This window comes from Myodes glareolus, chromosome 25 (assembly GCF_982192425.1).
Source record: "Myodes glareolus chromosome 25, mMyoGla1.1, whole genome shotgun sequence".
In the NCBI taxonomy this organism is placed as follows: domain Eukaryota; kingdom Metazoa; phylum Chordata; class Mammalia; order Rodentia; family Cricetidae; genus Myodes; species Myodes glareolus.
The window spans coordinates 28069635-28213813 of NC_142050.1; the positions used below are offsets into that span (position 1 = coordinate 28069635).

Consider the following 144179-nt stretch of genomic DNA (forward strand, 5'->3'; position numbering starts at 1 on the left):
GTAAGATGGAGTCTCAGGGTTGTTTTGGTTTGCATTTCTCTGATGACTAAGGATGTTGAACATTTCCTTAAGTGTCTTTCAGTCATTTTAGATTCCTCTGTTGAGAGTTCTCTATTTAGGTCTGTACTCCATTTTTTTTTCTTATTGGATTATGTGATCTTTTGGTGTCCAATTTCTTGAGTTCTTTGTATATTTTGGAGATCAGCCCTCTGTCTGATGTGGGGTTAGTGAAGATCTTTTCCCATTCTGTAGGCTGTCGTTTTGTCTTGTTGACCGTGTCCTTTGCTTTACAGAAGCTTTTCAGTTTCAGGAGGTCCCATTTATTAATTGTTTCTCTCAGTGTCTGTGCTGCTGGGGTTCTATTTAGGAAGTGGTTCCCTGTGCCAATGCATTCAAATGTACTTTCTTTCCAATTTCTCTTCTATAAGGTTCAGTGTGGCTGGCTTTATGTTGAGGTCTTTGATCCATTTGGACTTGAGTTTTGTGCATGGTGATAGATATGGGTCTATTTTCATTCTTTTACATGTTGATATCCAGTTATGCCAGCACCACATGTTAAATATTCTTTCTTTTTTCCATTTGATATTTTTTGCTTCTTTATCAAAGATCAGGTGTTGGAAGATGTGTGGATCGATATCCAGGTCTTCTATTCTGTTCCATTGGTCCTCCTGTCTGTTCTTATGCCAATATCAGGCTGTTTTCAGTACTGTAGTTCTGTAGTAGAGTTTGAAGTCAGGGATTGTGATGCCTCTAGAAGAAGTTCTTTTATTGCCCAGGATTGTTTTGGCTATTCTGAGTTTTTTTTGCTTTTCCAAATGAAGTTGAGTACCATTCTTTGGAGGTCTTTGAAGAATTTTGCTGGGATTTTGATGGGCATGTTCTTTTCTTTCTTTCTTTCTTTCTTTCTTTCTTTCTTTCTTCTTTCCTTCCTTTCTTCCTTTCTTTCTTCCTTCCTTCCTTTCTCTCTCCCTTCCTTCCTTTATTTTCTTCTTTATTTTTTTGAGACAGGGTTTCTCTGTAGCTTTGGAACCTTCCTGGAACTCTCTCTGTCGACCAGGCTGGTCTCAAACTCACGGAGATCCACCTGACTCTATCTCCCAAGTGCTGGGATTAAAGGCGTGCACCACCACCACCACCACCACCACCACCACCCAGTCAATCTTTTGTTCTATAGTCACCTTGTTGGGGATTCTTTGTCTTTTTTTGGTTTTCTGTGTAACCCCAACTATCCTGGAACTCTGTCTGTACAGTAGGCTAGCCTTGAACTCAGAGATATGCCTGCTTCTGCCTCCTGAGTGATGGGACTAAAGGCGTGCTCCATGATGCCCGGCTTATCTTTTATTTTAGAAATATTTATTATTTAGCCAGGCAGTGGTTGTGCACGCCTTTAATTCAAGCATTTGGGAGGCAGAGGCAGGTGGATCTCTGAGTATGAGGCCAACCTGGTCTACAAAGCTAGTTCCAGGACAGCCAGGGCTACACAGAGGAACCATGTCTTGAAAAACAAAATTATTTATTCAACTTTATTATTCATGGTTGGTGCACACAGATGTGACCCGGCACTCTTGAGGAGGGCAGAGGACCATTTGCAGGAGACAGTTCTCCCCTTCCACCTCATCGGCTTGGCGTAGGATCGAACTCAGGTTCTCAGTCTTGGTCACAAGCACAAGCTCTGCTGATCCCTAGACGGCTCTCTTTGAGACTGGGTGGGGGGAGGGGGAGCGGCGGCTCACTCTATCCTGGACTGGCTGGCCTTGAACTCCGGATCCCTCTACTGCCCCCTCCCGAGTGCTGGGGTTATAGGTGTGTCTCACCAGGCCCTGCTTGAGAGTTTACCATGCAGTTTGGTTGGCAGCAGGCCTGGATGTGGAGAAAGCTGACTGGTGACCGAAGGCAGAAGACAGACTGGAGTAGAGAGAGCCATACAGAAGGGCAGGGGGCTGGGAACCCCGGAATCAATAGCACAGCCCCTGAGGATGGCGGCTGCGGGCTCAGAGAGGGACGTACAGACGTCCTGGGAGGCAGGCTTCCAGAACGGACTCTAAAGCCGGTTGTGGGATTGGGGCTAAGTGGTGTTGGAAATCTTCTGCTGTCTGAGGAGAGGCAGCACATGGCTACTGTGAGGAGGGCAAAGGGACACTGTCCATTCCCTGACTCCTGACCTCACGACAAATAATCCATTTTTTGACCAACCAGTGGGTGCTATCAATAGCTTCAGGACTGAGAACACAGCTCTGTGTTAGAGGGCCTTACCCGGCTTGCCTCAGGCCCCGGCTTCAGTTCCCAGCCCCAGAGAGGAAAGAAAGGGAGAGAGGGAGCAAGTACCCACCTCCAAGGGTCCATGAAAGGAGCCAACGAGGCAGTGGGTAGCGAGTGGCTCCATCTCTAGGGGTGTAGCCATCCAGCCCAGGTAAATGAAGACAGAACGCCTGTCTTACAGGGCTGCTGACGGAAGAGGAAGTGAGGCCGTGTGTGTAGTGTTAAGGACATTTGCGGTCAGTGTGTGAGAACCCTGGAGACTGGCAATCTTACTGCTGCTGGCAGTCAGTGGGATCTTACTCTGGGGTGTTGTGGGGCACCCCATCTGGGCCTCTGCCAGGATAGGGTCCTTCCTCCTGATAGGGATGGGTGAAGTTTGGTGGGAGGGGCAGCCTCTCGAGCATGGACCCCAGCTGCCCAGTCAGCTCAGAGAGCCGCCTTCAGTCCTCAGTCCTCAAGAAGCAAATGCAATGGTATGGAGGTTGGGGAGCTAGCCAGGCCTGGAGGTCCCAGGAGGCACAAGATAATCACAACAATTGCAGTATACAGGACTTCCTGCGGCAGGGCAAAGAAGAGGGATCCACACTGAGTCTGCGCAGGGGAGCAGGGGAGCCAGGCAGCTCTTGGGATCTATCAGGGGTGTGGAACCCCCTGAGCTAGGGAAGAGCTCCAGGTCTCTCCCACAGAGAAGCCTTCCTCTGTGGAGAGGGAGGGGGTATGGGTGTGGGGCAGCAGGGGCCGCCAGGAACCGACTGCCCGTGTGCCCAGGTTATCTTTGTTTACCAAGGAGAGAAGACGACGGTAGGCACAGGCATTAACTGTGCCCACCTGCTCCCAACGTTAATTTACTCATCCACTGTTGCAGCCAAAGGCGCCAACAATAAAGAAAATTGCTTTTGAAGTTGACAGAGTCTGGGAACGGAGCTCCAAGACAGGCTTGTCTCCTCCAGGTGCGGCTGGGTCCCTCCCTATCCACCTGTCCCCCAAAGCAGAGGGCGTGTAGTTGTCATCAAGGGCGTGTAGATGTCATTCCTCATCAGGAGCTGGGAAGGGGCCCCCGACCCTCATGTTCGCTCTTTGCCCGTGCCCCTCAGCCCAACACAGGCCCATGTGCCGTGGCCGCCGTGGCTGTCGCATCAGGACGGCAGGAGAGACCACGCAGGACTCCTTGGTGCCGGGCTATGTAACGCTAGGCAGGGGGTGGTTCTTACACCCCAGCACTTGGGGGGCACTGTCGGGTGCTTACACTGGGGACCACAGGCTTCTCCACCTCAGCGCAGTGCGCTGTTCCCACCTCTTATGCAGGAATCGAGTCTCAGAGACCGACTGAAAGGAAGTGTGTGTGTGTGTGTGTGTGTGTGTGTGTGTGTGTGTCCCGCTCTGGCCAGGTCTTGGGGCTGACTGGCCCCACCTCCTACTCCTCAGTCAGGGTCACCTTCCCCTGCCCTTGCTGAGCACTGAGGGATGAAGATGTTGACGCAGGGTGCTGCCTGCAGCTTTCAGTGGGCTTGCAGTCTGGAGGAGCTGCCCCCACCCCCACCCCGAGAGCAATGGGGTGACAGAATTTATATATCCATCCTCCCCACATCTGGCCCTGCCTCTCCTTTGCCTTCAATTGTTCTGCAATGGAGCCACTGACTTCCAGAGGCTGCCTAAGTGATCCAGAAGGGTGTGTGTTTGACCCCACACCCTGCTTTAGAAAGCAGAGACTAAACACTATTAAAGCGCATGGGAAGCTTGTGGACCAGGCTTGAAGGCCTTCCTTCCGGCACGCGGAACAGGTAGCAATGCTGAAAGGATTGTTCCTGGAGAAGACATGGAATCTCCAATCTTCTCTTCCCTGGTACCCGCCCTGAGCATCTCTCTCTCTGGACAGTAAACCAGCCATGAATCCAGGGTTCACTGGGTTCTGGGAGCCACTCTAGCAAATGATCAAATCCTTGGGGCTGGTATGGGAGCCTTAACTTAGGTGATTGGTCAGAAGTGCAGGCAGCACCATGGGACTTGTGATTCATGTCCAAAATACAGGCGGTCTGGTGGGGACTGAAGCCTTAGCCTGTGGGTCTGTCACCGTGTCCAGGCAGACGGTGCCAACATTGAATCAAATTATATTTACTGTGTGTGCGAGAGAAAGCACATCAGGAGGGCAGCGTGAGGGTGTAGCCAAGTGTGCACGCCAGCAGATGTTTCCGTGACCGCAGTGGGTTACCCTTCTCTGGGCCCAGTCCAGGTGACCTGGCTGAAGTTCCTCCCTGCTCTAATCTTGCTCATCTTCGGGGACAGGGCACCCCGAAAGCCTGAGATACCTCCAGGGGGCCTGGCTGAAATTCCCTGGATCAACCTTTAGCCTTGTTGTTACCCCACCACCGTGTCACAAGAAGCAGTTTCCCCAACACTGCCAAATGACAACCACAGAGACGTAAAGACCCGAAAGAGCCATAAAGGGAGAGTGAGCAGTGGCTTCGAAACTTCCAGAAAATCTCCATTACCAGAAAGTGAGTGAACATTGTTGCACGAGGAGGGTGGCCCTTTGTTTGTCCTGGACGCCCGGCTAGCTCACACCCGAAATAACCACACAGACACTGTATTCATTAAAACACTGCTTGGCCCGTTAGCTCTAGTTTCTTATTGGCTAATTCTTACATCTTGATTAACCCATTTCTATTAATCTGTGTATCGCCATGTGACTGTGGCTTACTGGCAAGATTCTAACAGGTGTCTGTCTCAGGCAGAAGATTCATGCCGTCCTGACTCTGCCCTTCTTCCCAGAATTCAGTTCTGTCTTCTCCTCCTACCTAAGTTCTGCCCTATCAGGCCCAAAGCAGTTTCTTTATTCATTAACCAATGAAAGCAACACATGAACAGAAGGACCTCCTACACCAGAACATTCTGCCTTCCATTAGCCTATCCTCATTTTTCTTTTGAAACGGTCTGATGTAGCACAGGTTAGCCTCAAACTCACTGTGTAGTGAAAGATGATTTATACTCCTGGTTCTCCTGCCTCTGCTTCCCTAGCGCCGGGAATACAGGAATGAGCCACCATCCCCAGTCTTCCATGGTCCTCAGGCCAAGCCCAGGGCCTCATACATGCCAGGCAAGCTCTCGCCTGAGTTATCCCTTCTGGTCCTTTCCTACTCTATAATTTCCTGGTTCCATGCAGGTCAAGACATTGCTTTGTGTCTCCTATATCACACCTCAGCCCAGAATAAAAATCTCTACTCTCACTCTGTGCTCATTTTGTTATTGGCCCCACACAACTGAGGTCAAACATTGGTACTAGTCCTAGAGAACCTCAAAGCTACTCATGAGAAGACCGCAACCCTGCTTCTCAAACTGGTGTAGGGACGCACATCTTTAATCCTAGCGCTTGGGAGGCAGAGGCAGGTGGATCTCTGCAAGTTTGAGGCCAGCTTGGTCTACAGAGTGAGTTACAGGACAGCCAGGGCTATATAGAGGGATCCTTTCTAAAAACAAACAACAACAAAAAAAACCCAAAATAAATAAACAAAACAAAATCAGGCAGTGGTGGTGCATGCCTTTAATCTGGCACTCGGGAAGCAGAAGCAGGCAGATCTCTGTGAGTTTGAGGCCAGCCTGGTCTACAAAAAAAGTTTAAGGACAGCCAGGGTCACACAGAGAAGCCCTGTCCCTAAAACAAAGCCAAAAAAAGGAAATATAGATAGAAAGGAAGGAAGGGAGGGAGGAAGGAAGGAAGGAAGGAAGGAAGGAAGGAAGGAAGGAAGGGAAGGAAAAGAACCAAAAGCCAAAAACCTGCTACTCCATCCACAGATCTTTATGGTGGCACAGTTCACAGTAATCTCTTGCCCCATAGCTGGGTCACCTGAACACTCCTCCACTTTCCTATTTCCTTGTATCCCCAGAACTGCACTCTTGTATGGTGACCTGTGAGCTTGGCTCTGTCCTCTTTGGGCAGAGTAACGGCATAACTGGTCTTTCCTTTATACTCCAATTTCAGGCCTGCAAGATGGAGGGTTGGGAAAAGCAAACACGCACACACTTCTCATACAAGTTGCTGCTTCTATATTCAGCAAAGACCTCTACTCACGGAGGGTGTCTGGCAGCAAGCTGCAGCTCCTCGCTGGATTCCTCTTTGGGAGACTGGTTTAACCTATTTTGTGCTACTATAACCAAATATTTGAGCTGGGGTAGTTAATTTTTTTTAAAATAGTTTTTTTTAATTTTTTTATGATTTATTTATCTTTATTTTTAGTGCATTGGTGTGAAGGTGTCAGATCCCCTGGGACTGGATCTTCAGACAGTTGTGAGCTGCCATGTGGGTGCTCGGAATTGAACCCAGGTCCTCTGGAAGAGCAGTCAGTGCTCTTAACCACTGAGCCATCTCTCCAGTCTCCAAGACTGGGTAATTTGTAAACTACAGGCTTACTACTTACAGTTCTAGAGGCTGCAAATCCAAGGTTGAGGGGATCTGCATCTGGAAGAGCGTTCCAGCTGGGTCACCCCATGGTGGAAGGCAGAATAGGTGTACACACAGGACATGTGACTTGAAACCCTTTCGTCTTTGACATTTGTTGTGCATGGGATAATCCACCACTCGGTGGTCCCACCTTTTAGCACCAGCGACTGGGGATGAAGTGCCCAGCACAGGCTTTTTGGATGACACATTAAACCCTCAAGTTCCATTTGGTGCAAGAGTGACCAGCCTGTTCCAACTGAGGGGAAAACACATGTAACATGCATGGCATGTGTGTAGAGGGCAGAGGACAGTCTGCAGGAGTCAGATCTCCCCTTCTATTAAGCGGGTCTCGGGGATTGAACTCAGGTCCTTGGGTTTCTCAACAAACACCTTTCCCTCTGAGCCATCTCGCCGGCCCCAACCTCGCTGATCTGAAACTTACAGGCTTGTTATGTACAGGTCAGCCCTGGGTTTGGGTTTGTCTGACATCTCTTGTTCTTTATTAGATTCCTCAGACCGGCATCTTCCATGTAACTGCTACCAAAATCTGCTGGGTTTTCACGTCATGCTATCAGGACATATGCAGTTTCACTTGCCACGCGATGAAGGTCAGTCACGTTGATCTGCTGGGCTTCTTGAGGGTGAATCTTGTCCCCTTTGATAATGATACATATTTTGGAGATTATGGAAATAATCCTGTTTTTCATGGAACCTTCAGTTTGTTTGGGCTTTCGGTCCTTTTTGCAGTGCCTGTGGCCTCAGGCAAGCTAAGCAAGGGCTCTGTCACCCAGTGACACTCCCAGCCCTAATTTGTTTATTTACAGCAGTGTAGACTCCTGGACTGGAATTACTCAATGGTCTCTCATACCTTCATTTGCTGATTTCCTTATCTGTTCAGAGGCTACCCCCTCTTTGGCAGGGCTCCCTCAGCTGTGTCCTTATTATTCCAAGGGTTGTCCCGTCCTGATTTGCACATTCTGGCCCTGGGTCTGGGATCAACCGTTGCTAAACAAAGAGTATTTAGAAACCAGCTTGGGAGGCTGGAGACACTTCAGCAGCTGTTCTTCCAGAGCACCAGGGTTCAATTCCCAGCACACACGTCAGCTCACAACCATGGATGTAACACCCTCTTCTGGCCTCTGTGGACAGTGTGTGCATACGGTGTACTTACATACATGTGGGCAAAATACCCGTATACATAAAATAAAACCTCAAAAATATTTGCAAAGAGTAGGAAAAAAAAACCCCAAACAAGGGTACAGAGGAGGTCATAGCTTCCTCAGCTATTTCCCTGGGGGATTGTCAGACCTCTTTCTGAAGGTGTGTGTGTATATGCGTGCCCACACACGCGTGAGCATGTTGGGGGATTGAATCCAAGACCATGCTGGGTTTTATGGTTTTTTAAAAAATGCTGCAAGATCCCCGGTGGCAGTAGGCAGCAGAAATGCTGTAGGTCCCAAATGGTGGTAGCGGGCCATGTGGCAGCAGACAGCGGGCCCTGAGAGCAGCCCAGTCCCAGGCAGAGACGGCTGCCAGTCCCTGAGCAATGGCTGGTCCCAGGCAGGGAGACACATGGCAGGCGGGCAGGAGACAGAGACAAGGATAGACATGACATGCAGAGTGAGGTTGAATATTTATTCAGGGGTTATGGAGGGGGAAGGGAGAAGGGGAGGCAGAGAGAGAGAGAGAGAGAGAGAAGAGGAAAAAGAGACAGAGAAGGGGGGAAGTGGAGAAGTGGGGAGAGAGGCAGAAGCAAAGCTGCCTCTCTGAGAGGAAGACGGAAAAGAAGAGTGAGCTCAGGCCGGAAGCTGAAGATCAGCCTGCCTCAGCGGATGGGGGAGGGAATGGGCGTGGCTTGTCTCTTAAAGAGACAGAACAACCATTACACTGGGTAAGCATTCTTACCACTGGGCTACAGCCCCAGGTTCTCATTCTAAAGACAAGAGAAAGCAGCAGTTAAACCGGGCATGGTGGCACACACCTTTCATCCCAGCACTCGGGAGACAGAGACAGACGGATCTCTGTGAGTTCAGTGCCAGCCTGGTCTGGAGAGCCAGTTCCAGAATAGCCAGGGCTACATAGAGAAACCCTCTCTTGACACCAACTCTCTCGCTGCGCCACCAAAGAAGAAGAAGGAGGAGGAGAAGGAGGAGGAGGAGGAGGAGGAGGAGGAGGAGGAAGAAAGCAAGCAGCAACTCAAGTGTTTTAGATGATTTGTGCCCATGGCCCTATTCTGCAAGTACTTCATGGTGTTTCAGACCATGCCCCAGACGTAACACACACACACACACACACACATACACCCACGTACACACATACACACATACAAGCCTGCTTTGAGCAACTGCACCAAGAATGAAGGCCGGGAGCTAACAGTCACAGACTGGATCTCAAGGAGGCCAGTTGCCTTGGAGGAGCCTTGGAGCCAAACTGTCTGCCTCGCGGTGTCTACACTGGAAGGTAACCAAGGACCTAACCAGAGCCCCTGTCCTAGGATGCGAGAATTCCTTCGGGACGTTAGAGGGGGTTCTGTACACCCTGCCCTGGCTGTTTCTGCAGTGGCCTGGGCTCTGTCCTGGAAGAAGAGTCTTAGCCCAGCGTGGTGCTGTATATGCCTGTCTCCTAGTACTCCGAAGGTGTACAAGATGGTATAGCCTGGGCTACCTAACAAATCAATCACTATCTCAAAAAAGGAAAAGACTCTCAGGAGAGAGAGCAAGGGTTAGGCGAGGAGACAACTTCCTGTTCTTAGGTATCATTTAATTTTTTTAAAAAAATATTTATTTATTTATTATGTATACAATATTCTTTCTGTGTGTATGTCTGCAGGCCAGAAGAGGGCACCAGACCTCATTACAGAGGGTTGTGAGTCACCATGTGGTTGCTGGGAATTGAACTCAGGACCCTTGGAAGAGCAGGCAATGCTCTTAACCTCTGAGCCATCTCTCCAGCCCAGGTATCATTTAATTTTTAAAAAATTACATTTATTTATGTGCGGCAGTGGGGGAGTGACCAGGCAGGTGCCACAGCGCTCTCGCGGAGGTCAGAGGACAACTTGCGAGTCAGTGCTCTCCTTCCAACTTGTGGGTCTCAAGGATAGCACCCAGGCAGTCAGGTTTGGTAGCAAGTGCTACCAAATAAGCCATCCTACCAGCCCCCAAATTATTTTATCGTATGTGCCTTGCAGTGTGTGTGTTTGTGTCTGTCTGTCTGTCTGTCTGTCTGTCCATGCACGCTCCTCATGTTTGTATTTGGGTCAGACCCGAATGAAAGAATGGGGCTATAATCACAACGACACAGGCATCCTGCAGGGCAGAGACCTGAGGAACAGGCCTCTTGTCTGACTGTGCCCCTTTCAGCAGTGGAAGCCACCGGCAAAGCATTTTCAACCTGTATGCCCCAGCTTGCAGGAATGTGGGCCACAGCAGTCAGAAGTCAGCAGAGAGTCGGAGCTGAAGTTCCAGAAAGCGGAGAAGAGAGACGTAGTGGATGACTGCCCTGCCAACTGGTCACAAATTATTCATGGGGCAGCACATGAGACTGGTGGAAAGAACCGGGCCTGTGACCTTGGGAGAGTTCTGTGTGGCCTGGCTTCTCTCCGGGAGCACAGGTGAGAGGCAGGTGTCGCAGGGCAGGTGTCGCAGGGCAGTGGGAGCCATAGGGCCCGCAATGCCTTCTGGGTCACTGTGTCTGAATTTAGTCCTGTTGGCAGCAAAGCTGGGTATAGGCAGACAGACCAACAAACTCAAAGGTACCAGCGAGCTCTGTGGGTAAACCGAGGCCCAGCCCAGGAAAGGCCTGTACTAAAAAAACGGAACCTCCACTGCACCTTGAGGGAGAATAGAGGGGGCGGACACTATGGGATGAGTGGGAACACAGTCCAGGATGGAGGCATGGGCCGGAACCCTGGTCATTTCCCTTGCAAAAGTGAAATTCAAATGTGAGGTACTATCAGAGCCCAGGGAGGCATCTGGGCACCGATGTGCCCTGGGAGGCCCTGGGGACAGGGTTCACAGCTCAGGAAAGCTCTGGGCGGAGATTCTTTCTAGCTCCGCCTCTTTCCTGATCTGTGCTTCCAATCCCTGCGTCGGTTGTATCCCAGGCTGTTGCTGTGGCCAGAGGTGGCTGTTGGCTTTGAGCCAACTCCAGGCTCCTCAAGTCTCCAGGAACTTCTTGGGGGCCCAGTGGGGAGGCCAAGATGGTCACTTGGCTACCGTGGGCACATTAATTAGTAATGGCCACCGATCCTACTGGCCCTGTGCCGGGTTTCCTTAGTGGGGTGGTAATCTAAACCCAGATACTCATGCCTCAGACTCCACTCTACATTGGTGGGGGCACTGAATACTTTCCCTCACCCTCAAAGAACAGAAATGCAAATGGGGGCTTCATCCGACTCTTGAGTAGTGACTGGTCACATGGTCCCCTATTACAGAGGTTTCTGGACCAGAAACGTGAGGAGATGAACCAGGAGGTCTCTCGAGACACCTTCACTGACCTGAAAGGTCCTTCTGGGCTGAGCCTGGGAGAGATCAGGTCCATTGCAAAACCTCTGAAGTGAGGCTCTCAGGGTATACTAACCAAGCACCCTTGGAAGAAGAGAGGATTCTGGGAAAGATGGTAGGGGCTTCACTCCAGTACCTGAGATTAGCATCCGGCCTGGGACTGCAGGCAGCTCCCCTCCCTCTTTCTGGGTAGGGGTTGGGCCGATCTCTCTCCCAGGACACGCCTCCCATTCTTGCGGGCGGTTTGGCTGTTTTCGGACGTCCCTGGTCCCCTGGAGCTCCAGGCTGTCTCTGCGCTTGTAGCCTGTCTCCTGCAGCCTCCCTTAGGTACCAAAACATGTTTTTCCTAGGAGCTCTGTAATTCTTTTCAGGCAGATAAGGCATCCTTACATGACCACGTAGCACACTGGAGAAAAAAGCCCTCAGGAATTAGGCCGTGGGTGAGGGAATCCAGAGGCCTGGGAGGAAGGGAAGTTCTAGGGTGGGGGTGGGGCATCTCCTACGTGGCAAGTGAGATCTGGGGGCCCGATTGAAACACTGACAAAGTGGGATACAAAAGAGGCAGCAGGGATGCTATCAGCTCCTCAGAGGTCACGGAGCTGGTGGCCTCAGAAATGCAGTAATAGTTTATTTGTATTTTAATAAATCAAGCTTGCCTGATGGTCAGATGCAAAACTAAGCCACTAGAGGCCTGGGAGTGGTGGCACACACACCTTTAATCCCAGGACTCAGGAGACAAAGGCAGATGTACCTTCTGTGAGTTCAAGGCCAGCGTGGTCTACACAAAATCAATCCAGAAACAGATCCAGGTGGTGGTGGCTCACACTTTTAATCCCAATGTTTGGGAGTCACACACCTTTAATCTCAGCACTAAGGAGGTGGAGTCAGGAGTGATATGGCTGGGTAGAGAGAGGCTAGGAAGAGACAGGAACTCAGTGGAGTGTGGAGTCTAAGGATTCATGGAGACAGGATCTCGCCTTTTGGTCTGAAGATTTGGTAGAGGTAAAAGGTCTCTCTAGTGGCTGACTGCTTTGCTTTTCTGATCTTCAGCTTGAACCCCAATATCCATTTCTGGGCTTTTATTATTTGTGCTACACGGAAAGACCGTGATTCTCAGGTAGGAACGTGGCTCCTCTTTGCCTACCTGAGGTCTTGAGGCAGCCCCAGGTTTGCTCGGCACACAGTCACCATCCGGTATTGCAGCAGCGGTGGTCTGTTATGTTTGGAGTGTAGCTTATTGCTCGGAGTTGCACACCAGAACTATTCTTGTGGTAGGAACAAACTCAAGACCTCATGCACCATCCACGGTAAGCAAGCACTCCACCACTGGGCTGCACCCCCCCCCCACACACACACAGAATGATTGCCCCCCTGTGAGGGGGAGGTAGCATCGAAGGGGAGTGCTTTCAAAGGCAATTGGGTTACTAAGAGGGATTAGTTATCTTCAGGCCTGGTAAATAGGTTGTTGTGAAGTGAGGCCCGGCCTGCTTGGCTCCTCCACACCGCTGCTGTCCCTTGGCGTTTCTGTTAGGCTATGACTTCACACGAAGCCTTCATCAGATTCAGCTGCCAGAGCTTGGACTTCAGGCCTCCAGAACTATATGATTCAGGACACCTCTAGGGCTGGCCAGATGCCTCAGTGGGAAAAGGGGCTGTGGCCTGATGACCTGAGTTCAATCCCTGGGACCCACATGGCGGAAGGAGAGAACTAACTTCTATAGGTTGCGCGCATGCGCGCGCGCACGCACGCACGCACGCACGCACACACACACACACAATTTATAAATACACCTCTATTATTTATAATAGTTATCCAGGTTCAGGTATTCTGTTATATCGACAAAAAGAAGACTATGTGGGGGTTTCAGGGACAGGATGAGCAGGGAGCTCCTCTCTGGCTGAGGTTTACATGAGGGCCTAGAATGTCAGCCTCCTGCCTGTCACTGCGTGCCCAGGAGTGAGGGCAGACCCTGCTGCAGCTGACTGACCCTGCTCCACCTTGCTGCCTCCTCCTTGGGGCTGTCCAGCAGCACCAGCCGGAGAGGGGGCCTCTGACAGCAGCGTGTGTCGGAGTTGCAAGCAGATGGAGGATGGGAGCTGATGGGGCTCTGAACCCAGGTGGAAACGAAATCTGCCAGAAAGCTCCCTCCTCAGTAACCCAGCCAGGGAGCTAAGCCTGGCCAAACCAGGTCTCTGATAATCAAGCCTGAAGGAAGGAGCTGAGAGAGATGCTTCATTCAGTCCAGTCCAGAGGCTCTGTGGCCAGTGAAGGGTGGTGCTCTGTGAAGGGCCAGCACCCCCCTTGTTTGTTGATAACCAGGAAGAACAACCCCTGTTTCTAACACCTACCCTACTCCCACAGCCAAGGCTGCTGCCAGCTGATTCACTCAACAGAGGGGAGCTTTTGGCTCCTGAGAGTGACCAGCTGACCACCTGGGCTGCTAATTAGACCCCCTGAGGCATCTTCACGGCAGAGTGTTTTCCAGGCCCCTCCTGTCCCCAGGCTGGACCTGCCTTGACCTATGCACTCCGGGACACGGAGTCACCTTTCCCTGTTCCGGGTCACCCAGCTCCTCCAGTTGGCAACACCTTTGACTCCTCTGCAAACCCTTTCTTCCTGGTCTTTGCCTGGTCCAAGCCAAGGTCATCTTCTCCTGCACCTCATGGTAGCCCCACAGTCTGATCACTTGCCCTGCACCAGATGGCTCGGGGACCCAGCCTTGGGTCGTCTCTGTCCTCGCTTTGGGCCCATTCATGTTTCAGATCTTGGGGTCAAGTACTCATGTCCTACCCTGGCCCTGAAGCTAAAGGTGTTCACTGCCATGCCCACATACCTTCTATACGTTTCTTTCTCTTTTTTTCTCTTTTCTCTCCAGCCCCAAGACTGTAAGTACATATAATATAACATTGGTCATTTTATCTTTTTTTTCTTTTCTTTTCTTCTTTTAGGCACGTCAAATTCTGAATGTCCCTACGTAACCAATCCAGGCTAGCTTTGAACTTGGAATTCTTCTGCCTCAGCCTTCTGAGGACTCAGATGGTGACAACACGTCAGGATTAACCGTCTGTAAGCGTGCAAGTCAATAGCGCTCAGAATACACAGAGTGCTACATGGGTGTCCCCGCTGTCATTTCCAGAACCAAATCATCTCAAACCCAGTGCATGCCTCTCCCCATCCCGGAAAACCCGCACCTGGGAGCAGCCATTCCGTCATTCACTGTCTCAGTAATTGCCTCTTCTAAGGACTCGGTGACAACGAGCAGTATTTGTGCTCTGGTGCCTGTGTGTCTTCTTCCTCTGATATGCACTCAGTATTCGAGCACACTGCAGCATGGAGCAGGATTGCATTCTCCTGTAAGGTGGAGTCATTGTGCGCGCATACATACACACATAGAACACTGTAGATGGCATCTTCTCTGTCTATTCCTCTGTTGGCCCGCGCCCAAACTGTACCCACCGTGGTGATTATGAACAAGGCTGCTGTGAACACCATTGTATAGGTATCCATGTGAACTCCTGTTTGCGGTCTGCTTAAAAGCGGAACTACTATGGAGTCGGGTGGCTGGGGTGCCTGCCTTTAATCCCAGTACTTGGGAGGCTGAGACAGGCAGATCTCTGTGAGTTCGAGGCCAGCCTGGTCTACAGAGCTAAGTGCCAGGATAGTAAAGGTTACCAAGAAAAACCCTGTCTCAAAAAACAAAACCAAAAAGTGGTACCATGTTACCTTTTTTTCACTCTCTTGTAAAACTTTTTAAAATTTAACATTCATTTGCTTATTTAGCTAGCTATTTGTGTTTGTGTGTACGGTGTGTGGGCACATGTGTACCTACCACTGTATATGGAGGTCAGAGGGCACCTTGCCATGGTCAGTTCACTCCTTCTACCATATGGGTCCCAGGGATCCATACTTGATGGCAAAGTTCCCCTGCTGAGCCACCTCACCGGTCTTTTATTATTATATTTGAGACAGGGCCTCCCCATGTAGCCCAGGATAGTCTCAAACTTGAGGTCCTCCTGCCTCAGCCCCCTGAGTGCTGAAACTATAGGCATGCACTACCACACCCAGAAAATTGAATAACTGTTGGTTAAAATTACTCCGTAGAGACAGGTGAATTTCTCTGAGGTCAAGCACACCTGGGTTTGCACCGTGGGTTTCCAGACCAGTCAGAGCTATACAATGAGCACCTGCTTCAAACAAAACAACAACAGCAAAACAAACAAGCAAAACCCACCTTTGATTGCCAAAATTTTGTTTGACCACTTACCCAGGAGACGCTTTACTTTTGTAAGCTCTGTACTTTTCCCTAGTACATTCTCATTTGGACATCCTATCTCGTGATTATAGAGGCCAGAAGTCAATGTTGGGTGTGGGGGTCGTGGTTGAATGAGAGTGCCCACCCCCAACATAGGCTCGTGTATTTGAATATTTGATACCCAGCTGGTGGAACTGTTTGGGAAGGATCAGGAGGCGTGCCCCCCCCCCAGGTATGCCATTGGGGGTGAGCTTGGAAGTTCCAGAAGCCTCACAGCTGGGCACGGTGGTGTGTGCCTCTAGTCCCAGCATGGTGGAACTGTTTGGGAAGGATCAGGAGGCGTGTCCCCCCCCCAGGTATGCCATTGGGGGTGAGCTTTGAAGTTCCAGAAGCCTCACAGCTGGGCACGGTGGTGTGTGCCTCTAGTCCCAGCACTCAGGAAGCAGAGGCAAGTGGATCTCTGAAATCAAGGCCAGTCAGGCTCCAGAACAGCCAGGACTACACGGAGAAACCCTGTCTCTAAACAAATGAATAGCTCACACCACTCACTCCCACTGTTCCCATTCCTTTTCTCTCCCCCTCATGGTGGTAGATTGAGATGTAAACTCCCAGCGGTTCTTCCACTCTGCCAGCAGGACTGACACTGGGAGTTGTTAAAGTAAGTGTTTTCTTTTATAAACTGCCTTGGTTCCAGGGCTGTGGTAGCTGCCACCTTTACTAATCTCAGCTCTTAGGAAGCAGGAGTTGGAGGATCTCTTGAGTTTGAGGCCAGCCTAGTCTACAGAGCAAGGACAGCTAGGATTACCCAGAAAAAAAGAAACCCTGTCTCTCAAAGAACAAAACAAATTGCCTTGGTGGTTTTTTTTTTTTTCTTTCTTCAAGACAGGGTTTCTCTGTAATTTTAGGGCCTGTCCTGGAACTAGTTCTTGTAGACCAGGCTGGCCTCGAACTCACAGAGATCTGCCTGCCTCTGCCTCCCAAGTGCTGGGATTAAAGGCATGTGCCACCACCGCCCAGCTTGGTCATGGTGTTTTATCACAGCAAAAAGTCACTGGGTGGTGGCGGCGCATGCCTTTAATCCCAGCACTCTGGAGGCAGAGAGAGGAGGATCTCTTGAGTTCGAGACCAGCCGGGTCTACAGAGCGAGTTTCAGGACAGGTTCCAAAGCTACAGAGAAACCCTGTCTTAAATAAAATAAAATAAAATAAAAACCCAAACTAAGACATTATCTTCTACCAACATTCCCACCTTATCTTTTGAGCTAGGGTCTCTCACTGAACCTGGCTGGGCTGGCTGGGCGGGCTGGGCTGGCTGTCAGTGAGCCCCCAGGATCATCCTGCCTCTCCCTCCCCATGTGGGGATAGCAAATTTGCACCCCTATTGTTGTGTTGTACGTGGCTACTGTAGATAGATCCAAAGTCAGGGCTGTACTTCTGTGACAAGCACTTTACCCACTGAGCCGTCGGACCCAGCCCCTGGTCTATTTGTGTACGCTAAGCCAACCCTACACTCTTTGGATAAATTCTACTTGGTTGTGTTTTGAATATGCTGGTCGCTTTGGTTTTTCAGTGTCTCACTGAGACTGATTGCACCTATGTCCGTGAGACAGTCTTATTTTCTTGTGATGTCTTTTCAAGATGTTTGCATAAAATGGGCTGGGAAGTGCTCCTTTATTATATTTTCAAAGAGTGCAAAAAATCAGTATTGAGCATGCTGGAGAGATGGCTCAGAGGTTAAGAGCACTGACTGCTCTTCCAGAGGTCCTGAGTTCAATTCCCAGCAACCACATGGTGGCTCACAGCCATCTATAATGAGATCTGGTGCCCTCTTCTGGCATGCAAGAAAACATGGAAGGAATGTTGTATACATAATAAATAACTAAATCTTAAAAAAAAAAAAGTATTGATCAATTTTTAAGCCTTGGGTTGAGTTTGCCAGAGGCTGGCTGAGCCTGGGCCATTTGTGAGGTGCTTGAGACAAGTTCAAGGGGCTGGAGGGCTGGCTCAGCAGCTGAGAGCACTGGCTGCTCTTGCAGACGATCAGGGTTCAGGTCCCAGCACTCACAACCATCCATCCATCCATCTACTTCCAGGGGAGCCCATGCCCTCTTCTGATTGTCGTGAGCAAGAGGCACGCACATGGTGTACACACATACATAGAAGCAGAAACTTACAAACAAAATAAAATAAAGACACCTGAAAAAAGAAAATGATCAGTTCAAGTAGTGTTAGAAGTCAAGGAAGATTGACGATTTCTCTGAGTCAGTGGTGCGGTCCTTCACCTCCTGACATCGTCCAGTGTCCTGTCCATTAGCTTCAATTATTCCATCTTGCCTTTACCGTGTTATTTTACAGGGTGAGTGGTGATGTCCCTGCTTTCATTCCTGACCTTAGTGATTAGAGCTCACCCCTCGTGTGTGTGTGTGTGTGTGTGTGTGTGTGTTGTGTGTGCACGCGTGCATGCACCTGCATACAATTGCCCCTGGAGACCAGAAGAGGGAGTAAGAGCCCCTGGCGCGAGTTACAGATGGCTGAGAAGCAAACCAGGGTCCTCTGGAAGAGCGACAGGTGCTCTTGACTGCTGAGCCGTCTGTCTGTCCAGCTGCTGTTCTGTCTGTCCAGCTGCTGTTCTGTCTGGCTTTGCACCCTGCCCCTGGCCTTCCTCTTCCTTTACCTCTTTTCTAGCCTGACTAGAGGTTTGTTGTCTTTACTGACCATTTCATGGAGCCAAGCTTTGGTGTAGATTCTTTTTTCTTCCCTTCTTTCCCTTCTTTCTTTGTGCTGGGACTAAAACCTAGGGCCTTCATTCCACACGCAGTGCAGTAATTTCCCACTGAGCCCCAACCTTAATTGCACCGATTTCTGTTTCTATTTCCGGGCTGGCACTGGACCCGGGGCTGTCCATGTCTTAGGCAAACACTCTGACACTGAGCTGGGTACATCTCCAGCTCTATCTATAATTTTAGAAATGTCTTTTTGAAGCTTGGTGTGGTGGCACACTTCCTTAATCACAGTACTTGGGAAGCAGAAGCAGCTGGATCTCCGAGTTCAAAGTCGGCCTGGTCTACAGAGTGAGTTCAGGGCTCCATAAAACAACATCTTTTTTGTTGTTTTTGTTTTGAGACAAAGTTTTGCTAGACTGACTTTGATAAAATTAACAATCCCCCGTCTCAGCTTTAGTACAGCCACGGGCTACTATGGTTAGGTACAGCCGTCTATGCCTTTCCCACCCTGGCTCTTGCAGTTGGTGTATTCTGATACGTACCCTGAAGAACATAGGCTCTGCCTCGACACCACATTCCCTTATTTACACATTTGTGTGTTCACGCGTGCATGCGTGGTGGGGAATGACACGGAATATGTGTGGAGGTCAGAGGTCGACTTTCAGGACTTGGTTCCCCTCCTCTCACCATGGCTCCCAGGGGTTGAACTCAGGTCATCGGGTTCAGGGGTGAGACCTTTACAGAGTGGTGGTGGTGGGGTGTCTCGTGACAACACCATCCAGTTTCCCCTGAAAAATTAATTGGTCTGATCCTCAGAATATGGGCTGCGGATGACAGGAAGCTATGGAAACCCGGCTTAAGGGCAAAGGAGCTTTAGCTTCCACCAGAGGGAAAGGCTGGGGCAGCTTGCAGGCGGGCGCTTCTCAGCCTCTGGCCACTGCGGGCAACGGCTCTTCTCTACCAGACACTGCCCTTCTCTGAACTCAGAGTAGAAATCCTGCTCATGGGGGGCCCCCAGGATCCACATGGCCCGCAGGGAGAGTGGGGCAAATGGCACCGGGTCCCCGCAGAGGAGGGAGCCGATGTTGGAAGGCAGCACAGGTACATCCCAGGCACTTGGGGTAAGTGAATTGCTGGCAGGGAAACTTAGTCCTGAGCCACATACTCCTTTCCAGGCCCCGAAACACCAGATTCAAGGTTCTCTGCATCCCTAGCCACACGGCCGGCAGCATCAGGGGTCCTCCGCTTGTTGGGGCCTGCCGGCTCACAGTGAGGTCCTGCTGCCTCTACACGTGCAAAGGCCACCTCCCTTGGGCTGTCTTGCGGTCACTGTTTGCAGCCCGGTTGTCCTTGCATGGGCACTGTCTGCTCACACCACCCATAGCTCTCTCTCCCGTTCCTTTAACTCCCGTGTGTAGGATTCTGATAATCCAAATAAAGATCTTAGTACCTTGACTTAAAATCAGTACTTTAATTTTTTTGGTCTTTGAGACAGGGTTTCTCTGTGTAACCTTTGTTGTCCTAGAACCTGTGCTCTGAAGATCAAGCTGGCCTCGAACTCAGATCCACCTGTGTGCGTCACCATTGCCCGGGGTCTTTATTTTATTTTATTTATTTGTTTGTTTCTTGAGACAGGGTTTCTCTGTGTAACAGTCCTAGCTGTCCTGGAACTTGCTCTGTAGACCAGGCTGGTCTGAACCTGAGATCTGCTTGCCTCTGCCTCCCGAGTGCTGGGATTAAAGGCATGCACCACTATCACCCAGTTTGCCTGGTGTCTTTTTTTTTTTTTAAATTGCTTTTAACTTGTTATTTATTTATTTATTTTGAGACAGTGTCTCTCTCACTCTGTAGCCCAAGCAGGCCTGAAACTCACTCAGCCCAGGCTGGTCTGGAACTGGTGACAATCCTCCTGCCTCAGCCTCCCAAGGGCTGGGGTTACAGTTGTGAGTCACCAAGCGTTGGCAAAAGTATATCTTTAAAGAATCACTGTGGCTGAGTGATAAATAAGCCCTGCTGGGGAATATTAATTTCAGGTGTGGACTTTTGCTTAGGCTGTGTTTGTTTAACTCTGTGAAGCTGTGTTACTATGCCTGTGTAAAACACCTGATGGTCCTAATAAAGAGATGAACGGCCAATAGCGAAGCAGGAGCAAGGACAGGCGGGGCTGGCAGGTGGAGAGGGTGAATAGGAAAACTCTGGGAGAACAAGGAACAGAGGGGGATACCAGGGGCCAGCGACCCAGTCAGTCATGGAGTGAGAAGGAAAGAAAGGTGTACAGAAATAGAGAAAGGTAAAAGCCCGGAGGCAAAAGGTAGTCGGGATAATTTAAATTAAGAAAAGCTGGCAAGAAACAAGTCAAGTTAAGGCCAGGCATTCATAACTAAGAATAAGCCTCTGTGTGTGATTTATTTGGAAGCTCGGTGGCAGGTCCCCCCAAAAGTCAAAAGAATAAAATGTTACACTACAAAATCCTGTTTTGAATCCCCCTCCCCCACAAAAAATAAACCCTTGTGAAAAGACTATAATCAGTTCAAGAGTAGCTAGCACGGGGACGGGACGCTCAATACGAGTTGCCCCCCCTTTTTTCTTTTTGACACAGGCCTTCTTTGAATAGTTTTTTGGGGGGTTTGTTGTTGTTTTTCAAGATAGGGTTTCCTCTGTGTAGCCCTGGCTGTCCTGGAACTTGCTCTGGAGACCAGGTTGGCCTTGAACTCAGAGATTCCCTCTGCCTCTGCCTACAGGATGCTGGGATTAAAGGTGTTACAGATGGCTGTGGGCTGCCTCTCTGTGGGTACTGGGAATCAAACCAGGGTGCTCTGTAAGGTGAGTGCTCACATGCACCGATCCATCTTTTCTGACCCCCATGTGCAATTAAAGAAAAGTTTGACTTGCTCGATCAGATTCCAAAAACAGAAGGTCCACGTGCCGCCTTGGTAGACACCGATTTTACTCAGGGCTGTGGCGTCACTGAAGCAGGGCGGGCACGTGGCTCCGTTTATTTTAGGGGATGTACCGAGAGTTCAAGACCTTGAAGAACTCTTACTGGAGCAAGCACCTTTTCATCTTCATTTTTCCCTTTATCCAGCAACCTGGAAGCTGAGATGTGGTTTCGGAAGCTCTAACTGTCGTCTTGCTCTTTGAGATGACCTTACAAGTACACGGAAGTGAAAGCTAGGGCGGAAAGATGAGACCGGAGTACTCATTTCAGACTTCTTTCACTGTCACTGTGGTTCGGGGTTCAGGATTCAGACCTCTCCTAAGGCCTGGCTCTAGCTGTCTAGGCCTGGTCATGGTGTTGGCATCCCAGGATTTTGACAGCGGTTGGTTTGGAGGTTTCAGTTCCTAGCCCTGGGAGTCTCCCCACAGAACGCCCACGAGGACATTCCTGCTCCCGTGCCTTGGTCCTCTGGTTCCGCGGGGTCTACAGCTTGCAGGCAGGGGTTCTGCGTGCAGAGAGCACGCATGGCATTGTACAGCGGGGACAGTAGCTCTCTGCCCCCATCATGCTGTCCCTCGCGCGCAGAGCAGGGAGCTGCACGAGCCCCGCGCGCCCCCTGGTGGCCAAGACGAGGACGACTTCGGCGCCTTGCAGGTGAGCGCCTCCGCAGCTCTGGGGCCACGGCGTCTGCCCTACTGGAGCCGGCTGCTGTCATCATCATAGACTTTCCAGCAGGACTGAACTTCTGTGTCCTCCGATCCTGGAAGTCCCCTCCCTCCAGGTCCAAGGCCTGAGGTGCTTGGAGTCAGCACTTGCCGCGGGAACAGACAGGTGAGGTCCACAACCCCTCCCCCCCAGGCCCTATCCTCCCTGCCTGAGCTTTCTGCCCCTCTGCCTGCTGCTTCCACATCCCCTAGCTAAGCTGTTCCTGGGCTCTGCGATTTGCTTTCTAAAAAAAAAAAAAAAAAAAAAAAAAAAAACCCTGCAGCAGGCAGGGGCTTCCAGGACCAAGCCTCTGTCCAACAGTGGGTGGGTGGGAGGCAGTGCCGGTAACTGAGGACAACCCCCAACAAAACCACACCTCGTGTTCTTTCTTTCTGGGAGAACACTGCATCTTTTTTTCATGGTACATAACTTTAATTAGATCTTAAAACAAACACTGTACATTTTCCTGCAAAAACAACTTATTTCTGGTAACAAAACTCTGGAAGGCAGAGGCAGGAGGATCTCTGTGAGTTCAAGACCAGCCTGGTCTATAGAGCGAGCTACAGGACAGCCAAAGTCACAGAGAAAAACCCTGTCTTGAAAAAGAAACAACAAAAATTATTTAGGCATTTTATTTCACGCATGAGCGCCTTTTGCCTGCATGCATGTACATGTACCATTTGAGTGCCTGGTGCAGGCGGCAGTCAGAAGTCTGCAGCAGAGCCCAGGACCTGTGGAGATGGATGGCTGAGAGTCACCATTCAGCTGCTGAAACAGAACTCAGGTCCTCCGGAAGAGCAGCAAGTGCTCTTAATCACGGAGACATCGCTCCAGCCCCTAAAAAACTTGTTTCGAGACAGGATTGGCCAAGCTGGCTTTCAATTCATACTCCTTGCTTGGCCTCTTGAGCACTGGTCACCGACAAGCCATGCTCTCCATCAGGCCTTTAAACACTGAAAAATTAGCAACCACGTTGAGAGATGCTGTATGAAATATACTCTGGTGTAGTGATATTTTGTTTGTAATCTAACAAATAAAGTTTGTCTGAAGACCAGAATGCTGAGCTAAGTTATAGAGGCCAGGCAGTGGTGGCACACGCCCAGCACTCAGGAGACAGGGGCACGTGGATCTCTGAGTTCAAGGCCAGCCTGTGCTACACACGAGATTGAATCTGTCTAAAAGAAACAGAGCTCACACAAAAGTGATCCCAGCACTAGGGAGGTGGAGACAGGTGTGATACGGCTGGGCAGGGAGAAGAATCAAAGGCAGGAGGAGACAGGAGCTCAGATGCAGTCTGAACCTCTGAACATGTAGTTCTGAGGTTTTGTAGAGACAGCATTCGGTTTGATTCGTAGAAACAGGATCTCCCATTCAGTCTGAGCATAGGTAGAGCTCAGAACTCTCTAGAAGCTGGCTGCTCTGCTTCTCTGATCTCCAGCACTAACCCCTCTATCCAACTCCCAGTTTTTACTATTACTATTATCATTGGGTTTTCAAGACAGGGTTTCTCTGGAGCTTTGGAGCCTGTCCTGGAACCAGCTCTTGTAAACCAGGCTGGCCTCAAACTCAAAGAGATCCGCCTGCCTCTGCTCCCGAGTGCAGGGATTAAAGGCGTGCGCCACCACCGTCGGGCCCAGGTTTTAAGACCAATTAGAATTCGTGCTACACTCTGGAGTTAAGCATTAATTACCAACATTAAAGTGCAAAATAACTCATTAACTTTTAAACATTAATTGTATAGCAAAATGGGGCCTATCGAGTTAAATAAAACCCTACTTTAATCTTTAAAAAAAAAACCCTAAACTAGGAGGTGGTAGCCCACCCCTTTAATCCCAGCCAGCACTCAGGAGACAGAGGCAGGAGGATCTCTAGGAGTTTGAGGCCAGCCTGGTCTATAGAGCAAGTTCCAGAATAACCAAAGATACACAGAGAAACCCTGTCTCAAGTCCACACCAAACCAAATTAACAAACCCTAACCCTAACCCTTTGAGGGGTGAGGAATGTAACTCTGGTCACCCTGGAACTTGCTCTGTAGACCAGACTGGCCTCAAATTCAAAAGATTCACCTGCCTGTCTCCCAAGTGCTGGGAGAACTGCCCTAGAGGAAGGCATTATGGCAAGGCATGTCTTTCTGATGCTATCAGCACAGAACTCTTAAAATTTGCAGAAGGGTTTCTTGGTTTATTTCCACTTTGTTTTGTTGAGACAGGGTCTCACTATGCCCCTGGTTGGCCCTGGAACTCTAGGTACAGCAGGCTGGCCTTGGGCTGAGATCCACCTGCTTCTTCCTACTGAATGGAGGATTAAAGGGATGTCCCACCATGCCTGGCCCAGAAGGGCATTTTTTAAAAAAGCGTCATTCAGTTGGGTGGTGGTGGCACACACCTTTAATCCCAGCACTTGGGCGGCAGAGGCAGGCGGATCTCTGTGAGTTCAAGGCCAGCCTGGTCTAAGAGTTAGTTTCAGGACAGCCAGGACTGTTACACAGAGAAACCCTGTCTTTAGAAGAAAAAAAAAATTATTCTGGGGCTGGAGAGATGACTCAGAGGTTAAGAGCACTGGCACTGCCTGTTCTTCCAAAGGTCCTGTGTTCAATTCCCAGCAACCACATGGTGGTTCACAACCATCTATAATGAGATCTGGTGTTTGGCATACATGGAGGCAAAACACTATATATAATAAATAAATCTTAAAAGGGGGGACATCATTCTGCTGGGTAGTGGTGGTGGTATACACCTTTAATCCCAGCATCTGGGAGGCAGAAGCAGAGAGGCAAAGGCAGGGAGGGCTCTGATTTCGAGGCCAGCCTGGTCTACAGAGCTAGTTCCAGGACAGCCAGGCTACAGAGAAACTGTCTCAAAAACAAAACAAGAACAAAACCCCCCATCATCCCACCTTTTCAAATGCATATCCGTGGTCATTACAAAAAACAGATGCCAGGCTGCCTGCAGGAGCTGGGGCTGTCTGCCCTTGGCTGGTTGGCAGTGGTGGCAGGGTCCTAGAAAGGTCACACTTCATCGACTGCCTAGCGCTCTCTGCTGGCTTATGACAATAGGGTACTCCAAGGGCCGCTCTGTCCCTGTCACTCCTTACGGCCTCACACAAGCTCCAGAGTTCTTAGGAACCAGGAGGTGCCCGTGTTTAAAAACATCCATCACCACAGACAGGCGAGCAGCCCTGAACTAGAGGAAGACTCCTCTGAGTGACTTCATCCCTAAAGAGCCAGATAACCTCTCTGTTCCAGTGGTTATAGCTCTCGGGGACAGGCCTCAGCCACAATGGACTGTCTTTATCAAGGTGATTATTTGGTGGCTCCAGGAGTTGTGCGGGTCCTAAACTGTCTCTTCCTTTTCTGGTGGGATGAACACCTCAAGATCCAATGTTAAGCCGAGCAGTGGTGGCGCACGCCTTTAATCCCAGCACTCAAGAGGCGGAGGCAGGTGGATCTCTGTGAGTTCGAGGCCAGCCTGGTCTACAAGAGCTAGTTTCAGAACAGGTTCCAAACCTAGAGAGAAACCCTGTCTCAAAAAACCAAAAAGAAAAAAAAAAAGAAAAAGAAAAAAAGATCCAATGTTAAGCAACTCAACCCCTGGGGTCTGCTGGCCTTCAGACAGCGAGAAAAGTTGGTAAGTCTAACTTTCTAGAACCACATGCTTCCGAAACCCCACAAGCCCTGTCCTGGAAGAAGGGCAGTGCCTTGGGGTGTGAGGGATGCTTGTCAGCCTCTTGGGTCTAAAGAAGCCTGTATTCAAGGCTTGGTTTCCAAACACAGGATTCCGCAGCAGCCTAACTTACTGGTGCCATGGGATTGCATCAGTTTGCACGAAGTCCATTAGAGTCAGAAGTCACTAGAGATGCGGACTAGAATTCAACAGCTCTGGCTTCCAGGACTTTGGGTAAGGGCCAATGAAGACTACCAGCTCAACTGTTGTGGTTTGATTCAGAGCACTGGAGGAGACGTGTCTGGACGGTGGCCTTCCTGATTCAAGAGACACTGTTTTAGGTGTGTTCCCCCGCCATGCCAAATTTGACAGGCAGATATGAAGTGGGCTCCTACACAGTATCCCTATGCCCAGGAAACAAAATAACAGATGTGAAGACACCCTTGCTCAGTGGTCTCAGAAGACTGGATAGCACTGCCACCTGGTGGCTAGGTAGGGGAGTGTTAGGTTCCCCAGACGGGAGAGGTTAGCACCGGGGACACAAAGGCAACAGGCTCCTGTCCAGACACTGACCCATCACACACCCTCACCAGTCCACAGGCGGCTTTGGCACACAAAGGACACTGAGACCCTCTAGCACAGGGTCAGCAGGAGATGTTTTTGCAGGGAGGACTCTGATGTGCAAACCTCAGCCAGCTGTCTGTGGGCAGGGGCTTTTGGTGATTCCTGCCCTGTCTTGTTAATTGTGTGTGGGCAGCTATTGATCAAGTTCAGCCATTTGCCAAGGTATATACACATTTTATTTAAAAAAGTTTACAGTTTTCATTATACACAACTATTAAGAGGTTATAGTCAGAGGAGGCATTTGTCCAGGTGACAGACATGCCCACTAGATCATCACAATGCAAGGAAGGTGGGAGGGAGGAGACAGGGCAAGGAGAGGAAAGCGGTAAAAAGCTTAGATTTCAATTAAGGGCTGGTAAGTCCCTTTTATCTCTTCAAGTATCACACAAAGTGTACCAAATACAATCAGTAATTGAAGGCCATTTCTTCCCACGCCCACAGCCAAGTGACTGCTGAACCAAGAGCCAGGGCCATTCCTCAGGCAAGTGGAAAGCGGCTCACCGTGACCCGAGGGCCTTTACTCCACCCAATCCCTAAAGAGCTGACCAACGTGTTCAGTGGCCAAAGAAAGATGAACATGGATTCAGAAGTCCAAACGAAAAGCAGTTCCTTGTGCCCAATCAGAAACGAGTTGGTTTTCACTCAGCAAGGCTCTGACCCAGTTAGAAGCGCGCAAAACAAAGCAAAACTCTCTGCTAACTTTTGTAAATGGCTTCACTTTTCTGAGTCACTAAAACAGAGGGGCCACACGCCATTTAAAACCCAATGCCAGTTCTCAGAAAACCGACCCAGAGACTAGACTGGCAGGGGATCTGTCATGATTCTTAGCCACCCCAAAAGGTGGCTTAGAAAATCCAAGTATCAGGTCAAGGCCAACTTCCAGGGCACAGGGGGCCTAGGTCAGCCGGTTGGCATTAGAACAGCGCTTGAAGTGGACGAAAGCACGAGAGCTGGAGAGATGTGGCAACTTCTGGGAACTCTCGTCAACAGGAGATGCTGGTTGAAGCTGCACAGTCTCGAGGAGGTGGAGACTGACAAAATGTCAACTGCCAGGGTCTACGTTGGCAACCACAGAACACGGCCCACTGGCCCCAGCCCTGGGCTTCCAGGGAGCACAGGAACGTGGCAGGTTTGGGCTGCCAGGCAGCAGCCACTTTGCTTGTCAGCGTTTGGCAAGAGCTCCAGTCGTCTGAATGGGGGCAAAGAATGGCTTCCATAAGCCATAAGGAAGGACTTCAAAAACGGTAGGTACAAAGTGTGGGCAAATGCCAGCAACAGCCCTGACTTTCTGCTAACCCTCAAAGGAAGGAGTGCTCAGCCTCCAACGGGATTGATGCCCCCTTGGGGATTAGGAGGTACATCCACAGGCGACCAGAGGGTTTTGGTAACCAAGGAGGCAAACTCCAGAGCTCGTCCATCTACTATGGGAACCCGGAGTCCTCAGAGTCCCAGCCAGACTTTCATTTCTGATCCTTTGCACCCATGGGTATGGCACGGTCATCTAGCCCTACCTCACCAAGAAGCAGGGAAGGGTCAGAAGGCTTGCCAAGCTGACTTCCCAACAGAGTCAAGGCCCAGAGAGCGGCAACAAGCATGGAACCAGGACTGGTGCCAGGAAGTCGAGGGTAGTGATTGGGGACAGTCGTGAACGCCTGGATGGGCACCTTCTGCCCTGGCCTCTGAGTGGCTGTTCTGCACCACCAGCTGTGTGCTGCTCCGTCTGCAGGGGAGGGAGTGGATTCTTCTGAGGGTCAGAGCAGCAGCTGCTCACGCCCATTCCCTAAACTTGACTGTCATGCTTTGTTGGATTCTTTGTTTTCTTTTTTTTTTTACAAGATCAAAAGCAATCATCAGGACCTTTTTTTTTTCTTGGAAAGGTAATTAGAGTACTATTTTATACAGTATTGAAAAAATACAATTTTTTATTGTTTGAACTCAAAGTCACCACCCAGCACTCCAAGCCTACCCTAAGTAGCACCTACAGTAGGTTATGGCATGAGCAAACTGCCACTCTTCAGGGAAGCGAGCTGGACGCGCCTGCAGAGGCCCTCCTTCCCCCAAACAGAAGACAGCAGCATGCCAGGTAAGCACAGCGTTACACAACAAAGTCAAAGCCGCCTTTCAACAGGCAGGGTGTCCAAGAGAACAGTACAGTGAACTGACCACAGCCCCACAGAACTCCATTTGCCCCAAAGAAAACCTTTTGCTTCATGCCCGTAATTAACTTAGAATAAGTAGATTATTTGTCTTTTTATTTAGGAAAATAATCATGCTAAAAGTTGGACTTCATATAGATTTTCAAAGGAAAGACTGATTGTGCTTTTTGAATTAAAAAGGAGAGAGGGGTGTTTCCCAAGCTCACCGACTTAACCTTGTGGCATACAGCACTCCTACACTAAACACATCGAAAGAGAGGGCAGTCCACCGGACACGCGCTGTCTTCAGACACTCTTAGGATTGGCTACTTCTACTGTTCAGGTTTCGGCAAAAAGAATACAGAGCAGGCGTCTAAACTTTCTCCAAATCCCTTCCAGAGTCCGATGGGAACTGTTGAGCACTCTGGGTGGCAGTGAGCCGAGCAGCCGCTGTCTGACTTGCTGTTACCAGGGGGACAAAGTATCCTCTCTCCCTCACAACCCGCCTCTAACCTGTCATGGCTCCCACCCTTCCCAGTCGGTCACAGAAGAAAGTGGTTCTCCCACCTCAAGCCACTGTGGGCACAACTTTCAATTCTTACTCATTTTAAATTTAGTATGTTTTTTTGAAAAATTAGGATGTTTTGGGTCTTATATACCCACACTTCCCTCTGCCGTAAGCAGTTGGCAACTGGGCTGCTGCCAGGAGCAGCTGCCAGAGAGAACTAAGATCACAGGACAGCACAGGCCTCCAGCCTCCAGGCCAGTCTTCCTCCACCTGGAGGTCCACTGAGAGCCTTGTCCAGGGAGGAAACTGTCTCTTGGTAGGTAAAATTAAATCTGTAACCTGCCTATGTTCAATTCACACAAATAAAAAAACATAAAGGAACAAAAGAAAAACACCAAACAAAAACTGCTTCCAGTTTTTGCAGTTCAGTCCCGGGCAGTGGTCGCCAACGAGCCCAGGCTCGACTTTTCTCCTCCAGCCCTGTTCTCGCTCTCAAAAAAAAAAAAAAAAAAAAAAAGGTTCTGGATGACAAGCTGTACCAAGAAAAATTTGGGTTCAGAAAAGATCCCCAAAGGGTCTTCAAAGCAAAACCAATGTGGCTACAGGTCTGGTTGCACAGAGGGCCAGGAATCTACCTAGAAAATTTGAGTCAAAAAAAAAAAAACAACCTCTAAGTCTCACTTCTCATTCAACCCTGCCCCGTCTCCACTGCAGTCTCGGGAGCAGCTGGTGTGCAAGGCCAGCTTCACAGGCTCCTAAAACCCGCCTCCTCCTCAGCCTTTCCCTTCCACCTGGAAAAGCACTGTTCTATCTTCACCCAAGAACTGGTAGATTTGGTTTTATTCTTTGGAACCATCCATAAAAAGAAGCGACTTTTCCTGTTAGTTTTCCTCACGTTTACCTATCAGAGCGGCAAATTCTTGACAGTTCAGTAGCACACAGGCTGGCCTGGCCAAATGGACTTATGAATGCATGCATTCGGACCGCATATTGCTACCGAAATGGAATGTGGGGATATGCTATGCACCTCAGGTTGAGAAATGACCAAGAAATCAAGATCTAAAGGGTGATATAATATATATATATCAATGCTATTATTCATAAAAACCTTGTTTAGTAATAAAAAAAATTGCTTTGTTTAAATATGAATATTATAGTCTGCTTCTCATGGTTAGGAAATAAGTCTTTCTGAAAAGCAGATGCTTTTCTACTACAACTCCATGTCCTGGGCCTCATCTTCCGAAAAGTCAGACATAGAACTCTCCGACGAGCTGTCGCCAGTGCCCTCTTCCTGCTCCTTTAGGGCCTCTTCCGTTGCGTATTTCTGGATGTACTCTGCACAGGGGAGGGAGGAGAAACACAGCATGAGGCAGTGCCACAGGCGCAGATGTCCACGGGGATTCCAAAGGAGAGGTGACTAGTGTGGGGCGCAACGGGCAAGCACACGTTTGACTCCCTGTGTTGTAAGTGATCTCTTCCCAGTGGTCACCAGGACTCCCAGCCCCCTCTGACTGCAGCTGTAATCACAGCTGGCTCGGGTCTGCTACTCTACAGTATAGACTATAGGGATCCTGCCCGCTGGGTTTGTAACAATGGTTTCAGTCTGCTCATCAGGAACAAGCTGCCCTATGAAAGTTCAAGAGTAGCCGGGTGGTTCTTCTATGCATTATTCACTTTAAAATTTATGCTTCAAGAGCCCAGGCCAAATGTGCTGACTGAAAAATGAATAAAATTGCTCCTAAAAGCACATTCTGTAGCCGGATGGTGGTGGCACCCCTTTAATCCCAGCACTCTGAAGGCAGAGACAGGCAGGTCTCTGTGAGTTTGAGGCCAGCCTGGTCAGAGTGAGTTCCAGGACAGCCAGGGCTGTTACACAGAGAAACCCTGTCTTGTTTGAGTAAACAGTCTACATGCATATGAAAGGGTAGCTGGTGGGATCCCACCAGGACACAAGTTGGACACACAAGCACGTCCTCAGGCTGTGTCCTCTCCTATGGAGCTGCAGGAGCTGTTATCAAGAGGTAGGCAAAAGATGCGAGCCTGCCAGTGTTGAATAAGCACAGGCCGAGGTACGGACACTAAGGACACTTCTACTTTCCCTCCTTCTGTGTTGTCCTGTGAGACTGCCTTAAAATTTTTGGTGAGTGTCAGGTACATGCCTTCAGTCCCAACATTTGGTGGCAGAGGCAGACGGGTCTCTCTGAAATCGAGGACAGTATGGTCTACAGAGTGAGTTCCAGGACAGTTATGGCTGCACAGAGAAACCTTGTCTTGAAAAATAAAACAAAAACAAAACGCACTTTTTAGAGTTTAAAAACAAAACAACAACAAACAAACCAAACCTGTGTATGTATGAGCACAGGTGCAGGTGGTCAAACAGGCCAGCGGTACGGGCCCTAATGCTGGCGTTACAGGGTTGTGAGGCCCTCTATGCAGGGCTGGAAACTGAACCCAGGTCTTCTGAAAGAGCACTGAGTGCTCCAGCTCAGGGATCTGGTTTCTGACTCGCGGTCAGTCACTCAACTCACCCTTCCTAGAAGTTGTTCTATCCGTCACGCCATCTTTTAGATATTCAAAGAAACAAGTGCCTATGAAGCTTTGATTAGGACAAGGCTTTTCAGAAGGCCAAGAAATTAAGAACATGTTACTGATAGGGAGGATAACACAGACTCAGAGGGAGGGGCTGCAACAGACAGGAATGGGATGCGGGCTCAGGGAGGCAGTTATGGCCACTTGAACCCCCACGCTCTGCCATTCATTCATTTTGTTTTTTCGAGACAAAGTTTCTCCGTAGCTATAGAGCCAGTCCTGAATCTTGCACTGTAGACCAGGCTGGCCTCGACCTCACAGAGTTCTACCTGCCTCCCCTTGCAAGTGCTGGGATTAAAGGCGTGCACCACCATGGCATGGCCAGAACAGTCCATTTAAAGTCTTAGTGTCACCAAAATTGTGTGGCTGGGCTATGAAAAGTGAACATTAACTTTCTTTTCTTCTTTTCTTTTCTTTCCGTTTTTTTGTTTTTTGTTTTCAAGACAGGGCTTCTCTATGTAGCCCTGACTGTCCTGAAACTCACTCTGTAGACTAGGCTAGCCTTGAACTTAGAGATCTGCTGCCTCGGCCTCCCAAGTGCTGAGATTAATGGTGTGTGTCACCACTGCCCAGACTTTTTTTATTTTTATTTTTTAAAATCAGAGTCTCATGTAGTCCAGGCTGGCTTCAAAAATCTAGCTACCACAAGCATCAGATGTGTAGATATCTAAGGCCAACCTTGAACTTATGACCTCTTGACTCAAACCCCCAGGCACATGCCACCACACCTAGCTTACATAGTGCTGCGTGTTGTGGATCCTAGGCAAGCACTCTATCAACTATACCCCCAGCTGGCCTTAAAAAAAGAAAAAGATCACAAGACCAAAACTCAGAAGAGAATGAGGCAGAACGTAGGGTCTTGGTTGAGAGCATGTAAACCAAGAAAGTCTGCTTTCCTATAGCAGTGGCTCTCAACTTGTGGGTCACTGCTCCCACAGGGGTTGAATACCAGAGACAGTTCATAACAGTAACAAGGTTATGAAGTAGCAACGAAAATCATTTTATAGTTGGGGGTCACCACACATGAGGAACTGTACTGGAGGGTCACAACACCAGGCAGCCTGAGAACACTGCTCGACTGACAGAGGGAGTGAGCACACTTCAGTACCTGAGACTCATCTGACCAGACCGTGACATGAGAAAGGGAAGGTGAATTGCTCAGCACTGAAGTCGGCAGGCTGGTCTGCTCAACAAAGGCTTTGTGGGTGCATGCCTGCATTCGCATGGAGGCTGTCAGGAGCTACAAGGAGCCTCCTATTGCTCATGCTATCAAGGCAGTAATTTAATGACTGAGCTCTCTCCTGTCGCATTAGCAAAGGTGGTTTTTGTTTCTTTTTTTGAGACAGGGTCTCTCTGAAGCTCTGGCTATTATCCAACTCAAGAGATCGCCTGCCTTTGCCTCCTGAGTGCAGGGATTAAGACGTGCACCACCGTGCCTGATTTACTAGCAAAAGTTTTGAGAAGGAAAGTGACCTATCTTTAAATAATGCCAAGGGCACCCATTCCCACAGACTGCTTAGCCTTAACCTTTTTACACCTGCATTTTTTCAAAGACTTATTTTTATTTTTATCATGTGGATATGGGCGTGCCTACCATACCTGAGGAGTTGGGTACCTAAGGAAGCTAGAGACAGTGGACCCTTTGGAGCAAAAGTTCTAGGCAGTTGTGATCTATTGGACATAGGTGCTTGGAATCCAACTCAGACGCTCTGTGTTGGGGTTGAGTTAGAATGTCCCTCACAGCCTCATTTACTTGAATTCTTGGTCTCCAGCTAATGAAACTGGGCAGGACTAGAAGGTGTTGTCACTGGGGTGGGCTCTGAGGTTTCAAAAGCCCATGCTGGGCCCAGTTTTGCTCTCTCTGCCTCCAAATTATGGTTCAAATGTGAGTTCTTAGCTCCAGCCCCAGCACCATGCCTGTCTGCTGTATGCCACACGCCCTACCATGACGGTAATGAATTCATCTTCTCAAACTGTAAGCAAGTACCCAATTAAATTCTCCCTTTATAAACTGCTTTAGACACGTTGTCTCTTCACAGCAACAGAACAGTGATGATGACACTCTGGAAGAGTAACTCATGTTCTTAGCTGTTGAGCCAGCGTTTTCTCTTCAGGCCCCTACACCTGCATCCTCAAATAGCATCAGCTAGATCTAAATGTTAAAACCTAGAGGAGAAAAGTTTTACTACCACCATAGAGTTCAAAGACATCCTGGGCGAAGGGTGAGGCCTAGACATACCTACTTTGAGTCCATCTACCTGGAGGGTTACCTGAAAACATGAATAAGCAACTCAGGAGAGACATGGAGTCTGGGTTGGTCATAAGGGGATGGTCACACTCAGGGAATGGTTCAGAAAAGAAGAAAGCGCCAAAGCTGTAGCTTCCGAGGAAGACTCGGAAGAAGTCAGGCCACAGCTCTGGTAGAGAAGGAAAGCAATGATAAAAGCTGAAAATGACACATGGAGCCGGATCCCCAAGAGGGACCATAGGAGAAGACAAGGGCTTTGGAAACGGGCAATTCCAGTAGTGAAGGCAGCAAATAAATATTTGTTTGAGAAATAAGGCAAGGCAACTCTTATTTCCTGAAGTGCCAAGGAAAAATGGGGAGGCAGCATACAAAAGTCTAGTAGGAGCAGGGCTGAGCTCAGGTCTAACAGGTACAGTCTCAGACGACCAAGAATGGCAAACTGACCTTCAACATGGACACCACAGAAGTGAGGGTTGGTTCCTGAGAGAGGGGTAGCTACCACCCTAAGTAAGATGAACACAGGTCTGGTTCCTTTTGTAACTAGGATCAGAGCAGACCCGCGCTACAGTTGGGGCAATACTATATTGTGGAGGCATACCGAGTACAAGAACACAGAAGTACTTCTTTATTCTAATACCATGCAGACAGTGTCTGTAGTGTCAAAATCTTAGCAGTTTCCTAACAAAATTCTATGTGGTTGAAACTGCATTTTTCTTGGAATACATGCTTGGCTATGTAAGTTACTGTGCTATATTAAAATTTTAAAGTACTTGAGACTTAAGAAAATGAATCATAGGTCATTTATGAATTACAGTCATTTCTACTTTAAGCAAAAATACTCAACAATACTCCAGAGGGACCTGGGGAGGATGAGAAAACAGATATCTAACACACAGCCCCCAGCGTTCCTGTGACATAAGCCTTGCACAACTCACGGGGAAGACAAACCTATGCACCCAGCTCCCCTGATGTACTTTTACTGCCATTGCTGGCAAGTGCACTCTGGACACACTGGTGATTCGGGCACTCTGTGTCCTGTGCAGATGAGCACATCAGCACCTAACACGAGGGCACTCCAGTGCCGTCATCTGTGAAGGAGGAGCACACACCACCACACCTCAGCTCCTCTTACACTGTGTACTGCTTTCTGCGCCTACACTTTTTACCAGGCAAGTTCTCAAACACAGACCACGGCAAAGAGGCCAGTCAGGGGCTGTGCGTGTAGGGCAGTCACAGAACACACTGAAGAGGATCAACTTTTACAGGTCCTTATTTTCCTTTTAATCCAACTCCAATCCCAGTATGCAAGTGGTCCTAAGTGTCTGGGATTAAAGGTGCGTGCTTTAAATGGCCAACTAAAAGTACATGCCACCTTACCTTTAATTTTTTGCTTGTATTCTTCTGGTCGGTGGAGGTACATGGCTGCAGCATCACCATTGAGAGGATCTATGGGGTTAGGATAGGCCAACAACTGGGGCAGGAAGGACTCAAATATATTGGTAAGATCTGAGGGAAAAAAAAAAAAACCAGAAACAGTTCATTCCTGGGAACATGCAATTTTACCTTTAAATTAACTGGAGTTCAGTAGTCAAGAACGGTCACTTTATCTATGTGTTTGTGCTTTAGGCTGCATTAATTTATGTGCATCACGTTCGTGCAGGTGCCCATGAAGATCAGGGGTTGTTGGATATACCATAGTTAAGTTCTCTACAAGAGCACTAAGCAGTCTTTTTATTTTTTTATTTATTCTTTGTGCCTTTCACATCATGCTTCTCGATCCACCCATCTCCTGTCCCCTCAAATCAGAGCCCCGGAATCTCCCCCTAAAGTAAAACAAAATAAAATCTAAGATTCAAAAGGAAAAAAGGGAAGGATTCATCATGGAAGCTGCAGTATGACACAGTGAGTCACACAGTAAACCCTTTATCCACACACGTCTTTACATACAGGCATTCATCCCATTGGTTTGGTTTTAGGCTTGTGGTCCGTGCTACACCATTGACACTGGGCACTCACTGGTCAGTCGGCCAGCTCTCCCATCTTCGTCACCAGGGTGAGCTCTCTCCTGCATTCCCTGGCTAGTTCACCCCCTTGCAGCCATGACACCAGCCTGTTCTACAGAGCAAGCTCTAGGGCAGCCAGGACTGTCACACAGAAAGACCCTGTCTTCGAGGAGAGGGGAGGAGGGAAAGAAAAAAGGCAGAAACCTATACAACCACTTATAACCATAAATAACTACAGACAGATAAGCAACCCACTGGTAAAAATGATGTCTGTACATGGCAAAAAAAAAAAAAAAACCCCAGTTACCTAGTGCTTTATAAAGGAAGAAGCCTTGAAAGCCAGGGGATAGCACAGTTCGCACTTCCAACTTCACATGTTGGCAGGGCTTCAGACCCAAGTGCCTCCATTCCTCTTCCCACTCCAACTACCCTGCATATAAACACTCCTGTCCCTGAAGGGAACACCCAAGGAACAAAAACTATTCTGTTGTTCTTACTGGATTTCATCTATTTTTACAATGATTGCCTACATGGATGTTTTGCCAAGCCTCACAACCTGAGATTTTGTGGTTCCCCACGGAACGAACCTAGGAGAATATGGAAATATTTCTGGTCACCACAACAGGGTGGGTTGCTACTGACACCTACTGGGCAAGAACCAAGAACCAAAGATGCTATTAAAGTGTTATAATACTTTAATAATTCACAACAAGAATGTCTGAAGGAAAATGACATTTATGGCAAGGTTGAAAAAACCTATGTTACATATAAAAAAAGGGATTGTTAAACCGGGTGGCGGTGGCACATGCCTTTAATCCCAGCACTCGGTAGACAGATCTCTGTGAGTTCAAGGCCAGCCTGGTCTACAAGAGATAGTTCCAGGACAGACTCCAAAGCAGCAGTGAAACCCTGTTTCAACCAAAACAAACTTTGTTTAGTATACTTCTGCCTCTGTGGCCCTGTGTAGCTAAAGATAAACAACACAAATGGGCATGTCTATGCTCCAGTGAAGTTTTTGTTTTTTGTTTTAAGATTTATTTATTATGTATACAACATTCTGCTTCCATGTATGTATGCCCCCACACCAGAGGAGGGCGCCAGATCTCATTACAGATGGCTGTGAGCCACCATGTGGTGGCTGGGCATTGAATTCAGGACCTCTGGAAGAGCAGCCAGTGCACTTACCACTGAGCCATCTCTCCAGTGAAGTTTTATATAGAAACTGCCAACCCTGCTCTAGAAAAATCTCCACAAAGCAAGGGATGTAGTGCAGTGGTAGAGGGCTCACTTAGCATGCTCAAGGCCCTAGGTACATTCCCCACCATAAAAAAAAAAAAGAAAAAGAAAAAAAAAGAAAAAGGAGAAGAAAACCTTTAAGACTGTAGGTTCTCTCTGCAATATATTCAGTTGTGCTTCAAGGGAACATTCTGAGGAGTTAAAAATGTCCTATCTCTGTACTGCTCAAAACATCTGCCATGAATCACATGTGTCTGCTAAAGGTACGGTGAGTGTATAAAGAAGTAAGTTTTTCATTTTATTTAAGCATAATTTTAAACACCCACATGTGGGCAGTAAGTAGATCCTGTACTAGGGCTGGATAGCTTGCTCGGCCTGTTCTCAGAGTGGCTCCATCCCGAATGTGAAGACATGGCTCAGAAGTTTCCACTTAGGCTTTTAAAAGGCTGGCTGTCTTCACAACAGTCCCATGGAAACAAATTATAGTAAAATCGCACAGCAGGACATATGTGCTAAAATTTTAACCAAGACAAAATAAAACACGCTCCCCCTAAGACTTTAATTATCATTTATAATTTAAAAAAAAAAAAGCAAAAAGTAGGCTGGTTTTGGCAACACACACCTTTAATCCCAGCACTGGGGAATGAGTTCCAGGACAGCTAGAGCTGTTACACAGAGAAACTTTGTCTCAAAAAAATCAAAACAGGGGCTGGAGAGATGGCTCAGAGGTTAAGAGCATTGCCTGCTCTTCCAAAGGTCCTGAGTTCAATTCCCAGCAACCACATGGTGGCTCACAACCATCTGTAATGGGGTCTGGTGCCCTCTTCTGGCCTGCAGGCATACACAGACAGAATATTGTATACATAATAAATAAATAAATATTTTAAAAAAAGATCAAAATAGGGCTAGAGAGATGGCTCAGAGGTTAACGGCATTGCCTGCTCTTCCAAAGGTTGAGTTCAATTCCCAGCAACTACATGATGGCTCACAACCATCTGTAATGAGGTCTGGTGCCCTCTTCTGGCCTGCGGGCATACACACAGAAAGAATATAGTATACATAATATTTTTTAAAAAGAAGAAAAAGACCCTTTATTAAAAAAAAAAATCAAAACAACCCAAGTTGGCCTCAAATTCTTGATCCACCTTCCTCAGCATCCCCCCAGTTGCTGGGATTATAGGTGTGATCTAGCACATCTGGTTTGTTCCGAGGCACTTTAGGCTTAGGTGAGTGTTACACTACAACCAGCACTTGGTACCACTACCAAATCCATTTTACTATAACTTAACTTGCCCAAGAGGCTGGATTCCCACCTTGTTGCCTCTGTCAATGGTTGAAACATATTGTTTCACAAGACGAGGCAAACTCTCCATGTCTGCAACAAAACTGCAGAGTTCAGGGGAGCCATGTATGCCTAGAGACAGGCTGGCCTCTCTCCAGTTTCCCCTTCTCACAAGTGTGAGGCCAGCAGAATGGGCTTTGACAGAGAATGTCTAGGCTGCCTCTGCAGCTACTTCATTGCAGCAATGTGCTTATTCTCAAGTCCCTCGGCACAGCAAATAGCCCATGCTGCTCACAGAGAGCTGGGGACATCCACTGCCACGTTTTTATGACAGGAGCCACTGAAACATTCCCACCAAACAACAACAAAACCTTGTAAAAATAAAGTCTAAGTTCTGTTCTTTTTGATGTTCAGAAGGGTTTTGGGGCTAGAGAAATACTGCAGACCGTCTATTATATAACCAGGTTTGGCAATGTCCCAGGAAGAGATTTAACAAACTTTCCTACTACTTTCAAGTTTCCTCAAGCTACCAATAAGTAGCTCTGCCAATGTGTTTGCTCCAAACAGATAAAAGAACCCTTAATTACTGGTTCTTCCTTCCTGTGTTAACACAGTTCTGATCCACTGTTACAGAGGTAAAGCAGAAAACAACACAGGAAAAGTTCACATTAGCTGTGGGTGGAGGGGACACCCGCTCTGGACAGCAGTGACAAGGCAGAGAAACAGTCTGTGCACAAGCTGTGCAGACTCTCCATTCCAGGTAAGACAGAGGCTCGGAATGGGAACTCCGTAACAGAGCACTAGGAAGGCTGTGGGCACCAAAACAAACAAAAACCCAAAACATAAAGGCACAGGCAGAGAAGATCCAAACTACAAACTAAGATATAAAGACAGCAAATCCCAGCACTTGGGAGGCAGAGGCAAGTGGATATCCTGAGTTCGAGAACAGCATGATTGATGTACAGAGTGAGTTCCAGGGCAGACAGAGCTACACAGAGAAACCCTGTATGAAAAACAAAAATAAGTGGGACTGGAGAGATGGTTCAGTGTCCAGAGTTCAATTCCCCCGCGACCACATAGTAGCTCACAACCATCTGTAATGAGATCTGGTGCCCTCTTCTGGTCTGCTATCATATATGCAGGCAGAAAACTGTACGCATAACAAGTAAATAAATCTTAAAAAAGAAAAACAAAAAAAGGAGATTAATAAATAAAATAATGACAGACATCTTAGGAAAAATTCACAATGAACTCTGTAGCTCAGTCTGGCACCAAACTCTTGAATGTCGAGATTGTGAACATCCTTTCTCAGAATGAATTTCTTTCCTAGACTATTTTTTTAAAGTATTAGGTTAAAAAATCTTTAGAGGTTTCTTCATACATGCTACAAGTCTGTATACACGCACAGTCAGGAAATTCTGGTCCATGCATTGCTTGTCTCCAAAGTCCAAGCAGGAAGGGAGTGGGTATCTGTGTGTGGTGCTGAAGAGGCTCTAGCTGACAAGCCTTCCCGAAGCCTTTTTTTCCCTTCCTGAGTCAGGCTTTCCCTACTTAGCTCTGGCTGGCCTGGGCAGAAAAGTGCTGTCTCTGCCTCTCGAGTACTAGAGATTAAAAGGTGTGTGCCACATGTCTGGCTCCTGAACCCCCTTTTCATCACATTTTCCTGCATACTGTGGACACTACCTCCTCCAGGAGAGGCATTCCAAAACACAGGCAAGACTATGGATCTATTTTAGAAGCATTAAGGGGCTGTCTCAGGAGAACACATAGGAGCAACCATCACCAGATGCACTGTGGGTATTTGGCTTTGTAAATTTCATTAGGCTGTACCACCTTCATCAAAAGGGATATTTGCTCCTCAGTAATGATAAATGGATGAATGTAGTGGTATTTTATTTGTGATTTAATAAATAAAACTTGTCTGAAGATCAGAGTGCAGAGATAAGCCACTAGATAGCCACAGAGGATAGGTAGTGGTGGTATACACCTTTAATCCCCATTTAATCCCCAGCACTGGGAAGACAGAGGCAGACAGGTCTCTGTGAGTTCAAGGTCACCCTGGGTTATACAAGATTAAATCTGTCTAAAAGAGAAACAGAGCTCACACAAAGGTAATGCCAGCACTTGTGATCACATACCTTTAATCCTAGCACTAGGAAGGTGGAGACAGGAGTGATACTGCTGGGCAGGGAGAGGAATACATGGTGGGAGGAGACGGGAGCTCAGATGCAGTCTGAGGATTCAGTCCAAGGATTTGTGGAGACAGGATCACCCTTTCGGTGAGAGGTAGAGGTAAGAGCTAGTGGCTTGGCTGTTCTGCTTCTCTGATCTCCAACACTAACCCTTATATCTGGCTCTGGGTTTTTATTACTAACACCAATTATAATTTGTACAGGTAATCCACCATCTCAGATACCAGCCCCACGGACTTTTGGGTAGAGCACATTGCTAGTGGGAGCGGCGTCAGTGGAGGTTCCTGTTGGTCAGGAGAGCGCTGGTCTAGCTTTGACATCAAGCCTCCAGTGGCGCACTCCCTGTGCAAGCCTCTGTGAGCCACTCAGACCACAAGGCCTCAGCCACCAGACAACCCTATACTGCAGAGAACTTGCAGTTATGGGTGAGAAAAACCTGATGAGGGGGCTATAAAAGTAGCAGACATCCTCTGGAATAAAATTTAGTAAAGTTAGTCAGGAATATTCTTAAGTAGGTAGTCTGACTTAAAAACAATTAAAGTAACATTCTCTACAATAAATGTTGCTGGAGCAACCCACCACAGACCTACAGCACCTGCGCACCACACACTAATAAACGGTAACTGCATCATGAGGACTGGGTCATGCCTCACAACCGCTAACAGATGAATTCAAGAGTGTGCTGTAATTGGTGGCCCAAGCCTGTGAACTCAGGAGGAAGAGGCAGGAGGACTTTACGTTCAAGGCCAGTCTGTGTTACACAGCGAGATCCTGCCTCAAAATGAAGAGCAAAAACCAGATACAGTTATGGGAGGGGTAGAAAAGAGAGGGAGACTAAGACTGTGTGTAGATGAAATAGAAGATCTGCTCTCATGAGTTAGACATGTGCTCGTGTTTGCTGTGAAATCTGACAGAATGTCTATGCAGATAAAACCTAAACAAAGGAATTAGCAGGAATTAAGAATTTTAACATGCATGATATGTTTAGTGAATTTGACTTACTATTTTGGCTTTTCAGTATTTTGTTCTATGGGAAAGGGCAATAGCAAAGATGTAGCACCCTAAAACTTGGAGAACGCTAACATGTTCTAAGTGTCAGGTCACCAATCTGAACATAGGAACCAATTGCATGAATGTATGACGCATATTATTTATTTACTTACATATTTATTGTGACATTGGAGAGGGAACCCAGGGCTTTGCACACAATAAGTATTTTCCCAATGAGAAATATCTCTAGCATATGGACCATTTTAAAAGCATTTTAGGATGAAAATAGTAGTGTGTTCCTTTAATCTCAGTACTTGGAAGGCAGAGGCATGTGGATGTCTTTGAGTCTGAGTCCACACTGGTTTATACAGTGAGCCTACTAATACTAGGCCAGTCAAGGGTCCATAGTAAGCCTCTGTCATAAAATTGGGGCTGAAGGGATGGTTCAGTGGTTAAGAGCACTGGTGGCTCTTCTCAAGGACCTGGGTTTGATTCCCAGCACCCACATGGTGGCTCACAACTGTCTGTACCTTCAGTTCCTGGGGATCTGATGTCCTCTTCTGGCCTCAGAGGGCACTAGGCAAGCATGTGGTACAAAGACATACTATAGGCAAAACATTCATCCATATAAAATAAAAATAAATTTTAAAATGAAAATAAAGTTATCTAAACTCGTAAACATATAAAATCCTTTACCGTTAATTGCTTAACTGTAGTTCCTTCCCCAATGTACACAAACTGAGGCTGATCTAAAAACCTGCACACCCTATACATCTCAGGTGAGGTATGTAGAAGACAATGCTCACTGCCTAGTCAATCTCAAACACTTCTCACCACACTGGGTGGCTTTTAGGTCACTGTAGTTCAAACCTGACATAACCTTGCTTATCTCACACTAAGAGTTGTAATTAACCTTCCTGAAATGAAGGTTAGTTAATCTGTAATCAATCAGCCAGTGGGATTACACCAAGTTTGTTATCAAAACTTAACTACTGTCACAGCCCGCGTGGCTTAACGGTTAAGCACTGCGCACTCCACCGCAGGGATCCGTGTTCAAATCCCCAGTCCAGAGGTCCAGCAAACACTCCGTCTTAATTTTCAAAAATTAAAAAAGATAAAAAAAATAAAAAAACCTTAACTACTAGGCAATAATTTAGCTGTTAAAGTAAGGGGGGGATAAAGGCAGGCCTGATTGTTCCAGCACTTGGGAGGCAGAGGCAGGTGGATCTCTTGTGACTTTGAGGCCAGCCTGGTCTACAGAGCGAGTTTTAGAACACTTACAGCTACAGAGGAAAGCCCATCTCGGAAAACAAAAACAAAAGGGAAAAATGTTACCTACGTATCATAAACACGAAAACCAAATCAGGGCTACCTGTCTACATATTTAAGAACTAAAGTTGGACCCTGTAACTACAGAGCCAAGAAACAGGTCATCTTTGTGAGTCCTTTTTTGCCTGGCTCATGATCCACAACCCACAAATCCTGGTTACTACCTGGTCTAAAGCTTGTCCCCAGTGAATGTGGCATCTAATCTACTAAATTCTTCAATCTAACAACTCTTATCATTTTCCTAAAATAACTGCTTTCTGGTCTACAAATACGACTTCCAAAGAGTTCTAACCCATAAAGAAGGCTGGTCATGGAGTTAGCTATATCCTGTCAAAGCCAGCAAATCCAAACCTCACAAACTTCTCTGTGTTAACAGGTGCCATTTCTCTCATGTTCTGACAAGAAGCTGCTCTACTTGGCCTCTTGCTATGAGGCTACACATATGGAGGCAACACTGAGTTTTTGTGCCCCACCAGTAATAAGGATACACACACAAAGGAGGGCATGGCAGCGCACTTTCTCTGTGAGTTCAAGGTTAGCCTGGTCTACAAAGTGAATCCCATGACAGCCAGAGCTGTTTTCACAGGGAAACCCTGTCTCAAAAACCAAAAATAAATAAAGACAGACAGAGAGCCCACAGAAACCCGTCAGTGCAGTCACACTAAAACATCTACAAACAGCTGGGCATGATGCTCAATGTGCCACCTAAGCACTTTATTAGAGCCAGCCTGGGCTTCACAGCAAGGCCCTGTCTCAAAACCACTTCAAACAAAAACAGAATCTAGAAAGAACAGACAGGAGTGACAAAAGCATTATTAGTTAAACTGTTTTCAGGCAATGTTTTGCTACGTAAATAAGACTCACCTGGAATTTGCAATCTTTCTGCCCTGGCTGCCCAACTGTTATAATTACAAATTTGGTCTCTTAGCACACCTCATAAAAGGGTTTCCTATTGTTTGTGCAGGGCATCAGATTCAGGGCCTTATGCACAGCTAGCAGAGGACTCTACCACTGAGCTACATAACTCCACAAAACATGACTGACATAATTATCTTTAGCCAAAATATGAATTTGAAAAAAGTATCTGAAAAGGAGATAACTATTTAGAAATTTGCTCTACCCCCCACGCCTGATAAAATTAACTTTGTTTCTCTTGCCTAGTCTCCAAGCCATTCCTTCTTCCACAGCCAATCCTAATTATTTATTACAATGTCCAGGTGACTCTAGGGAAGTTAACAGTCAATGTTGATTTTCAGTTTCAATAAAAGCTTGTTCCAGGTTAGCAATTTTCAGGGTAAGAATTGTAAATGGCCCAATTCTATAAGAAAGCAGTCTTTCACCCCACTTGTCCACAACTTGATCCATAATATAATTCATCAGATAGAGCGATACAATGAAGGGGGCAAGGGTCAAACTCACTCAAGACTAAAGCTGTATTGCAGTTAAGAAGTCTCAGCCTCAGGAGTGGGGAGTGATAGGGGAAGTACACAAAGAATGTATCAAAAAAATTTTTTTTCAAACTAATAAATAGAAGGCGTGGTGGTTTGAATGAAAATGGCCCCCAAATGGACAGCTACTATTAGGAGGTGTGATTAGCCTTACTGGAGTAGTGTGATCTTGTTTGGAAGAAGAGTATTAGTACTGTCTGTGGATGTGGTCCTTGAGGTCTCATATGCTCAAACCACGCCCAGTGAGTCAGTTTACTTCCTGTTGCCTACAAATCATGATGTAGGGACACCTGGCTACTTCTTCAGCACCATGTGTGCCTGCACACCACCATGTCCCACCATGATGATAATGGACTGAATCTCTGAACTATAAACCAGCTCCAATCAAATGTTTTCCTTTATAAGAGTTGCCATGATCACAGTGTCTAGTCACAGCACTACAAACCCTAAGACAGAAGTAGAGCTTTAAAAGAATACATGGTTACAGGGGACTGAGCCATAGCTCAATGGCTAAGAGGGCTCACGCTCACTGTGAAGTGACAAGAGCTCGGTCCCCAGTATCTACACCTGGGAGCTCACACACTGAGGAGCTCACAGCTTCCTGTAACTGAGCTCCAGAGATGTGATGCCCTCTCTTCTGGCCTCTCTGGATACAAGTCTGTAGTAGGAGGCCACTTGTTTGTTCCCAGCTGTTCAGCCCCAAAATAATCACATGGAAGCCATATTTATTTGCAATACTGTTTGGCCAATAGCTTAAGCATATTTCTGGCTAACTCTCATATCCTAAATTATCCCATCCCCATTCATCTGTGTATTGCCACATGGCTGTGACTAATTACCGGCAAGATTCCTACCAGTGACTGTCTCTGGCGCGGCTACATGACTTCTCTCCACTCCACCCTTTTTTCTCCCAGCACTCACTTTAGTTTTCCCCGCCTAGCTCTACTCTACTCTATCAGGCCAAGCCAGTTAATTAACCAATGGTATTCACAGTAAACAGAGGGGAATCCCAAATCACATGTATGCATATATGAAGACACAAGAATACCCATAAACAAACAAAAATAAATCTTTAAAAATTTTTAAAAGCAATCCATGGCTTAATGAACTTTCCCCATCACTTACTTCTTTGTAGATTTATTATTCTATTTATATACATGCATATTTCTGTGTGAATGACTGCTGCCTTGGAATGGGTACCCTCATTCCAAAGCCAGAAGGAGGTCAGATCCTGCCTTAGTTGGGGTTTCTATTGCTGTGATAAAACATGAACAATCCCAATCCATCATGAAGGGAAGTCGGGGCAAGAATCCCAAGAACTGGGGCTGGAGAGATGGCTCAGAGGTTAAGAGCATTGCCTGCTCTTCCAAAGGTCCTGAGTTCAATTACCAGCAACCACATGGTGGCTCACAACCATCTGTAATGAGGTCTGGTGCCCTCTTCTGGCCTGCAGACACACACATGAATCCCAAGAACTGAAGCAGACACTAGGAGGACACTGCTTAGCCTGCTCAGGGTGCTGTGCCTCCTACATCAGTCATTTTTATTTTTTTCTCCCTCTAAGACAGGGTTTCTCTGTGTAGCCCTGGCTCTCCTGGAACTCACTATGTAGACCAGGCTGGCCTCACAGAGAGATCTAACTGCCTCTGCCTCCCAAGTGCTGGGATTAAAGGTGTGTCCCACTATGCCTGGCTCTACATCAATCAACCATTAACCAAGAAAATGCCTGAAAAAGGTGGGGGGTGAAAGGAGTGGTGGTGCACGCTTTAATCCCAGCACTCAGGAGGCAGAGACAGACAGATCGGAGTTTGAGGCCAGTCTGGTGTATAGAGGGAGGTTCCAGGATAGCTAGGATTGCACAGAAACACTGACTCAAAAAACCAAAACATCAAAAAAATATCTAAGGTTCATCTCATGGAAGCATTTGATTATGGTTCTGAGATAACTCCAGCTTGTATCAAATTGATCTCCCCATCCCCAATAAACAAAACACCAACACAAATCCTTAGAGCTTGTAGGGTACCTGATGTGGATACTAGAAACAAACTCTGGGTGTACACCAAGTAAGCTTAACCGGTGAGCCATCCCTCTCCAGACTCTCCATCAATTCTTAAATTTCATTTGTCTTTGACCCTGAAATCCAGAACCCCTTGGCTGCAGTGCTTCTCTCACGGATGTCTACAAGAGCAGGAAGGGCTGTGAGAAAAGGTGCTGTTGTGCTACAAGCCAAGTCATCGGCTATTTTCTCTTAATGTTATTAAGAGCACATCAGATAACTACAAGACCAGATAAATGCTAGAGAACTTCAAACTGGTGACATCATCTTTACAGAAGTAACCATATTACCCACTGTAATTAATTCTCTTGCAACATTAAGTAATATAAAATCACTTGGTGATTAAATTATGATCATTCCAATTTGGAACTTCTGAACCAACAAGATTCATGTATACTTGGCAAAGAGACATGAAAACAGAAGCAATGTGCCAATCATATAGGCTGCCAGTAATTGGCTTTATTTGGCAAAGAGGATGAAGGACTAAATTTACTGCTAGCATGAACAATGCTTAATACTCTGCTATGGCAAGCACAGATCTTCAACTTCAGCTGAAACTGCTATTCTAAACACACCGCCCACTGTACTGCACATGCCCTGGCACACTGAATGGCAGCTGCCTTTCTGCCAGTTTCCTCCCTGCTTCTCTCCATGCCCAGGCTAGCCCTTTGCTTTTCAGTGGTGTGCTCATGCTAACAAGTCATCTTTCCCTTACTATTTAGTCTTATATTAGAAGAATTTTTGGAGTCTTTGTACTAACTCTTTCTCTTTTTCTGAGACAGGGTTTCTCTGTGTAGCTTTAGCTGTCCTGGAACTCACTTTGTAGACCAGGCTAGATCTCAAGAGATCTATGACACCCCACCCCTTCTCAAGTGCTGAGATTAAAGGTGTGCACCACACCACTGCCTGTCACACCACCGCACCGGCTGAGCCCTCTAAAGAATTACAGCCAGAGGTGGATTGACTCAGGACTCACCAATTTTGTAGTAACCCTCGACGAGAGAGACTTTATCAGACTGCAATGAAGGTTCAGTTCTCAGTCATATAAATGCTAAAAAGTTGCACAAAACCTTCATTGGCACTCGACCAACTCTACCAGTACCTGACACACGTTGAATCTTCCAGAGGAATAGTTTTGTTCAGGGCAAATGTCAGAGCAATTTTCTCATGCTCATTTTATCTTGACTACAGTCTTCAGTATTTATTTTCCTGTACTTAGTTTAGTCACACTGGTTTCTACTCCTTTTTTACAGCTTCTAACAGGAATTAAAAGTGCTGCAGACAGATGAAAGCACACGACCACACCGAGGCTGGAGAGAGGGCTCAGCGGGTAGAGCACTGACTGCTCTTTCTGGGAACCCAGGTTCTGTTCTCAGCACCTGCAGGGTGCCTCACTGTCTGTTAACTCCAGTTCCAGGAGATCTGACACCTTCTGATCTCTGCAGGCACTGCACACACACAGTGCTGACACATACATGCAGGCCAAACACCTATACATATAACATAAATCTCAAAATTTTTAAAAGTTGTACAAAGCACTGCTCAAATAGCCACCATCTGATAAATACATCAATAAAATGTGCTAACAACAAAATATTATTTAGTCATGAAAAGATTTTGATACACATAACCGGGATGAGCCTTCTAAGACTATGCAAACTGAAAGGAGCCATCATAAAAGGGCACATAGTTGAGAAGCAATGTTCAGAGCAGGTAAATCTAGAAACATAAAAGTAGACTGACGGTTCTCTAGGGCTGTGGCGTGTGCATGCACGCGTGTGTGTGTAGCTAACAAGCATCTTTCTACCGGGGATGGTAGTGATAGCCTGCATATAACTGGTAAGTTTTCTGGACAGTTGTATAGAAGTTGGTGAAACTGAATCGATCTTACTTGAGTTAACTGGAACCCAGCTGTCATATTTCGCTACACACATTTCTAAAACGTGAATGCAGCTTAAGAAAACACATCATTGCATCAAATAGTTCAGGCAGCATGAGAGGAATGTACCATCTATCCACACTTATATATATGTACACACACACCCCATCTATCCACACTTACATATATGTACACACACACCCCATCTATCCACACTTACATATATGTGCACACACACACACACACACACACAATCACAAGCTGGTTGCCTCGTCTTTTTAGTTTAAAGACTAGTTGAAGCTTACTGTACAGCAGGCACGGTTACAGGAGCATGTGTGTAAGAATACCACACAAGTCCCTCCCTTATTATTCCGCTTCCTACAACTGTGGAACTGACCCCGTATGGAGGGAGGGGATGAAAAAACGTAATCTTTTGGAACAAGCAACAACCAAAATCAAAAATATAATGAACCCAAAGATCTCAACAGTACCTGTCTGTGCTGCGCTGTGAACTTTACTGCAGCCCTAGTTCTGAACACGAATGTGCATTCTGCACTGCATATGCATCATGCTATAACATGTCAATGAATGCTGCCTCAGACACCTCAGCTCAGGCCTGAGACTTCAGTTTGTCAATAACTGTCATGTTTTTACTATGAAAGTTTTCTGCTCTTATACAAAAAGGGCTTAAGTATAAAAAATACTTTTAATATTTCTATCATTTTCCTCTGCATGGAAGTATCAAGTTAGAAGTTCTAACATCTTTTGAAATGTTCCTAAACATATCTGTCATCTTGTATTATATATTAATCAAGGTAGCCCTTTCAGTATTGACCATTATCAATCAACTCTAAAAACAATCAAGATACTTTATACTTAGTAGTATTAAATATTCAGCCAATATTTAATTGTTTAAAAATACACAAATTCCTGATCAGTAGTGGGATCGCGCCTGTGAATAGTCACTGCACTTCAGCCTGGGCAACATAGCGAGACCCTGTCTCTATAAAACAAAAAACAAAACAAACAAACACAAATTCATCAATTTTCATTAGCATGCAAGTTTGCTTTCATTTTTAATAAATGGTAAAATCATATACATGCCAAAAATTGTTTTAAAATAAGTGTCTTTGTGGTTTGTTACCAGTAGATGTTTAATTTGTATATGTGTTGTATATGCCTATATATCCAGGGTCAAAAGAAATTTCTTAGACTAGGGACTAGAGAAATAATAATAATAATAATAATAATAATAATAATAATAATAATAATAAAGCCAGTCAGTAGCAGCCCTGGGCTTGGTTCAGCACCTACATGGCTGCTTAAAGTTATTTGACCTCTCCTGGCTTCCATAGGCTCTGAGCACACAGGCGGTACATAAGCTTACCCTTAAACATAAAAAAGAAATCTTTAAGATCAGACGACTATTTTGTGAATTTTTCTTAAAGATCCAATTTGTAGACTTCTAAATATAACAGCACAGAGGAAAAAAAACCCAACAACAATAAAAACAAAGTTTTTCTAGAACTAAAGGGGGCTGCAAATGGACAACATTTATGAAGTCCTGCTCTAATGGAGCTTACACCAGTAGATCAATAAACACAAAACAAAACCAAGGCTCTATGATGGGCTGCCTAGGAAAGCAAGCATCTCTGAGAAAACAGTGCCTGAGGTTGAGAAACGGTGAAGAAAGGAACAGACACAAAGGGACAGAATTCAACAGAGAAAATACTTCTTGAATGTATGATCAGGAAGAAAGGGATGATCCGCGAGCTGTTGGCAACTAACCATCCTTTCCTGTTCCTCTCTCCAGCTCCTCCCATAGAACCCCTCCTTGTCTTCTCAAGTCTTTTTTCCTCTCTTTTCTTTTGAGAAAAAGGTCTCTTGACTGGGCCGACTTCAACCTTAGCTCTGGGACTAAAGGTATGCACCTCCATTCGCAGCTCTGACAAGTCTTTAAGGAAACCGTCTCTGACAATGCAGCTTCAAGTGACCTTTCCCTTCTCTTCTTGTGCCTTTAGCAACTCTCAGCTATTAGTCATTCTTCTAACTCTTTTTAGTGAGAGACTTGTGATAACTAAAAGTCCCAGGACTTAAAGACAAATCAGACACACCCCCAACAGTCCCTAAGGTAGATAACAATCTAGCAGAGCAAAACAATTTAAAGGTACACACAAAAACAAAACCAAGTCAAAGTGGGATGGATGCAGGAACAGTAAGATGGATTCCGAGATTACTGACAGCAGACACTTGCAGGAAAGGTTCATGCGGTAGGAATACCAGAGAAGGGAGTGTCTATTTAATTACGACTGTGGATCTAGACTTGTGGGTAAAAATAAAACATTTATTTTGTTTTAGTATTACTGATTCACTTTAAATAGACTTTTAATTATTTCAGCTCCCCAAGCAGGTATCAAGCCAAGGGAACCAAAAGCTTGCTACTTACTCCTCCTGCCTTTGGGATATTCAACACAGTAGTTTGCAGAGCTGACTCAGTCAGCTGTTCATTTGTTACAGTGGATCAGTCTCAACTTTCAGAACTGAGTGGTGACTAAGAGATCCTTAGAATGCCCACCACAGCATGTTTCAGAATACACCCACAGAAAGTCATTTGTATATGTCCATACCTTTAATTTGGAATCTTATAAATTGTACTAGTTTTTTTGTTTTTGTTTTTAATTTTCCAGTAAGTCTTCCTGTGTAGCCAGCGATGCCCTCAAATTTCTTCCTGCCTCAGCTTCCTAAGTACTGGAGTTGTGGGTACAGGTCACAACAAGTGGCCCACAGAATTTTTGTTTTTAAAATTTAATGTTTAAAATTACACCTATTTGTTGCGAAGGTGGGGCAGTATATTCCCATGAATGCAGATACCTGAGGCCAGAGGCATCAGATCTCCCAGAGCTGAAGTTACAGGCAATTGCCAGTAGCTTGACATGGGTACAGGAAACTGAACTGACTCCAAAGCAAGAGCAGATCACAGAGATCCGCCTGCCTCTGCCCCGAGTGCCGAGATTAAAAGCGTTCACCACCACCGCCCGGCATCGTTAAGCCATTCTTGAGCCATCTCTTCAGCCCTTCATTAACTTATTTTAAATTTGCATCACTAAACTGAAGCTTGTGCTTCGGACTGTTTCTGTTTCCATTTTCATGGGTGTCTGTGTATAGTGTGCACATATTCCTTCTACTTTAGTCACTGAGGCAGGTCTCTCAATCAAACCAGAGGTTCCCATGTCAGCTGGCCAACTTGCACAGGGAATCCCGTCTTTGACTTGAGAGACTACAGCTACAGACAGGTCCATGCCCACCTGGCATTTTCCTGAGTTCTGGGATCCAGATCCAGTCCTCGTGTTTGTGCTGCAAACACTTTTAACCACTGAGCCATTTCCCTAATCACCCCCCATTTTTCCCCAATTGAGTAAACCTTCCCACTCAGCCCCTCAAAATTCTTTCCCATTCCCAACACAACATTATTAGCCACTGAAGAAAAGTCAAACAACATTCTTTTGAGGCAATATGCCAAAGTACCTCCAAAAAATATTCCACGGCCAAACTCACCATAAAGAGCTGTCCAAGTTTGATTAATTACATCTAGACACACAGTTCCTGACCTGAAACAGATGGAAAAAAAATGGCACTTTTAAAAACTTAGAAATCTAGTGGCATGTTTCTGGCAGCTAATTTTTATCACAAACACTCAGCAGCATCCTTTAAGATGTAGCCGGGATGTGGAGACGAGGAGCACAGGTGTTACAACGGGGATGTGGAAACGAGAAGCACAGGTGTTACAGCGGGGATGTGGAGATGAGAAGCACAGGTGTTACAACGGGGATGTGGAGATGAGAAGCACAGGTGTTACAGGGGGATGTGGAGATGAGAAGCACAGGTGTTACAGCGGGGATGTGGAGATGAGAAGCACAGGTGTTACAACGGGGATGTGGAGATGAGAAGCACAGGTGTTACAGGGGGATGTGGAGATGAGAAGCACAGGTGTCACAGCGGGGATGTGGAGACGAGAAGCACAGGTGTCACAGCGGGGATGTGGAGATGAGAAGCACAGGTGTCACAGCGGGGATGTGGAGATGAGAAGCACAGGTGTCACAGCGGGGATGTGGAGATGAGAAGCACAGGTGTTACAGGGGGATGTGGAGATGAGAAGCACAGGTGTTACAGGGGGATGTGGAGATGAGAAGCACAGGTGTCACAGCGGGGATGTGGAGATGAGAAGCACAGGTGTCACAGCGGAGATGTGGAGATGAGAAGCACAGGTGTTACAGGGGGATGTGGAGATGAGAAGCACAGGTGTTACAGCGGGGATGTGGAGATGAGAAGCACAGGTGTTACAGGGGGATGTGGAGATGAGATGAGACGCACAGGTGTTACTGACTCTTTGTGCCTCGTTTACAACCAACAAGGAACAAGAGCAAGGACACGAAGAAAACACCTGGCCCAGGTGTTGAGAATCAACCCAGGGAACAAGGGTAGATACATCTTGTATTCCGAGGGCAGGATTTCACTATACAGTCAGGTGTGTTCATATTCTGCATCTTAGGAGTCCTAGGTAGCATATGAGCCTGACATTACTGTACTACAGATTAAAGTATTACATCATACTAACTTTCTGAATCTGTTTTCCTGGGGCTACCTAAGAGAACATCCTACCATTAGGATGGTGAATACAGAAGGTATTAAAGATTAAGGGACACATAACCTACACATAGAAGGTTAACAAAAACTTCCTATGCCGTTGTTGAGACAGAAAAACCTGAAGTTGGACAAAGAAAAACTAAAGTCCAAATAACCAGCACTAGAAGGACAAGACAAACTACAATGGGGTCTTTTAAAAACAGTCATTATCTCATGGCTCATATTTGTCTCAGGGCTGCAAACAGTAAATCCATGTGTTGACAACAGGTTTTTGAGCAGAATTACATAAGAATTGAGGTGTGGATTATCTATCTCAGCTGAATACTGAAGAAATGAAAGGCCCAGTCATGAAAATGGAAAAAATGTGACAGTTCAATTAATAATTGTACTGGAACCTCAATGGTTCATACCCCTAGAACTCTACAGTTTAAGTGATCATTCATACAAAGGTACCTCCTCGTAAAATTCGAAGGATAACTGAGGGTTCTTTTGTAACAGTGAACGAGAGATGACCTTTAATTAACCAAGAACAGCTGCTGCTAAAACTTAAACATTTTTAAATAGTTACTTACGCTTCATCAATGTTGGGATGGAAAATTTTATTCATGAATCCTGCAAAAAGAGATGTTAATTAGCAGCACAAAGTATGCAGAGAACAATGAATTTTAACTTGTCAGTACTGGAGACCATTTTAGGATAGGAAAAGATAGCAATACTCAGATTGTTGCTTTCAATTTAGGTCTCTGGCTACTTAGTAAGACTATATCTAACTAAAACACAAGAATCCTAAACAAGCTTTCTGTATAAGATAACCGTAACAGCCACTGTCTTCTGGATTATGGAGGAACGTGCCAAAAGGGAATGTGTAGTATTAGTGACTTACAACCGGTGCCACAATGACACTAAGAAACGCGACAGCACCCGACTACTGGAGCTTCCCCGAAGGCTCTGCGCTTGAGCTTCAGAAGCATATTTACAGGTACTGTTCTGCCACACAGTGGCACACGAACGAAGCTGCTGAAGTTAGAACATTGCTTCCAAACCACAAAATGTCACAACAGTGGCCAAAGCAGTTCCTTTGAGTCTATCCACTCAGCCAATTCTGATTAAAATTGAGGTAGCCAAGAAAATACAGCAAGGACTTAAAAACATTCTCTAAGATAGCTGAATTTGTCAGAGATCTAACTTTTAAAATTTATTCCTAGAGAAAAGTATAAACTTAAAACTTCACTGTTTAAGTTCCAAGGAGGAATTTATTCATTTTAAACTTAAAATTAATGATGCAATCATTATATACAAATGCAAATAACAATATCCTATGCAGAAACTCAAAGCCCCTCATTGAGCCACATTTAACAAGTTCCCCTCGGATGACCCTCAGCATCACTTTCGGAACTCTCGTCCCTTCCTTCCAAACATACTTCTCAGCACTTACTAGCAGTCATTTAGTTAGGGTACAAAATGAGACAGCACACTACTCAGCAGGCCAAGAGACAAGGAAGAAGTGCTTGCTGATGTACGGTATTGGTGCGAGAAAATTGTCTGTATTCTGTCAATCATGTATTTTAATAAAACGTTGATTGGCCAGGCAGGAAGTATAGGCGGATCAACCAGACAGGAAGTAGAGGTGATGCAATGAGAACAGGAGAATTCTGGGAAGCAGGGAGGTTCCTCTGCCACTCCTGTGCAGACCACCAAAGAGGCAGCATGTAATTTGACCAGCTGAAAAAGATACCAAGCCATGTGGCTAACGTAGATAAGGATAATGGGGTAACATAAGTTATAAGAACTAATAAGTAGCCTGACCTAATGGGCCAATCAGTTTATAACTTATAGAGTTCTCTGTGTGATTGATTTTCTCTGGGACTTGCCAGCTGTGGGGTACTGGGCGGGAACAGATACCCCAACAAGCCGGCCCTCATGCTAAACGGTATGGATACAACAAGAGGGCACACGTGAAAAGAAGGTATGGAAACAGAAGCAGCAAACTCGGGAGACTTAAGTGATTTCCCCAAAACTTAGAACATCCCTCAAATCACATAACAAGGATAACACAAAAGCACAAGGACTTCAGACTATGTTCTATCCATGCCAAATAATAATCCCACTTTTTAGTTCTTGTCTTTACAACATTTATGTGTCAACAGTCTAAAGCTTTATTATTACAGCAAAAAAGTCCTATAATGCTTAAATAATTTTGGTGCAAAAGGCTGTATCAATATTAATTTTTCATCAAAGAAAATTAGGGATGCTTAAGAGATATCCCAAGCTAATAGGAGTGCTCATGGCTTAAAAGGAAAAAATTTCCTTGTAACCCTAGGTAAATGCTAATTACATCCAGTTAAACTGGATGAATACTGGATGTTAACACTGTAACATCTGGCTCACACCTTTAATTCCAGCAACAGGGAGGTTGTGGCTGGAGGATCTCTATGAGTTTGAGGCCAGCCTGTTCTACATAGTGAGGTTCTAGGTAGCTAGGATACACAGGCATCTTGGAAGAAAAGAGAACTAAAAATCCACCCTATAGATGGGACTAAAGAAGTGCAGAATACTAAAGGACTTGGAATCCTACACAGTTAAGCATAATGAACGAGATCAATGTGCCAGTTTGGACAGATCTAAAGCTAAGTTTCATGGTGCCTTCTAAATACTCGTTTACACCCACAGATTAGTGATGGTCTCAGCTTTCTCAAGGGAACTTGTAAGTGGACAGTAGTTAATTCAAATGCTGAGTGACCGCTTGAACACTTAGGCCTAAATGGGACATATCAAATGCCTAGGACCTACCCCAAGGTTCAGAAACATGGAGGAAGAAGAGGCAGAAAGAATGTTAAGAGGCAGAGATGGCAAAAGTGCTGTGGTAATGTTCTGTCTTCTGGATACGAACTCACAGCAGCATGGCTACCCATAAAAGATTAGGGCAGTAAGAACAGCCAACATTTCAGCAGGCAGAACTAGATCTATGGGTATGCATTGGGGACGGGGGGTGTGAAGAGGTCATGAGGGTGAGAGGGCATATTGGGAATTTCTGGAGAAGAATGGAAGGAAGGAGTGTGTGGGGTAGCTATGATCAAGATACAAGGTGTATATAGATAAATTTGCCAAAGGATAAATTAAAAACACTCTTTAAACAAGGCAAAAACCACATAAAAGACTGATGTATTGATAGTATAGTATTAGTTAGATGATAACAAATACTTAAGTTCTGTGCTTTAGGGAAAAATTCTAATGAACCACATATATCAAAGTTGCAAAGGTATTTTAACTAGGCTACAGAGCCATCCAAACAGACTGGGGAGAGGATTAGCCCTGATTACCTGATCTGCTCGGCTGGTGCTGCACTTGATCATCAGAAGACAGAAGCAGAGTATCAAGCCTGAGACCAGCCTGGGCGATATAGTCAGAAAGATTTTATGCAACACTAACCTATACTTTTCTTTAAAAAGAAAGGCGGAGCTGGAGAGATGGCTCAGAGGCTAAGAGCACTGGCTGCTCTTCCAGAGGTCCTGAGTTCAATTCCCAGCAACCACATGGTGGCTCACAACCATCTGTAATGAGATCTAATGCCCCCTTCTGGCCTGCAGACAGACACCGTATACATAATAAAAAATTTGTTAAAAAAAAAAAAAAAGTAAAAAGAGAGGCGGCTGGAGAGTTGACTCAGCAGTTAAAAGCAGATTCTGCAATTACTAAAGGCCTGAGTTCAGTTCCCAGCATCCACAAGATGGCTCACAATTTTACCTGTAACTCCATATCCAGGAGACCTGACACCCTCTGGCCTCACATGGAACGAACACACACACATACATATATGTACATAAAATAAGAAAAATAAAAAATAAAGAAATAAAAAGAGACAAAGTAAACCTTGGAGAGATAGTTCAGTGACTAAAAACTGCCTGTTCTTCCAGGGGTCCTGGGTTCAATTCCAGGTAATTCCTGCACCCATGTAACAGCTACCAACTATCCATAACTCCATTTCCAGGGAATCTGATCTCTTCTTCTGGCCTCTTCTGGCAGTGCATGCACACACATAATGCACAAACATACATGCCTGTAAAAATTCATGCATACAAAATAAAAATGATTATTTAAAAAGAGAGACAAAATACTTGGGTATTTTTGCCTTTTTTTCTACACAGCCAGTATGCACATAGATAAGAAGCTGGAAACAAACAGACTCCAAGGTCAACACTGCAGAATTCTCAGCTGAGACACTTTTGCAGTTTTCAAATCCTATCCCTCCACACTTCCTTACAATCCATCCTCAGTGTAAAAAGCCCATAAGTGTCAAGTGTTTGAACGACAGCTCCAGTATTTCTACATATTTCCTTTCCTGGTTTAATGTTAATAGGTAAAAGCCTTTCAAATAAACAAAACAATATAAAGTGGGTTTTTTTTGTTTGTTTGTTAGTGTTTTGAATATTGAGACAGGGTTTCTTTGTGTAGCCTTGGTTGTCCTGAAACTCACTCTGTAGACCAGGCTGGCCTTGAACTTACAGGGATCTACCTGTCTCTGCCTTGAGGCTTGCACTACTACTACCTGGCTCAATATCAAGTTTTTAAGGTAGATTTAACTATATGTGTGTTAACTAGTGCTAAATCTTCTAAAAGAAAATGATCAATAAAACCAAAACCAAATATTCTGAGATCTCATTTTAATTTCCTCTTGTTTAAATAAAACAAAATCCATTGCACAAAAAAAAATCAAAACTCCCTCAACTTGTGAAGTACATGGTACCCAAGATCTGTTGCACTTAAGAATATACTATCAATATACTATCATCTCACTCTTAAAGAATTTCAGAGTTTGACCTCATATCTGCAAGGCGCCTCCCCATGTCTCCCCAGCACTGGGGTTAAACCAAGGGTCTCACTCATGTGAATTTGAGTATTCTACAACAGATCTACCCCACAGCCTATAGGAAATGAACAGGAAACAAGACTGAAGCACTATGTTTTTAACTGAGAACGATTCTCTTATATGAACTACAGTAGTTGGTAACTACTATTAATAATTCAAAGATGCTCTAGGTACTTACTTAACACCCCACTTCTGCTAGAACCTGCAGTGAACACCAGGGAAGCAAAAGCTCTCTGAACTGACTATAGATAGGGCTTGTCTGGAGAGATCTGTACAACAAGCATGTCATGTGTTGGATTAGAAGGTGGCTAGTGTTATGAAAGTTTAAAAAAAATTAGGAAGACAAGGGGCAGAGGTTGCAATTATCAGGTGGGGCCAGGAAAGATACCTTGGGCGGAGGGGGGGGGGGGAAGATGGGATGCACCATAGCATTTGGTACCCAAGAGAACATCTACACTAATGAAATAGCCAGGTGATAAGTGCATCAGAAGCTTGTTTCATTTATACTTTAGAAGATCAACAAAGAACTAACTGAAGTGAAGAAATGAGGAACAAAAGACAAGGTGTGGGGACAGAGAGAATGTTAGCCATCAGACAAGCCACTGACAACAGTATCCCAACATAGTCTTGGTTTTAAATGCATGGCTGTCAAAAAAGCAAACAAAAAGGGATCAATAGGCTCCCAGCACCTTCAATATTTGTTAGATGAAACAATGGCATATCTCAAACAAAATGGAATGAATGGGAATCCTACATGGGAATTTAGCCTCCGCAATCTGATGCTATAGGGCACTTAAAGGACTGAGAATGACGTTGGTGAAGAACCCTGCCTACGTCAAAATTGTCCATGAAAAATTATCCCTTTTTGGCTCTGGCCTGGAGAGTACAAACGGTTTCTACACTATTTTCAACTAATTTCAATTTGGCCTGGTTTGAATACAGGAGCATATAAAAGACGTGCCAAAACCTTCATAAATATACTTTTAGTAGCAAAAGATTTGGAGCCCAGCATCTGGTATGTTGCTAAGAATTAACACCATCAGGGGCTGGAGAGATGGCCAAGCAGTTGAGAACACTGCTACACTGGTTCAATTCCCAGCACCAACATGGCAGCTCACAACTCTCTGTAACTCCAGTTCCAGGAGATCTGAGTCCCTCACAGACATACCCACAGACAAAACACAATGTACATTAAAATAAAATAAATTAATTAGAAAATAAAAAATTAACACCATGGCGGGGCAGTGGCGGCACAGACCTTTAATCCCAGTACTTGGATCCCTGAGTTTGAGGCTAGCTTGGTTTACAAAGCAAGTTCCAGGATAGCCAGGACTCATTCCTAGAGAAGCCTTGTCTCAAGGGGGAAAAAAAGAATACCACCATCAAAGTTTTGAGAAAGGGCAAAGTACTAAACTGGCCAAGGGGTTCTGGCCCTCACTCTGCTACCAACTGCAGGCTTTGGGCCCGTCACCTCGTTTCCAAACATGGGTCTGTTTTGTCATCTCTGAAGATGAACAGCCGGACTGTTGCATTTCTAAAACCCCCACTCTTACTCAATTTCTAGAGGTGCTATGAACGCCAAAAATCTAGGATTTAGTTAACAGTGCCTAGAGCTTCAAGAACAGAGGACTTTAAAGGAAATGCCCAGCGAAGTCATTAAAGGACAGTGACTTTGTAGGGCAGCACCACTATGTGGAACTTTCTAGAACACATCCATAACTACTGTGCTACACTACCACAGAGAGCCATGGAAACTCAGTGACTATTCCAGAGTGAGCAATATCATCAACTGACAACTTCACCTTCAAGGACCAGGTACTAACAGACCAACACTACCTGAGAAACCCTCTCAGACCACAGAGAGATCTTCCAACTGCAGGCTTTTATTTTTTTTTAAAAAATTCTTTCAAAAATTATTTTTTTGAGAATTTCATACATGTATATAATGTACTTTGATCATATTCATCATACCCCTACTTCCAACTCCATTTGGATCCTTTCCCTAACAGACTACCTAATACTGGAAGGATATACCAGGCGTTTGAAGGGTGAGGAGAATATGAACATGAATGTGTGTGCTTCAGACATGGTCTATGTAACCTTGGCTGGCCTGGAACTTGCGATGAACCTCATTTCAAAGTACATAGATTATAGGCATATGCTCAGCTCAAACTGTTAAAAAACAAAATAAAACCCAAAGCCAATCAATAAAAAGGAACATTATTTCCTTTACATTTACTCTTGGACAAGCTGTGTGCAGAGTTTCTGACAAAGCCATTTATAGTCTGGACCATGCTGCCAACAGTGAAACTTGTGGGTTCGGAAGAGAGAAGACTGGGAAAGAACAAACCAGGAATTCAGAGAAGGAAGGTTCTCAGGCCTGGGCCTGTTTGCCCTGGCACAGTCTCCTTCCTTTTGGCAATACTGCTACCACACTAAAGAATATGTCCGCAACAAGAGACATACAATTTCATACAATACTTGATTCCATTTGACCATAAACTACTATGAAGGTATTTTAAGAGAATGTATTTTGATGACAGCTTTTATGGAAACATGGCAAGTAAATGCAGCATGTCCTAGAGACAGAGACCAGGGGTGGGAACACTAGAGACTGACTTCAGGGTCCCATGTTCTCCCTGAACATCATCTTTTCATAATCTTTATGTGGCTTTAACATTTTACTTGCTAGCAGACATACTAATGACCAAATTTATAGGTGAATAAATATGATGAGGTAAATTCCCTTTCTGAAAATTCTGCCAAATTTATCTTGATGATAATGCAAGGTCAGAGAAATGATTAAGGATACATGGCAAGGAAAGAAAGGCAAAGGCAGAAGTGAGGCTCTATCCCAGGGACAGAATGAGCCGGGACTGAAGTGGTTGAGGTTTGCTGTGTGGCTGATGCAATTTAACTGTAAGTGTATGAATCCCTATGAGAAAATAATAAGAGAAAACGTTCACTTTAACGTTAGGACACATATGCCCACATAAATATTCTCCGAAAACAGACAATTCAAAACTAAGTGTTCTGCTTTCTAAAGTAGGCATTTAAAATATATTTATGGGTTAAGAATACAGCTTGGTGGTGGAGCTGGTGCTTATTTAAGTATGAAGCCCTGGGTTCAATTCCCAGGGAATTTTTGAACCAAAAGAAAAACCTACACAGAAACACAAAACTAAAAGGTATCCTTTCCTGCACTGTCTCAGGATATACATTTTTATAGAATCATTGCTTCAATCTCCACTCCCAACACTCAGTGTTGGAATGATCCAGCTGTGTGCACTGTCGGGGCATCAGTCTCTTCACAGCAGCCTTCCCTGCGGAGAGACCAAGCTGTGCTCTGTTCAGGTGAGGAACCAAGCAAGGAGCTCACTCTCAAAGTCCTGTGTTAGAGAAACTTCTGAACTGAGGTTGAGTTTCTGGGGATCATAACTTATCGAGGGTCCTCTCTTCTGCTTCTGTCCTTTTCTCTGCTAATTTGGAATCTGAGGATTGGGTGGGTAAGAAAAGTGTATTTATAACTAAGCAAAGGTGAAGGGTCGTTCTTCAACAGTACTTCTCTTCTACCAAACTACTAAGTTACCAAACCTTTAGCCTATCTGCTGATTGTTTCATTTTTATCTTTCAGTGTCTGCTCATTCATCCAGTCACACTGTGAGATCTGGAAGGATTTTCACAGCAGTAGGAAGACAGTACAAAATTTCCAAGTTTCTAAACTTTTTTAAAGACATGTCTCACACTGTGTAACTCTTACTAGCCCAGAACTTGCTAAGAAGACCAGGCTGGCCTCAAACTCAAAAGAGATCTGCCTGCCAATGTCTCCTAATGCTGGAATTCGGAAGGTATACACTACTACACCTGGCTCTAACAATCAAGCCATGGTTAAAAGCTTAGACTCATGTCAGACTGTCTAACACAGGGAGCTCCTTATTCTCAAGACTAGATTAAGTAATGTCATCCACACATTAGAGGGATGTCAGGAACATGAAACAACTTAGCATAAATCCTTACAAGAACTGGCATACTGTAAGCATGCAGTACTGTCAATTTTGGCCACTAGGAATGGTGGTGCATAGAACCTAGAACAGGAGACAGTGCAAATTAGAAGTCAGCCTGGTCTACAAAGTTTCAGAACAGTCATAGAGCTTAATCCTGCCTCAAGAAAACAAATAAAAAATCCAAAGACCGGGGTATACACCTCAGTGTTAAGAGGGCCTAGAATGCACTATGCCCTGAGTTCAATCTCCAGCACCCTTAATAAAGAAACAACAAAAAAAGGAACTTAATTTTATTTTATTGAGCTTAAGGAAGTTACCTCACTCCACCCATCTTTCTTTTTTGAAATAAAGTCTCAGTATGGAGACAAGGCCAGCCTCTGAAGTGCTGGGTTACAGGTGTTCCCTAACCCAGCCAAATTATGCCTAGCCAAATCATTTCTTGCTATTGTTTGCATCCTAGAAATGAAACTCTCCACCATACACAAACATCACTTTTAAAAAAGGGTTTTTTTTTTTAATTTTTATTTTTTGAGACAGGGTTTCTTTGTGCAGCCCTGGCTGTCCTGGAACTTGTTCTGTAGACCAGGCTGACCTTGACAAAGATCTGCCTGCCTCTGCCTCTGCCTCTCAAGTGTCGGGATTAAAGGAGTGTACCACTCTCATGAAGGTTTAAAAAAAAAGACTTATTATTTTATTTATGTGTATGAATGTGTTCACAGATGCCCAGGTAGGCTAGAAGAGGACACTGGGATGCCCTGAAGCTGCAGTTACAGGCTGTCCAACATGGGTATGGGGTACCAAAGTCTATCCAGTCTTCTGCAAGAATAGTAACTGCTCTTAACCACTGATCCATCTCTCTATCCCCCCACAACCACTTTTTTCTTTTAAAAATAAATGTCAGTGTCTGTGATTTTGATGTTGATACATTTACTATAATCACATCACAATGAAAACATAATCTACAATACTCCAATAGTAATTAAACAGTAGTCTGACAGAATAAAAACAAAACAATCAGAAAAACCCCACCGGAATGTAGCAAACTCCACAGATTTGGCAACTAGTTATGGTGTTACTTCTCACCTTGAGGCAACTGATGAGAGCGTCTCTAAAGTGCTTGTCAGCAAGGACTTCACCAACACCAGAAACAAACAAACATGCTTTTCAAAGGGAGCTAAGACATAATCTACCCTTTGCCAAGACAGGGTTTCTCTGCGTAGCCCTGGTAGTCCTGGAACTTGCTTTGTAGACAAGGTAGGCCTTGAACTCATAAACAATCTACTGCCTCTGCACACCAAGTGCTGGGACTAAAGGTGTGCGCCACCATGCCCAGCTTGACAATAACTCTTTTTGAAAAAGAATTTCGGTTCAAAGGAAAAAGAAACTGGCTGGGGAGATGGTTCATTGTTAAAACCTTTGCTGCTCTTCCAAAGACTCCAATTTGGTTCTTTGCACCCATACTGGGCGGGTCACAACTGCCTATAACTCTAGTTCCAAGGTAACTAATACCCAGTTCTGACCTCTGACACACCTGTAACAGGTGTTATTCATTCATACACACATAAATAAAAATAAATCTAAAATCAGCCTTATCATAGGTTAAAAAAAGGAAGCCAAGATTACATGTTTGCATTCTAATATCAAATCTTAAGAAATAAATGATCTAATAACAAAAAATATGTCAGAATAACTAACACAAAAGTAAAGATCAACCATTTTAAAGTAGAAACTTAGACAACAAGATGGAATTTTTGTATAGCCAACAGGAACAGTGAGCTTCCTAGAAGCCATACGTTGTAAAATAAAAACCCTAGTGCCAAGAGTAGACTGCTTCCCTACTGGTCAGAGGTTCTCCTGAGGCCTTCAAAACAATATAAGCAACTACCACTGTTCTTGCTTGGTAAGATCCTACTGTGTAGATAGCAATCACCTGTTAGCTAGCACTTGGTGTCCAGAGGTGCTATGTTGCTATTCAGGGAGCAGTGGAGATCTGTCACCAACAGTCTTGCTCAGCTATGGACTCTGTCTACAATGATAATGACACACTGGTGCAACCGTGGCATGTTTGATACAGGAGTAACCAAGTACTTTCTGATTGGATTTGCTGTCTGCTCCACAGGAGGGAATTCATGTCTGCTACTGCAAACCCAGTCAAAAGTCTGTGGCTGGGAGCCACTACTGCTGTTTTGCTAAGTGGTCAGCGTATGCCTGTCCAATTGCCTTCTAAATAACCATGTTAAGCCCACAGATTAGTGTTGCTGTTAGATTTAGTCTAAGAAGGTTCTCTTTGCAGTGACCAAATTGACTCATAACTAGCCAGAGTAGTGAGAATAAGTTACTGTCTAATTTCAGTTACAAATTGCCATAAAAGGGACAATCTTACCACTACTCCAAAAATCAGGAAACAAAGCAAAAGGTCAAAAAGTCTGTAAGAGCCAGAGGAAAGGGGCGGGTTTGGTGGGGTGAACACTGACAGCAGGGCATGACTGCTGCATTCGTGAACTTTCTGCAATTCTGATTACATGCATAAGACTCCCACAAGACTGGACCCACCAACACGATCATGTAATAGAGAGGGGCCCATGGAAAACTACCCCCTATGAAGATTTACACAAAGCTAAATGGTCAGTATGGGATGCAGAGACATTTTCCAGTGGTACAGCTAGTTGGGAACAGGAAGGGAGAAAGGCAATTAGCAGGAGTGTGTGTAGGGGATAACTGGGTAATAATATACATATATACACATATGAAAGTGTTATACCTATTATGAATAACTAATATATATAAACAACATCTTTTAAATGGCTAAGTCCTCCTTAGCAGCATACACAGGGAACCCTTGGGTGAAGGAAAGCTAATGTACAATGTTTACTCTACTGCTCTACTGAACAGCAAGATGAATTTATACGACATGGGCCATCTCAATAGAACTTTAGTACTTGGTACCCAGTTCTCTCTCTGCCCCACTCCTATTTATTATCACCATAAAGACCATATTCTTACCCTCTCGATTTTTTATGTTTCTCCTCAATAATTATTCCTCTATTTCATTTCACTTCATATTCCCAGGACACACCAAGAACTAACTGTCATATCTACAAACAACAAACAATGCCTCTGGGTCACGTTTCCTCTCCTATACAGTCTCTTGTCCTTACCAAGGATTTTCTGATATTCAGCTTCTTCCTACCTGCCAGCCCTTACTCAACTTGAGACTGAGGAGCTACCACCACCATCACCTGGCAGCAGTCCTCTGCAAACGCCCGGCCTTCCCACAGAAATGGCTATCTGCCCACCCAGCTGTTCCTCTGCACCCCTCTGGAGCAGTTCCAGCAGCACGACCACTACTGCCCAAAGCCCCCCAAAAGCTCACGTGCTCCACATGCACAGTAGTGTTCTGTGACTGACACAATCCTTCCACGTATTGGTGACATTAAATAGAAATCCATCAATTCTAATAGCCGTCAATGCCATAGGCCCCAAGTATTTGCTGGGTATGAGGGCTGCTAGTAAAATAGAGCATTATTGGAGTTCCCATCTATATACTGAGGGGTTTGTTGTTGTTGTCTTAGTTTTTAATTTTTTGAGAAAAGGGTTTCTCTGTGTAACAGTCCTGGCTGTCCTGGAACTCACTTTGTAGACCAGGCTAGCCTTGAACTCACAGGGATCCACAGGTCTCTGAGTGCTGGGATTAAAGGTGTGTGCTGCCACCACCCTGCTCACACCTCATTTCTTAGCCAGGTTCCCAGCGTGGGACACTAGCACATTTGAATTCTTCTTGTTGGGCATACTCTTCCCCTGATCTAGGACGATGAGGGCTGTCTTTAAGTATTAAATATACTTAATTAGAGACTTAGAATAAATTCTTAAAGATCTAATGCGAATTTACTATCCCATTACAACAATTCTTTACATAAAGTAATCAGTCATTTTAAATTTGCCAGGAGAGCATCATGCTCACTTCTGTATCCCTAGCACCTGAGCTACATCAGCAGAGCAGGAAACCAGTAGACTTGGTGAAATGAGCCACCACCCGTATTTTAATATACTCTCCAACCGTTCATTTTCAGAGCACCTGTGATGGACAAATTTCACAGCTGCATTCTCATAGTAATGACTTTAAAATGTTTCATAAAATCTTCCTACTACATTTCTCTACTGAAATTCAAAAGACAGCTATTTGAGATAGGAACTGCATTCAAATCATCGAAGTATGGAGGGCCGCAAGTGATCTAAACGGAATGTTGTTGTCTTAGTTCAAAATTTCACTATTTATACAAATATTGTGGTAGCCCAAGTAAGCATTTGTTAAAAGTGACTAACCCCAAATCTCTCATAATTGACACACTCCTCTCCATTCTGAAACTTCACCGCTTACCTCAGCTATGCACGTTGGTTCTGGAGGAGCAACTATAGATTGTTTCCATCCAGGAACACATGAAACAGAACTAACTAAGCATACTAAGTTCTACAGCTACTCATGCTATATTACAACACTTCATTCCTAAAACAGGGAGGTAACTTCTTATTTTTTTGTTTTTCAAGATAGGGTTTCTCTGTAGCTTTGGTGCCTGTCCAGCTCTTGTAGACCAGGCTGACCTCAAACTCACGGATTATCTGCCTGCCTCTGCCTCCCAAGTGCTGGGATTAAAGGTGTGCACCACCACCAACGGATTTGTGAAATAACTTCTGACCATAGTGAACAAAACACTGAAATGTACTACCCTTCATTACTAGCACAAGCATAAAAGTGTGGTTACTAGAGTAGCTTTCAACTAAAAATGTATCATATTGGGAAATTTAAGGCGGATTTTGATTAGTCTGACAACCTAAACTATCCTACTTAGATGACAGGCTGGTCTGGTCTAAAGGTCTGTGCTATAGGGCAGTACAGTGCACTACGTAGTCAAGGAGGGCCTTAATTCCTGATCCCTCTGCTTCCACTGCCAGGTGCTGGGATTACATGTGTGTGCCACCATGCCTTAAAAAAATTTTCAAAGGAACTGAGACCAACCATATACACTATTAGACTGGCTATAAAAAAAAAATCACAAACTCTGTAGCTCAACCAACTATTACTTCATTTTTAAAAAATCATTACTCTTTTTGGCTACACAAAACAATTTGTTGTTGTTGGGGGACTTACAACGTAGTTCTGTAGAACAGACTGAAACTAGAAACACCCACCTGTCTCTAAAGTGATGTGCTATCATACCCAGGACACACCAAGCACTTACAGACAATGGTGGTGGTGTTGCTCAAGGGAACAGTACTGCCCTTTTCCAATGTGTGCTCGGCGGTGCAGCTGCTGCACAGCCTTTTGCATTGGTGGAAGCTCTCTCTAGCTAACAAATAAATCTGGAGAACAGAATGAGCTTGCGAAGCAGCTTCTTGGTTTAAAACAGAGTCTTTGTGGACTGGGATTCTGAATGTTTCTAAAATTCCCATTTGCGCCCTCACATCTCCAACACTTTGTAATGATAGCAAAATGTCTTTTTAAAAACTCTTCTTTACACTCTCTTTTCTAGAGGCATTGCTTCACACATCTTCTAATGAATATTTGGTACTTTATGTCCATCTATTCTTAACAACTTTCAAGAAGTGTGGCCATACACTTTGAGTATTTAATGAATCAGTTAACAACAAGCACATAGAATTCACTTAATTCTAATAGGGTCCCATGAAGTCCCTTGAATCCCTGACCCTCTTGATGCTACCTCCTTATAGTGCTGACACTTCAAGTAATTACCATTTCAAGTAATGTTCATTTTCCCTGTTTTTTGTTTATATATAAATACAATTAAATGAAGTTGTGATATGTTGCAAGGCTGATTTCCAACTCCTAGCCCCGAGCAATCCTCCTACCTCGACCACCTGATTATTGGGACCATAGAGGCATGAAACACCAGGTCCAACTTCCTCTCTTTTAAAGAGATGGGGGGTGTGTTAATATGTTGTTCAACTGGCCCAAACTTATAGGCTCAAGCAATCCTCCTATCTCAGCCTACTGAATAGCTACAAGTACAGATGAGCACCGCATAAGATCCTGGCCAGTATCTTATTTTCTAGAAAGGAAATCACACATCGGATGAGTATCAGTTTTATGAACAAATGAGAACCTGATAATCAGTGATTAACTGGTAACTCATGCATGCCGAACTATAACTATATATATCGTCACTAGTAGTTAGCTGTGGTGCTAACAGACACACCAGGTATGCCCCGGCTGTTGCTGGGCAGTGGTGGAACATGCCTTTAATCCCAGTGCTGGAGGCAGAGGCAGGCTGAAGCTCACTGGACAGACAACCTAGCCTAACTGTGAGACCTAGGTCCCAGCAAGAGAGACTGTCTCAAAAACCATGTATATAGTTTATATTTGAAATATTTCAATAGAACAAGACACTAAAGTTAGGAGACACATGAATAAACCAGGAAGGGGAAACCACAGCAGAAAAGCCCTCTGAAGAGAGTGACACCCACTTCTCGTCGCTGTGGAACGAAGTTGGGGAAAGGCTTTGATCCGCAGCCACACAGACTGCTGTCCAGCATGCCCACGAGTTGTCAGACTCAACAGCCCTATGGCTACAGCTCAGAGGCCCCTGCTGCACTGAAGCCATTTCTCATCTGTTTATCCATAAGTATCTCCTGGGTGGCTGCAGGGTTAGAGAACCTACCTAAAGACCCGAAGGGAAAGAACACTGAGAATTCCCCAGCTTAGGAAAGAATTATAGACGCTCTTTAGTACTTTTAGGACACAAAATTCTACAGGAAGTAAAGTGGTTTAAGACCGTAGCAAGGGTGCAACTTCTGCATCATCCTTACTACACCACATCCTCCTAACATACTATTTGCTCTACACAGGAACTTGGAAGCTTGGGATCAAAGCAAAACTTTAGAAAAAAAAGGTTTTTGCTGGAGTAAGGGTTAGTCTAAACTGTAGGAGACTATTCATTAGTTCTGAAGATAGCTCATAACTGTAGCCCATGGGACCTCATGTCCTCTTTCAGTATGAGGACATACATGTAGACAAAAGATTCACATACATAATAAGTGAATTAAAATTTTTTTTAAGCCAAGAAAGGAAAAATTCAGTTCAGTATTTGGGGACTTAATCATCTCTCACAAAATATAAGATTTTTATGTTCCTCTTAGATTTCAGAATGTCTTGTAGAAGCCAAGTCATTACATACCTATAGATGGAGATTTGAAAGGGTATTTATCAGGAAGATCCACTCTAACTTTCCACACCCCGCCTTCATATGGTGCTGAAACAGAAATAAAACATGTTATCCATGAGGACAGGACTGTGTCTTCAAACTAGAAAATAAATACAAGTGTAAATGAACATCAAATCCCGTTCTCTCCTGAAAAAGGCCTCAAACTAACTCCTCAAAGACTCAGGAACTAGCTGGACATGGTGACTTAGGCTATAATGCTACAATCAGGAGATAAGGCGGGTTCCGGGCTGGCATGGTTTACAGAGTAAGATCCTGTCTCAAAAGGGGGAAAAAAAGTTCAGGACCAACCTATTATCAGTAGAGTAGATAACTCTATGTTCAGATTAATTCGCTTTTTCTTTAGGCTGTGTCTAACAGAACAAGCTTGTTCTAATTTAGAACCTATCCTCACTTATTTAGTTAGGAAGCTAAGGCACTGAGGACACAAAGTTCATGGGCTGACTGGAATAGAGTAACTTCAAGCTAGCTTGAACAACTTAGTGAGAACCTGTATAAAAGCAAAAAGTAAGATGGGGGGGGGGCGAAAGAGGTGACTCAGGAATTAAAGCACTTGTTATTCTTGCAGAGGACCCAGGTTAAATTTCTAGCACCCACACTGTGGCTCACAACAACCCATAACTCCAATTCCAGGGGAGCTAATGACCTCTTCTGGCCTCTCAAGGCATCAAGGACATACATGGTGCGCGCACACACACACACACATACACACACACATAGGCAAAATACTCATACACATAGAAAATAAAACGCTTTTACAAGTAAACAAAGAAAGGGTTGGGGAATGTAACTCAGTGGTAGAGCATTTCCCGAGCATGCACAAGCATGGGGTCAACCACCAGTACCAGAAAACAATTAAAAAGAAAACAGGCCACACACATTTTCTTTTATCCAGAGTCAAGCAAATATTCACTCTCTTACTTGATACTGTCAAACAGCACTCAATTACTTAGTAAGAGATAGTCATGTTCCTTATTTTTCCTACTTCAACCAACGCCCCCAAACTTAATCTGGATTCTATCCAATGAACACCTGTTTGCCCATTTACAACAAAACCCAGAAATTTGTGAGAGAATAAATGCATGAATAACAAAGATTTCTTCACTCGCTGGTTCTAGGGTTAAAACTTACTTTTCCAAAGCTTATCAACCTGTTGATAGCCCTACTGTCCAGAAAAGATTATAAAAAAAACACATACCCACACGTGTACTTACTTCCTTGTGGTCCATAAAACTTGACAACAAATTCATTGAGTCCTCCTAGAATTGTAACCTCATGTTTGCTTTCAATGCTGAAGTAGAAGGTAAAGGAAATTACACAGGCTTTATTTATACAGCACATGAAAGAGCTATAGTAATGTCTGAGACTTGCCAGTTTACAAATGTGACCAATCTTGACACACTTCTGTAAATATAAAATATAAACAACAACTCTAGTAGTTTAGGAGACAACTTATACCCCTTATGAAAAGAATATGCGTGAGCTTTGGATTCAGAGAGACAAGTAGTATAAATTTACTCTGACCATTTGTTTTCTCTCTGCAAACTATGAAAACGTCACTCCATGGGATGTGTCAAATTTAAAAAGGGAAAACTAAGCAAATTTACAGCATTTGCTTTCACTCATTCTTTTGCTCTCAACAAACCCTAACCCCTTTAGGTTTGGCTCTGGATCGAGATTCTAATCACTTCCTCAAATACCACTTAGCCTTGAGACATTTTGAGAACTCCTTCACTGTATAAGAGAGTCAGGAACAGGAAGACCTGTTACTTGGTAATGAGTGTGCCATGCAAGCATGAGCAGGGTGGTGGTGGTGTACACCTGTAATCCCAGCACTAAGGAGACAGAGACAGGTGCTTACTCTATGAGTGAGTTCCAGGACACTCTCTCCAAAGCTACAGAGAGACCCTGTCTCGAAAAACCAAACAACCAACAAACGAGATTCAGACCAGAAACCACAAAAGATTAGTGGATAGAAGCACAACACTCATGGATACCCATGTGTACACACACACACACACACACCCTCTATACTGTAGAAGCCAAGGCCAAATGTGAAGCTGGTAAGAAAAAATATAGCATATGACAAGGATGGGGGGGGTCTTGGGAGGCTGAGGAATGAGGACCATGAGTCGGAGCATAGACAGCCCAGTTACAGAGCATGTGTTCAACATGCATGAAAACCCTGGTTCAACTTCCAACATTCTCCCTCAAAGTTAATTTTAAAAAATAAGATGGTATTGGAAAAGTAAGGGGAAAGACATTCTGACAAAGAAAAGGTCCAAGCAGTTAAGGCAGAGAGAGAGAGAGAGAGAGAGAGAGCGTCAGAAAGGCTAAAAAGATGGCTCAGTGAGATTAAGCACACACTGTTTTTACAGGTGACCCAAGTCAATACCCAGCACCATGGTACGTGGCTCACAAATGCCCCTACCTCCAGCTTCAGGGGATCTGACTGGATGACTGACTGGCCTTCTCAGGCACTGTAGTCACACACACGTTCCCTCCAACCTCCCCCCACACACACAATTAAAAGACAATGTAAAGGATAAGATATAAAGGATTCAACTTAATTTAAAAAGTTTAAAAATCAGATACCCACCCCCCCCCAAGCTGCAAACTGATAAATATGAAACAGAAAAAAACCTGTTGAGTGGAGCATGGCCCTGTGCTTTGGAGAATAGATTCAACCACCAGTCCAAAACCTAAAATGAAACTTTCTTTTATTCAAACTTTACATCAATGATTTTTTTTAAGCTTGCTTTCTTTTGTTTGACACAGGGTTTCTCTGTGTAACCCTGGCTCTCCTAGAACTTGCTATGCAGATCAGGCTGGCCTCTGCCTCCTGAGTGCTGGGATTTATGGCATGCAGCACTATGGGTCAGTAGTTTGCCTTTTAAATCCAGTCCTCGCTGGTAGGATGGGATCTGACTTCATTCCTTTGAAAATTGATGGGCTGGAGAGATGGAGAAACTGCTGCTCTTCAGAGGGCAAGGGCTGGATTCTCAGTTCTCACAAGGTGCTTACAATCATCCAGTTCCAGGGGGCTGGACTCCCTCTCCTGGCCTCCTTGGGCACCACACATATACACGCAGGCAAAAATACTACATTTAAAAAAGTTCCACCCAAGTACACGCCAACATACATACAGTTATCTTCACCAAAACTCCTATCTGTAATATGTGTTAACATTCATAATAGAAACAACCTAAATGTTCACCAACAGAAAAAAGGGCCAACGGTAGCAGTCACACAACAGGAGCACGTCATACTTGAAAAGAGGGAGAAGAGCTGGGGATGATAGAACATAAAGGTTCAATCCCAGCACTATAGTCTCCTGACCTCAAAAGAAATCTTAAATATTTACAATTGGGACTTATACTTGTGGTCGTCAGTTCTAGAAAAACTAAAGACAGCTTTTCTGCCCTTTATCAAAAGGCTGCAATAAAACAGCACACAATCTGCTTGGATCTACTTGACAAAGATTCTCTTTCCTAAATCATGTTAAAACAAGACTTGATCAATGCTGCTGTCTTTAGTACAGCCCACATGCCAGACACAACAGGTCTCTAATTACACACTGAATCACACATGGGAGTCCTTAGCATAGTTCATTCTGTATGAGAATCTAAAGGACAATTGAATAAAAATTGTAGAAAACACAAATTGCTAAGTTTATGTCTGGGTGGAACTATGCAGACGCGGAATCAGATGGAAAGGATGTGCAGAAGCCACAAGTGTCCTCTCTGCTGTGGAGCCGGGGACAGGGGAAGGCAGTCATCTGCCGAGACAGGCTGGTTAGACTAGCCAATGTGGACACGCAGTACAAGACTCCCTTTTCATCTGGGGTGTTACAAAAGACTTCTCTTATTACATTTTTTTAAAAAAAGTCTGCAAGTTCTTCAGATGCTGCTGCTAAAAAACCTGTCAAACCCACAAATTACCTTTTATCCATTTCTATGATATTCACAAAATATTAGTTCTTACCTACTTAATGTTTCACCTTAAGTCCATTTCACCTAAAATACCAGCCACCCACAACCTTATTTCCCTGAATGGCATGATGGTTACACAATCTAATATTTAAAGGTGAATACCAAACTGTCAAGAGGCAACTGACATGCTTGGCAAAATGTGTCTATCAGGATTTTAAGTGATTTTTATATCAGAAAATCTTCCAAAAAGTGAGACAAGGGCCAGCGAAGCTTCTGCTTCAATAAGCAAAATGGTTAAGATGACCTTAGCCTTAATAGTTTAGGAACAGACAGAAAAAAAAAAAGTTTAGGAATTGCTGGGCCATGGTAGCACACGTCTTTAACCCCAGCACTTGGTGGGCAGAAGCATGTGGATCTCTGTGAGTTCAAGGCCAGCCTGGTCTACAACACTTGAAATGTATAGATTGGATGAAGAGTTCAAGGTCAACCTTGGAACATAGTAAATTTGAGGTTCATCTTAGCAACAAGAGAATCTTTCTCAAAAATGGAAGGGGGCAAAACTTCCAAATCTATGAAATGACCTCATTTTCCTAAGGCACAATACTTAGTCCGGAGAAAGGAAACTATTAAGTAATACAGATTTTTAAAAAACAAACCTCACATCAAGAAGATGGCTCTATCAATATAATAAATCAACAGTTAACAATGCAGTTAAGCATAAGGGGTTTGGGGTTGGGAATTTGTTCTTCCCTAGCAATGGAAACAGGAAAGTGGGAAGAGGGGAAGAAGAGGTAAGAAGTCACAGAATAAAAAATGGCTTCGTCAGGATGTCTATAACCAACTCAATTACAGTGAAAGAAGAAATAATATGACTTTTATGAACCTGTGACAACCAGCCTCTGGACAGAACAACCTAGAATTGGTGACTGTAAGTTGCACAAAAGCATCGTGCTGGCCCTTCAACCCCAGCACTCGGAAGGCATAGGCAGGCGGATCTCTGAGTTTTAAGAGCAGCCTGGTCTACAGAGCGAGTTCCAGGACTGGCTCCATAGCTACTGAGAAACCCTGTCTCAAAAAAACCAAACCTAACAAACAAACAAAAAAAGATTAGGTCCTGAACATGACTGAGGTAGAACTGTCTCGAACTTGGGTGTAACCAGGCCTACAAAGCAAGCTCCAGGACAACCTGAACTACAAACCGAGAGCCTGTCTCTAAAAAAGGAAAAAAAAAAAAGTGCGTGTGAAGGTTTATGTTCTCCCTATGAAGAGTAGAATCCTTATTCAAAAAATAAAAACAGAGGGCTGGAGAGATGGCTCAGAGGTTAAGAGCATTGCCTGCTCTTCCAAAGGTCCTGAGTTCAATTCCCAGCAACCACATGGTGCCTCGCAACCATCTGTAATGAGGTCTGGTGCCCTCTTCTGGCCTGCAGACATACACACAGACATAATATTGAATACATAATAAATAAATAAATATTAAAAATAAATAAATAAATAAATAAAAACAGATCCACGATGTTAAAAAATAAAGCAGTACTTAGAGGCAGAGCCAGATGCAGGTTGATCTCTGTGAGTTCCAGGCCATCCTGGTCTACAGAGTGAGTTCTAGGACAGTCAGGGCTACATAGAGAAACACTGCCTCAAAAATACCAAAAGGCAAAGAAAATAAGCAGATGTGGAGATAGCTTACTTCTTCCAGAGAACTGGTTACAACCATCTCTAACTCCAGTTCCAGGGGATCTGATGCCCTCTTTCAGGCTCCACAGGCACGGTACGTAGATGGTGCTGACACAGACATTCACACAGACAAAACACCCATACATATAAAATAAGAGGGTCCAAGTTTAGTTCCCAGAACCCATAACATGTGGCTTACAACTGTGAAAAATTCAAAAGTGAAACCTGTAACTTCACTTACACAAGACATAATACATTCACACAGAAAAATAACAAAGGAATTCTAAAGAAAATAAGCACAAAGAAGAGTGAGAAAGAGTGTGCGTATGTGTGTGAAGGGTTCTAGTTATGAAATCCCCAAGTGTAAAGAATTAGGGCAAATCATTATTTTGTTTCTCTGAACCGGAAAGGAAACACTACAGGGCAATCAACAAATAGGTATCATTATCTTTTAAGGTCAAGAAATTTTATGTTCTGTATTTCCCCAAAACCATTTTTAAGCTTTCTGTATGAAACAATAGGAACCCCTTAAACGGGTCTATGAGGAAGAAAGTGTGGTTCTATTCTATCCACAGACTTCATTTCTACCAGAGCTTGTTTACTAAATAAAATTCCACACATCTTCCACATAAGCACCAGATGCCAAACAAAAATCACTCTTAAATAGTGTCTGCCTACGGGGAAGCCTAAAAATATGGTATGGGAACATAAGATATACTGACTTAAGTAAGAAATACAATCCAGGCACGGTGACTCACATCTATAATCTTGTACTCCAGAAGGTAAAGCAGGAGGGTTGACGAGAATTTGAGGCTACCTTAGACTACAGTATGAGTTCCAGAAGGCAGATTTGGACTAAAGTGTGGTACCCCATTTCGTAGATCAAGCTTTAAACCCCAACAAAAAAGAAATAAAAGCAAAAACACAACTAGAATTTGGATTCAGAATTCTTCCAAGATCAGCAAGATGGCTTCGCACGTAATGGTGCGGGTCACTACCCTTGGTGGCTTTCAGTTCCATCCCTGAGACCTAAATGAAGAGAATGGATTGCTGCAAGCTCTTCTTTGACTTTCAAACATAAACCATGGCAGGTACACATACAGACTATCATACATGTAACAGTACAGTAATATCAGGATCTTAAAATCAATGTTATTTGGACACACGGGTAGGAATAAGCTTAAGACAGGGGTAGTAGGATAACCCATAATCCCAGGCTTAAGAGTGGAGGTAGAAGGATCAGGGGTGTAAGGTGGTCCTCAGTTACACAGTGAGCTGGAAATTCTGTCTACGAAAAACAAAATAAAATAAAAAACAGCAAGACTTAAGATAGGCGCGGAGAACATTACAAGTTTATTTTGATGAAGGAATGCTAGAACGCAAAGTAAGAAAGGGCTGGGAAAGAACTGATAGTGGGGCCTCAGGGTACCTGATCCAGTAGCAGGGCTCCAGTATTCCAAGCAGTTCGTGTCCGTGAGCTTTCAGGGATGAACAAGATGTGATGTGCACAACAGGAAAAAGAAAAGAGGGGACATTCTATTTCTACAAAGACAAGGGTCACAGGAATGAGAGGAGACTTGACAGGCTCTGCAGTTGACTGAACAGGGCGCAAGCATCACAAAGCTCTAATGTCGCTAAAATATTGGCTTCATTTAAAAAAAAAAAAAAAGACAGGGCTTTATTATGTAGTCCTGGCTGGTCTGGTGCTTGCTATGAAGTCCAGGCTGGCCGTAAGAGCTGCCTGCCTCTCCCTTCCAAGTGCTAGCATAAAAGGCCTGCACTACCACACATAATGTATTTTATTCTTTTGTTTGGTTTTGGCTTTTTTTGAGACAGGTTTCATGTAGCCCAGGCTGGACACAAACTCATTATACAGCCAAAAAAGATCATAAACCTTCCAAGTACTTAGTTACAGGTGCACATTACCACATTCAGCTAGTGAGTGTGGGTGTCCAGAAATCAACAGATTCCCACCTTACTTGTATGACTTCAATAACAAGGAATGTTTCTTAAAACAAGCTTTTAAAATTTTAAATGTTTGTAAACCCAGAGGAAAAAATAAGGAAATAAAACACACATCCACATAAACTAGTTAGTTTACCTTTATGAACAGGAGAGAAATTGCTTCTGTAAAGGTCTGGTGCAGACACCTTTGTCCCCTTTCAGGCTGTCCAACCTTTCTGACACTGTCATGTCTGCTGTCATCTGCAGAGATTTTGGGTCACATTCATGGCTGTCTTAGGATTCATGTGACCCACACTCAGGTTAGACATGCCTGTATTTCCAGGGTAAGAGTGGCTGACACCTGCTGTTCCTTTTACTGCTCCACGTTCACCAGGCACAGCAGGCATCAAGAACTAAGTAAGTGGCATCCAATTTTGATTTCATACAAATTTAAAAGGACCAGAAAATGGCACACGCTCAGTCCTCTTTAAAGCAACATGCACAAAGGAGTAAGAGGTTCAAGTTCACTCACTGACGAGATTTTAAGATGAAGAAAGCAAAGTACAAATAAATACAGTAGCTGCAGCTGCCTTCAATCCCAGCACTAGGGGAGGCAGAGGCAGGTGCATCTCTGAGTTCAAGGCCAGCCTGGGCTACAGAGTGTATGTTAAAAAGTGATCCACTAAATAGGAAATTGATTTAAAATGAGCTAGTATGCCTTTACTCAGCTGGGCCCATTTTCTACTGTCCATTTGGAAGACTTATAAGAAATAGTAATTACTGTCATAAGTTTATTTTTAAAAAGTCGTCTAAAGTATTGTGGAAAACAGCAGCTTCTTCTTGAATGAAAGTCTGCTTAAAACCCACTGGACCGGGGCTGGAGAGATGGCTCAGTGGTTAAGAGCATTGCCTGCTCTTCCAAAGGTCCTGAGTTCAATTCCCAGCAACCACATGGCGGCTCACAACCATCTGTAATGAGATCTGGTGCCCTCTTCTGGCCTTCAGGCATACACACGGACAGAATTATCTATACATAATAATATTTAAAAAAAAAAACCCACTAGACCCAGGCCTGGTGATGCAGACATTATTCCAATTACTTAAGAGGCTAAGGTTTCCCAATTCAAACCTACAGAGTGAGTTCAAGACCCTGTCTTAAAACAAAAACTAGAAAGATGACCAGTGAGATCAGATTTGCCGCCAAAACCGATGGCCTGAGTTCAATCGAGGAACCCATACTGTGGAATGAGAGAACTGAATCCTGCCAGGCTGTCCTCTGACCTACACACACTGGCCACAGCATGCAAAAACACAAATAAATCAATATTTGAAACTGTCTTATTTAAGCTTATGATTAGGCTAGAAAAAGGGAAGGAAACTCAACTATGTCACTGATTTTATTTTAAAAATCCACACAAAATAAGCAAAAGGGAAGAATTTTTATGGGGATGGACAAGGTAGCTTGGTCAGTAACAGTACTTTAGGATGCTTGAAGTCTAAGTTCAATCCCCAAAATCAGACCAGACTTGGTGATACATATCTGTAGTCACAACACTGAAGCAGAAACAGAGGATAAGAAGTCCAAGGCTACCCAGTGAGTACGGCCATCCTGGCCTGTATTAGTTCGTGCTGCCCTCACTACTGTTTCGAGCATCCCAGCTCAGTTCCCAGCACCTGAACATGCCTTCAAATCTAGTTCCCAGGGATCTGATTCCCTCCTCTGTCTTCTGAGGGCATCCAAATAAACATGGCATTCACTCACAGACAGAGACACGCGCACGCACGCGCGCGCACACACACACGCTCTATTAACGAGAAATACCTGCACTGGTTGAGATGGTATAAGCAGTTACATGTGTGCAGCACAAGCACAGAGGTCTGAGTTCAGTCCTCAGAAACTATATAAACGTGCATGGAGAAAACCAACTCCACAAAGTGGTTTTGTGACTGTTTCTTACCCGCGATAATAAATAAAAAAGAAATACTTTTACAACAGGCAAATCATTCCAATAAAAGTGCACAAAACCCTGGAAAGTCAAGAGCAGGGACAGGATAGGGCACTGTAACTGGATCGGCAATGTGATACACGGGTGCTGGAGAGCTATTTCCGGCACCATGTAAGTAACAGGTGGTGGCGGCGGGACTCTGCCAATCGAACAGCACTGGTTGCTCCCGACCAGCAGAGGTGATTGATACAGCAACAAACAGGCTGCTGCCTGGTACAAAAACAATATGAAAGTCGCTGTTTGTTTTTTGAGACAGGGTTTCTCTGTGTAGCTTTGGTGCCTGTCCTAGAACTAGCTCTTATAGACCAGCCTGGCCTCAAACTCAAGAGATCGCCTGTCTCTGTCTCCCAAGTGCTGGGATTAAAGCCGTGCGCCACAAGCGCCTGGCTTTTTTGTTGTTGTTTTGTTTGGAAAGTGGCTATGTTTTAAGGAAGATGACCTAATAAGAGACAGATGTTTGAGATTTAAATAAACACAAACAGTAAAATAAAGTTGAACTTAAATAAGGTCGGGTACAGGCAGGAAGCAAAATAAGTTGCTCACAGGAATACTTCTGAATAATTTGAGGCGAGGGAGACACACCAAAATCATGTAGTAAATGAGGAGAAAACAAACCTAGACACAGATTCAAGTGGGTATGTATATAGGAGGAAGTGCTGACAGAACTCCTGGGTTACCCTCTCCTGTGTGTAGCTCGGGTGCCACTGAAACAATGATTCAGAAAACAGCACAAATGGCTCAGTCATGATGTCACAGCAGTCACAGTCATAGGGAAAAGACAGGACACAGTACAGCTCCAAGTCTCTCAAGATAGATCTGAGGAAAAGCTTTCAAGCTAAGTAAACAATATCATTACTAAGCATTTTCAGGCTTCATCTTAATTCTTTCCCATGATTTCCCTGCAAAAATACACATCTCGTGTAAGAAACAACTCCAGTTTTCCTTCTTTCTTTTCTGACAGAGTTTCTATGTGTAGCCCTGGGTGTCTAGAATTTGCTCTGTAGAAGAAATCGAGCTGCCTCTGCCTCCTGAGTACTGGAGTTAAAAGTCACCCCCTTATCCCCAAGTACAACTATAGTCTTCAATCTTATTTCTGATCACTAACATCTCAGAAAAGCAAACGTCAAAACGTACACTTAGAATCCCAAATTCAAGGGCTGGAGAGATGGCTCAGAGGTTAAGGATGCTGACTGCTCTTCCAGAGGTCCTGAGTTCAATTCCTAGCAACCACATGGTGGCTCACAACCATCTACAATGAGATCTGGTGCCTTCTTCTGGCATGCATTCACATATGGAGGCAGAACACTGTATTGTATACATAATAAATAAATGAAAAAAAAGAATCCCAAATTCAAGCTGGGAGGTGACCGTGGACACCTTTAATCCCCAGCACATAGGAGGCAGGGGCAGGCAGATCTCTGAGCTTGAGGTCAGCATGGTCTTTGAGAGCTAGTTCCAGGACGGTCAAGGCTGTATACAGAGAAACCCTGTCTCGGGGCGGGGGGGGGGGGGGGGGGAGAATCACAAAATGACAAGAATCCCAAGTTCTAACACTAACAGTTCCAATTAGATCTTAACCTATACAAGTCCTGTCTAGATTCATTTGTCCAACCCACAGAGGGGCCGACACAAAAGGCCTTTCAGCTGTGCTGTCTGTTTCCTGAACTACAACAAACATCACCCTCAGGGACTCTGCTGTCTGTTTCTTCTGTGTAGCTAGCCCCAACTTCCCCGTTTCTACAGACAGCTGCTTCTTGGGCTGGAGAGATAAGATAGCTCAGAATTTGAAAGCACTGGCTGTTCTTCCAGGACTTGGGTTCAATTCCCAGCAGCTCACAACTACCTGTAATTCCAAGATCTGACCCTCACACAGACACACATTGTGGGCAAAATACAAATGCAAAAAATAAATAAAACTAAATAATTTTAAAAAGAGAAAGACTAAGTGAATGTATTGAGAACAGTTGTGCGTTTTATTAGACAGTGGGAAATGGGAGTGTCTTAAAGTGACGTGGTAGGCACGAACTCACTCAGCCTAGCCTAGGAAGCACAAGTTTTCAACAGGTGCTGACACTAAGTGACCTGACATCCCTGACATGAAGATGACACTTGAAAATAAATTCTGAGGTGAAGGCAGATGTAAACAAAACAGTACTGACGGTGAGCCTAGCAGGAAACATCGGCAGGGCTACCATTCCAAAGAAAAGGCCTGGTCTCCTACAAAGCACAGCTCCACTAGAGCAAGACTAAGCACATTCACACATGTCAAGAAACAAGCTGACCGCCAGAAAAGGGGAACTCTGTAAGCACCAAAACAAAGTCAGCAAAGATGCTGGCAGGGGCACTGAGACCCCAGAGAGAAAAACTGAGTGCTAGGCACAGCAGCAAATTAATAAGGCCATTGCATGCAGCTTCTGCACCAACCAGGTCTTTCTCAAACATCCTTCTTTTCGTGGCATCTGACTCCCTGTTATGCCCACCCACACAGAGACAAGTTACTTGTCCACACTGACAAATACTGGCTTTCCAGCTATAACTTTCAGATTTGTGAGTTTAGTTCATCTGGGCCCAAGAAATTACCTTGCTTTAATTACATACTTAGGCAAGAGATAAGGGTAACAAAGGGGAGTTGGCCAAGCTCAGGAGGTATGAACAATGTTTGAGGATAACAGCAACACTTTTTTTTGTTTGTTTGTTTTTCGAGACAGGGTTTCTCTGTGGCTTTGGTGCCTGTCCTTGAACTAGTTCTTATGGACCAGGCTGGCCTCGAACTCACAAAAATCCGCCTGCCTCTGTCTCCCAAATGCTGAGATTAAAGGCGTGCGCCACCACCGCCCGGCAACAGCAACACTTTGACTTACTTGGGAATCATAAATTCCAGCAAGAGTGTGGGACACAGAACCCAGTTCAGGCAATAAAATCTGAAGTCTCTGAAGGTCAGGATCAGTAAAGACGTCTAGTAGACTGGGGCTTGGAAATGGGGTGTCCTGTCACCTACTTTTAATTCTGGAAACATTTATTCAAATGTTGCTCCTGTCCCCCCCCACACACACACACAAAAAAATCTGTCAACCAGTAAGAGACAAGGATCTACTATGAAACTCTGAGTCCAACATTTAAAAAATAGGCAGGTAAGATGTCCCACATGGTATTTAAAAAAAAAGAGAGAGAGAGACAGAATGGACTGCACAAGCTGTCCTTTGAACTCCAAATGATGTGCCTGCGGGCGCGCGCATACATACATACACATACACACACACACACACACACAGAGTAAAATACAAATCATAGCTAGCTGAGGTTAATTCAAGTCATGTATCCATCTCATCCTAATGTCACACTGTAGACAGGTCTGTCCCGGAACAGTATTTACACCTCAAATCCACAAATACTATAAACCAGGGCAGCTGATCAATATTTATACATAATCCACGTTACTGCTGCACCAAGTCTAGCATGAAAACGGCACCCAAGAGTCCTTTGGTCTCTTCTTCTAACTCCGGCTAATGAGACGGTCCTGCAGTACCATTTTCTTACCATCAGTAGATGGTCATCAAAAACGTGTGAGATAGAGACTGGAAAGGCACCGGCTGCTCTTCCAGTGGACCCTGCTCCAGTTCCTAGCACCACATGGTGGCTCACAACAGTCTTTCCCAGGGTCCCAGTGGACAGATACAAATGCCCTCGTTCAGTCTTCTCAGGCACCAAGCAGCTGAGTGGCGCACAGACAAATACACGCCAGCAAGACACTCATAGATATAAAGAATTAAAATTTTAAAATATAAGATTTAAGAATTTAACATCTTATTGTATCTAGAACTAAAGAAGTATGGTAACATGTCTTTAATCCCAGTACTCAGGAGGCAGATGTAGGCAGATCTGTGAGTTTAAGGCCAGCCTGGTCTACAGAGCAAGTTTCAGGTCAGTCAGGTAATACAGTGAGACCCTGTCTCAAAATTAAAAAAAAAAAAAAAGCCAATGAATAAGATAGAAACCTTTATATCTCTCAATCAAGGCTTCTACCTATTATATCACTTTTCTAAAATTAACACCAATCAATGAGGATTATATCCAAAAATTTCTATTGCCTCTCCATTAAAAGTAAATTGCATAGAGGCCAGGCGTGGTAGCACACAGCTTTAATCCCAGCACTGGGGATGCAGAGGTGGGTCAGAGTTTAAGGCCAGTTCTGGAAGAGCTAGGGGCTATGTAAATCCTGTCTCAGAAAAATGAAAAACAAAACAAAATCAGGAAATTACATGGGTCTATTACTGAAATATGCTTTCTTATTTAAAACAGATGCATTCCAGAGAGTCCAGAGGGTTCTTCTGGAGAACCCTACTGTGGAAAGATCAACTGTCTTAACGATCATCTTCAATTTCAGAACTACTTCACAGTTTTGTTTTTTTCCACATTTCTGAAGCCACGTAGCTGATTTGTTATGTAGATTACTATCTGCACAAGCCCTGCCTCCGAACATCAAGGACTGCCGCAAAGGCCTCTGGTACATTTCCACTTTTCAGCCCACTTTCCAGGGCCAATGTGTTAACTCATAATTAGCAAACTCCCGGGGTGTGGGTTACCACTGGTCTGACCCCGACAGCCCTTCCCTGTAGCGGAATAATATTTTCAGGCGTGTGATTCTTGTTTACACTGCATGTGTTTAACTCTGTGAAGCTGTGCTACTGTGCCTGTCTAAACACCTGATGGGCCTTATAAAGAGATGAACAGCCAATAGCGAGGCAGGGACAAGGATAGGCGGGGCTAGCAGGCTGAGAATATAAATAGCAGGAGAACCAAGAATGAGGACAAAGAGTCAGAGAACGAGGAGAGGAGGACACCAAGAGCCAGCCACCCAGCTACACAGCGAGACACAAAGAAGTAAAGAAAGGTACACAGAAATAGAGAAAAATAAAAACCCAGAGACGAAAAGTAGTCAGGATAATTTAAGATAAGGAAAGCTGACAAGAAATTAGCCAAGCTAAGGCCTGACATTCATAACTGGAAACAAGCCTCCAGGTGTGATTTATTTGGGAGCCAAAAGTCAATAGAGTAAAACATCACACAACATTTCCCTAACAATTTCATTTCAGAAGTTCCTAAGCGCCTTATTCAGAAATCAGTATGTTATTTTTCCAGAATAAAAGTCAATTTAACGAACTTGTATCTGACATTCACCATTTTAAAATATAATCTTTATTCATACCAATCTTTCTGTTAGAAAGCCAATGTACAGAGTTCTAAACTGAGACACAAATGCATCTATTAATAGAACCTTGCTGCAAATAAAGCCCTTCTTTCTCAGAGGAAAAAAAGACAAAGAAAATATCAAAACTATAATATAAGAAGCAAGGAGAAAAAGTCAGGGGCTTTTCTCCTTGACTGAAAATGGGAGCTATGGGTGAACAAAAATAATTGGGGAAGCCAGGCTGTGGTGGCGCACGCCTTTAATGCCCAGGGGCAGAGGCAGGTGGATCTCTGTGAGTTCGAGGCCAGCCTGGTCGTTCCAGGATAGACTCCAAAGCTACAGAGAAACCCTGTCTCGAAAAAACAAATAAACAAACAAAAACAAAAAAAGGAGGGGGAACTGACATGACTTGGTCACGGCCATGCCTAGTACCTGCTAAGTGGGGACAACAGGATCAACAGTTCAAGGTCATCTTCAAGAGTCGCCAGGGGGTACACAAGAACCTGTCTCAAAAAAGGAAGGGGGGGCTGGAGAGATGGCTCGGATGTTAAGAGCACTGCCTGCTCTTCCAGAGGTCCTGAGTTCAATTCCCAGCAACCACATGGTGGCTCACAACCATCTGTAATGAGATCTGGTGCCCTCTTCTGGCCTGCAGGCAGAATATTGCATACACAATAAACAAACAAACAAACATTAAAAAAGGAAGGAATGGTGTTTAGAAACCAGATAACAATTTAAAAGAATGAATGGAACCCCTGTCTTTAAAAAAAAAAAAATGAAGGTGGGGTTGGGGCTGGGGAGGTGGCTCAGTCAGAAAACAGGAGGCTTACTAGGCACACACAGAGTAAGAGCCTGACAGATCTCTAACTCCAGTGCTTAGGAGGCACAAGCTTAATTTTGGAGTAAAAAATAAATTTTGGGGAGAAGCTAATTGATAAGTCTTGTATAAAGTTTCGTTTCAAACCAGGTGTGGTAGATCATGCCTCTAATCCTACCACTGGGGAGGCTGATACAAGGGTTTCAATAAATTTGACACCAGCTTACAACTCATACCAAGCTCTAGTGGGACCGTCTTTTAAAAAAAAAAAACACCACTGTGGCGGCACACATATGCAATCTCAGCATTTCAGAAACTGAGACAGAGGACTGCTCATGAGTTGAGGCCAAAGTTAAACTTTAAAAAGGACTGCCCTGGTAGCAAAAAGAATGAGGAACAAAAAGAAGACAGGTACAACGGACCTCAAGCTGTGAGGCTACTGTAGATGGAGCATGGAGGAGAGTAAAGAGGACAGAATAATGCTCGCCACAAAGTCTGGCTACCTGCCTTTACTGGCTAGAGCCCAGGAAAGATAACCAACTTCACAATGTAGTCTTCTGACCTCCACATGTGCACAGGGGCACAGGCACCACTCACCACATACATTATAGCACACACAAGTAATTTTAAAAGATTACTCAGTACAAACCAAGTATACTTCCAAGTAAAGTTGAAGTTTTTAAAAACTAGAAAACACAAGACCAAGCACAGAGGCATATGCATCTAATCTCAGCAGAACTCTTGAGTTTGAGGCCAGCCTGGTGCCAGGACAGTCAGTGCTATATAGTGAGACCCTGTCACAACACCCCACCCTGCTCCCCCACAAAGGATTGGAAAACACAATCTATAAGTCAGAAGACAATTTATTGACATGATTATAAAATAAAGAGAAGCCTAAATTTTTATTTTGTATATACAATTCTGCTTTGAGCCAAAAACAAAGCACTGCCCTCACTTCCTACCACCAATATCCAGACACCATTCTAAGCACCTGTGGGCTGTGTAACTCATTTGAGCCCCACTGCTGTCCCGTGAGGACACCTTGGGGAGTGGGTGGGAAAGCAGGTCTGACTCCTCTGGAAGAACAGAATCTGGTAACTAGCAGGAACACATGGCTGCTTGTCTTTAGATCTCAGAGCCCAGGTGGGTCACTGACTGGGCACTACACTGTCAGGCAACAAGGGATTCCTAGCGAGACATACTAGCTCACAAATCAACTTTTTAAACAACCCTCTGTGAACAAGATCTCTGTAAATCGGATGTTGCATTAATATACTCTATGAGGTTACAGGATACACTTTGAGTAAAAAAAGCATACACTCTAACAGAGTCAGGCTTCAAGGAGCCTTATGAAGTTAACTTATCTTCTGAGACACTCCCTGGGTGGCCTCACCCCTTGCCACCCAGGCCAGGGAGTATCTGTCATACAGAATTTAGTAGCTCAGAGTCAAAACTCCAGACTTGGGCAGCCTATGCTGATTGCAATTTTACTTAACCTAAGCCTTCCTCTCTTCTGTGAAACACCACTAGCTATCTCTCACAGTCACTGAGGACCGAGGAAGCCACACAAAGTGCTTTTAAAAAAAAAAAAAAAAGCATGCCTGGCACAGGACACACTGCCATGTCAGCTGCAATTGCTACTGATAATATGTCTGGCTTAGAGGGGGCATTCACAGAGCCTCTGGCCACTAGTGTAAGCTACAGGATAATGACAACCCACCTCCTCCACCACCACTAGGCAGTCTTTAGGGGAAGCTACGCCTTTCCTTGAGGTTGTGAGTATAACTTTTATAGATCTACAGAAGTGAAGGAAACACAGTTCATAAAACTAAAACCGCAGGCTTGCCTCCCTTTTGTTAAATGGCAGGATGTGTTCTTCATCTGCTGCTTCAGTCTTTAAACTACTTACTAAGTTCCACTGCTAGTGCTGGCAGACAGGGAACACTCTAACCCTAGAAACCCTTTCCCACACGTGGTCCTCAGCAGAGTTCAGCACACCAGGAAGAAGACTGGGGCAGAAGAGCACCTGCTCAGCCGTGGGACTTGAGCCCTCAGGAGCTGCTTGCTTGCACCTGTGGGCACAGCAGAAGCTACCCATCTTTCAGAAGAATTCTATATGTCAGCATGCAGCTACCCTTGAACTTCACTGGCATTCCCAAAGCCACAGACATTAAATTCCATGAATTTTCCTTCCTACCATTAGTTAGGATATAGAAACAACAAGACCTAAAGCAGTTAAAGGCAACCTATAACAAATAAAATATTCCTTGACTTCTTCTAGCCTAAGTTCATTTAGCCAAAATGTACTTTTCATGTCAAGTTCAATTATTAAAGACAAAACAAATCCCATAAAGCCCTTAGTCTCTGAGCTTTCTCAGATGTATTTTAAACTTTCAAGTGGCTCATGCTTTTCCACCTGTTTTTTTCTTCAAATAATTTTGGATTCTTTTTCACTAAGCAGATAATTATATTTATTCCAGGAACCTAAAAACAAAGTTTTAATGGGCAGTATAACTAACTGCTTAATCTTCCATTAAAGATGTTCAATTCACATAGTGGTTCATGCCTATAATCCTAACACCTCAGAGGCTGAGGCAGGGAACTGCCAGGAGTTTGTGGGCCAGCAGGGTTATGACAGCAAGATCCTGTCACACAAAAACATTACCATTCCCCATAAGGGATAAGACATCCCCGTTCCCCACAAAGATACTCAATTTGAGGAACAGCCAAGAAGACACAGGGAAATAATCTCCAGCCAGCAGCTTTGTTCGCCCCAGAAACCAACACACTTGGCTTCCAGCTTTGCCTTAACCTTTTCGGTTCTTTGAAACGGCATACACACAAGAGGTTAGTAATTTTGTATTTCCTTTTCACTTAAATATTTCTCAAGACATTTACTGCGGTGGAGGGGTGCGTGTGCAGGGGAGTGCACAGCGGAGGCAGGGGACAGCGTGTGGGAGCAGTCGTCTCCCTCTCCCGTGTGGGTCATGAGGATCTAACTCAGGTTACCAGACCCAGCAGCAAGCCTCCACCCACTGGGCCACCTTCCAGCCACAACTTCTCACTTTATAAACAAAACATGTATCTATGCTCAAATTCTAAGTAAATTTAAAAAAAGAAAGAAAAGAAAAAAAGAACTGCCCCCTCCCAACATACTTCACATTTACAAGTCACACTTTGTCTTGAATGCTGAGAGGAGGAAAACAGCTTTTCTACTTCAGACTCCATTTCTGAAAATGAAAGTAGAAGGCTTCAAGGTTACACAGTACACAGAACATCCTGTCCACTTGCTTAATACACACTGCTCATGGTCACACCTAATGGGCAAACCACCTGCAAGAGTCCCATTTCTTTAGTCTCTCATGCTACCTACAAACTCAGGATTATGCTGCTTTCTATTAGAACGGCCACCTTCTATCCAGCTGCTCCAGCCCCCTTTCACCGCAAAGGTGTTCACAAGCATTTAACATGTGCTGAATGCAGGAAGTAAATCAGAGAGCCTCAGCCAGAGCATCCTTCAACTGTCAAACTGTGTGTGAGACCACTTCTGCATCAGGGTGAACATGCTGGAGATGGAGACAGAGCCTGCCTGTCCCTGGAGGCTCTGAGAAGAAAGCCAGGGCAGGGACAGTCTTCTTCAGCACTTTTCTTCTCAAGTAAGGTTCCCTCAGAAAGCTATCCCCAAATTAAATACAAACTAGTTTTTTTTTTAAAAAAAAGTCTTTATTTTAGAGATAATAAGAAGGAAAATATTTAATCTAGAAAGTATAAGTAAAAATTGAACTGTAAAATCCAGAAAAGCGTTTCTACATGCATAGGATTCTCCTCAATGAAACATGGCAACCAAGCCAGGGCTGGCAGTGTGCACCTCAGGAGGCAAGGGAGGGAGTGACCAGTGCAGACAGCCCGGTCTACATACCCCGTCTCCAAACACCACAGTAGGAGCTAGAGAGAAGGCTCAGCGGTGAGCAGCACTGGCTGTTTTCAGAAGATGGAGTTTGAATCCCAGCACCCACATGGTGGCTCACAAGTTTAACTTCAGTTCCAGGGGGGTCGACACCCTCTTCTGGCTTCTGTAGGCAAAATATACTAAAAAAATTATTAAAATTTTAAAAAAAGAACCAGTGTTTACTCAAAACAGAGTGAAAATAGCCTTATGAAAGACTCTTCTCAAAAATACAAATTCTTAAAAATTACCAACCCAAATTGGCTGGAGAGTTAAAAGCACTGGCTGCTCTTCCAGAGAACCCAGGTTCAATTCCCAACACCCACATAGCAGCTCACAACTGTCTGCAACTCCTGTTCCAGGGTACCCAACTCCCTCATACAGACAAGCACACAAGCAAAACACTAATGCACACTTAAAAAAAAAATTACCAACCCAAGTCAGGAGGTGATGTTACACGCCTTTAATCCCAACACTTGGCAGAGACAAGTGGAACTCTTGTGAGTTCAAGGTCAGCCTACAAAGTGAGTTCCAGGACAACCAGGGCTACACAAAGAAACCCTGTCTCAAAAACGAAAACAACAAAACAACCCTACACAAAGCTATACCCATTCCTATTTGACAACAGAGAAAACACCTGTGAAGTTCATCTGTTGAACCAATTAAAAGAAAACCTGGATGGGACCGAATACATTGTGTACTAGGCTATAAATATTTTCCCACTAGGATAGCCAATTACCAAGTTAAGTTCCGCTTAAAGCAAAAACAATTCCCACTATTTATCTGTTTCAAAAAGGTAGAAGACAGACGCCTGAAATCTTCAAACTAAACTTGAAAACTCTGAGCAGCATGCAGGACACATGCCAACAACACTGTCTTCAGGGAATTAAATGGGGTAATCACAAGTTCTGGGCCACTGTGTGCAACACAGTAAGGCCCTGTCTCAGAACAAAACCAAGTGGGACGGATGACCATAACAGTTTGTTCTGAGAGTCCAATGCGATTGCCCAGACCGCCCTCACCTCTAACTCAGTCCCTCGATGCATGTCCAGCCACATTGAGCATGGTTCTTACTTTAAACACTATAATTTCTAGGAAAAAAAAAATCACTCCAATTAATATCCTGCCTCTTAGTGCCTGCAGCATAAACCACAAGTCTACAGGCTGTCCCTAAATCCCAAGCAGTCACTGAACACCCAAGCTCTTTGACTTTACTGCTCTATCTATGCTTCTGACTAATCCTCTCTCCAACTCCACTGCCCCTTCAAAAAGTCCTTTCAAGACCAAAATCAAGTATTCTCTCTCAACAGCCGCCTCTCCCTTGTGAGCTGGGCATCCTTCTCTCCTGTGTGTGCTTGACACTCTAAACTGACAAAGCTGGGCTGGAAAGATGTCTCAGTGGTGTTCTCCCAGGGACCTTGAGTTAATTTCCCAGCATCCATATGGCAGTTTACAACTGTAATTCCACAGGATCTGATTGATGCCTTCTTCTGGTGAGCAAGTGTTAGATGCAGACAAAACATTTATATACATAAATAAATCTTAGAGAAAGAGGAAAAGTAGGCAAAATCTAACTCATCCTCCTAGACAAGCTTCCTAAAATAAAAGTCATAGTGCCACACATCTATAATCCTAGCACTTGGAAGGTGGTGACTGAGCCATCCTGGACTACATACATTGAGTCAAGGCTATCCTGAACTACACACTGAGTCGAGTCTATCCTGGACTACATGAGACTCTGACTCAGAAAAAAAGAAAAGCCATGTTTTGCTTTTCTTGGTACCACCACTTTGCAGAGTCTCTGAAAGAGCACTAACAAAGGTATTTGATGAGAAAACAGTTTCATAACCAGGCAGTGGTAGGCTTCACCTTTAATCCCAGCACTCTGGAGGCAGAGGCAAATGAATCTCTGAGTTCAAGGTCAGCCTGGTCTACAGAATGAGTTCCAGGACAGCCAGGACCGTTATACAGAGAAACCCTGTCTCAAAAACAAACAAACAAAAGAAAAAGTTTCATATATAAAATTACTAAATGTATAAAATTACCTTCATACTTTGTACACTACTATATACAAAACAAAATTGTGTGTTTAAACTTAGGTTCCCTTCCCAAAATGCATTATCTAGAATATGCAATCTTCCAAAATATCCCAACTCCAAACACTTCTAATCCTGAAAATTCAAGATTAGGGACAATTGATCTATAAAAAGCCAAATGTTTTAAAAGCTCTATAATCTGGAGAGAGAGAGCTCAGGGGTTGAGGCTGGATGCTCTTCCAGCAGCAACACAAGTGTTCACAACTGTCTGCACAGTCCCAGGGGATCCAATTCCGCCATCTAGTTTCTATACACATGTGGTATACAAGCATGAAGGCAGGCAAAACCTACATTTAAAAATAGCAAGGTATGGGATACACACCTTTAATTCTAGCACTCGGGATCAGAAGCAAGCAGATCTCTAAGTAGAAGCCAGCTGCTAGGGCTACATATTGAGATCTCTTCTCAAACTAATAAAATCTCAAAAAATATCTAATTTAATGCTTTGCTCTTAGCTAAAAGTCAATTAAAATATCCCAAAAACCAATGAAGATAATGGAAGAGACTGATATAGTCAGGCACAGAAGTACTGGAAAACATGCTTTACTCTGAGATATGGTCTCATGTAGCCCAGGCTAAAATTTACTATGTAATACTACATAACTGTGGTCAGCCTTGAACCTGATTCTCCTTGCCTACTCGTCCCAAATGCCAGGATGATAGGAATATACAACCACACCCAATTAAAAGCTACTATTCCTAAAATCAAGGGTTACAGAAAAAGAGAAATTTACAGCTAGAATTTATATATTATTTGAGGCCATTGTTCCATCTACTAATCATCCTAAATCTTGAGATGTCCCTGAAAAGCAAAACTGAGACAAGGAATCTCCTACTCCTAAAATATGAAGTAACAGACGCACTTGCTGCACAGGACAAAATGAAGAGGTTCTAGACTGACTGACTTTCCTCCAGACAAGGACTACTCACCTTGATTTACCACCTGTAATACCAGTCCTACAGTCGGCAAGTTTGACCTAAACTTGGGAAACAAAGCAAAGAAATGCTGTGGTAAGCAGGTGATGCATTAACACCAGCCAGCATTATACAAACAGCCTCTCACAGCACTTTACCTAATTCCAGGGGATCCATTTCTAGAAATGAAAGGGTAACAGCTCACCACTGGCTTAATCTTTTAGCTACTTAACCATACTGACACAAGCTTCCAAATATGTAACCACATCTTACTGCCATATTTTAAAACCAGAAATGAGTGAGTCAATGGTTTTCCACTTTGGATTTCTAAAGTTGACTAAGAATTTATTCCAAAAATAAATAAATTAAATAATTTAAAGATCTATCTTTAAAAATTCAAAATAAGCACAGAGCGAGTTCCAGGACAGCCAAGGCTACTACTACTCAGTGAGACCCAGTCTCAAAAAAAAAACAAAAAAAACAAAAAAAAAAAAAACAAAAAAAACAAAAAAAACTCAAAATAAGCTTTTAAATTTAAGTTACAACTTTTTTTCTCAATTCTGTTTTCCATAGACACCAATACCAGGTACATATGTCTGAAAATCACAAATGCTCATGTACCTAGACATGAATATATTCATATGCAAAATATCTACAAATAAAAACAGAATATTGAGATACTTAAGACAAAATTACAGAGACACATAATTATCTGACACATAAGGGCACAGATACCCAAGAGTAACAGGCAGTCCAAGATCAAGGAAAGACTTCTAGACAAGAGGCCTTCTTCCCAAACAACCCACCTCTCCTCTACCAATCCTCAGTAGTAACACCTGACACTGAAATTATATGCTCTGGATTAAAGTGTCAAGATACTAATTTAATTGTAAAGGACGTCAACTTTTATGGCGGCACATGCCTTCAGTTCCAGCACTTGGGAGTGCTGTGAGATTCTTGGGAGATCTATGAGTTCAAGGCTAGCTTGGTCTACACAGCGAGTTCCAAGACTGGCTATGTAGAGACCCTGTCACAAGAAAACAAAAACTAATTAAAAAATTAAAACTGTCATTAATACCTTAACAAGTACTAAACCTGCTACTCAGGAGAACAAGGAAGCAACTTCATGAGAAAGTGAGACATAGCCGAGTGGTGGCTGCTGTCTGTCACTCACCGTCCTTAAGTGGCAGAAGGACTCCCTGACCATCCATGGTGAGGTTTCAAACAACCTCACGGATACATACTTCTCCAACAGTCCTCCTTTGATGAGAAACACCAAAAGAGTAGGGTGTGAAACCCTACAGAGATCCCAGAGTTTTCCCAGCTCAGAAGAAAAGCTCAGCCTGTTCACCGAACAGGAGCCCACACTGCTCGGTCAGACACACTGCACTCTAGTACATACAGATCTAGAGGGACTTGCTTATAGCCTCACATCTTTTAATAAACCACTAAGCACCTTCCAGCCTTCCTCACTTGTCTGTCATCTAGCTTCTTTAGGGAAGCATCCTCTGGGCGTGGTGCCCCCATTGCAATCCCAGCACCGGGGGAACTGAAACAGGACTGCTGGAGGTCAAGACCCTTCTGGGCTACAAGGGAGTTCCACTAAATTACAAGATAAGGCTGTCTTAAAAGAAACAAAGAACTCCAAATTTTTTTCAAGACTTGATCCCCACTTTACTTATGTTTAAACTACAGTGAAAAACTTGATGATGGCACACACCTTTAAATCCAGTAATAGAAGACAGAGGTACACAGCCTGGTCTACACAGCAGCTAAATAGTAGTAAAACAAAATAATAGAATGGGAGCGTATATAACCTACAAAAATGTGCACAGTATTAATAACTCAATGAATTAACTTTGCTTTAAAGATTTATTATTTGTGCCAGGCAGTGGTGGTGGGTGTCTTTAATCCCAGAACTGGGGAGGTAGAGGCAAGTGGATCTCTGTGAGTTTGAGGCCATCCAGGACAGTAAGGCTACAATGAGAAACCCTGGCCATAAACAAGCCATAAATAAACAAACAAATAAATATAAATTATCTGTATGTGTGTGGTCTTGTGCTCATGTGTGCAGACACCTGCAGTGGTCAAAAAAGGATGTGAGATCCCCTTGGAGTCACAGGCAATTGTAAGCTATCAGATATGGGAGCTGAGAACTGAACTTGGATTCTCACCAAGAGCATCAAGTGTTCTTACCCACTGAGCCATCTCTCCAACATCATCCACCCTCTTATGTCACTATGTTGCCCCGACTGAATTAGAACTTATATACAGCCCATACTAGAACACTGGGGTTCAAAGTGACCCCACCTCCCCCATCCCAATCCTCCTGAGGAGCGGGGACTAAAGACAAAGATCACTGTGCCTGGTTTTATTCTTTTTGGCTTCATTTTTTCATTTTGAAGCAAAGTCCCGATATATAACCCAGGCTGACCCTTTTACTCCCTAACCTCTTCTTTCGGTCTTCCAAGCACTGTGAATTAGCGGCATCAGCTGGATCAAAATCATCTTTAAACGATTTAACTAAGATCTCAAGAAGGGGAAGAAAAGATGCAGATATTATTGTCTGAATGTAAAACGCCCCTCACGAGCTCACGTTTTAAAACTGTTTTAAACTGTTTTAAAACAGTGCTAGCTGGTAGCACTGTTCTGGGAAGCTGCGTTTAGATGAGGCCTAGCTAGAGGAAGTAGGTCAGTGGAGGGCAGGCCTTGAGGTTTATAGCTAGGCCCTGTGTGGAGGCCTCGCTCCACTTCCTGGTTCACTAGAAGCAAGAAGTAGTATTTCTACTCCTGCCAGGAGCTGTCCACCACCAGGCCTTACCTGCCATGAAGGCCACAATCCGCTCAAACCATATAACTCAGTTAACCTCATGGAAATGAGAAAAGTAAGTAATACATTTTGTGTATTAGCACACACCTATAATGCCAGCATACTCAAGGGAAGTGGAGGATCAAGAATTTATGGTAGACTGGGCTAAAGAGCAAAACCACACTGAAATAAATAAGCAAGCACACGTCTTTAATTCAAGCATTCATGAGTCAGACAGATCTCTGAACTTAATTAGGCCAGGAAGGCCTCAGTGGGGGAACCTGTCTCAAAAAAAAAAAAAAAGAAAAGAAAAGAAAAGAAAAAAGACAGAGAAGACACAAAACAATAAAGTGGGGAGAAAATGATGAGAAACAAAAAGCCAACAGCTTTGCATATAAAAAATAAGATATTCTAATCAGGTGGTGGCACATGCCTTTAATCCCAGCACCTGGGAGGCAGGGTGCTGTTCTTTGAGTTCAAGGCCAGCCTTGTCTATAGAGAGTGAATTAGAGGACAGTTAGGGTGACACAAAAAAATCCTGCCTCAAAAAGCAAAACAAACAAACAAAAAACAAGATGTCCACAATTTTACATGGTATGCTTATTTGTGTAGTTCAAGGAATGAAACTCAGATTTTCCTGCACATTAGGAAAGTACCCTACCACTCAGCTACATCCATAGCCCCCTGAAGTGTTTTAGGACAGTGTCTCACTCCACACACAGGCTGGTACTCACTACATAGCCCAGGCCAAACTTTCGACTCTCCTGCCTCAGTCTTTACAATGCTAGGATTATAGGTCCGAACTGCACGCCTGTCTCCCATGACTTACTTGTTAAAGCCTGCACTCTAACACTGAAGTCTAGTCTTCTGACGTGGACTGCAACAAAGGAACACTATCAACTGCCGAGTCAACCTACTGCCTGAGAAGACCGTCTAATGCAGCATAGCCTGTATCTCAGGGAACTAAGCTGCAATCCTATGCTGTTCTCCACACACAAAGATGCTACCATATTTCATCACATGTACAACACATCATTATGTTATGACACACCAAGAAAGAAAGAAGCGGCACCGAAGTGACTCACCACCAATTTTAAGACATCTCAATTTCAACGATGTTGAGATGTAGAAAAAAACTGTCTTAGAATTTAGAAAATATGATGTAAACCTGACATTGTTTACTAACATAAAATCGCTTGCCATCTTCACACACCAATTTTCCTTCTGGGCTCAATGTGTATTTTTACAACTTGCTGTATAATTAAATTCAGTATGATTCATACATTTTATAAAGAACCTACTAATCTGCCTGGCGCTGTGCTGTATACAATTAAAGTGCACCCTAGACATTATTGCAAAGTGACAACTTCTCTTTCAACATACATTTGTTAGAGTATTAGTTCTCAAACTCTGTGATTTCAGCATTCCTTACACAAAATATTTTACAGACTTATTTAATTTTATGTGCATTAGTGTTTTATCAGTATATATTTATGTGCCTGATGCCTAAAGCAGGGACCGATCTCCCTAAACTAGAGTTTACAGCTGGTTGTGAGCCACCACGTAGGTGCTAGGAACAGAACCCAGGTCCTCTGCAAGAGTAGTCGGTGCTCTTTAACTGCTGAGTCATCACTCAGCCCCACTCTTAATACTTGGAGGGCTGGAGAGATGATTCCATTGAAAAAGTGATTACCAAACAACCATGAATGGGGTTTTGAGCTACATCCTCAGAGACTGCCTTAAAAAAGCCCAGTACTGCAGTACACTTCTATAATCCTAGCTCCGGGGACGCAGGACTAGGTGCATCCCAGGACACTGATAATCAGTGAGATCCAGACTCAGCAGGGAACCTTGTCTTCAAAAATAAGGTAGCCAGTTGGAGAAATGACTTAACAAGGAAAAAGTCTGCCACCCAGCCTAGAACCTGAGTTAAACCTCTGGAAACCATGAGCGTTGGAAGGAGAACGCTGACTCCCAAAAGTTGTCCTCTACCTCCACATGTGCTATCGCACACATGTGTCCATATCCTCTCATACACACACACCGCATGACACCCAAACACACACTAAGGTGAATGGAGATGTACCTCAGCTGGTACTGCCCTTGCCTAGATCCCAACACTACATAAACAAGTCATGGTCCTGTGGTATGTCAATTCCACAGCACAGGGAAAGTGAAGGCAGGAAGATCAAAAATCCATCCTTAGCTACACAGTAAGTTAGTTTGAGGCAGCCTGCGATACAGGATTGTCATGTCTTTAAAAAAAAAAAAAAAAAAGATAAGGACCTCCAAGCATTCTTTATATGTGGGTTAAAGTTATCTATCAAGTTACCTTTTTACCTTTTGGAAATATTAATAGACTTTAGAGCAGTAAGTCTTATCCTGTTAACATATAGCACTTTTATAAAAGCTTTAATTTCCAAAACAAAACTTAGTCAGAATGTATGTTTAGTGTTGATGTGTATTATGTGCTTTGCCTGCACATTTGTCTGTGGCTGTGTGTGTGTGGTGCTCTTTGGGGCCAGAAGAGGTCACTGGATCCCCTAAAACTGGAGTTATGAAGGGTTATGAGCCACCATGTGGGTGCTGGGAATCAAACCTGAGTCCTCTGCAAGAGCAGCCAGTGCACTTAAACTCTTATAAACTGCTGAGCCATCTCTCAGACCCCCGAATGACATTTTTAAACAACTTCACCAATCTCTTTAGAGTCTGGCTCATAGAAGGTAGGTAGATTCTCAGCTGTCCTTACGCAATCAATCTGGCAAAGTATGTTTTGAATATAGTTGAAAAAAGATTAATATTTTCCAGACATTTTTGGACATAGTTCATTGACATTACACTAAAACAATACATGTAGGAAACCTCCCAAAAGGTAAATGTAACATGCGATCGGAATACTCCTAAGAAAATCTGCTGTTCTACCTTATTTGTGAGTCTTTTATCCAAGTCTGATTTTCTAGTATGAACTGGACATTGTAAAAATAATGGTTAACTGACTTATATACAGATCTTCCCAAAGCAGACGAACTTCCTCACACAGCAGCAAAACACTGTCAGGAATGTAAGTATTAGAAAACTAAACGTGCTTGGTAACTGACAGATGCTCTCAAATGCTCCGCTTTAAAGTTCTGATTTTATGATATTAGTTTGCCTAGAAATTAAGGCTTAGCTTCATTTCTGACAAAGTACTGACAAATACCTAAGTCTAAATAGTTTGTCACTTTCAAATAGAAATGGCATTCCCAAAAAGCAGCCAGTTCAGATGGCAACTCAAACACCCAGAGGCTAGAAGAGGGCAAATCCCCTGGGACCTGAGTTCCAGGTGGTTTTGAGCTGGGAACTGAACTTAGGGAGTCTGGGAAGAACAAGCTAGTGTTCTAATGGCTGAGCCACCTTTGATCCTATCCTGTGCAAGGGCAAGCTTTCAGGGAAGCACTCGCTCTTGTCAGCAACAGATGTTGTGTCTATTAAGCAAGTGTTCTGCACTAGGCTATCCTCAGACTATGGGTGGAGACAGGCTGCAGACCAATGGAAACACACAGAGACCCACCTGTCTTCACTTCCTGAGCAGTTGTGATTGCAAACCTGTACACCAGACCCAGCCAAACTGCCCTCTAAACCTGCAGCACATGTGAAAAGTGCACAATTGCTAACATGATCTGGGCACACAAGGCCCTGCCATTGGTTTTGCATCCTTGGTATAAATGTAGATAAAGCACAAAGGGCAATCAATGAATTACCATTACTACCAATTCTGGACTGTGGATAAAATGTCTTGGGGATCCCCAAAGCAACTTCAGGCAATGTGTGTAATAGAACCTCAGAAGGGCCAACTGATTAAACATTTACCAATATAATCCCAGTTCTTAGAACATGGAGACAGGAGGATAAGAAGCTAAAAGCTAGTTTTGGCGAGAGCAAAGTGTGTGTGCGTGCACACACACCAAAATAGAACTGAATTATTAATGACCTAAGGAGCACAACTGTGTTTTCCTTTAACTGAGCATGCACGGACATACAGAACCAGGAAAGGAACTGTACTTATGGGCAAGAACATATCTCTGTGGTACAGAATATCATCAGTTAGCAAGCACAAGGCTGTAGGTTAACTGCGAATACCAAAACAAGTACCTAGCAATAAATCTTAAAACAGAAACAGAAATTCTAAAGTATTAGAATTCAGGGACAGTTCATACACAAATGCATTCATTACACGTAGATAGTCACGAATGCTGTGCATAAAGCAGCAATGGGGCTAAGCAGAGTAGTTCATGCCCTTAATCCCAGCAGTCAGGGGACAAGGCAGGTGGATCATGAGTTCAAAGTCAGCCTGATCTACATAGTGAGTTCCAGGACAGCCAGAACTACACAGAGAAACCCTGCCTTAAAAAATCAAAAATAAAATAAAATAAAATAAAATAAAGGCAGCCTGACCTGCATAGTAAGTTTCACACCAGCCAGGGCTACACAATGTGGAATCCTGTCTCAAAAGAGAAACCCCAGTAGTAACTCTGGAGCTAAGAAGGGTGACCTTAGCTCTTTTAAGAAACTAAAGAAGTCTGGGTTTTTAAGGCACAAAAAGTATACCTTAACATCTAAAAACCAATGATGTTACGAGAATAAAGAGAGGGGGTAGAGAGATGGTCAGTGGTTAAGAACACTTGGTCTTGCACAGGTTTAATTCCCAGCATATTACATGGTAGTTCACAACCATCTGTTATCTCCTGCCCCACAAGATCTAACACCCTCTTCTGGTCTGTGAGGGCACTGCAAGCACAGACACACGCTGGCAAAACACTTAGACACTTTAAAAAACAAAACACTCAAAAAAAAAAAAAGGCAAAATATATTACTAAGTAAAATACTGTAATACACAATAAGGATAAGGAAATTAAGGACCAATAAAAGACAGCATGGGTCAACAGTGGAGCATTTAGTCACTTGCTCCAGAAACATAACTTATACAGGTATGCTGACACACCTACAATACCAGCATTCAGGAAGACACAACGCAGATTTTTGAGGTCAAGGGCAGGCTTCATGGTACATAGTCATCTCAGCACTTGAGAGGCAGAAGCAGGAGAATCTTAGCCTTGACATTCAAGGCTAATCTCAGCTATAAAGAGTTTCAGCCAGGTAGTAGTGGCACACGTCTTTAATCACAGCACAGAGGCAGAGGCAGGCGGAGCTCTGTGAGTTGAAAGACAGCATGGTCTGCAAGAACTAGTTCCAGGACAGTCTCCAAAGCTACAGAGAAACCCTGTCTTGAGGGGGAAAAAAAAAAGAGTTCCAGGTCAGCTACATGAGACCCTGTCTCAAAAAAACTACATCAACAACAAAGCAAACATGAAAAAATTAATAACATGTATGTTTGGATGGGAGTACCGACCCTCTTCCAGAGGACCTGGGTTCAATCCCAACATCCACATGGCAGCTCACAACTATCTCTAACTCCAATTCCAGGGTATCTGACACCCATAAGAAATAGGAAAGAAAAAAATAGGAAAAGAGAGAGAGGAAGGAAGGAAGGAAGGAAGGAAGGAAGGAAGGAAGACAGAAAGAAGTATATGTTATATAAAATAGTACTTTCATATTTAATACTTCTGTCAGTCATGGTGACTTGAGCTATAATCCAGCACTCATGAAGTTCTGGCAGACAGATCAAGATGTTGAAGTCATTTTGTTCTATAGAAAGAAACAAGGAGGACCTGGCAGTGGTATCACACGTCTTTAATCCCAGCACTCAGGACGCAGATACAGGTGGATCTCTGTGAGTTCGGGCTAGCCTGGTCTATAGGAGCTAGTTCCAGAACAGCCAAAGCTACACAGAGAAACCATGTCTCAAAAAAGCAAGATAACAATGAGGACCCTAAGAGAGACATACATGGATCTAATTCACATGGGAAGTAGAAAAAGACAAGATCTCCTGAGTAAATTGGGAGCATGGGGACCATGGGAGAGGGTTGAAAGGGAGGGGAGAAGAGAAAAATGTAGAACTCAATAAAATCAATAATTAAAAAAAAATCTAACCCCCCCAAAAAAGGAAACAAGGAGTTTACATAGTAAAGTTCCAAGACAACCTAGGCTAAAGGAAAAAATAAAATAGTACTAGTTCTGTTTACCGCAAGTGGATCATAGTTTACAGCACTCAAATCTAAGGTGCGGAAAGGAAGCAGAGGTGCAAAAAAACAAGTTGAATGCCAGCCCAGTGTCAACAAGCCAGCGAGAGGACCTAAAATGTCACACAGCTGACACTCAGCACCTATGTGACAGCCAGGTGTGTGTATTTTTAAATACAAAGATCTAAAAATACACCAACAGAGTTACTGAGCCAGTGAGCTGCTGGTTACACTTCTGACCCACAGATTGCACAAAAACACAGGTGTCCTAAAGAGTTCTGAGCATCTGTCCTACACTCAAAACTAGTGAGGTGCTGCTACAACATTCCATTTCTACCCTTCTTCAAGAATGACGAATGAATGATAAACTCAGCATTTCAGACAAGAAACCAAGTGGATATGAGCACATTATATCTTACTTTTCCAACTTGGGAGGCGGAGGCAGGTGGATCTCTATGAATTTGAGGTTATCCTGGTCTACTGAATATCCTGGCCAACGAGTTCTAGAATATCCACAGCTGTTACAGAGAAACCCTGTCTCAAAAACAAAACAAAACAAAACACACTAACAGAAACAAAAGGCATAGAGGTTTATTACACTTGTAATCTTAGTTCTGGGACAACTGAGGTAGAAGACTGCAGTTTCAGGGTCAGCCTGGGCTATATAGGAAAATCTCTCTCTCTCTCTCTCTCTCTCTCTCTCTCTCTCTCTGAATTTTCGAGAAAGGTTTTCTCTGTAGCTTTGGAGCCTGCCTGGCTCAGGAAAATCTTTCTAAGCAAAAGCGGTGGAACAGACCACCCATCAGGAGACTTAGGAAAAAGATTTCTTTATGTTCAAAGTGAACCTGTTCTACAGTTTCAGGCCAGTCAGAGCTACCTAGGTCGACTGTCTCAGTACAACAACAAATTTCCAGCTTATTTCTTACTATGAAAGCATATATCAAAGCATTAGTACTTCCTTAAACTGCTACTTAAGGTCAAAGTAGCATTGCCTAGGGGATATAATTATTAATGTCTACTCGAAAATCCTTATTTGCAGAAAGGACCAGCATGCTTTATAATGCCCTTGTATGTAGTTCAGGTTTCCCAAAGTACAAAATCATGCTTAACTATGTCAGTATAATTAGCTGCTGAAACTGACTTACCAGATGTAAACAGAACTTCATCAGAGCTGACAAAACACTTGAATAACACTGAAAAAATAAAATAGCCATAACTGGCAGAATAAAACCATTGTATAGCCAATTCACTCAGCCGCAAAATAGGCTCCTATTTTAAAGCATACAAGTCATACACTACTAATTTGTTTCTATAAAAATAAAACGACTAACTCTACTTCCCATTAAGCAAGCAGAACGACATTCATGCCTTTAAATTAACATAAACCAGTTCAAAGGCTTCAGCATAATACACCAGGTCACTAAAATAGTGGAGAGTAAGGGCTGGGATGCAGCCTGTGGAAGAACACTTGCTAATCATCACCAAGGCTCTGGGCTGAATCCCCAGCACAGGGAAGAGAAAGAATGAGCACAAGTAGATAGTTCTCTTTATTTGTAATGCGAAGAATTGTACTGAGGGCCCTGTGGACACTTGTTTGGCATCATACTGGGTATTCGAGATCTCAAGACCTCCTTCATTGAAGAACTAAAAGAAAACTGGTCTTCAGCTTCTGAGTATAGAATACATGGATCAAACTATAAAAATTAACTTTTAAAAGTTTCTTCACCAAAGACAAAAACCCCTTAAGGCAGTAATTCTCAACCCAAAAGTCCCGATCCCTTTGGGGATTGAATGACCCTTTTACAAGGGTCGTATATCAGATATCTTGCACATCAGGTATCTACACTATGATTTATAACAGCAACAAAATTACACTTGTGAAGTAGCAATGAAAATATTTTTTTCTTTTTTGGTTTTTCGAGACAAAGTTTCTTGCAATGAAAATAATTTTATGGTTGGGGGTCACCAAATGAGGACTGTATTAAAGGGCAGAAGCATTAGGTTGAGAACCACTGCTCTAAAGAATAACAAATAATACCGCTGGGCTTGAACCCCTAAATTCCAGCACTTTGAAATGCTGAAGAGGAAGAAGACTGTGAAGTCAAGGCCAGGCCAGCAGAGAGCAAGTTCCAGGTCAGTCTGGACTAACATGAGACTCTGATTCAAAATGATAGTAAGAGTCAGAATCAGCAGCAGCAGCCTGATAGAACAGCTCACATTTGTAATCCACACACTCACATGTCTGAGGCAATAGGATCACTAAAAGCTAGAAACCAGTCTGAACCACACAGTTCCAGGCCAGGATGGGCTACACTGTTTCAACTCTCAATACTGGATCTCAACAATCACACAAAATTAAGGTGTCAAGTTGCAATCCACTGACTTTAATGTAGTTAAGGAAATCAAAGGTTTCCCTGCAGTTTCTCTTCTTTAAAGATAGATACTAAAGTTGTAAACTACTATGTTGTTGGGGTTTTCTGTCCTGCCCGGTTCCGGCAGTCATTAAGTCCCAAAGATATCACACAGAGGTCTACATTAACTATAAACTGATTGGCCCATTAGCTCAGGCTTCTTATTAACTCTTATATTAGCCCATTATTCTTATCTGTGTTAGCCACATGGCTCAGTACCTTTTTCAGTGAAGCAGTCACATCTTGCTTCTTCTGTGTCTGGGCCCACAACTCCATCCTCTTCCCAGAATTGTCCTGTTCTCTTTGGCCCGCCTCTACTTCCTGTCTGGTTGTCCCGCCTATACTTCCTGCCTGGATACTGGCCAATCAGTGTTTATTTAAAATATAATTGACAGAATACAGATCATGGTCCCATACCACTACTATATACTGGTAGTAAAAGTTCGAGTCTGACATGTCATTTCTAACTGCATAAAGTGAAATGAACCAAGCTACTTCTCAACTCAAAGAAAATTATCTGAGTGGGTTAGCAAGATGGCTCAGGAGCTAATGTGTTTGCTGCGAAGTGACCTGAGTTTGATCCATAGGGCCAACATAGAAGAAGGAAAGCAGCCGGGCAGTGGTGGCACACACCTTTAATCCCAGCACTTGGGAGGCAGAGGCAGGCAGATCTCTGTGATTTCGAGGCCAGCCTGGTCTATAAGAGCTAGCTCCAGGACAGGCTCCAAAGCTACAAAGAAACCCTGTCTCGAAACCCCCACCCCAAAAAAAAATGAGGAGGAAGAAGAGGAGGAAGAGGAGGAGGAAGAGGAAGAAGAGGAGGAAAGCACCTACTCCCCCAGATTGTCTTCTGACTTCCACATACTTACCATGGTACATATGTACCCACATTCATACACAAATACATGCAGAAACCAGTCAACTTAAAAACAAAGGGAGGTGGGTTTAGACATGGCTGAATAGTTAAAAGTACTTACTTCCAGAGGACCAGGGTTTAAATCCCAATACCCAATAATGGTTCATCTGTAACTCCAGATTCGGGGATCAAATGCCATATTCTAACCTCTGTAGGTTCTGCAAGCCATGTGGTACAGAGACACATAAGCTGACAAACCCCATAGAAAAAGAGAGAGATCGCCAGGAGTGGTGGAACAAGCATTTAATCCCAGCGCTCAGGTGACAGAATTAGACAACATCCTTACAGGGGCAACCAACCATTTATAACATCAGTTTTAGAGGATCCAAAACCTTCTTTTACTTCCACAGGCCCCAGGCCCACATTCAGTACACAGACATACATGTAGGCAGAACATTCAAACATATAAAATAAAAATAAATATAAGGAGTACATATGCTATGATTCACATAGTATCTTTACACTTCCACGTTCTGATCAAACAGGAACAGTATTTTTAAAACATTCCTGGATAAATATATACTAAGTATATTACCAATTTAAAGCTAAAACTCGTCATAAAATGACATTTTCCTATGTTCATCCACTTTAGTATAAATCTAATATAAATTTAATTTATAACAGAGATATAGACTGAACAAAATCTGCATTATGGGATGATTTCTGAGGGAATTCCCTACTTTGGATTAGTGATCTGATTATCAATTCACAGCAGTGAGAACCTAAGGTCATGCAAACAATGACCATTGATTAATGAAAAAAAATCCAAATCTAGTTTTTTTCCTTTGCAAAGTTTATTTTCCAAGCACTGTTATCAAGGAGACTTACTAATTTGTTTGTAGTTCTGGGCTCAAAGATTGGGGACAAGGGGATACCATGCTGGAAAGATGGCTCATAGACAGAGCTGGGTTAGGTTCCCAGAACCCACAGAGAGGCGCAAACCTATCTGTAACTCCAGTTCCAGGAGATGCAACACCCTCTTTTGACCTCTGTGGGCATCAGGCATGTAATTAATACCTGTTACATACACACAAGATATTTTGTAAAAGATTGGCCAAAAGATCCTAAACATTCAGCAATATAAGACCATAACATAATATATCTTAAACCGGGCAGTGGTGGTACACAATTTTAATCCCAGCACTTAGGAGGTAGAAGCAGGCGGACCTCTGTGAGTTCGAGGCCAGCCTGATCTACAAGAGCTAGTTCCAGGACAGATTCCAAAGCCACAGAGAAACACCTTGTCTCAAAAAACAAAACAAAAAGATTATATATCTTAACCATATTGCACTTGCTGATCTCTATGTAGCTCTGGCTTGTCCTCGAACTCTCAGAGACCATCCTGCTTCTGCCTCCCCAGTGCTGGATTAAAGGTGTGCACCACCACCACCGCCTGGTGTGCCAACCTTGTAAGTCTTATCAGCAAGTGTAAAAGTTATCACCATAAAAAAAAAAACCTCACTCACTTTCCTTTTTTCAATCTTCATGTGAACAAGAGTATGGTGTGCATGTGTGTTTAAGTATGCATGTGAGTGTGCATGTATGTGAGTGTGGGTGGACATGCAAGAGGACAACCTAAGCTACTGGCCTTTGCCTTCTACTTTGAGTCAGGGGCTGTTATACACCAAGCTACCTGACCTACATTTTCCAAGGGTTCTCCAGGTGTCATTTCCCACAGGTGTCATTTCCCACTTGTCATGGGGCACAGGGATTACAGATTCTTTACTTTTAATTCGTTCTATGAATCAGAACTTTTTGATTCTCATATGTTTTACCCCAAGCCATCTGCTTATCCTTGAAGCACCAATTTCAAATGGGGGAGAGAAGATCTGTAACATCAGCTTTGACAGTAGGGCTAGGAATCAGTGCTTTGGGAGGGTGTTATTTAATGTGAGTTCTTTAAAACACCCAAATGAAAAAAAAATTTGCATCAGTTTTACCCGTGTATAAAAGTAGTGAAAACTATATTCAAATTATCTTCTAAAAAGTAAAACAGAACCTTGCAACCTTTCAATCCCAGAACTAGGAAAGTTGAAGCAGGGTGTCTGGGAGAAGTCAAGGTCAGCTAGGGATACATACTGAGCTCCTGTCTCAAGCAGAAAGTTAATCACATACCTACCTCATGGTGCAAGTATTTCTTAGTCCAAAGAAAGCACATATCCATACAAAAGCTCACAGCCACCTAACTTACAACTTGAACGAACCCAAGCATCACAATGTAAATTCTACCAGGCTTATAGTATAGGCCTGTAATCCTATTTTGATAAACTGGGGAGGAAAGATCTTAAATTCAAGGCCTGCATAGGCTACAGATTCAAGATCAGAGTGGATAACCATTCTCATCCCCACCCCCAAGACAGGGTTTCTCTTTAGCTTTGAATCCTGTCCTGGAACTAGCTCTGCAGACCTTGAACTCACAGAGATCCTGTCTGCCTATGTAAGTACTATCACTGCCCAGTCCAGACTGGATAACTTAGTAAGACTGGCTCAAAATTTAAAATGAAAAAAGGCTGTCAAGATGGCTCAGCAGATAGTGGCTAATCCACTCACACTCTGCCCAGGTAGGCGGATCTGTGATTTTGAAGCTAGCTTGGTCTACAGAGTGAGTTCCAGGACATCCAGAGCTACACAGCAAAACTCTGGGTGGGCAGGTGGCTGGCTCAGCAGGTGAAGGCACTTGCCACCAAGACTGACACTTGAGTTAATTCCCAGTACCCACATGTTGGAAAAACCCAAAAAAAAAAAAAAAAACAACTGATTGCCACAAATGGTCTGACAACCCCCCATACACAGATAGAGGCAATAAACAAACAAACAAACAGGAGTTATCTAAAAACAACATAAAGGTCTGGGGAGAAGTACAGTATGACAGACCTTGCCTAACTGACACAGGGCCCTGAGTCCAATGCCTAGTTCTGTACACGCATGATAGCAAATACACAAACTTCTAAGCTACAGTACATCCCCACAATTAAATACTGCTCAACAACCTAAGAACACACAATGAACTTCAAAATTATGACCAGTGAAGTACTACGTGTAAGAGGGACACACACTCTATATGATTCCATTCGTATATAATTCTAGAAAACAATAATCATCTAAGGACAGAAATCGGACCAAAGGCTGAGAGAAGGGAAGAAATACAAATTAACATAATAAACTTTGGACACTTGGGCAGTAGAAGAGGATCAGGAGATCAAAACTAACCTGGACTATGTGAGACCCTGTCACAAAAAAAGTTTGGGGGAAGATGAATCTGTTTCTTCTTGATTGTGGTGACAGGTGTCATGGATAACATGTTAAGACAGCACAAAACTTACCATATCTATCGCTTTTAAATAGGTAATTTCCTAGCACTCAGAGACAGAGGTAGCAGGATCAAGTAAGAGACCATTCTATGCTACACAGCCAAGACCATGTATCAAAAAACCAAAGGCTATGCCGGGCAGTAATGGTGCACACCTTTAATCCCAGCATTCCAGCCTGGTCTACATGGTCTACAGAGCGATTTCCAGAACAGCCAGGGCTGCCACACAGGGGAACCCTGCCTCAAAAAAAAAAAAAAGAAAAGAAAGAAAGAAAGAAAAGAAACAGAAACAGAAACCACAAAAGATTAGTGGATATAAGAACAAAATACTCATGGACACCCTATATGCATGTATATGCACACACTCCCTTCTATACTGTAAAAGCCAAGGCCAAGGGTGAAGCTGGCAAAGGAAAACTAAAGAGCATATGATAAGGATGGGGGGGGCACACAACCACAAGTGACACAGTACAATACAGAAGCTATGCATTCTGTCTACTCTTTCCCCTTTTGGGATGCTTTTGGTTTCTAGATCACAAGCAAGAGCTTGTATGTGTGTTGGTCAACAATCTATCACTCTGCAGCCTCAGATATTACTTTCCTCTGCCCCTGCCCCCCTGGCCCCAGAGAGGGTTGAGATTTGGATAAGATCTTACTATCATTTTATATAGCCCAGACTGGCCTCGAACTTCTGAGAATCACCTGCCTTTATGTCTGGAATCCTGGGATTATAGATGTTTCAATACACCAGCTATTTCCAGTATTTTTAACAGGAGAAAGCAGTTACAAAAATATTAAGTAAAAACAAAGCAGGTAAGTATAATATGGCCAATAAATCCTGGGGAGAATAACACGCTGCAGGGAAGCACCAACAGGCTAGCATTTAAGGACGATTTCTACGCCAGTCACTGGAGCATCAGCATCTCTCATTCCTGGACCCTTCGCTGGACCTCCTGAAGCAGGAAGTACAAGGGCAGGATCCAGAACCAGTTTTAACAAACCCTCCAAGTAATTAACATCACACTCAAGTTTGAGAACTATTATTTAAAGGATAAGACTATGAGTGGCTGTTTTCTTTTCTTTTTTGTAACCTGTATTTTCCCCAATTACTTTATTATAACACTTTCAAAACCCAACTAAGTCTTTCATTGAAGTATTTTATTAAAACACAGTCTCTCTGAGTCTCCAGGGAAAAAACTACTACACTGTGAGCATTGTAAGATCTGAATTGCATGTCTAAGAACCATGTTTCTCGGAACCATCAATCTGTTAACACAGAACAAGATACCAACTGCATGGATGTACAAACACCATCCAAGGTACTGGGTAAGATGCACTACCCCAACCAACAAACCTAGGTCGTCTTAATGTTTGCACACAGAGAAAGGTCTCTTACAGGTCACACCTACACAAGATTTTCCCCTTCTAAAAGTTGAACTTTGCTGGACAGTGGTGGCACACACCTTTAATCCCAGCACTCAGGAGGATCTCTGTGAGTTCGAGGAGCAATTTCCAGAATAGGCTCCAAAGCTACAGAGAAAAACCAAAAAAGAGAAAAAAAACCAGTTTACCTTTTAGGCCTGTTCCACTACACCTTCACTGCAAAAACCACACAAATTTCTGCTTTACCAAAGTGTTATAATGATCTATTTGCCACCAAAATCTACACAAGGAAGACAAATTTAAAAAACTGGGAATTGCCAAATCTTTAACTTTTAGCTTTAAGACCATGAAACTGTTCTTTCATCTTACCAACTCACTGAGAGGCCACAGGAAATAAGAGGTCAACCACAGGTTGCCAATGGGCACTGGGGCTAGTTAAAAGATTGTCCAGACTTTAAACACAAATTAAACAGTAACAATGCCTAACTTGGGGATAGAATAACTGCTGATTAACAGCAAAACATCAAAGTTAAAGTCAACGATAAATGCCTTCATGTTTTATGCTTGCTTTTGTTTTAATGCCTACTTTAAAAAAAAAAAGGAATTGAGATATATATATATATATATATATATATATATATATATATTAGAGAGAAAAATACTTTTCAACTTCTTAAAAAAGAACACCAGGTTTGGTTATTTGAGACAAAGTTTTTATGAAGGCCTAACTGTCCTTGACCTCAAAGACACCCACCTGCTTTTGCCTCCCAATTATTGAGATTAGGGATTAAAGGTGTGAGACACCACCATGCCCGCCCCCCCCCAAAAAAAAGGAAGGAAAAAAAATCAATTTTGAAAATACAAAATATTCTAAAAAGCAAGATGATAGTGCTGACCTGACATGTTGTCCTTCCTGGTTTAACACCTGGCTTAAAGGAACAATTTAATAACTAATCCCATAAACACTATGTCCACCACACTCATCTTTTAACTAACTTCTTCACATAAACACAGTGCCTGACACAAATAGGGGGAACAAATATTTAAGGGTTCACACTTGCTACAGAAAATTTCTGGGTAATCTCTCAGGGCTGTAAACCCACCAGGCTTTCAGCTTTGGAGGTCCATTTCCCCCACACCTTTATTTAAAACAGCATATCCTGTTTTGATACCAAAATCCTTCTGGAAAAGACAGTCTCTGAAAACCCAGTATTCTTTAATTTCCAAATATTACAGCAACAGTAGGGTGAGCCAAATACCCATTATGATCAGATCCTGTTTTCTGGTTTAATTTTCTGGACATTTCTTGAATCTTAAGAGTACAGGGCTTTTTTCCTCCTTGAAAATACTCTTGGTCTTGTGAGCAGCTCACAAGGCCTCCCCAGCCCCCACCTCTTTTGTATGTAAACACACTCTTGTCACACACTCCCATCAGCTGTTTGGTAGCTCCACCCCTCCTCCTTTTCCGGGTAGTAACAGAGCAGCCAATGAGCTGCAAGGAGCTGTGCCTACGGCCTTTTGCCTGCATATGCTTTTCCAAAACAAGCAGCTCTAGCCTTCAGCAGGGGCACCGGTTCACAGATAAAAGGCTCGCCAGGGCTGTGCAACAGGGCGAGACAGTCACCCCCACCAACAAGGAAACCCGTGTAACCTGAGCTGTTTGTTCCTCCACCAGGGAGAACTTCTACCAATATTCCTTTAGGGCAAATCACACTAAGGTCACCAGAGTCCCAGGTCTCAGACAATCTAAATAATCAGTGGCTGCCGAGGGAAACCTCAAAGGTTGATGATCCTGTGCTGCTCTCAGGCTGGTCATCTACCTGACTCTGGCCAGCAAATGGCCGCACTATTCGAGACCATTCCATCAGACCGAGACTGAGGGCAAGTGCTTTGATTCCACAGCGCCCAAAAGTCATGTAAATCAGTTTCTCGGCTCCTGTGGAGGTTTGCACAACCCTCAGTTGAGGCTCAGAAGAGAAACAATGAATGAGTCAGAGTTTCAGAGCATAATCGCCCAGCAGATTAAGTGCACTGGTGCAAAACACTCACTCCCTACATAACTTGGGAGTCAGCTCTCTTACCAACCAGTCACAAAAGAAAAATCAGACTCCGGAGAGACGGTATCTAGTTAGGTGGTGGAAAGCAGCGACCAATTAGTCACACGTCCTCTTCCCTCCCTACCCCCACACCGCTACTTTCCTACTATATAGGTTCCCTGCCAGGCAGTAAATCCTTGTGGTATAATTACGCCCAGAGACAGCCAAAAATGGGCTGAAACAGGAGACTTCGATGAAACCGGCTATTAGCCTCCACACCAAAGAAATCATCCAGGGACAAGGGACAAGAAGTGCTATACATTCCTTTAGACTTCCTTCCACTTCCTTACCACCATCTTCGAGTTTAACCCCCGCATTGACAAGCAATTGTACTCATCTCAGCAGGAGGCTGGGGAATTGGCTCTTCAATTTTTCACTAAGCATACCTTATCCCAAAACTGTAAACTCCACTTGGGCCTACTGATGAGAATTCAACTGAGAAAGGAGGCCATAAAATCCTCCACGACACACACCAATACACAAAAGGAAATTCGACAATTTTTAACTTCCAAACTACATGAAACCAGAAAATAAACTCGAGGCAGAGATAACCTCTAGCTTTCAAATCAAAACTGCTACCCTCTTATCGCGGAGAAGGACAATTTTAAAGAGCCCTGCTTTCTTTTGTCAGCAAAGGGAAGGTGGGGAAAGCACAGAAGCCAAGGCATCTTTGCCTTTCTTCATCTTCTACTAAAAATAAGCTATGAAATAAGCCACTTAGGGAGAGGGGAAAAGAGACACCCTGCTGTTCTTTGTCTGTTTCCCTCTCCCTCACCACCCCCCACACCCGCCACCCCCCCCACACACACACACCCGGACTCCTAAATGCGGTAATCATTCTAGATGCCACAACTACTACGTGAACAAAAGGCACTGTATGGCAAAGGCATCAGGTCAAGCTAGGCCTCGATCTTCCTCAGTCTTTAGGAAATCTATGTATGAACATAATTCGAGGAACTGACATCGATCAAAAACAGCTGGAATTCCCCCATCCCAATTATATATTAGGGTGAAATTCACATTAGGTGTGACAGTCAACTCTCAATTCAAGTCAAAAATAACTTCTGAGTCTGCCACCATGTCATTTCCTAGTTTCTAAACAAAAATAAAGCTTCAAACTGCTTTGTGTAAAATGTACACACAGCCATAGTTACAAGTTTTCCTGTGGTCTTATGAAAAGTCAACATTCCTGGTATCATTCACAGATTTAAAAAAGCAATAGGCCACAAACAGCTCATAAAGAGTTCATTTTACTTGTGCCTAGGTGTATCTGGCATATTACCCTTTATTACTGGCTGCTCTGATCCCTACTACCCTTTCCCCCAACCCTCAAACTTCAGAGTTTACCCAGTATTCAGTATTCCTAATGTCTAGCCCCTGGTAAAGGAGAAAAACACGGTCTTATTACTGAAAAGACGGATTGCACAAAAAAAAAAAAAAAGATTTAAAAAAAAAAAACTCTTGCCTAGGCAACTTCCTCTCCCATCCCCCAAATTAAAATCCTATGCAAAAACTACTTTTTTAAAAACTTCAGCAAATTCCATAACTTAGTTTTTAACAACCGCCACTGATCGCTAGAAAAGGTAAAGCAATCAAAAACAGTAACAAATAAAAGAAGGAATTCACCTGAAGAATCTAGCCAAACAACTTGAGTTATATAAACAAAATCCTGCAACAGGGGGAAACGGTGGGGGATGGGGGCAAGGTAGAAAGAGAAACAGGAGACAGGACTCTCTTTAACAGCCTTTCACCTTCCCCCAAGGGATTAGCTATTTAGAACACCAGCTTCTCGCCCCCCCCCATTGGCCCTCAAAATATAAAAAACATTTCTTAAAATTCTCGATTTGTCTCAGGAACCTTCGCGATTTTCTCTAGCTAGTCATGAAATAATCAGTCTGGATTCCAACCAAAACCACTGCCTGGAAGACTTATCAGTTCTCCCACTGCAACCTCGGGTGCACATATAAAGTTGGGGGAAGGGGATAGAAAATAAAAAATGTCACTCGGCCCAGAACAGGGCAAGCAGTCCCCAAGAACCGTACTCTCACAGAGGGAGTTTCGCTCAAGAGGCTAGGACAGGGGCTATTTTGTTCAGGAGCTCCCCTTTCTCTCTCCTTCCTCCCAGCTGTCAGATCCACAATATGGAGGAGGGTGGCCTGCCTGCTAAGAGGGCCTGGGGGTCCTCATTGCACGCACTACGAGTGGGATAGGCTTTGTCAGTCGAGAGAAAAACAGGGACGTTCTCCAGACCAGAAGGCTTAACAAGAGTGTCTGATTTAAAACACACGGAGCTCTTTATTACAAGAGGGGCCTGAGCAGACTACTCTCTTCCTAATATAGAAAGGAATTAGGGATAAAGAAGGTCGATTGAGTTACCCCAGTTTAAACAGCACTGTGAGTGGAAGGAACCCGGACACCTCAGAAAAAAAAAAAAAAAAGAAAAGAAAAGAATAAGAAGAAAGGTTTCCCTCTCAAGAAATTTCTATCATGAGTCCATAAATCCAAAGCAAGCAAACAGGAAGCAAAGACCCTGAAGATGAGCTCCCGGTGACGAAGGAGATGGCTAGTTAGCCACCCCACCCCCCAAGAAAGGGCCGTCTTAGGAATCCAAACGTCGTGGAGGAAAAGTCACGGGCTCCGGGGGGTGCAGGGAGAGCGAGCAGCAACGCACATCTCGGGGGGCTGCAGATAAAGGGGACCTGAAAAAGCCCTCGGCTCCGGGGAGGTGCTAAGGGGCCGCCGTAGGCACCGGGGGAAGGAGGGGAGGCGCGGCCAGTGGCCTGGAGTGCCCCGAAGCCCTTGCCTGGGCACCCCCACCCACCCCACACGCAGTCCGAATTCCCCTTCATGAAGGATACAGCTTGACTACGTCCGTGTCCATCCGCCTCTTGCCGGGACTGGGGGATGACATGTTGTCGCCGCCGCCGCTGCCTCCCCGTCGCCTGCGCCGCCGCCGCCTCTCTCCCCTCCTTGGCCCGTCTGTCACGGGCCCCGGGCCCAGCTCGCAGAGTCCCGCGGCCGCGCCGGCTCCTCGGCCGAGGTGGCAACACCCGCGCGGTCCCGTGGGGTCCGCTCAGCCGCCGCCGCCGCCCCCCGCACTGGGGAACACCGGGCACTGCCCCGCCGAGTGGGGGCGGGGACCCAGGCGCCCGCTCGGGCTGCCCTCCGGCTGAGGCTCCGCCGCGGCCCGGGCAGGCGCTGCTCCGCGCCGTGCGCCGCTCCCCCCGCCTGCGCTCGCTCGTCCGCCTGCCCGCCCGCTCACGCTCTCGCCAGCTCCAAGCTGCTTCCTCCACAAGCCGACGACTCCAGCACGGTCGGCCTTTCTACCCGAGCCTCGCTCTAGGCGCCGTGATGTCACCTCTGTGACGTCATCGGAGGGGAGGGGCTCCAGGGAAGGGGCGGGGCGTCGTCGCGGGGTAGATTTCTCCACGGAGTTCTGGGAGATGTAGTTCCTCTTTCTCCTGCCCGCCTGCATCCCTCTGTCCCCTCCCCCAACCTCCCCTCACACTTCATCGCTCAACTGCCAGTGTCGTTACCATCAACATAAACGATGGTAGTAAATAATGGCAGTATGATTGCATTCATGTGCTTTATGAGCCACCCTCACACACAATGTTACAAAGGGCTGTTTGGCTATGGAGGAGGCCAAAGTGGCAATTACTTAGACTGGCGTCCAAATCTGGAAATTCCCATACCGGCATGTTCTCTGCACTCTACTTCCTTTTCAGATGGAAAGAATTCGTTTGCAGGGATTGTAGACTACAGCAAGGCTTCCTCAGAGCTTGCAAACCAGGCTTCATTAATCCTCCACACAAGGCCAGTAATTCCTGGAGTGCAGTAGAAGCAGCAAGGTGGCAAGAACAGAAATAATTGGATACCAACATCCTTGTTCTACAGAATTTGAGGTAGGTTTTAAACTCACAATGTGTGTTACTGATAGACACATCCTAAATATGCCCTAATTCAGAACAAAGATGGTTCGGCGCTCCAAGCTCCCATATCAACCATGTGTATTTGCTTATTCATTTAATAAACATTAAGTGCCACTGTGTTCTTATGGCTCTGAGTTCATGAGGATATAGTGGGAATGAAGAAAAAATTTACACAGTCCTCCCAGAATGAACTGAGTGTCAGCATCACTTGGGAACTAGTTAGAAACACCACTAAAGCAGGGCCTGTCTTGAAAAACGAACAAACAAAAGCCCCTAGAAGGGCCTTAGGCCTACTCAGCGTTTGCAGTTGAACAAAGTTCTCAGGTGGTTCCCTAACAGTGAAATTTGAGAGATACTGCTCTACAGGGCTCCAAAGCTTTAGCTACACACAGTCTCACACACACACACACACACACACACACACACACACACTCACCCACTCCTGGGACCAGAGCAATGGGCTAAAGATGAGCATTATTTGCTCCTATCATTCTAGCCCTCAATGCGCCAGCTACTTTTTTAAATTGCAACAACCATATTTAAATATCCAATGCAACAGCACAAAACAGCCTTAGCTATTGTGCAGCCGTCACTACTGTTCATTTCCAGAAACTTCTCATCAATCCCAATAGAAACTCTGTACCCGTCTAGTAATAACTCCTCACCCCCATTCCTAGCAGTCCCTGTAACCTCCATTCTCTGTTCTGGGGGAGAAAAAGCATGATTCATTGCCTTCTCCTACAACAAATGTGTCAGCAGACATGCGTGGAAGGATTTCTAGCCCCCTTTATCTGACCACTTTTTTGAAGGAAAGGAAAAGCAAACCAAGGGTTGTCTTTCTCACTGTCCACACCGGACTCCCTAGGCTGTTACTGCTGCCACCTGCTCTCCTAGAGTGACTCCCCCACCCTTCTTGGCCTGGTTAACTCCCACCCCTGTGCAAAGACAGTGGTTTCCACGTGTGGCCCAATGCTTCAGAATCACCTAGAGAACTTTGTAAGCTCACAAGTGTACAGGAACTGCCCCTGGGAACTGATTCAGAAGGTCCAGGGTGAGTCTTCAATGTCCTTGTCTTTAACAGGCGACCTCAGATGGTTTTGGTGCTGGCCAAAGCCAAAGAGCCTCTGCCTTCAGTATTCCAATAGGCGTCTCAATTTCAGAACACCCATCTGACCACCCCTTGCCTCTTAGTACATTTATAAAGTCCTATGCCAAGAAGGCAGAAACTATGTACCCTCTGCTCCCCCCCACATCAAGTGGCACTTAGGGGACCCATTGTCTCTAAAACCACAGCATATATACACAACAAACAGGAAATGGGGAGGGGGTCAAGGAAGAGAGGCCTGGAGTGGGGGCCTACAAATTCTACCTGGTGCTTTCCTCTTCACCGATAGAACTGCTGTGAGCAAAGAACCTGTCAAAAGAATCAGAGCAGTGCTTCATAATGGAAACGTGCAGGCCACACTGCTGGTGGCAAGGCTGCCCTCTCCCCGTGTTAGTCCTTCAAGTGGTCTCAGCAGAGGGAATGTCCTAAAGGAGACTCCTGATGTTGCTAGGAAATATTTTGTTTTCTTTTGTTTGTTTGTTTTCGAGACAGGGTTTCTCTGTGTTGCTTTGGAGCCAGTCCTGGAACTAGCTCTTGTAGACCAGGCTGGCCTTGAACTCAGGGATCTGCCTGCCTCTGCCTCCCTTGTGCTGGGATTAAAGGAGTGTGCCACCCCGGCCAGCTGTTTTCTTTCTTAAAGACTTATTTATTTCTGTTTGACGTGTCTGAGTGTTTGCGCACGTGAATAAAAGTGGACCCTGAGCCGGGCGTTGGTGGCACTTGCCTTTAATCCCAGCACTAGGGAGGCAGAGGCAGGCGGAATTCTAGGCCAGCCTGGTCTACAAGAGCTAGTTCCAGGACAGTCTCCAAAGCTACAGAGAAACCCTGTCTCCAAAGAAAGAAAGAAAGAAAAAAAGAAAGAAGGAAGGAAGAAAGGAAGGAAGGAAGGAAAGTGCACCCTGTGCCTGGTGCCCTTGGAAACCAGGAAAGAAAATCAGGTGCCCTGGAACTGGTGAGTTGCTGAGAAACAAATTTAGATCCTGCTCAAGAGCTGTACCTTTTCTTAACTGTGGAGCCATCTCCCCAGCCCTAGGAAGGACTTTAACTCTCGGTTACTTAGGACAAATCCACCCCTCCCTGTTTTTAATTATGCCTCAGGAAGTTGCTTGCATCTTCCCTGAATCTCAAATTTTCTCATCTATAAAATATGGACTCTGATGTTCTTACCCTGCTTGAGTCGGTTGATGGAGTCAGTGGAAAAGATTGATGTGAAAGCCCTAGATCCGAGGGCCTGGAAACTGTGAGCGGCTTTCATGGAGGACATGAGAAATCCTGATGACCAGGTTTGCTATGTACTGGTGCTGGTCTTATCTATAGCCCCTCTGCACCCCATTTTCCCCACGACTTACATACCTATCATTTATAGGAGGAAGTTAGTTCTTCGCTTTGAGGACATTGATTTTGTTTACTTGCTCTTAAGAATGCTACCATATCCATTTTCCCCCTCTGTGTCAAAAGAATGCACACATTTCTCTCTGGGTATTTTACCAGTTGTTCTTTTGCGAGTGCACCTCCGCTAGTCTGACCTTCCTTCCTACTTCCAGAGCTTTAGGCAACTCCTGAGCCTGCCCTTGACTGTGTAAGTTCAAAAACTCTCCCGTGGTTTAGCTAAAGAAAACTGAAGTTACCACTGAATCTGTTAGATTTGCTTTCGCCTTTTCCCCCTGTTTCAGCTGCTCAGAATGTCAATAATTTACTCTAAGACAACGCCAGGGCCTGGGAGTGGCTGTTTATACTTGTGTACGAAGACGGTGCTCTGGAATGAGCGATGTGCTTCCTTATCAGGTACAGCCAAGGGGCGCCTGGGAGGGAGCAGCTGTCCGACCCTGCCTGACTCACCGGTGTTGCAATCTGAGAAATGGATTCTGGGCCTGTTTATCTCTGCCCAGGGCAAGGCTAAGCTTGACCGGTGGGGCCTCTGAGCTCAGACGCAGCTTCTGCAAGGCAAGATGAGCTAGGAGAGAATTTAATGCCTCTAGCGAGACACTGAGATGAAACCAGTTATTTGGCAGAGTAAGTGGAAGAGGGCAATGAGAACCTAAACAGTTTCTGAAATGACTTGTTAATCCTTAAGGAGAATTTATGGCCGTCCCTTCCTTCCCAGTGTGAAAATCCCCCCAATACAGTCTCCTGTTTCCATGGAGCTGTTCCTCAGAGAAAACAGTTCCCAGGGAAGGTCTGGATCCCTTCAGGGGTTCATTATATCAGCAACTCTACTCCCGGGGAACAAAAAGCTGTAAAACTCTGCCCTGGGGCCTTGGCTGTGTAGGTAGAGTGCTTGCCACACAAGCGTGAGGACCTGAGTTCGGATCCCCATGTAGTACCCTGTAATCTCAGTGCTCTCCCAGGGTGGATGGGAGGCAGAAAGCCTAAGACTCTGCAGGAGCTCCTGGACCAGGTAGCCAGTGGCCAGTCAACAAAGTGGAAGGCAAGGACCCGTGTCCATGGTGGTCCCCTGACCTCCACATGCATGCCTGAACTAAAACACACACAAATGTGCGCACGTACACACACACATGTGCATGCGCGCGCGTGCACATACACACACACACACACATGCACACAAATTAAAAACTAAACTTAAAGCTCATTTCAAGTCCTCTCTAGGTAACCCAGTCATCGTGTATCCTCAGGAGCAGTGAGAGCTAAGCATGACTCAGTAGCAGCTTAGCGACCCGGATCCCTTCTTCTGCCAGTCCCACCTGTCGCTAAGAGAACCTTGGATTAGGTCACCTGGCCTTTTAGTTTCTATTTTCTCGTCTGAAAACAAGAGGACAGCTTCTGTCAGGCTCGCAGAGGAGATGCTGACTCCTCTATGGCACCAGTCACGTGTGACATCAAATGTCTGCACATGTGTGCACACACAACTTCACACCCGCACGCCCCAGCATCAAACTCAAGGGAGAGAAGAAGCCTGGGAAATGACTCACACCTACATCAAGGGAGCTCTCACGTGGGCCAGGTGTCCTGGCTAGAGCCCTTGTTTCCACAGGTGGTATCCTGCCTTTTCTTTTCCATGGTTATCTATCTCCCTGTTCTGGAGATATGGATGCCTCAAATCTCCGGGCTGCCTAATCCCCACGTGACCTCATTCAGAGCTTTAACTGCTATCTCTACTGACTCCTGAGAAGACATCCGTGACACATGCCTTCACCCTTCAACTCCAGACGCGTATAGAGAGGCCTAACTAGCATCTCCTCAGGATCCAGAATGCATTTCAGATGCCACACCCTTTCTTCTTCTTCACAGGCTTCTTCATCTCGGTAAACATCAACTTAGTTAGAAATATATGTATGAAGGTTAAGAACCATCATTTAAACTGGGTGGTGGTGGCCCACACCTTTAATCCTAGCACTCGGGAGGCAGAGGCAGGTGTATCTCAGTGAGTTGGAGGCCAACCTGGTCTACAGAGAGAATTCCAGGACAGCCAAGGCAACACAAAGAAACACTGTCTCGAAACAAAACAACAACAAAAAGAACCATTGTTTAACCTAATGTATCCAAAGACCATGTCATTGTTTAAAATCTTTCTCTGAATCTTATATACATCAGAAGATCTATAACTTCTACCATCCAAATATATCCAGACTCTGTCTTATCTGATCTATGAAGCTTCAACTACCCCATTTGGATCTCTCTCTCTCTCTCTCTCTCTCTCTCTCTCTCTCTCTCTCTCTCTCAACCTTGAATATCTATCTACCTTGTTTTTTTGAGGCAGGATCTCTCATTGGGCTGTAGCTTGCCATATAGGCTAGTATTTTGGCTGGCCCCTGAGCCTGGGATCCATCTGTCTTTGCCTCCCCAGCCTCCCCAGTGCTAGGGCTGTGAGTGGAGCCAGCAAAAACACTGTGGTGCCACCATGTTTTAGGCGACTTCTGGGGATCAAATTCAGGTTCCCTTGCTTGCAAGGTAAGCACTTTGACAACTGAGCCATCTCTCCAGCCCCTTGTTTGTTTTGGGAGGCAAAGTCTTACATCACCCAGACTGACCTGGAATTATAGTATCGATCAGGCTAGCTTCTAACATGTGATAATCCTCTTGCGTCTGCATCCTGAGGCCTGGGACTCTGTGCGTGTATCACTATATCCAGTCTACAAACCATGTATTTTTAAAACCATAAGCCAGCTATTGTCTCCTTACTGTTCAAAACCCTTCCAAGGTTTCCTGTTTGAGACCGTAAAAAAAAAAACAAAGTCATCGCGGGTTCCAAGGCCTGGCAGAAGGAAGTCCACCACGTTTCCTTACTCACTTCTCTCCAAACGCACAGGATTGGTTGCTCTTCTTCACATATATGAAGCATGTTCCTAGGCCTTTGAACTTGACCCTCTCTTAGTCTGAAATTATTTTCCCTCTAGAGAATTAACACTGTCTAGCCTCACTTAGGTTTTAGCTGAAACCAACGGAGCCTCCCGTGAACTTTATATTTAAAATCACTCCCCAGTCTACCTTAACACAGTCTTCCACTTCCTTCTTCCATAGAACTTCCTATCCCTTCTCATTTTCCTCTGCTTCTAAAACATAGGCCTCACAGAGAGAGAAGTTTTGTCTGTCTCACTTACTCCCATACATGGAGTGCCTAGATCAATGTGTGGAACACAAACTGGCCATATTAAACAGGCCTGGTGGCTCATACCTATAATCCCATGCCAGCTCTCATGAGGTTGAGACAGGGAGATTGTCAAGAGTTCAAAGACAATCTGAGCAAAATAATAAATAAATAAATAAATAAATAAATAAATAAATAAATAAATAAAATTCATACACTAACTCCGAAGGATGACACACCCCTGTGAACCCAGCACTTGGGAAGCAGGAGAATGGTAGGTCGAAGTTACTGTCAGCTGCTTGAGCCCTGTTTCTAAACAGGGGCTGGAGAGCTAGCTCATTTATTCGGTCGAGTGCTTGTTGCATCACATAGGGATGTGAGTTTGACCCTCAGAACCCACACAGAAGATCCAGCACAGTCGCACGAGTTTGTAATCCCAGTGCTGAGGAGCCAGAGACAGGCTGGTCGCTAATCAGTGGGCTCTGGGCTCCATCTCAAAAAATAAGGTGGGTAGCAACTAGGGAGAAATAACACTTGAGACTGTCCGCTAGTCTCCATATGCTTGCACAGGCCTGTGCCCCTACATATACACACACACACACACACACACACACACACACACACACACACACAGTCTGGGGGAAGAGAACTGGCTGAAAAGGCTACAAAAAACTAACAGCTTCAACCAGTCACTTCTCCCAAAAGTTGCTTCTGGGCTGGTGAGATGGCTCAAGGGATAAAAGCACTTGCCACACCAACCTGATGACCTGCTAAATTTGAGTCCCAGCACTCATAACTCACAACTTGGAAATTGTGTCTTGACTGTCACAGATACCTCTTGGAGTCTCATTAATAAAAATAATTATGATGATGATGATGATGATAATGGTAATGATAATAATAATAATAATAATAGGCTCAAACAGAAGCTCAAGGACAATTTTATTAGAATTTTAAGAAAAGCCTAAGTGTAGGCCAGACATAAACTTCAGGGCCGGCCCAGAGGAGGACAGTGGAAGAAAGAAGGGGGGAAAAGCCATGTCATTTAAACTAGCATGGAGGTCAGACGTATCGTAGACATAGACAAGTAGCCACACAGTGGGAAGGAAGGCTTGTTCAAATGGTGAGGGGAAAGTCCAAAGTGTTAAGGAAAGCAGTCTAGAAGAAGAGATAAGGGAGAAAAGGGAAAGTTATGACTTTCGGAATGATTCAAAAATAACACAGGCCGGGTGCCCGTGGAGAGCACCTTTACTCCCAGTACACAGGAGGCAGAGGCTTGCAGGTATCTGTGAGTTCAAAGCCAGTCTGGTCTACAGAAGGAGTTCTAGGACAGCCTCCAAAGCTACAAAGAAACCCTGTCTTGGAAAACAAAACAAAAACAAACAAAAAATAACAGAGAAGTGTACACGCTGCATGCCTGTGGCACCGCAGCCCTGCAGCCCACAGTCTACAGCACTAGGAGTGAGATTATGGAGAGGAACAGTAGAGAACACCACTAAAGTACTGATTACTCCACTGATCTCTTTAGCATGGCTTAGAGTGAGCCCACCTCCTAGGGGTAGGCCCTGGGCCATCTGGAGTGTTAGCTAAATACCCAGGCCAGAGATTCAGTTCTCTGTCTCTTCTCCCATATATTATCAGATTTATTTATTTTATATTACATGTGAGTGTTTTGCCTGAATGCATGTATGTATACCACATATACTGTGCTTAGTGCCTTCGAAGGTCAGAGGTGGCATTGGAATCCTGGCACTACAGTTATGGATGGTTGTGAGCCACCGTGTGGGTGCTGGGAATCAAATCTGGATCTTCTGGAAGAGTAATATGTGCTCTTAACAACTGAGCCATCTTTCCAGCCCCTCTATTCTCTTGGCCAGAATTTTTTTTTACTCTAACAACATGTGCACCAGGCACATATGCACCTACACTCACACATTCTCCCACTGTTTCATACATGTGCGCGTGCACACACACACACACATACACACACACACACGATATCACCGCCACACCAACAACATTTAAAATGGGATGACTCAGCCAGTAAAGGCACTCACAACCAAACCTGAGTTCTACCTAGGAGACCAAGAGGCTGAGAGGGGAACACCAACTCCCATGGTTGTCCCTTGACCTACACATATCATGGAGGCATATGCAGCAGCCACACACATACAAATTAATTAATTAAAATATTTTTAAAAAAATGTTGCTGGGCAGCAGTGGTGCACGGCTTTAACCCCAGCAGTGGCAGAGGCAGGAGAATCTCTGTGAGTTCAAGGCCAGCTTGGTCTATAGAGCTAGTTCCAGGACAGGCTCCAAAGCTACAGAGAAACCCTGTCTTGTAAAACCAAAACAAAACAAAAAAAAAAAAACAAAAAAAATGTTTAATCAGTTCTTCCTAAAGTTCTCTTTGGAGTGGCAAGAAGGCTTATGTACTGAGCGTCCCTGAATCAGGCACTGGGCCAGGGTGTAACATTTACAACCTAACCATCTACAGGAGGGACGAGGGCTCCAAAAAGTTAAATGACTTGCCCAGGGTCACACAGATAGACAGTGGAAACACCAAGATTCATCCATTCATTTGGTTTGGCTCTGCAGATGCAGCCTCGTTTGTTAACTCCAGGGGAAAACTTCGTTTGTAGATGTTAAGGGATATTTTTTCTGTTTCCTATTCCAAATTCCACTTTTTTCATAACCTTGGAGATACCTGGCCCCATCTGGGGCTGAGGAGAAGGCTCAAGATTGCTCATTGTTCTTCCTGAGGATGAGAGCTTCCACACACACATACGCATCCGTGAAAATAATTAAAACAAACAAAGGTTTCCAGACTCTTTGGAAGAGAAAACGTCTCCTCTGGTACCTCCCTTACAGTGAGGTGACAGTTCCAGCAATTGCTCTAAGGCCATGGAGCATCCCTCGACTTTTTATTCACAGCAGTACGCTGTCTACCAGCTAGGCCAACATCTGTCCCCTAATGTGAGCCTCCCACCTCTGCCATAAACTCCACTTGCCTTTCTGGTCCTATCCTTGCCCCACCTTCACCCTGCAGACCATTCTTCTTCACCCACATATTAGGTTTAAGTGGTTCCAGGACCCCTGCAGATACTGAAATCCATAGATGCCGGTCACTGATAGAAAATAATACACTGCTTGCATAACCACCTCCAAATTTATCTTTCTGTTTACTTATTTCTTTGGCTTTTTTAAAAAATATTTTTCATGGTTTATTTAACTTTACTTTATGTACATTAGTGTGAAGGTGTCAGATGTCCTGGAACTGGATTTTCAGACAGTTGTGAGCTGCCATGTGGGTGCTGGGAATTGAACCCGGGTCCTCTGGAAGAGCAGTCAGTGCTCTTAACCGCTGAGCCATCTCTCCAGCCCTTCTTTGGCTTTTTGAGACAGAATTTCTTTGCGTAGCCCTGGCTGTTGTTCTGTAGACCAGGTTGGTCTCAAACTCAGAGACCCACCTGCCTCTGCCTCCCAAGAGCTGGGATTAAAGACATTAACCACAACAACCAGCAATTTCTTTATTTCTTTAAATCTGGGTCTTGTGGGCCAGGCAGTGGTGGCTCATGCCTTTAATCCCAGCACTCGAGAGGCAGGCAGGTCTCTGAGTTCGAAGTCAGCCTGGTTCCAGGACAGCCAGGGCTGCCGAGAAACCCTGCCTCCAAACAAAACAAAACAAAACAAAGTGGAGTTTGCTATACTGGTCTGTCTTAACTTTCTGAGTTGCTGGTACCCTAGGCCCAATAATGCCTCACCTTCCCAAACATTCAGTCATCTCCAGATTAGTTTAATAGCTCACACATGCATGCAGTGTTAAGTAAGGACTCACTATAGTGTGTTGTTAAGGAGTAAAGAAAAAGAAATCTGTACATATTCAATATAGACACGATATGATAAAATTTTAAATTATTTATTTGGGTTTCTTGAGACAGGGTTTCTCTGTGTATCTCTGTAAAATACTTGTTTTTATTATTATTTGTGTGTATGTGTGTGTGTGTGTGTGTGTGCACGCATGCACGCACGTGCAAGAGGCCACAACTTAAGTGTCAGTGTCAGAGGACAACGTTTGGGAATCCATTCTCTCATCCTAGTGTGGGATCTGGGGTGCAGACTCAGGTTATCAGGCTTTTGAAGGACCTGCTGAGCCACCTCCAGATTAAAGACACTATTTATATCAGATTCTATCTAAGATGAGTGTGGTGGCACAAACCTTTAAACCCCACGCAGCAGATGCAAACTCTATGAGTTTGAGGCCAACCCCGTCTACACAGTGAGTTCCGAAACACCCAGGGCTACATAGTGAGACCCTGTTTCAAAAAAAAAAAAAGTAAAAAAATTACACTGTGTGTGTGTGTGTGTGTGTGGATGTCTTTTGATTTTTCTGCAAGCCTTTTTTTCCATTTCTTTCTTGTTTTATAGGTGGCATATGCCTTTTTGTTATTTCTTGTTTAATTAACTTATAACTAGCTTAATTAGTTAATTTTAATGTCAGCCCCAACTATATGCAAGTTCCAGGCCAATTTGAGCTATATGTCTCAGGTCAATTTGAGCCTTTGGGATAACTGATATAAATCCTGGCTCACTTCCTCGTTAGCTGTGTGACCTCCTTCAATTTCCTTAGCACAGGAGGGCTGATCCACTGTGACCTGGTTTTCAGAATTAAGTACTCAAAAGTGAATGATTGTTATTAATTTAAATATTTCTTAAAAACACAGTCTGGGCCGGGCAGTGGTGGTGCATGCCTTTAATCCTAGAATTTGGGAGGCAAAGACAGGTAGATCTCTGTGAGTTCAAGACCAGTCTGGTCTATAAGAGCTAGTTCCAGGACAGGCTCCAAAGCTACAGAGAAACCCTGTCTTGAAAGATAAAAAAAACAAAAACACAGTCTGATCTCCCCAACTAGTCACAGGACAGAGACTACATTTTGTTGTTTTGTTCTGTTCTGTTCTGTTCATCAGACAGGGTTTCTTAGTTGTCTTGGAACTAGCTCTTGTAAACCAGGCTAGCCTCGAACTCACAGAGGTCCACCTGCCTTTTCTTGCCGACTGCTGGGATTAAAGGCCATCACCGTCCGGCACATTTTTAAAAATAATTTTTTTTTATTTTGTATGCATTGGTGTCTTGCCTGTACATATGTCTGTGTAGCGGTGTCAGGTTCCCTGGAACTGGAGTTACAGACAGTTGTGAGCTGCCATGTGGATACTGGGAATTGAACCTGGGTCCTCTGGAAGAGCAATTGGTGCTCTTAACTACTGAGCAAACTCTCCAGCCCCCAGTGATTTTACACTTATAGATCCTTTGGGTCTCTGCCTTTCTACATTTCTTCCTTCCACTTCCCGTTTACCCCATGCTATGTGCACAGCAGGCAGTTAATAAATGCTTGTTAATAATTAACTGAAACGCTCTACCCATCCACACAAAAGCTTACACACAGATGTTTATAAAGCAGCACTATTCAGTCCAGCCACACAGTAGAAAAACTCAAACGTCCAAATTGATAAATTAAACACTGACATATTATTATTATTCTTCAGCAATAAAAATGTACAAACACCTGCTATATCACAGGTGATGGCTGAAACATTATGTAAAGTGAAAGAAGCCAGTCGCAAACTCCCCACATAGTGTGTGACCGCGTGACCATGACACAGCCACAAAAAGTGTATAGGGCTATGCCTAATGGGTGCAAGAGGTTTTGTTATGATTATTGTTGCTTTTTTATTTTCTTCTTTCTTTCTTTCTTTCTTTCTTTCTTTCTCTCTTTCTTTCTTTTTTCCTTTCTTTGTTTGCTTATTTGTTTTTAAGATAGGGTTTCTCTACATTACAGTCCTAGCTGTCCTGGAACTCACTCTGTAGATCAAGCTGGCCTCGAACTCAAAGAGATCCACCTGCGTCTGCCTCTAGAGTGCTGAGCTTAGAGACGTGTGCCACATGCCCGGCTTACTGTTGGTTTTTTTTTTTTTTAATTATTCTGTTTTTAGTCATTTATTTCGTGTGTGAGGAAGTTGTGAGTGCTGAGGCACGCCTGTGGAGATCAGATGACAATCTGCAGGAGTTGGCCTTCTCCGGCCATGTGGATCCTAGGCATGACTCAGGTCATCAGGCTTAGCAGAAGAACCTTGACCCACTGAGCCATCTGGCCAACTTCTCTGGGGTCCAGTCCAGTCCCTTTGACTACTGAGGTATGTCACCCTTCTCTAAAGAGCTGTTTTGTACTGATGAGATTGCTCAGCAGGTAAAAAGACCTGCCTTATGAGCAACTTGTCAATCTGAGTTTAATCCCGAGGACTGAGGGTGGAAAGCTAGAACTTGCTCTGGAAAGTTGTCCTCCAGGGACCAGGGAGATGACTTAGCAGTTAAGAGTACTTCCTGGTCGGGCGGTGGTAGCACAGGCCTTTAATCCCAGCACTCGGGAGGCAGAGGCAGGTGGATTTCTGTGTGTTTGAGGCCAGCCTGGTCTACAAGAGCAAGTTCCAGGACAGGCACCAAAAACTACAGAGAAACCCTGTCTCGAAAGTCCAAAAAGAAAGAGTACTTCCTGTAACCAAGTGTGCATGATGCAAGTCTTTAATCTCAGCACTTGGGAGCAGAGGCGGGTGGATCTCTGTGAGTTCGAGGCTAACCTGGTCTGCAGAGCGAGTTCCAGGACAGCCAGGACTGTTAAACAGAGAAACCTTGTCTCAGAAAACTGAAAAAGGAGCACTTTGTGTGCTTGCAGAGGATCTGGTTCAGTTCTCAGCAGCTGCCTGGGACTCCAGCTCCGTGGGATCCAGCTCCTCCTCCTGGACGCTTAGGGCACCTGAAGGCACAAGTGCACATCCCCCACACAGACACACGTGTATACGGAATTTAAAGTAAAATAAACTTAAAAATGAGATAACTGGGAACATAGCTGACTCTGTGGTAGAGTATTTGCCTGGCCCAGGTTGAAATCTTCAGTATCACAAACACACACACACACACACACACACACACACACACACACACAAACTGTCTGAAGCAGGGTCTCACTACGTTGAGCCTTCAACTCCTGGGCTCAAATGATGATTCCACCTCAGACTCTGAAGCAGACAAAACTCCAGGCACCCGTCACCATGCTTAAAGATTTTTGCTGCTGTTGTTTTTGTCTGTTTTCGAGACAGGGTTCCCCTGTGTAGCCCTGGTTGTCCTAGAACTCACTCTGTAGACCAGGCTGGCCTTGAACTCACAGTGATCCACCTGCCTCTCCCTTTTGAGTGCTGGGAATAAAGGTGTGCACCACTACCGCCCGGCTTTTTTTTTTCTTTTTCTTTTTTTCTAATGCTCCCCCATGGTATAGTGTTTGCCTGGCATACATGAGGCCATCAGCTCAGGTCAGAAGCCGGGCATGGCAGAGCACTCTTGGTACTCAGGAGGCAGAGGCAGGAGGATTGCCTCAAGACCGGTTCCAGGCCAGTACTTCAAAGTGAGCTCTGTTCACTCTACAAATTAATAATGAAAATAAAGAAAAAGAAAAGGAAAATAAGAAAGGAAGGAAGGAGAAAAAAAGGAAAGATAAAAAAATCAAACAAATCAGGAAGCTTATGCCTAAAATGTCAACTGGCAAGGTTACAGCAGGAAGATTATCAAAAATGTGACATCATTATGAACGTGGTCAGTTCCAGACTAACCTGACTACAGAGTGAGCGCTTGTTGCAATAAGCAAGCAAGCAAACAAACAAACAAACAAAATAAATAAATAAATAAATAAAAACCCAACTTCCTCTTCCTTGCTCCATCAGTGACAGAGGCTGACAGAACATTCTCTCCTGGGGAATGTTCTTCACCTGTTGCCTCAGAGGGCTTTTATCTCGTCATCTTCTGAGAAGAACCACAGCTTTTCTCTCGCTCCGTGAGCACACAGCTGTGCCCTTCCTGCCGCTATCTCCCACCAAGTGTGCATCTAGCCCTTTCTTCCCAGCCTGTAGCAGCTGCAGGTCAAGGTGAAGGTCCCATCTGCGGCCACCCACTGCAGCCAAGGGGGCCTTGCCTTGTACACACGAACATGCCTAGCATCTCTGTCTTCCTGGAGCTGCTGGGCAGCTGAAACGATTCCGGCGCCCCACTACCCCTTGAGCCGGATTGGTGCACCCCCTCCGTGTGTTTTGCGTTGAAAACAGCCATCTGTGCTTATAAGATGGAGTGTGTGGAATCAGGGCTTCTGCCTCACCTTCTGTACTCCAATCTGGCTGAACTCTAGGAAGAGGAATAAATGCAGTCTGTGACCCCAAATCCCAGTCCCAGCTCCATCTCTGAGCATACAGGGAATCTACCTGCTCACTTCCTACGAGCAGACTACAGGGACTGGACAGTTTAGCATGTGATCCTTTACAATGAGTTAAACCTCCAAGAAAAAAAAGTCAGCTAAGAACCAGGCAGAGTGGCTGGTGGTGCACAACTGTGAACCCATCATTGGGAGGTAGAAGCTCAGAGGCTCGAGGACCAAAGGATTGAAGGCCAGCCTCTGCTACAGAATGAGTTCAAAGTCAGCCTGGGCTACATACTACTCTCAAAAACAAAACAAAAAAAAATCAAAAGAGCCAAGGTGTGGCATTCCAAGCTTTATAGGAGTTGAGGGTGGAACATTTCAAATTCAAGGTCTGCTTGGGTTACTGAGTGAGTTCAAGGCCAGCTTGGACAAGTTAGTCACCCTATCTCAAAGCAAAAAATAAAGACTGGGCTGGGGACATCGCTCAGTAGTCAAGAATTTCCTAATATACAAGGAATTCTGGGTTCAAATAGGAGCACCTGTGTGTGAGCACATCTGTGCACATGCGCGCGCGCGCGCACACACACACACACACACACACACACACACACACAATTCTTGGCCAGCCAGGGGGGTGTGCTTAATAGCCTGAAGGAGAAATGGGTGGGGTTACGTGAGGGGAAAGTGAGACAGACAGGTCTTCATTGACTTAAGAGCAAGAAAGCTGAATCTAGGGGCAGGGCTGGGGGGATAATATAGTTCAGGTAATAGACTGTCAGGCTAGCTTACTGGAGGCTCTGGATTTCACCCCTAGTACAGCGTAAACCAGGTATGGTGACATGTATCTGTAATGCTAGTCCTTGGGAAATAGACACAGGAAGATCAGAAGTTCAAGGCCAGCCACAAATATAGAGAAGTCTGAGGTCAGCCTGGGCTACAGGAGGGAGGAGGAAAGGAAGAGGGGGAGAGGGAGAGAGAAAAACTGAAGTCTGACTCTACCTGTTGCTAGAGCCCTGTCCTCAGGGTTCTCTGGCAACCCTGGTGTATGAAGGCCTTTGGCCTCATTCAGATGGCGACACAGCTTCCCCTGAAACCGGTAATGATAGGTGGGGAAGAGCAATATAATTTTTGCCAAACAGTGTGATGACTGACTTGATTCTGATTATTTGGTAAAAACATAAAAATTGCTGCTATTGTAGCGTTTCGGCTACCTGGTCCGTGGCTGGGCCAGGATCTAAGCCTTCTGCGTGCTCAGGGGTCCTCGCAGATCCTGCTTCCTCATGTCACCAGGATGGAACATGAAAAAGCCTCTCCAGCCACAGGCTTTTCTTCCTTTTTTCTCCTCCTCCTCCTCGTCTTTTCTTCTTACCTAGAGCGTACCAAAGTTGTCAAGTTCACTCACACATAGCTTCCAACCACAAGTTCCCCTTTACCGCTCCTCAGTCAGAAAGCACATGTTAACCTGGGCGGTCTGATCGCATGCCTGGCTCTCACCTGCTTCAGCACCAGTCATGCTTGGGGATATGCTGTTTGATTACGACGATGACAGCCTACCTTCCCCTCAGGCTAGAAGAGGTCTCTTGAGAGACCACCAGACATCCCCAGCAGGCCACTGTTGACCAAGGGTTCTCAATTGCAGTAAAGGGCATGGAGGACTGGCCAGAGCTCAGTATTAATAAGGTTTCTGATAGAGATAAGAACATCGCATTCATGTTTCGCTTTGGGCCTAAAGCTGTGTCTACACTATCTGAGATTTATATTTCATCTCATCACCTTGTCAGAGGCAGATGCACTGTTTATTAATTCCAGGTGACTGCTTTATTTTATTCTATTATTTTGAGGGGGTCCAGTGGCTAGACTTCTGTTGTGGTTTGAATCTGAAATGTCCCCCACAGTGTCATATCTTGCCTGCTTGCTCCCAGCTCCTGCCATTGTTTTGGAGACTTTAGGAGGTAGAGCCTGGCTGCAGGAAGGTGGCCACTAGGAGCTGTCCTTTAATGGTTATAAAATGATCCCTGGGTCCAACTGCTCCCGGCTCCCTCGACCGCTGTGGTGTAAGAAGTCCCTGCCACACTCTCCAGCCATCATGGACCCTGTCATGCCTCCCCTGCCAGGATGGACTGGCATCTCTGGAACCACACATCAAAATCAATCAGGCTTCCTTCCCTAACTTTGTTTCTGCCCAGGCATTTTGTTTACAGTGGATGTGATAGACACAGATGCTTGCGTGAGATGTGGCTTCCCAAAGTCATGCCAAGAAGTGAGTTATAGATGCTGTGTGGGAGTTGGGGTGACCAAGAATGTCTGATCCTCCTGTCTCTACCTCCCTAGTTCAGAGATTACAGACAAGCACCACCACACCCATCTAATGCTGTGTTGGAGATCAGTTGGGTTTCAACCAAATGAGCTAGATCTCTCATCCCATACACTTCATAACCACCAGAAAAGGCTGAAGGTTCCAGCACGTAGAGCCGACCAAGAGCCGAGTGTAGTGGTAGAGGCCTACGACTGCAGCATTTGGGAAGCTGAGGCAGGAAAATTTTTGAGTCGAGCATGAATTACATAACAAAATCCAGGCGAGCCTGGGCCATGTAATATCCTGCTTTAAAAGCGTAGAAAAGAGACTTCACAAGTTGTCTTCTTACCTCCACCCATGTGCTGTAGTTTGCATGTGCCAACACTGTCACGTATGTAATAAACAAACAAATAAAAAAGTCTGGTAGTGGAATCACAGGCCTTGAATCCCAGCATTTAGGAGATGTGTTGGGGAGGGCAGGAGGGTTGGGAGTTCAAGGTCATCCTCAGTCAGGTAGCTAACCTGAGGCCAGTGTGGGCTACATGAGACCCATATTAAAATAAATAAATAAATAACCCCCCCAAAAATGAATAATAAATAATAAGCAAGCAAAATAAAAACCTTTGAGGAGATGTAAGTGGTGATCCTCCTAAACTGATCAATACACGTTGAATGTGTTTAAAGAATCAGTGTACCATACCCCACAAATGTACAAATATTATGACCCAGTGAAAAAAAAACCCCAGCTCTTTCCCTTTCTCCTTTCGGTTTGCATCTCTGCTGCAGAAGCAGCTTGGAGGCTGGCACAGGCCTTCCCTAAATTACCGCCTCACTTTTTGGTTCCTTGAGGCTGTTCCCTGGCTGCCTCCAACCCCCAGACAGTCCTTGTTTTCTGGAAAGACGCCCCTGTGCCCCAGGCCTCGCTTGCTGCCTCCTCTCCTGGGATGCTGGCTTTCAGCACTGTGTGATTTACTTCTGGGTCTCCTGCCTTTGCTGGAGGCTTGGATTTGAGTTCCCGAGAGGGAACCCTTCAGGGATGGAGGGATTTTACAGTGTGGAGGGATTCCAGCACAGGCTGGGTACCTGAGTTGCATTTTCACCCAGATTGGTGCTCAGAACCTCTGGTCAGACCTCTTCTTCCTCCTGCCAAGGCCGGCATTGGTTCCCCATAATTACCACCCAGGTAACACTCCGGCCCACCCCATGATCACTCAAGGTTGTATATCATCTCTGTGGCTCCCTATTGTACTTCTGATTCCTAAGTTACCCCCAAATCCTCATAGGGAAGAAAAAGGGGCACAGCGGCTGCTGGGAAGGTCTGTCTACAGGGCAGAGAGATAAGATGAGGTCTCCAGGGCATTCCTGCCCAAGTCTCAGTTTCCCTTTGGCATCCTTCACTGGTCTCAGAGTAATTTGCTTCCTCCTGAGGCCCTGGAATGGCACGCCTCCTTACCTAGCCTTTGCTGCGTGGTGTGAAGTTCACCTGTACGCCTGCCACACCCTTCTAATGTGGCTATGACTGGAGGAGGTAGACTGGTTTAGGTAGATGCTGTTTCAGGGGAGCGCCAGGATCTTCCACGCTTACAAGACCAAAGGCTGGGCCCTCCCTCACGGGCCCTTTACCTTTCCTTCCTAAACCAGGGACAGAGAAAGAGGACCGCTGGGAAAAACACATCTGAGTGTGGTACTTCTACCTGTAATCTCAGCACTTGAGCTAAGGCAGGAGGATGACGGTGAGTTCAAGGCCAGTTTGGACTACAGAATGAGACCCTGTCTCAAAAACAAAACTCAGCTAGAACAGCTTTTTAATATTTTCTTTCTTTTTCTTTTCTTTTTTGAGACAGGGTGTTTCTATGTAGTCTGTTGCTGTAGTCTATGTAGCTGTTCTGGAATTCTCTATGTAGACCAGGCTGGCCTCGAACTCACAGAGCTCCAACTGCCTCCGGAATGCTGGGATTAAAGTCGTGCACCACTAACGCCCCTTCTAGGCTGATATTTTTCATTTTAATTTTAATGTTCTGTGTATGGGTGTTTTACGTGCATATATATTTGTGTACCGTGTGCTTGCCTGGTGCCCAAGGAGGACAGAAGAAGGTGTTGGATCCCCTGGAACTGAAATTACAGACAGATGCAAGCCACCATGTGGGTGTGGAAATTGAACCCAAATCCTCTGGAAGAGCAGCCAGTGCTCTTAACCCCTGAGTCATCTCTTCGGGTCCCAGCAGTGGGGAGGGATGGAGACAGGCGGATTCCAGGGCTTGCGGGCCACTCAGTCCATCTGAAAAAGGCAACTGTAAGTCAGTGACCTTGGAGAATGGCAGAGGAAGACGCCCAAAGTTGGTCTCTGGCATCCACATATCCATGCACAAGTGACCACACTCTCATTCATGTGCACACACTCACAGCCCACAAACACACATAAACACTTTTGTCTCACAGTATATTAGGAATAAAATAGAATTCTTAGAAATCAAGGTCGAAGGTTCTTGATTTTTAGAAAGGCTGCTTATCTCCCCAGCAGTGTTTGAGGATGTCAGGCACCTTAAAGTAAATCACTGGACTCCCTCAAAATATTTAACTCTGTGTGTGTGTGTGTGTGTGTGTGTGTGTGTGTGCGCGCGCGCGCACGGCCAGGGACTGAACCCAGGCCCTCCATGTCCCGGGAAAATGCCCTACAACTGAACTCCATGCACTGCTGTCATGTAACTTTAATCCTACTCAGTAATGGCAGACTGCCTCTCTGCCCGGAGAGGGGAGGAGAGCAATCCCGCTGGAACCAGATCCTTCTTCGACAGTGGTGAAAGAACACTGTGTGGCTGAAGCAATGCGCTGGTCAGAAGCAGGAGGCAGCTGAAGTCTAAAGACTGCTGAAGTTCACAGTCGTCTCTGTGTGGTCGGCTGAAGGACGTCTGTGTCTCTCGACATTCTAAAAGCTCCCCGGGGGTCAAGGCCAGGTCTCTCTTACAGGACCCACCAGTGCCAAGCAGAGTCCCTGGGGGTTATAGGCCAAAGCTCAGTGATGGTTTGAACATAAATGGTGTTCCTCACCTCCTTTTTCACTGAGTTAGAAGCTCTTTACAGACTGCTATCTCTGGGGGGCATTGTGTAGGCTTAGGTACAGAATTTCCCCCCAGCTTCCCTTGTCCTCTGTGGAGAGCTGGAGTTTCCTGTGCTGTAGGAATTCAACTCAGCAGCTTTTCTTCCCACTCCGGCTCAGTCCCCTCAGGTTGGACTCTACCTTTGACAGATAAAAGCATTTCCTTGATAATCCCCTGCTCTGTCGGCCCCTGGCTGGGTCATAGCCCTCCCCTCCCGGAAATTCCCGCAGGAAGGACCACGTTACCTCTGCACACTGTGTCTCCATTCATGGGTTTGCTTCCCACTGGGTTTCAACTCTGACCAACAAGTAAGTCCAGGAGGACTGGGGTATGGCTCACTTGGTGGAGTGTTTGATTATCATGGTCAAAGCCCTGGATTTTACGGCCAGCCAGGTGTGGTGACAAACACTTGACATTGAAGCGCTCTAGAGGTAGAAAGCAAAAGCAAGAAGATCCAAAGTTCGAGGTCATCCTCGGCTTTGTAATGATTTGGGGGCTAACCTGGGCTACCTGAGACACTGTCTCAAAAATGATAATAAGGCAAGGGTGGGCGAGAATTTGTATCCTTATTTTTCAGAATACGCATGTTTTTCAGAAATGCATGTTGATTATTAGGACCTTTTCTCAAACCCTACCGGCTTTGGTTGGCATCCCTTGAGCTTGCCCACACAGCTGACTGGAATTAAATTTCTCTCACTCAAGAGCAAACCCCATTGTCTGTTCCTGAGATCACCGACTGCATAATTAAGCACCAGTCTGTGTCCTAGGGAAGGGAAGGAGAACTTGGTTCCCAGTCCTAAAAGAAATCTGGCTGAGGAGCCCTCCTCTGCCTATGTCCTGCTGGGAAGGAGCAGCCCATCAGCTGGGCAAAGCAGGCTCATTTGTAGCCAAGGTGGAGGCATCGCATCACAGAGCACCTAGGACTCAGGAGCTGCGATATTCAGCTGACCATATTTGGTCAGTTTCATTAACATGCTAAAGGCAGGGGCTGACGGAGGAAACACAAAACCGAACCAAAAGATACCCCCAGAAAAACAAACAAAGGAATCACCACATACCTACACACGAAAGAACCAGCAAACAATAAACCTGCCTAGCCACACTCAATCTTTCAGTGCTTTCCTTGGGTACTAAGTCTGTATTTGTGAAATTAATTTTTCTTTGAAACGGAGTCTTTGTGCAACCCAGGCTGGCCTCAAACCCACATGTATTTGAGGATGACCTTAACAGTGTGATTCTCTCATTTCTGCTTCTGTAGTGCTTGGGTTCACCACGCCTGGTTTATGCAGCACTGGGGTCAGGTCCAGGGCTAGGCAAGCACTCTGCTAAAAATGTATGGCCTGTGATTATCAACTTCTAACTGCCCAGAGTCGAAAGGTCCCATTGGTCAGTTTGACCAGGGGATTGATCTTCACAGGTAGCCAAGATTTGACGGCATGTAAGAGACAATTCCAGTGCCAAACATGCTACCTTACAGAAGCTTCTCCCACAGACAGTCTGTGAGGATGAGCCTCTGTCATGCTTCAAAAACCGGAAGCTCTCTGCCAGCACAACGGGATGCTAGAGGTCCTGGGTTTTAAATCTCCTGATGCTGGCAGTAAGTACAATATTTAGGGAGAGTTCTGAATTCCTTGAGCAATTCATTAAGTCATCCAGAATTTATTAAGCACCTGTACTGGAACACAAAACTCTTCAATCTGGGCTCTCCGTCCTTAAGCTGTCCCTGTGACTATCAGGGAAATGGCAACATCCCCTGCGGTTTGAGGTTTCTCTTCTGCCCGGTTCCCACAGTTGTTAGGTCCCAAAGAATCACACAGAAATCTACATTAGTTATAAATTGATTGACCCATTAGCTCAGGCTTATTAACTCATAACTTATTTTAGCCCATTATTCTAGTATATGTTAACCACATGGGTCGGTACCTTTTTCAGCATGGCAGGTCACATCTTCCTTCTTCTGTGTCTGGGCAGGACTGGGGAGGAATGGGTTTCTTCCTTCCCAGAATTCTCCTGTTCTCTTTGACCCATCTCTACTTCCTGTCTGGTTGTCCTGCCTATACTTCCTGTCTGGCTACTGGCCAATCAGCGTTTATTTAAAACATAATTGACAGAATGTAGACAATTGTCCCGCACCAACCCATGATTACAATGCAGGTAAAGCCTTCCCTCTGCCCTCTTCTCTGTTCTCTGGGGATATCAATGCGTGGGTTGGTAGCAGAGGAACTGGCTGAGAATCAAATCCCATTTGGTTTTGCTGCTGTGGATGCCTTAGGAGGAATAAAGGGCACTTTTCCCCTCCAAGCAGGGTAAGCAGGTCTCTGTTTGGGGACATCTTCTCTCTGAGAGCTTATAATATAAAGAGATGAGGGACTTCCGTGCGCTCTGTCAGTGAGATTGGATTTTATGATTCTGAGAAAGAAAAAGATACTTGTCTACCTGAGTTTAATTTTTGGACCTACATGGCAGAGGAAAAGAAGTGACTCCTTTGACCTCCACAAACATACGGTGGCACACACACACACACACACACACACACACACACACACGACATTTCAGGGATTGGGGGAGATGGTTCCGTGGTTAAGAGCACTTGCTGCTCTGTCAGAGAGCCAAGTGTGGTCCCTAGCATCCTTGTAATGTAGCTCACAGCCGTATAACTCCAGCTCCAGCCGGGAGGAAGCTGGCCTCACACTGGACACATATTTATACATACAATATCTTTAAATAATCCCTCACTTCTCTTTGCAGAAAAGGTAGGTGAGAAAGCTGGATGACTGAGGGTCGGGGTAGGGATGCTAAGGAGTCAGGCCCACGGAGCTTAGTCCTGAGTCCCAGCAGGGAGCTGGAACAGGAACCTGCAGAGGTCTCTGGGTAGGGATCATTCTGGAGTAGCTGCAGAGGCCTTGCAGCAGAATCAGAGAGGTAAGCTCTCCTGCTGAAACCCTGGGAGCCTGGGGGACCCCTTCAAATGCCCAGGGATGAACAATGATCCATAGTAACAGACTACCCCCTGGAAGGACTGATATCACACCATCCTCCACAAAGGCAGGTAGACCTGAAGTTGTTCCTGAAGACAGCCAAGATTATTACAAGAGGAATATGATTAACATACCACACAACTTTCTTTTTTTTTCTTTTTTTTTTCTTCTCTTTTTTCTTTTTCCAAGACAAGACTTCTCTGTAGCTTTGAAGCCTGTCCTGGAACTAGTTCTTGTAGACCAGGCTGGCCTCGAACTCACAGAGATCTACCTGCCTCTGCCTCCCGAGTGCTGGGATTAAAGGCATGCGCCACCACCTCCCGACCCACATGACTTTCTTATAAGGACACCTTAATCGTCCCATTTCTACTTAATCACCTTTTTAAGGGTATCTTCAAATGAGGCTATGAATGGTGGATGGGGCATAGACCCCTCACTACAGCTGCTAGAGTGACCCCAACGGCTACTCCCTTGCAGCTCCTTACTATGATGCTCATCTAGCAAAAGTCTCCCTGGCTCACCTCCCCTTAACAAGGGTCGAGTTGTGCCCCTCTGAAAGATCTGTTGAGCTGGGTCTGGTGGCCCAGGCCTGTAATCCCATCCCCTCTGGAGACTGAGGGAAGAGAATCAAGATTTTAAGGGATGTGTCAGGCAGCGGTGGTGCACACCTTTAATCACAACACTTGGGAGGCAGAGGCAGGCGAATCTCTGTGAGTATGAGTCCAGCCTGATCTACAGAATGAGTTCCAGGACAGGCAGGGCTACACAGAGAAACCCTGTCAGGCTACTTGGAGATACAGAGTGTGTTCAAGTTTAGCCTGAGTAGCTGAGTGAGACTTTGTCTCAAATAAAAAGGAACAAAAGGGCTGAAGATGTAAGTCGATAGTGGAATACTTCACCTAGTATACAGGAGGCCCTGGGTTCAACACCCAGAACTGAAAATGGTATTGTTTTGTTTTGGTTTTGTTTTTCGAGACAGGGTTTCTCTGTAGCTTGGGAGCCCATCCTGGAACTAGCTCTTAATAGACCAGGCTGGCCTCGAACTCCACTCCACAGAGATCTGCCTGCCTCTGCCTTCCGAGTGCTGGGATTAAAGAAAATAGCATTGTTAATAGGTGTTGTGGGAGTAACTTCCGCTGCCTCAACCAATAGTTGCTGAAGCACGAGCCCACAGTGCAGCGGGGAGTGACTTCCGCTCTGTCAGCCAATAGCTGCTGAAATACCAGCCCACTGGGGCGTGGTATATTTCTCTTTTAAAAAGAGAAGCAGAGCCGGATCAGGCTCTCTTGGCTCAGGTGCTTGGTCCCGGCTCCTGCTCCCGGCTCCTGTTCCTGGCTCCTGCTCCCGGCTCCTGCTCCAGCGACTAGGCTCCCTTCCTGACGGTTTATGGTGTATGTAAGTTTTACCCCCCAAAATAAATAACCCCTTAAAACATAACTGGTGTGGGATTGATTCGCCGATAAATAGGAGCTAAAGAAGTCACTCATCAGTTTAGAGCACTTGTTGCTTTTGCAGAGGACCCAGGTTCAATTTCCAGAACTCCCATGATGGCTTGTAACCACCCCGAATTCCAGTTTCTGGGGATCAAGCACCTTTTTCTGATTTTGATGGGTAGAAGGTACACACACACAGTGCAAGTACACATATATGCAGACAACACACACACACACACACAAACAAATGTGCCCAGTGGTGGTGGTGCACACCTTAATCCCAACACTTGGGAGGCAAAGGTAGGTGGATCTCTGTGAGTTTGAGGACAGTCTGGTCTACAAAAAGAATTCCAAAACAGCTAGGGCTGTTACACAAAGAAAAATCTGTCTCAAAAAAACAAATACCAACAACAAAAAAGATAATAGCAAGACATTGAAGTAAATGTTGCCTTTATTTGGAGTAAGGGTCTTTGCAGAGGTCCTCAAATTTAGGTCTTACTAGATCAAGATAACTTTGAATGAAAACTGGGGTCGTTATAAGAACTGGGGCAGCAGGGCGGTGGTGGCACACACCTCTAATCCCAGCACTCAGGAGGCAGAGACAGGTAGATCTCTGGGAGTTCGAGGCCAGCCTGGTCTACAGAGAAAGTTCTTGGACAGGCTCCAAAGCTGCAGAGAAACCCTATATCGAAAAACCAAAAATAAATAAATAAAATAAAAAGAACTGGGATGTCAGAGCTGAGCGAGGTGGTGCACACCTTCCATCCCAGCACTCGAGAGGCAGATGAATCTCTGTGCATTGTCTAAAAGTTTCAGGCCAGCCAGGAACTAAATGTTAATGGGAGCTAAAGAAGTCATCAGTTTAGAGCACTTGTTGCTTTTGCAGAGGACCCAGGTTCAATTTCCAGAACTCCCATGATGGCTTGTAACCACCCCGAACTCCAGTTTCTGGGGAGTTCTGAGTATCACTGAGGCAGTGATACTCTGCCTCAAAAAAGAAAAATAAATAAATAAATAAAGGAAAACTACTGGGGATTGGTGGGGGTAGGTGGTACTAGGTAGGAATGGCTCAGTAAAATGCTTCTGGGGTGAACATGAGGACCTGAACTAAGTAACCCCCAAACAAGAAAAAGGAAAACAATCGACGAAGGTGAGCACAATGGAGGAACACCTGTGCACACACATAATACCACACACACACACGCACACATACACATAAAGGGAAATTGAGACACACATGCTGGGAAGAACTCTTTGTGACAGCAGAAGCAGAGGTGGTAGTGGAAAGAGGCCATCCTGTTACCTTAAGACACCCACCTTGTGCAAGTCGATTACAACAGTACAGGAAACCTTCTCAGCCGTTTGGTGGCTGGAGAAGGGAAAGGCAAAGCCCGCTGCCGTGGCCACTTTTCCAGTTGCGGTGATAGAGATTCTGACAAGAGCACATTGAAGGCGAACAGGGTGGTTTGGGCTGCAGACTGAGGGCTCTGTCCATTGTGGTGGGGACATCAAGGAGCTGAAACTAAGCTGTGTTGGGGGAGGCCACTAGTTCGTTTCCCGATGGCCCAGACCTGAAATAATCACGCAGAAACTATATTATTTTTTTTAAACATTTATTTATTTATTATGTATACAATATTCTGTCTGTGTGTATGCCTGCAGGCCAGAAGAAGGCACCAGACTTCATTACAGATGGTTGTGAGCCACCATGTGGTTGCTGGGAATTGAACTCAGGACCTTTGGAAGAGCAGGCAATGCTCTTAACCTCTGAGCCATATCTCCAGCCCGAAACTATATTATTTAAATCACTTCTTGGCCAATCACTTAAACGTATTGCTAGCTAGCTCTTATATCTTAAATTAACCCATTTCTAATATTTTATATTTTACCATAATGTTTGTGGCCTACTGGAAAGATTCTACCTAGCAGCTTGTGTCTTTCTCCTCTAGTGAATACATGGCTTCTCCCTGACTCTGCCTGTTCTCTCTCTATATATTTTCAGCCTGGCTATATTCTGTTAAGTCATTGGCCAAAAGTAGCTTCTTGATTCATTAACCAATAAAAGCAACACATATACAGAAGGCTTCCCACACCATTTCCCCTTTTCTGTTTAAATAAAAATGAAGGTTTTAACTTTAACATAATAAAATTACATATAACAAAAGAGGTATCAATCAAGAATTACAGTTACAATATTTATATCTGCTTTATTTTTTTATCACAACTAAGGAAAACTGTAACTAGCTATTCTTCAACTCCATCAAAGACCCCAGAAGGATATAATATTACCTAAGTTAACAGGAAGTGCATTGTAAGCAACTTCCAAAACTCTAGAATTGACAGAGACATCTTGCTGCCTGGACAGTCACCCAAAGTTCTTCTGTATCAGTGGAGCATCCATCTTCAGCCCACGGGCACATAGTATCTGGCAGACTTGCTCATGAAGTAGGAACTCTGAAGGACCATCTCACTTTAGGAAAGTTCAGCAGTCATCTTTCTGTGGTTCCTGCATGTCCAGTTCATATAGTATAACATCAAGCAGTCCAGGCAAGAGCAGTTTCTTTCCCAAATAGCTAGCAAACTCCATAAAGAGCCTCTTTGATGCCCATCATCCTCTTGAAGTACATTGGTGCTGCCAGGAACAGATGTGTCTCACTGTCACGAAAAGTCCTAAATTCTTAAAACATTTTAAATGCCATATTCTGAAGGTCTCTGAAAGAGTTGAAGAATACATACCAAATTAATATATATATATATATATATATCCTAACAAACATGACTACAAGCTTGACTTTTATAGATGATTATCTACTAAAATATTTCTTAATTATACATTACATTTTAAATGAGCTGCACAAACACAATACCTTAATCAAGAGCATATATATATATATATATATATATATATATATATATATATAAATTGATCTTAAATTTGTATCAATAAACCAAGATCCATACCAATGCAAAGTATCCATCTCTATAGCATATTCCCCTTTAAATGTAAAGAAACTTTTATGAACAATATTTGGGAATTTGGACATAGTTCTTTCCAAACTGCTTCCTGCTTTTTGTTTGGGGTGTTTATGGTGACCTTTCGGGATTTTGGTCCATCAAACCACATTAGTCTGGAAGGAATCTACAGATTTTCATCCTCTGTGAAAACAAAGGGACCTCTTTTCCAAAACATCAAATCATTTAACCCAAATTTTGAAGTCAAGATACCTTTAAAATATATATGTTGGTTTAGTTTAGCAGTGTGTACAATGAAATGTATCTCTGTACTTAGATCCCCACAGTCAAAAAATTCAAAGAAAACACAATAATTTACATAATTCAGACTCTCTGTGTATTTTCCATCTTTACGTGGCTTATTTGTCTGTACTCCCTTAATCTATGACTGTACTCTGTCTTTTTAAAGACTTTACCATACCGGGCAATGGTGGCCCACACCTTTAATTCCAGCACTCATGTTATGAGCATAGAGGATGGGGGCCAAAAGTTCACACAGATCTTAGTGAGAATGGCCTGTTTCCGCTACACAATGTCTAGGGACTCAGCCAGAAAGATGGACACTAGCTGGGAACAGACATCCAGAATCATCTTCTGCACATCTGTACGTAGGTTTGAATGACTTAAAGGTCGAACTGTGCCCAGAGTTCTAACATGGGACTTCTTCACACATGCTCTGCTTTGTGCTTTTTGGCAATATATGTCTTCTTTTCCGACCTATATGGCATGTTCTTTTTTCTGTTTGTTTTGAGACAGGGTTTCTCTGTAGCTTTGGAGCCTGTCTTGGAACTAGTTCTTGTAGTCCAGGCTGGCCTCAAACTCACAGAGATCCGCCTGCCTCTGTCTTCCTAGTGCTGGGATTAAAGGCATGTGCCACCACCACCTGGCTTCTGTTTTTATAGAGGGCATTTTTTCCCCCAGATTTGTCATAGGTATACGAGTGTTATAACCCACATATATGTCTTTGCATCATAGGTATTCTTAGTTCCTAATGGGACGAGAAAAGGGATTTGAATCTCCTGGAACTGGAGTTGTAGATGGTTGTGAGACACTATTTGGGTGCTGGGAACTGAACCTGGATCTGCTGTAACATGGACAAGTGCTCTTCACTGCTGAGTCATCTCTCTAGCATGGTGCGTTCTTTTTGAGGGGTAGAAGACTCCTAAGAATGTGGTTTTGCCATATAACTCAGATTGGGCTGGCACCGGCTTATATCCCAGACTGGCACTGAATTCATAATAATCCTCTTGCCTCAGTCTCCTGAGTGTTGGAATGCAGCCTGTTTTGGTATCTACCTGGTAACTGTTGAGAAATTAATTAACTTTAAGTCTTCAACTCCCCCTAGCCCCTCTATCTATCTCATACACACACACACACACACACACACACAAACACACACATACACACACACTCTCTCTCATACACACACACATACACACACTCTGTCGCACATACACACACACACTCTCTCTCTCTCTCATATACACACACATTCTCTCTCTGTCGCACACACACAGATTCTCTGTCGCACGCACACACGTGTGCGCGCACACACACACACACACACACACACACTAACTGGCGCTGCTCTGGATCACTAGCCAATGAAGAAAACGAAGATTTTTTTTTCATCTAATTTTGAAAGCATACAGCATCACCACTCAGCAGGAATGTTCAGTTTAGTAAGAGAAAAAAAATCAGGTCAATAAATGGTTTATTTATTTGTTTATTTATTTAAGTTTGTGAGCCAAGGTGAATAGCCCAGGCTTACCTCAAACTAACGATGGTCTTCCTGACTCAGACTCTCCAAATATAGGCAGAAATTATAGACATGGGCCACCATGTATTAAATGATTTTAGGAACACATACAGAGATAACATTAAGTTCTGAAATAGAAAGGGACAAAGATATATCTAAACTAGTGTTTGTATCCTTACTATCCGCCCAAGCTCAACCCAGGGTTAGAGGCTCCATGGAATCGTTTTCTGGGCAAAAAGCTTTGAGAAGTCATGAGATCCCAGGGGCTGCATCTCTCATGAGGAGCTAGGGATAAGAGGCTCAGACATCAGCAGCTAGCCTGGGCAGGGCTACAAATACTGCCCATATCCTCTCCTCCAAGTTAGCTGGAGAAGGTGGTTTAAGGACTGCAAAACCGCCTTTCACATCCCAAGTATGTGCCGGAGAAAAAGAATTCCTGAGGAGAGAGAGGTAGCAGAGTCAGTTTCTGTACTCCTGTCCCCAAATCTGGAGGTCAGAGGACAATGGAGAGCCTAGCACAGGTTTCAAGGTCAGCCAGGAGGAAGTGTTTCTTTTCTTTGGTTTTTCATTTATGCTGAAAGGAAAATGCCTGCTGGGTGGTGGTGGCACGTGCCTTTAATCTCAGCACTTGAGACAGGTGGAGGCAGGCAGATCTCTGTGAGTTGGAGGCCATTCTGGTCTACAGAGCAAGTTCTAGGACACCCAGGGTTACACAGAGAAACCCTGTCTCAGAAAAAAAAAGTAAAGAAAAGAAATATTCCTATATTCCTACATAAATCTATATGATAGGTCACAGAAATGAGAGTCCCCTTGGTAATTTGGGGTGCTGTGAATATTACAAGTTGATTTCATGGAAGAGACTTGAAAATGGAGGTGCGTGTTAAAAAGATGCATACAGAATTTGTTGGGAACTCTGTGTATGCATGTAATCCCAGTGTTTAGGAGACAGAGGCAAGAGATTGAGAGTTCAAGACCAGCTGTGATTGTCCAAGAAATCCCAAGCCAGCCTGTGACAATACACAGTGAGGTATTGTCTCCAAACAAAAACAAAGGTAGCCAAGCACACCTGGACAGACGATGTGCCCCAGCTGGAGTACACACAGGATGCGCAGAGCCGAGGTGGCCAACCATGATTATGTGCAAAGAACAAAAGTGTTCTGGCAGCTCTGGTGACCCAGAGGAAGAACCTGAATGGTTGAGGGACAGCAGGGTCTGAGTAAAGGAGTTTTGCTGAGTTCCAAGTCCCTGTTAGAAATGTCCAAACTCCGTACCCTAAAAACTCCAGTCCAGGGGTTGGGGAGAGATGGATCAGTAGTTAAAACACTGGCCTTGCAAGCCTGAGGATGAAGTTTGGATCCTTCATCTTACCTGCCCAGTGTGTGTAATTTCAGCCTTGGAAGGCAGAGACAAGGTCTATAGAGCAAGCTGGCAGGTAAAAGAGCTACATCAGCGAGTTCTGGGTTTGATTAACACT

General features: G+C 44.6%; 1 protein-coding gene across 2 annotated transcripts; it reads right to left on the reverse strand.

Annotated features, from left to right (window-relative positions):
• Nucleotides 1-26253: 26253 nt before the first annotated feature.
• Nucleotides 26254-113644, reverse strand: Ube2h (ubiquitin conjugating enzyme E2 H). 2 transcript variants are annotated; one of them, XM_085683782.2, is made up of 7 exons: nt 113169-113634; nt 69960-70036; nt 68701-68775; nt 53212-53251; nt 51551-51603; nt 34958-35086; nt 26254-30078 (listed from the first exon to the last, which is right to left on the reverse strand). In XM_085683782.2, exons 1-7 carry the CDS (start codon nt 113219-113221, stop codon nt 29954-29956), a joined length of 552 nt encoding a protein of 183 aa, XP_085539908.1. In that variant the 5' UTR covers nt 113222-113634; the 3' UTR covers nt 26254-29953. The 2 variants fall into 2 exon arrangements, with proteins under 2 accessions (XP_085539908.1, XP_085539909.1); XM_085683783.2 differs by lacking the exons at nt 51551-51603; nt 53212-53251 and having other exon boundaries at nt 113169-113644.
• Between the last annotated feature and the right edge of the window lie 30535 nt (nt 113645-144179).

Bases quoted from the DNA above. Each gene is read 5' to 3' on its own strand.
- Ube2h (XM_085683782.2), bottom strand. From the start codon at position 113,221: ATGTCATCCCCCAGTCCCGGCAAGAGGCGGATGGACACGGACGTAGTC. The intron at 51,604-53,211 runs GTAAGTAACTAT...CATCTGTTTCAG, and splicing joins CATCCCAACATTGATGAAGC to GTCAGGAACTGTGTGTCTAG. The intron at 30,079-34,957 runs GTAAGGTGGCAT...TCCCCTGTGCAG, and splicing joins ATACAAGCAAAAAATTAAAG to AGTACATCCAGAAATACGCA.